This window comes from Perissodus microlepis, chromosome 3 (assembly GCF_051167445.1).
Source record: "Perissodus microlepis isolate ML-2025 ecotype Zambia chromosome 3, ASM5116744v1, whole genome shotgun sequence".
NCBI classification, from domain to species: Eukaryota; Metazoa; Chordata; class Actinopteri; order Cichliformes; family Cichlidae; genus Perissodus; species Perissodus microlepis.
The window spans coordinates 46,107,135-46,229,030 of NC_140463.1; the positions used below are offsets into that span (position 1 = coordinate 46,107,135).

General features: G+C 40.5%; 1 protein-coding gene and 2 pseudogenes across 3 annotated transcripts in view; 2 read left to right on the forward strand and 1 right to left on the reverse strand.

Annotated features, from left to right (window-relative positions):
* Window positions 1–1,919, forward strand: part of LOC146391682 (uncharacterized) — a 7,839-nt pseudogene extending 5,920 nt beyond the window's left edge. Inside the window, exons 2-5 of the transcript XR_014799949.1 lie at window positions 1–796; window positions 921–990; window positions 1,534–1,697; window positions 1,819–1,919. The exon at window positions 1–796 is cut by the window's left edge and continues 910 nt beyond it. The product of XR_014799949.1 is annotated as an uncharacterized LOC146391682 (transcript). The remainder of the gene's footprint in view (window positions 797–920; window positions 991–1,533; window positions 1,698–1,818) is intronic.
* Window positions 1,920–14,538: 12,619 nt separating this feature from the next.
* Window positions 14,539–117,060, forward strand: adam19a (ADAM metallopeptidase domain 19a). Of its 2 annotated transcripts, XM_084924628.1 has the most exons (24): window positions 14,539–14,756; window positions 38,434–38,513; window positions 46,063–46,139; window positions 55,405–55,494; window positions 57,841–57,922; window positions 67,970–68,046; window positions 72,496–72,679; window positions 74,295–74,360; window positions 75,032–75,103; window positions 75,414–75,580; window positions 78,140–78,224; window positions 79,579–79,721; window positions 82,212–82,389; window positions 84,110–84,199; window positions 84,962–85,157; window positions 85,598–85,706; window positions 91,761–91,965; window positions 92,995–93,072; window positions 94,560–94,668; window positions 98,759–98,900; window positions 100,426–100,525; window positions 108,290–108,523; window positions 110,318–110,523; window positions 111,675–117,060. In XM_084924628.1, exons 1-24 carry the CDS (start codon window positions 14,630–14,632, stop codon window positions 111,718–111,720), a joined length of 2,943 nt encoding a protein of 980 aa, XP_084780754.1. In that variant the 5' UTR covers window positions 14,539–14,629; the 3' UTR covers window positions 111,721–117,060. The 2 variants fall into 2 exon arrangements, with proteins under 2 accessions (XP_084780754.1, XP_084780755.1); XM_084924629.1 differs by lacking the exon at window positions 55,405–55,494.
* LOC146391684 (E3 SUMO-protein ligase ZBED1-like) lies at window positions 23,333–24,096 on the reverse strand (annotated as a pseudogene).
* Window positions 117,061–121,896: the final 4,836 nt, after the last annotated feature.

The following is a 121,896-nucleotide window of genomic DNA, read 5'->3' on the forward strand; positions in this document are numbered from 1 at the left end:
GCTCATCCAGAGGACAGGAGAAGTATGGTCAGAATTGTTGTGGAGGCCATGCAAGTTCACTGCAGAAACCCTAAACGTGCATCATGTGAAGAAGTTGCTAAAATCATTGTAAACAGATACCCTCAAACATCTGCAGATCTTACTGAAAAGGGAGAAAGACTGGGTTGTGGACATTATTCACTACTAAGAAGCATCAAATCGTCTTCGTCAAACAAAGAGAACCAGGAATGAGGAAGACTGCAGTCCCAACAGTAGTGCAACCCCACCTAAAAAAGTTAGATGCCTTGTTGATAGCTATGGTTGTATAAATTGGCAGCCAGTTGAACTTCCTGAGGGGGAAACGCCAACTTCTTTAGAGGAAAAGAAACACATCTTGTTAACAATTTTCAATTCACAAGGACCTGGAGCTGTGGAGAGACCTGATGTGGATGACTTCATGTGCCTCACATATATTTCTCAGCGGCAGCTTATCAACAGTTGTCCCTCACCTTCAGTAGCTGAAATTCAGGAGCAGTGGCCATTCTTGTTTACTCGGAAAGGTCTTTCGAACCACTTATAAAAACTCACAGGCATCGATATCAGTGAGCGCTTAGGTCAGGCCCTCATAACCAAAGGCAGAAGGATTATTAACTATTTCTCCAGCCAGAAGCTCAAATGGAACCTTGGTATAAGGACACTCATCCAGCAGATAGAAAGTGAGGGAGTTTTGACCAACAACAAGGTTGGCACAGCAGCCATACTTCTCATGATGAAGTATTACAAGGAAGATGAAGACTCCCTCTTTGTCTTGGCAGATGTAAGCTTTTTTCACACAGCTCTATGTTTGATGCTTTTTCTTGCTGTCCTGTTTTTGTTTTTGTTTTTTTTTGTTGTTGTTGTTGTTTTTGTTCCATAAAATGTCTTGGTCCTTTTTCTGGCAGGAAACATCTACCAGGATGTTCCCTGAAGCAGAGAGCAACCTACCAAGCACCCCAAGGCTGATTATGCTTGGTAAGAAGTCATTCATGAAATGGAGCTGATTAGACCATATTAAAATTTCTGTTTGGCACAGGAGCTTTTCGTGGACACAGGTATCCAGTCTCTGTTTTGTTAGCTCAAATTTCTGTAATTTCCTTTATAAACCAAGGTTGTTGGACATGTGTCTCAGTGAATCAAGCAAAGTAACAATATCAAATTTCACATTACATATTACTGATCAACATAGTAGTCTAGCTACACCAACAGCAGAAATACTGAAGTCAATACTGTAAAGTCTAACAGCAGCACAAACTATAAACTCCAAAATAACCATACAGTTGATTCATCTCCGGTAATTTAACTGGGCTGACTCTTTGTTAGGTGTGTTTAATGGGCAGAATAATTCCCAATTATGTACAATTATAATATGTTAAAACAGACTTATGTACATAAGGCCATTAATAATTAACTGTACGTAGGTATTTGCTTTATGACTATCTAGACAGTGTGAAGAAGTGAAGTACTGAAATTATTTTATGTTGCATAATGACAACATGTTGCCCCTATACATTTAAGGACAAAGTTCAATGACCGCCACCTGCTGGATGGTGAGTGCAGAAGGGCGTGTAATTGTTGAGCTGGACAGAGAGAACACCTGTGCTGATGTAATGTCAGTCTTCTTTGGTATTGAACCTGGAATACCAGGAGTCAGCGTGTGCAACGTTGGAACTAATTCAGAGGTATTTTTGAACAGTTAGCTAATAGTGATAGATGATGAATAAATTATCCCTAAGTAACTCATTATTTCAAATCACAACTCAATGTTACTGTATGCTACTATTTATTATGGCATGTTTTAAGGTTTTTTGTAAGGATAAACCCTGAAGAGGGAACAAAATGTACCTCCAAGGTTGGGACAAGCAGGAAGACTGGGACCACTGTGAAGCGAAAGGTTGTTCACATTAACCCTCATGTCACAACTTTCCTCCAGCGGCTTACTGAATTTGAGTGGAAAACTTCAAATTAGGTAACTGTTTTTGCCATTTTTAGTGAATTTCTTGTATAATTTAAGTGACCAATGTGTTGTTACCTGTGTCTCCACAGATGATCCATGGCCCATGCTTTCTGGACATTTACACAAGACGAGCAACAATGAAGACAAGCTCTCTCGCCATCTTGCAAGACGCTGTCTCTGTCCAATAGGTTTTTTTGAGTGCAACAGTTTTGATTTTTTTTCCTTCTTTTACCCGTTTGTTAAAAATTATTTCAGCTAATTACACTTTAATTGTCACATGTATTGGCTCACCCTACAAATCAATGAACTCAGTCCACAAGGCAAGATCAGGGTTCAGTGCAGGTCAGTCAAGTTCCTTCACACCACACACGCTCATCCATGTCCTTGTGGACCCTGTTTTGTGCATTGATTTGGTGGTGTGAGCCAGTATTTTGGACAAAGTGTATATAAAGGCAGACGTGTGGGGCTTGATATTATATTCATATTGTATTTATATGTTGTCTGCCATGATATGGATATGACATAATATCGTTATTGTTTGTACACCCATCTGGAAAATAATGGATTACATGGTTTAGTAAAAACAAGTGCTTCCTCAATGAAAATATGTTTTCAGTTCTTTTCGGTTTTTGATTTTGGAAATGTGTATTTCTGCAGAGGAAAATCAGAACAGAAATAAAAAGTGGTGTGAAGCACATGAATTATATTTTGTGTGTGTATATCTATCTACCTATCTCAATCGATCGATAGTGGGTATATATATATGTTTTTATATAAAAATATATATAAATAAATATATGGTTCTTTTTTTTTTAATACAATACAATTTTTTTTGGAACCCTCCACTCTTACAGTATGTTACTGTTTCTTTAAATTACGGTAAATTACGACCTGTTAAATAGTAAATGACCGCCTGTTGCACAGCTCTAGCACAGCTCTAGCACAGCTCTAGCACAGCTCTAGCACAGCGGTCCCCAACCCCTGGGCCTCGGACCGTTACCGGTCCGTGAGTCGTTTGGTTCCGGGCTGTGAGAGTTGAGGCTCAGGTGTGAAATGTATAGTTTTCAGGGTTTTTATCGGTTTTCAGCGTTATTTTGTTATCGTTTTTATCCTTTACTCGGTTTTCCTGGGTCTTTTCACGTGTGTTATGAATAAATCTTCTTTTTATTCATAACAGAGAGGGGGAGAGAGGAACAGAGAGGGAGAGAGAGGAACAGAGAGGGGGAGAGAGGAACAGAGAGGGAGAGAGAGGAACAGAGAGGGAGATGGAGAATGAGGACAGAACAGAGATGGAACGAGAGCAGGTGAGACACACATGTTAGTCAAATGGTTGTTTGCTAAAACTCATCAGAACATGTATCTAGTGCCTAGTGTAACTTTTTAGATACCATTTGTTACTTTTCAAATTCTATATTCATTAAGTTATGCAGACTTGTTTGCACAACAAGGCTAAATAATTATATAAACTTTTCAAAATCTAAATATTGTACTTTGGTAGAATTAAAAAATAAGTGTAGTGCAGGTCTATGATGATTTTTAGTGCTACTATTATCTAGTTTTGATTCTGGTTCTGTTTTGGTTAAGTCCTAAGTAGTCCTGATTTTGAACTGTTGTAGTCCTGTTTTGAGGGGAGAGATGATGAATAGCCTTAAATGTGTACAAGAGTATTTTGAAATTGATACGATATTTGACCGGGAGCCAGTGAAGCTGCTGCAGGACAGGAGTAATGTGGTGGATAGAAGGGGTCCTGGTGATGATACAGGCAGCAGAGTTCTGGACGCGTTGAAGCTTGTGGATGGATTTTTGAGTATAAAAATCAGGGTTCGTACGGGTGCTTGAAATCCTGGGAAATGCTTGAATTCTAATGTTGTCTTTTCGAGGTTTGAAAAGTGTTGGAATTTCAGATGTGGTGCTTAAAAGTTCTTGAAAATGTAACTGTATTTCATTCACAATAAATAACTATCTGATTGAATAGTTTTCTTGTCAGATAGAGAAATAAAATGAGTTGCAAAAAGCAAAAGCAAAATTTCCCCACCTGGGCTGCCTTGCATCTGTTTCAAAGTGTGACCCCGCCCCTCCCTCGGACAGTTGGGGATGAGTGCGCTAACATACCTGTAGGTTGCTGTTTTAATGAGTGTTTGATGGAAAACCACAATGGCGGAGTTTGCGCTCTCCAGTCGCATGATAGGTGAGTCCTAGTAAATAATTTTCCAGTACGTGTACGTTACACATGCTATTTTTTTTTAAAATTATGATTATTATTTTGCTAGCTATCAAACTCGCTGGAGAAATGATTGAAATGCACTGAGTGTGATGCAGTATGGCAGCTGTCACTTGGTGTTCGCTCGCTCTGCGGTAGAGTATCACTTCCTGTTCCTGCTTAAACACAGTGGTGTTTCTGAGTAGCTTATTTGCTTAGCAATTTAATTAACAACTTTTAAATACATTCTGTTTTCATAGTATAATCTTCACGTGCTTCATCCGAAGCACACTTTCTGTGTACTCACTACCTAATTTATAGCCAAAGTATTCACTCACTGTCTCTGTACTGTTTCGCTAGCTTAGCTTAGCTCGTAGCCGACTCGTTAGCACCATGGCTACTTCACCTGTCCCTCCTGCACTTTCTTGCTCATTGTGTCAGATGTTTAGTTACTCCTCGGCCTCCTTTAGCAGTAATGATATCTGTAACAAATGTAGCATATTTGCAGCTCTGGAGGCCAGGATTACTGAATTGGAGACTCGGCTTCGCACCCTTCATTCACCCGTAGCTAGCCAGGCCCCTGTAGCTGGTGCAGCCGAAGATAGCGTAGGCCCCGCTAGCTGTTCCCCGGCAGACCCCAAGCAGCTGGGGAAAGAGGGCGGCTGGGTGACGGTGAGGAGGAAGCATAGTCCTAAACAGAAGCCCCAGGTACACCACCAACCCGTTCATGTGTCTAACCGTTTTTCCCCACTCGGCGACACACCCGCCGGGGGTCAAACTCTGGTAATTGGTGATTCTGTTCTCAGACGTGTGAAGCTAGAGACACCGGCAACCATAGTCAATTGTCTTCCAGGGGCCAGAGCAGGCGACATTGAAGGAAATTTAAAACTGCTGGCTAAGGGTAAACATAAATACAGTAAAATCATAATTCACATCGGCAGTAATGACACCCGGTTACGCCAATTGGAGGTCACTAAAATCAACATTGAATCGGTGTGCAACTTTGCCAAAACAATGTGGGACTCTGTAGTTTTCTCCGGCCCCCTCCCCAATCAGACCAGGAGTGACATGTTTAGCCGCATGTTCTCCTTAAATTGCTGGCTGTCTGAGTGGTGTCCCAGAAACGATGTGGGCTTCATAGATAATTGGCAAACCTTCTGGAGGAAACTTGGTCTTGTTAGGAGAGACGGCATCCATCACACTTTGGATGGAGCAGCTCTCATTTCTAGAAATATGGACAAATTTATTAAACCCCCAAAAATATGACTACCCAGAGTTGGGACCAGGAAGCAGAGTTGCAGTCTTACACGCCTCTCTGCAGCTTCTCTCCTCCTGCTACCCCCCAAAAACCCATCTCCATAGAGACTGTGTCAGCTCCCAAACAGACAAAAAACAAACTAAAAACCAGCAACAAACAACTTAAACATAAACAATTACAAAGAAAGAACAATACAGTATCCACATCTGAACCAAAGAGTAAAACAGTGAAATGTGGATTATTGAATATTAGGTCTCTCTCCTCCAAGTCTCTGATAGTACATGACTTAATAATTGATGAACAAATTGATTTACTCTGCCTTACAGAAACCTTGTTGCAGCAGGATGATTATGTTAGTTTAAATGAATCAACACCCCCGAGTCATTCCAACTACCAGAAATCTCGAAGCACAGGCCGAGGGGGCGGTGTGGCAGCAATTTTTCACACCAGCCTATTAATTAATGAAAGACCAAGACAGACTTTAAATTCATTTGAAAGCCTGATGCTTAACATTGTCCACCCCAGCTGTGAAACTCAGAAACCAGTCTTACTTGTTATCATCTATCGTCCACCTGGGCCTTACACAGAGTTTCTGTCTGATTTCTCAGACTTTATATCTAATTTAGTTCTGAGCTCAGATAAAATAATTATTGTGGGTGATTTTAACATCCATGTAGATGCTAAAAATGACAGCCTCAACATGGCATTTAATCTGTTATTAGACTCAATTGGTTTCTCTCAAAATGTAAAAGAACCCACCCACCACTTTAATCACACTCTAGATCTTGTTTTAACATATGAAATAGAAACTGAACATTTAACAGTGTTTCCTGAAAATCCTCTCCTGTCTGATCATTTCCTGATAACATTTACATTTACAATAATTGATTACACAGCAGTGGAGAGTAGACTTTATCACAGTAGATGTCTTTCTGAAAACGCTGTAGCTAAGTTTACCCACTGTTATCATATTCAATGCCCTGTACCAACACAGAGCAGAGCTGCTATCTGAACGCTACAGAGGTCGATTATCTTGTTAATAATTTTACCTCCTCACTACGTACGACTCTGGATACTGTAGCTCCTGTGAAAACTAAGGCCTCAAATCAGAAGTACCTGACTCCGTGGTATAATTCTCAAACACGTAGCCTAAAGCAGAAGACTCGTAATCTGGAGAGGAAATGGCGTGTCACAAATTTAGAGGATCAACATTTAGCCTGGAGAAATAGTTTGTTGCTTTATAAGAAAGCCCTCCGCAAAGCCAGAACATCTTACTATTCATCACTGATTGAAGAAAATAAGAACAACCCCAGGTTTCTCTTCAGCTGATACGATCCACAATACACAAGGGCCTTTGCTACTGACTGAGGCCATACACATTACACCAGGGTCTGTGGTGCTGGCCAATACCATCCACATTACACCAGGGACTGTGCTTCCTGTGAGGCCATCTTCACCACACCAGGGCCTCTGCTGCTCATTGATGCCATCCACATTACACCCGGGCCTGTGGTGCTTGCCGATATTATGCACATTTCACCAGGGCAAGTGGTGTTAGCTAAGGCCATCCACATTACACCAGGGTGTGTGGTGCTTACCAATACCATCCATATTTCACCAGGGCCAGTGTTGTTAGATGAGGCCATCCACATTACAACAGGGCCTGTGCTACTGGCTGAGGCCAACTACATTTCACCAGGGCCTGTGCTGCTGTCTGAGGCCATCTACATTTCAACCGAGCCTGCGTTGCTGGCTGATGCCATCCACATTACACCAGGGCCTTTGCTTCTGGGTGAGGCCAGCTAAATTTCACCAGGTCGTATGTTGCTGGCTGATGCCATCTACATTTCACCAGGGCCTGTGTTGCTGGCTGAGGCCAACTACATTTAAACAGAGCGTGTTTTGCTGACTGATGCCATCCACAATACACAAGGGCCTCTGCTAGTTGCTCATGCCATCCACATTTGACCACGGCCAGTGCTCCCTGTGAGGCCAACTTCACCAAACCAGGGCCTGTGCTTCTGGCTGAGGCCATCTTCACCAGACCAGGGTCTGTGCTGCTGGCTTAGGCCATCCACATTACACAAGGTCCAGTGATTCCTGTGAGGCCATCTTCACCACACCAGGGCCTGTGGCTGATACCATCCACATTACACCAGGGCATGTGCTACTCGTTGATACCATCCACATTTCACCAGGGCTTGTGTTGCTGGCTGATACGATCCACAATACACAAGGGCATTTCTACTGGCTGATTCCATCCACATTACACCACGGCCAGTGCTCCCTGTGGGGCCATCTTCACCACACCAGGGCCTGTGTTGCTGGCTGATGCCATCCACAATACACAAGGGCCTGTGCTACTGGCTGATTCCATCCACATTACACCACGGCCAGTGCTTCCTGTGAGGCCATCTTACACACACCAGGGCCTGTGCTTTTGGTTTAGGCCAACTACATTTCATCAGGGCCAGTGCTCGCCTTGAGGACATCTTCACCACACCAGGGCCAGTGGTGTTGGCTGACGCCATCCACATTACACCAGAGCCAGTGTTTCCTGTGAGGTCATCATCACCACACCAGGGACTGTGCTGCTGGCTGATACCAGCCGCATTACACAAGGGCCAGTGCTTCCGGTGAGGCCATCTTCACCACACCAGGGCCTGTGTTGCTGGCTGATGCCATCCACAATACACAAGGGCCTGTGCTACTGGCTGATTCCATCCACATTACACCACGGCCAGTGCTTCCTGTGAGGCCATCCACATTTCACCAGGCCCTGTATTTCTGGTTTAGGCCAACTACATTTCATCAGGGCCAGTGCTCGCCTTGAGGACATCTTCACCACACCAGGGCCAGTGGTGTTGGCTGACGCCATCCACATTACACCAGAGCCAGTGTTTCCTGTGAGGTCATCATCACCACACCAGGGACTGTGCTGCTGGCTGATACCAGCCGCATTACACAAGGGCCAGTGCTTCCGGTGAGGCCATCTCCACCACACCAGGTCCTGTGCTTCTGGCCGAGGCAAACTACATTTCACCAGGGGCTGTGCTGCCCTCTGAAGCCATCCACATTAAACCAGGGCCAGTGCTTCCTGTGAGGCCATGTTCACCACACCAGTGCCTGTGCTTCTGGATTGGGCCAACTAGATTTCAAAAGGGCCTGTGTAATGTGGCCCTTTTGAAATCAAGGGCCACATTACATTTGAGGCCAACTACATTTCACCAGTGCCTGTGTTGGTGGGTGATGCCATCCACAATACAAAAAGGTCTGTGCTACTGGCTGATGCCATCCACATTACACCAGGGCCAGCGCTCCATGTGAGGCCATCTTCACCACACCAGTGCCTGTGTTGCTTGCTGAGGCCATCCACATTGCACCAGGGCCGCTGCTCCCTGTGAGGCCATCTTCACCACACCAGGACTTGTGTTTCTGGCTGATGCCATCCACAATATACAAGGGCCTGTGCTGCTGGCTGAGGCCATACACATTACACCAGGGCCATTGCTTCCTGGGAGGACATCTTCACCACACCAGGGCTTGTGCTACTGGCTGAGGTCAGCTAAATTTCACCAGGGCGTTAGTTGCTGGTTGAGGCCAACTACAATGCACAAGGGCCTCTGCTAGTTGCTGATGCCATCCATATTTCACCACGGCCGGTGCTCCCTGTGAGGCCATCTTCACCACACCAGGGCCTGTGCTGGTGTGGTGAAGATGATGAAGATGCTCCTGGCTGATGCGATCCACAATACACAAGGGCCTGTGCTACTGGTCGATGCCATCCACATTACACCAGGGCCTGTGGTGTTGGCTGAGGACATTCACAATACACCAGGGACAGTGCTTCCTGTGAGGCCATCTTCACCACACCAGGGCCACTGTTGTTGGCTGAGGCCGTACACATTACACCAGGGTCTGTGGTGCTGGCCAATACCATCCACATTTCACCAGGGCCTGTGCTGCTGTCTGAGGCCATCCACATTACACCAGGGACTGTGCTTCCTGTGAGGCCATCTTCACCACACCAGGGCCACTGTTGTTGGCTGAGGCCATACACATTACACCAGGGTCTGTGGTGCTGGCCAATACCATCCACATTTCACCAGGGCCTGTGCTGCTGTCTGAGGCCATCCACATTACACCAGGGACTGTGCTTCCTGTGAGGCCATCTTCACCACACCAGGGCCTCTGCTGCTCGTTGATGCCATCCACATTACAACAGGGCCTGTGGTGCTGACCGATATCATGCACATTTCACCAGGGCCAGTGGTGTTGGCTAAGGCCATCCACATTACACCAGGGTCTGTGGTGATTACCAATACCATCCATATTTCACCAGGGACAGTGTTGTAAGATGAGGCCTTCCAGATTACAACAAGGCCTGTGCTACTGGCTGAGGCCAACTACATTTCACCAGGGCGTATGTTGCCGGCTAAGGCCATCTACATTTCGCCAGGGCCTGTGTTCATGGCTGAGGCCATCCACATTTCACCAGGGCCTGTGCTCCCTGTGAGGCCATCTTCACGACACCAGAGCCAGTGCTGCTGTCTGAGGCCATACACATTACACCAGCGTCTGTGGTGCTGGCCATTACCATCCACGTTTCCGCAGGGCCAGTGTTGTTAGATGAGGCCATCCACATTGCACCAGGGCCTTTGCTTCTGGCTTAGGCCAACTACATTTCACCAGGGCGTATGTTGCCGGCTAAGGCCATCTACATTTCCCCAGTGCCTGTGTTCATGGCTGAGGCCATCTTCGCGACACCAGGGCCTGTGTTGCTGGCTGATGCCAACTACATTTAAACAGAACCTGTGTTGCTGGCTGATGTCATCCACATTTCACCACGGCCAGTGCTCCCTGTGAGGCCTTCCACATTACACCAGGGCCAGTGATTCCTGTGAGGCCATCGTCACCTGACCAGGGTCTGTGCTGCTGGCTGATACCATCCACATTATACAAGGGCCTGTGCTGCTGGCCACCCACATTACCCCAGGGCCTGTTGTGCAGGCCAATACCATCCACAATACACCAGGGCCTCTGCTGCTCGTTAATGCCATTCACATTACACCAGGGTGTGTGGTGCTGACCAATACCATCCATATTTCACCAGGGCCAGTGTTGCTGGCTGAGGCCAACTACATTTAAACCAGGGCCTGTGTTGCTGGCTGTTGCCATCCACAATACACAAGGGCCTTTGCTAGTTGATGATGCCATCCACATTTCACCACGGCCAGTACTCCCTGTGAGGCCAACTTCACCACACCAGGGCCTGTGCTTCTGGCTGAGGCCATCTTCACCAGACCAGGGTCTGTGGTGCTGGCTGATACGATCCACAATACACAAGGGCCTTTCCTATTAGCTTAGGCCAACCACATTTCACCAGGCCCTGTGTTTCTGGCTTAGGCCAACTACATTTCACCAGGGCCTGTGCTACTCGTTGATGCCATGCACATTACACCAGGGCCTTTGGTTTTTGCCGTTACCATCCACATTTCACCAGGGCCTGTGCTACTTGCTGATGCCATCCACATTTCATCAGGGCTAGTGCTCCCTGTGAGGCCATCGACACCACACCAGGGCCTGTGTTGCTGGCTGAGGCCATCCACATTGCACCAGGGCCCCTGCTCCCTGTGAAAACATCTTCACCACACCAGGGCCTGTGCTGCTGTCTGAGACCATCCACATTACACCAGGGACAGTGCTTCCTGTGAGACAATCTCCACCCCACCAGGGCCTCTGCTGCTCGTTGATGCCATCCACATTACACCCGGGCCTGTGATGCTGACCGATATCATGCACATTTCACCAGGGCCAGTGGTGTTGGCTAAGGCCATTCACATTACACCAGAGTGTGTGGTGCTGACCAATACCATCCATATTTCACCAGGGACAGTGTTGTTAGATGAGTCTATTTACATTGCAACAGGGCCTGTGCTACTGGCTGAGGCCAACTACATTTCACCAGGGCCTGGATTGTTGGCTGATACCATCCACATTGCACCAGGGCCTGTGCTGCTGGCTGATGCCATTCACATTACACCAGGGCCAGTGCTCCCTATGAGGCCATCTTCACCACACCAGGGCCTGAGTTGCTGGCTGAGGCCATTCACATTGCACCAGGGCCTGTGCTACTCGTTGATGCCATGCACATTACACCAGGTCATGTGGTTTTTGCCGTTACCATCCACATTTCACCAGGGCCTGTGTTGCTGGCTGATTCCATCCACATTGCACCAGGGCCTGTGCTACTGGCTGAGGCCAGCTACATTTCACCACGGCCTGTGCTACTGGCTGAGGCCCCATCCACATTATACCAGGACCTGTGCTTCCTGTTAGGCCATCTTCACCACACCAGGGCCTGTGTTGCTGGCTGATGCCATCCACATCACACCAGGGCCTGTGCTACTGGCTGAGGCCATCCACATTTCACCAGAGCCTGCGTTGCTGGCTGATGCCATCCACCTTACACCCGGTCCTGTGCTACTGGCTGAGGCCAAATGCATTTCACCAGGGCGTCTGTGTTGCTGGCTGAGACCATCCACACAAAAAAAGGGCCTGTGCTACTTGCTGAGGACATCTACATTTCACCAGGGCGTATGTTGCTGGCTAAGGCCATGTACATTTCACCAGGGCCTGTGCTACTCGTTGATACCATCCACATTTCACCAGGGCTTGTGTTGCTGGCTGAAGCGATCCACAATACACCAGGGCCTGTGGTGCTGGCCAGTACCATCCACATTTCACCAGGGCCTGTGGTGCTGTCTGAGGCCATCCACATTACACCAGGGACTGTGATGCCGGCTTCTACCATCCACATTACACCATGGACAGTGCTTCCTGTGAGGCCATCTTCACCCCACCAGGTCCTCTGCTGCTCGTTGATGCCATCCACATTACACCTGTGCTGACCAATATCATGCACATTTCACCAGGGCCAGTGGTGTTGGCTAAGGCCATTCACATTACACCAGGGTGTGTATACCATCCATATTTCACGAGGGCCAGTGTTGTTAAATGAGGCCATCCAAATTACAACAGGGCCTGTGCTACCGGCTGAGGCCAACTACATTTCACCAGGGCCTGTGTTCATTGCTGAGGCCAACTACATTTCACCAGGGCCTGTGTTGGTGGCTGATCCCATCCACAATACACCAGGGCCAGTGCTCCCTGTGAGGCCATCTTCACCACATAAGGGTCTTTGCTGCTGGCTGATGCCATCCACATTTCACCAGGGCTTGTGTTGCTCGCTGATGCGATCCACATTACACCAAGGCCAGTGGTGTTTGCTGAGGAAATTCACATTACACCAGGGGCTGTGGTGCTGGCCAATACCATCCACATTTCACCAGGGCCAGTGTTTTTGGCTGAGGCCATCCAAATTACCCCATGGCCTGTGCTTCCTGTGAGGCCATCTTCACCACACCAGGTCCTTTGCTGTTGGCTGAGGCCATTCACATTACACCAGGGACTGTGATGCTGGCTTCTACCATCCACATTACACCAGGGACAGTGCTTCCTGTGAGGCCATCTTCACCCCACCAGGGCCTCTGCTGCTCGTTTATGCCATCCACATTACAACAGGGCCTGAGCTACTGAGGCCAACTACATTTCACCAGGGCGTATGTTGCCGGCTGAGGCCATGTACATTTCACCCTACATCTCTCCCTCGGCTACAGGGCATCTTCCACAGGCGCTGCATCAGCAAGGCCTCCTGCATAGTGCTTGACCCCTCACACGGACTTTTTTCCCTCCTCCCATCCGGCAGACGCTATCGCAGCATTGGGGCCCGATCCTCCAGACTATAAGATAGCTTTTTCCCGCAAGCCATCAGACTCCTGAACTCACTACCGGCTCCCCCACTCCCCCCCTCTACACACACTAACAGACTCTATGCACCCCACATACCACTACCTTTGTAAATATAGGTGCTGCTCTATAGACAATCCCACTCTCAGGAATCCTGCTCATGCTGGTCACTTTACTTTATCTCACTCAAGGTCACTTTAAATCACTCACATTGTAAACTGTAAAGCTGCTATGTTGGCCATGTGAAACACTTCAAAGCCACTTTAAATCATGATTGTAAATTTTAAAATGTTATTGACCCTTTACCTCAAAGTGTATACAATTCTATTCTTGTTCTTGCTCTTACTGTATTTGTTGTTGTTCTTTTGAACTGAATGTAACTGGAGCCTCATCGTCTCGTCTCTCTATATACTGTACTGTGTATAGCAGGGATGACAATAAAGTTTACTTTGACTTTGACAATGTCAATGTTTTATTGCACGTGATAAAATTTACTGTGACAGAAAGTTGACAGTTAAAACACTGTTTGCACTTTCAGTGTGACATGTGGTAATGTCCTCCCAACAAAGCAGAGGACCCGCAAAAAACGAGTCATTTGTGTTACATCTCAGTGTCCACTCTCTCCCCGGCAGGACAAAAATACACTGGAGTGACGGCGTTGCAGAAAAGACATTTTCCAGATGAGGTGAAGAAATCTTGACATATTCAGGACTCACCTCCTGCTGGCTAAATCACAATCCTTGCCACAATTCCAAAGTCAAAGAGAGTGAACATGAAAGCAGCATGCAGCTGTAGCTGGGGTATGGATAGAATTAAACCCAGAATTTTTTTCTGTCTTACCATCCATACAAGCAGCTGGCAGGCACATGATCTGAATCTTCTGAAAGAAACAGATATTCGAACTCCACTAAGTTGGAGTGACATTCTTTCACGATGTTATGATTTGGCACCATACAAATAAAACTTAATTATGGTGAAAGCTATTTCCCCTGTTGAAAACCATTTTATTATACTTGTCATAATTTTGATTATAATTATTTTATTAAATTATATTTTATGTATGTACGTGTTTAGACATAATGTAATTATTTGGTAAAATATGTTTAAATGTTTTGTATTATGAAGTAAAAAAAAAGTTTTTTGATTGTGTTTGTTTTATTTTGACCCTGAAGAAACTTGGTAGGGCAAATTTTATTGGATGGTGAAAATGATTGTCACTAGGCTTTAATCAGTTTATTCTTTCCTGTATTCGTGGCTGTCTGGTTTGGAGCTCAGTTTTACTTTGGTGGTTCGGACCGGAAGTGGTTTCTTTTCCTGAGTATTTGACGCTCGGATGAGTCGGTGAGGGAGGCACAGTTGAAGAACGCTGGCAGTGTCGAGGGTCACAGGAATGTATAGTAAACACAGGCAGAAAAATACCCACACATCCCCGGCACAGTGTGGACGTGTGCTCGCTCTTCTTTGTTTCTTGGTGCTGAATGGCGCAGTGGAAGGAGCCCCCAGACACAGAGAGCGAGGTAAGAGTACCGCCGAAGAAACTTCTTGTGCTTAACAGTTGCTGTTGACCCGCAAAAGCGCCTGCCTCTGTGAGAAGGCTTTAGTTTAAGCAAGAAGTGTGTCACTTTGACACACAGAAGACCGTATTTTTGGTCTGTGTGATGACGTTTTAGTTAAAAAAGATGTTATCAAAGCTGTTATCAATGGCCAGCACATGACCTGCAGACCTTTGCTGGGTGTCCTGTACTCAAGAGTACGCCACTGACTGCAGCAGCAGTGCGATATCTGTTAGATGTGATGTTACTGTGATGTTAATGGGGGAGGGGGCTCTTCTACTGAAATCTACCAAAGACTCGCCATGTTTAGGAAATCAGAGGCCAGATGTGTTCCAGGCGTTATGCTGGGCAGACACTATGCGATTTTTTTCAGTCGCGCGATTCAGCTCTTGCTCAAACTGTACGATTGACTCGCAGGGGTTAGAAGTTCGTAGGTCACGACGCAGGGTCTCACACTATACGACCCGATGCTCTGATGCGACCTGAGTGCTCAAACTGTGCGTCCATAAAATGAAGGTTATAACAGAAATTCTGTCGCTCGCTCTCCCTCTCTGTCTTTCACTCACACAGACACGCACACCACCACCATCAACTTTGTTAAATTGCTAATGAAAAACATTGATCAGGCAGCTGTGGTTGAGCAGCAATGTAGATCCAACTATTTTCATGGTTGTTGTGGTCGTGATAATTTTGTGAGGCCACATCGAAAAGGCTCGGGTGAGCTTGCCATAGTTCTACAAGTTGTGCCTCCATCGCTTGTGTCCAGATCACACGCTGCACTGCCGTGCTGCGCCGTCTTTTTCGCTGACATTTGTGTTTGCGCGTGCGCAGTGTGAGAAGCTGCGGTGACACCCTCACGACAATCCTCGCGACTGTCGTGAGGGTGTCACCGCAGCTTCCAAGCGATTGATGATCGGGAGCTAGTCGTGAGGTGTTAATCGCTTCTCGTTACCCCACGTATACTACACGATGCATGACGCACGATGAAGGCCAAAATCGGGCCGATCGCCAAAACGGTCGCACGACTCAAAAATCGGCTCAAAATGGGCCAAAAATCGCACAGTGTAAGCCCAGCATTAACGAGTTATTGTGAGCAGGCCAGATTCTAACTGTGGCATCGTCTGCGTCTCCCCAACACGGCGAGGAAATTTATCCATGACCTCTTTTACAAGTGTGTTAAGTTTGTTGCAACTCAGTAATGTCTTTAGGGGAACTCACTGTGTGAGTTCAGTATGAGGCCGGTCCATCTTCGTGCGCTGCCCATAAAAGGCAGGCTCAGAGAGTCGCTGGAGGATAGGCAGACTGATGCAGCCCAGAGCCAACAGGCTGGCTCCCACACTGGATTTATGTATGATTAAGGATGATATGAGAGAAGAAACGGCTAATTTATTGGTAAATAAATCATCGATGATGATGATATGATGCGTCCACCGCTACTACTAATTTTAGAAGTAACAATAGTAACTGAAATAAAATTATTAATGATGATGATAACAATCATGAATGATTATTAATACAGTGTAGCTGCCACGTTTGTAAAGTGGTATGGGAGTGGTTGACTTAGTGGTATTTCGTTAAGTAACCGGGTGATTCAGTCTTTGATGTCTGAGTTTTTTCTTTCTTTTTTGTGTGGTGTAAACGTGGCATTTACATCACTGTGGCAAGTTTAGATTCTTCACCTGCAACTGATTATAAGTGATAAAGTGTCAATCTAAAGAACATGTAAAGTCACTGGTCTAATTGCCTTTAATCAGTTCTTGAGTGCTACTTACAGCTCTCATCCCTGCATATGTCTTCTGTTTGGAATTCTTTTCTGCAGGACAGTCACCCACTTCCTCTCTAACTCTGGTGCCCTCTCAGACCCCCACTTATTCTCTCATGAATTTTGAATTACTTTTCACAGAGTTAACATCACAGGTACAGAGATATCATATCTGTCATATCACGGATCTGAGAGAAGAAGGGAAGGAGCTATATGAAAATGATTTGTGATGTTGCAGAGCTGGATGACTGCACTTCTGTTCATTAAGTGCTGATTTATGACTAAAAATCTTAAATCCTGTAACAAATCACTAAAAGCTCACTTAAAAATATCTTAATTGGCTCCCCTGTGGGCTCTGAAAGGGAAACTCCAGCAAATACATATACCCGGTATACACGATGGAAAATCCTAACATCTATCAGCATGTCTACAGGTAAAACAAATAAAGAAACAAAAAGAACAAAACAATCCACAAGCCAGTGTACTCCCTGAATAAATGGGGAGAGTTGGCCAAATCTAACATGCAGGTCATAAAGAACTAGATTTCCATACTGGATCAGATTTACTGGAGAGAAGAGGAATGAATGTTAACAGAAGCAAGACAGAATACTTATGTTTGTGCATGCAAGGGAAATGGTTGTAAAAGTGAACACCAAAGGAGTGGAGAGAGTGAAGTTAGATGTTTAAATATCTGGGTCAACCATTTAAAGCAACAGAGAGGTGAAGAAGAAAGTGCAGGCAGAGTTGAGTGGGTGAAGACAAGTGCCAGTGTTGATTGGTGAGAGAAGGGTAACAGCAAGAATGAAAGGGATTTAAAAGAACCTACCCACCACTTTAATCACACATTGTTTTAACATATGGTATAGAAACTGAACATTTAGAATAGAATAGAATTGAACTTTATTGTCATTGCACATGTCACAGGTACAGGGCAACAAAATGCAGTTTGCATCCATCCAGAAGTGCTTTAGCCATGATATAGATATATTACAAATATATTAGGGGTGTGTATTGGCAAGAATCTGGCAATACAATATCTGTCATAATACAGGGGAGATGATACGATATATTGCGATACTAAAAGCCAGACGATATTTGTGTTTAGGACTGAATTTAATTAGGAAAACTCACAGTAAACAGTCCAAACTGTTAAATGCTTGACATGAGCCATCTAAAACAAAAACACTCTCTAAGTTCAAAATGAATGGAGAAATTAACATCTGCCTTATGAGAAGTCATGTCAAATAAACAAACAAAAACTACTTTACTGAAATGTCAACTATTTCTTTAACATGAAAAAAGGTAAACAATGTAACACTGAGGTCTTACTTACTAAGTACTATGATTGTAAAATACTTATCCAAAAACTGCTCTATGAAGCATCAAAACAAAGCACTTTTTATGTGACCTTAACATAAACAAATATAAATCAAAAATGAAACTGCTTGAAGAATCCATCCAAGTAAACATTAACAAACAATGTAAAGTGCTATTAAAATTAAGTGTTAATAAAATAAAGTACAGCTCTGCAATGTCCATCAATGGAACACTTTTAGTAAAACCTGAAAAAGGGAATTTACTCAAATAAATAAAAGTGCTTATGAGACTCAACCAAAATACCAAACATTCTCAAATCTGAGATTTTACATGTTATAGTGTTTTCTCAGTGCTTATTTTTCAATTTCCAGAGTTTTGTGCAGGAATACAAGCTGGTCGACATGGTCAGCTCTCAGGACACTTCTCTGTGCATTTACTATGTCTCCTGCAGAGGAGAAAACTCTCTCTGCAGAGACACTTGTTCCAGGAATGCATAGGAAACTCCTTGCTACTTTGGATAGTTGAGGGTATTCCTGTTCATGGTCCTTCCACCAGCTGAGAGGATTTCCTGTGAGAGGCAAAGGGGTCTCATCTCTATACCTCTTGATCTCAGCTGCAGCAACATCATGTTCTGATTTTGGTGCAGTATTGTCACTAGTAGAGGCAAACATAGCTCCAAGCAAGTCCACCAATGCCCATGAGGTCCTCTGTCTCTTTAGGGGTGGCAGAGGGATCGCGTCAAAGCTGTTTTTGTTATGTGGGTGATAAGCCTCCTCTGTGGTATTCTCTTCCTCCACTTGTTTGTCAGTCTCCTTATTCTTTTGCTCCTTAAAAACATTAAATTCAAATAGTATTAATGTCACAAAGTCAAAATTCAAATCCAAGATTCACCCTGTTCTGCTCTGATGACAAATGTCATCAATATACTTTTTTTTTTTTTTTTTTTTTTAACTTTATTCACTTTCTTATAACTTCAGTTGAATTTTTCCAAGTAAATTCATTCATTTATTTACTTACATTTTTTTTCCTTCTTTATCACAGCCACCACAGTGTCCAACAGTCTGGAATAGGTCTCACTGGCCTCTGCTTCAGACAGGAAGGGCAGGTCCTTAAACCGAGGATCAACAGTTGATGCCATCCATAGTGTCTCCCTCTCATTTACATATCTCTTTCCCAGATCTTCTGCTATGGCAGTCTTAATGTCCCTTACTGTCAGTGTATCATCAACACTTTCTTGTGCACTCATCACAAGCTTGGCATGAAGAGGAGCAATGATGGACAGGGTTGGCATGCTCCCCTCTCTCACCAGGGTGGCGTCCTTCATAGGCTTGAGTGCCCTGACAACTTCTTCTGCACATATGATGTCAGACTCACTTAATGTGAAAATTTCTTTTTCACTCTTCCTAACTTCTGCAGAAAGCAGAGCCGCACAGATGGCTGGTTGCTGTTCTAAAAATCGTTCTATCATATCATAGGAGCTGTTCCATCTTGTAATTACGTCCGTGATCAATCTGTGAGCTGGTAGCTGAAGGAGGCACTGTTTCTGCTTCAACTGATTGCTGGCTGTGGTGCTGCGCCTAAAAAAGGCTGTTACACGTCCTCCCGAGAAGTCGCACCACGGATTGTATTTTCAGTGCTTTCTGTGAGGCGAGATTCAGACTGTGTGCAAAACATTGTATGTGCGTTATGCCTGCGTTACTTTTACTGTGTATATTTTTGAATGTTTGCAACGCCGCCATCTCTTACAGTCGCCAGAACCTAATTGACCTAGGTTTCAAATACAGTTTGTCTGTCTCTGGCGACTATCAGCGAACACACAACATCCTGGGGGAGATAGCGAGACCACCAGGGTCACCGTGGATGGTCTGCCCGCCCAGCAAGCGTAGGAGGCGACAGAGGGAGAGAAAGCAGAAGAGAGGATGCTGGTCGGGCCCAGATGCTAGGCTACGTATACAACCATACCGGCCAGCACTTCCGAGCCTTTTCCTATCGAATGCCAGATCCATCACCCACAAATTGGACAATTTGGAGCTACAGATAGTCACCACGAGCTTTGCACGTAACTGCAGCATTATTCTTATCACGGAGTCGTGGCTTCACCCGCTGATTCCCGACGCTGCAGTTGAGTTAGCAGGCCGCACGCTACACCGGCATGACAGAAACAGCAACTCGGGTAAAAGCAGAGGAGGGGGGCTATGTGTTTACGTGCATAACGAATGGTGTTGTAACAGCAGGATCATTCACACACACTGTTCTCCTGATTTGAAGGTTCTGGCAGTCTCGTGCAGACCTTTTTATATCCCGAGGGAGTTTACAGTAGTTATTGTGATAGCTGTTTATATACCGCCGGATGCTAACGTTGGCACGGCTCTCAGCCTCTTGCTCAACACCATAAACAATAGGGGTGGGGGAAAAAATCGATACAGTGTAGTATCGTGATATTTTGTTTGCTAATAATGTATCGATACAGGGACAGCAGAAATCGATATTTTGTTACAAAAAAAGTTTTTGTGGACTGGAACTCTGACTTCAGAGCATGTTGATCCTTTTTCTGAGCAAGAATCGTGACATTCCTTCACTGTCCAAATGTGTTTAACTTGTTTTTTGGCAGCAATAAACATGACAGTTTACTTATTTTAATTTAAGACATGTTTTATTTTAATTAAGTTTAAAACTTTTTTTATTTAATGTAAAATTATATTTTGTTTTAATTTACTTTCAAATTCTTCAGTTGCTGAATGGGCTGCATAGTTTTCATAAATTGCATAGTTCAGAATAGCTATAATTGTCCCAGATGGTTGCATTCAGTTAAGTTGGACTAGACTGTAATACAAACCGTTCAGTTTGTCAACAATAAAACTGACTGAAATGAGAGAAAGACTGAGTGTGAGACTTTGATATTAGATAAAATGAATATTGATAAAGTTTACCTTTATGTACAGAATCTGAATATCGCAAAATATTTTTAAAAATTGCAATAATATCGTATCGTGCATTAAGTATTGTGATAATATCGTATCGTGGGATGTATGGTGATTCCCACCTCTAATAAACAAACAACAGCTTGCCCACCCCGATGGGGTTTTTATTGTCGCCGGCGACTTTAACAAAGCGTGCCTAAAGACTGTGCTTCCCAAATTTGTCCAGTTTGTGGACTTTGCTACGAGAGGAGAAAACACTTTGGACCATGTCTATTCAAACATCAGGCATGCTTTCAGAGCGACACCCCTCCCCCACCTGGCTGGATCTGACCACCTCTGCATGTCCCTCACCCCCACCTACACCCCTCTGCTGAGAAAGCCCCAGACAAAGACAATAAAAACCTGGCCTGAAGGAGCCCTCTCTCAACTGCAGGACTGCTTCTCAACAACTGCATGGGATTTATTCTCCAGCCTCAACCTCCAGGAGTACACGGACACTGTACTCTCGTACATCAGGTACTGTGTTGACAATGTCACCGTCAACAAAAGGGTCAGGGTGTTTCCAAATCAAAAACCCTGGATGAATAGCGAAGTGCAATCCCTCCTAAAAAGCCGCAACACTGCCTTCAAGTCAGGGGACAGGGCTGCGTATAGGGCGGCCAGGGCAGACCTGAATAGAGGCATCAGGAAAGCTAAGGCTGCCTATAGGAGGAGGATTGAAGATCACTTTGTTGTTGACAACGACCCCAGAAAAATGTGGCAGGGGATCAATCACATTACCAACTATAGAAGCAATAACCAGGCGACATCTAGGACTGATGCCTCGCTGGCTGAGGATCTAAACCGTTTCTTTGCCCGCTCTGCGACGACCAGGCCCTCAGCTGTCACACCACTTCCACCTGCCTCCAGCACCGGCACACTAACATTTGGAGAGCATCAAGTGGGGTGTGTTCTAAGGTCAGTGAATCCCAGGAAGGCGGCAGGTCCTGATGGAATACATGGAAAGGTTCTCAGAGCATGTGCTGACGAACTGACCGGAGTCTTCACTAAAATCTCCAACCTTTCCTTGTCATCAAACACCGTCCCACCCTGCCTCAAAACCTCAATCATCATCCCCATCGCTAAGAAGACGGCTGTAGACAGCCCAAATGACTACAGGCCTGTTGCACTTACGCCTGTAGTGATGAAGTGCTTTGAGAGACTGGTCTGTCAGCACATCAGGGCCGGTCTGCCTCCCACTCTGGACCCCCATCAATTTGCCTACAGGACAAATCGATCCACTGAGGACGCCATCACCATAGCGCTCCATACTGCGCTGAGTCACCTGGAGCACCGAGGAAGCTATGTGAGAATGCTCTTCCTGGACTTCAGCTCAGCATTCAATCACATCATTCCGGAGATCCTGGTCCAGAAACTGTCACACCTGGGACTCTCCACCTCCATCTGCCTCTGGATCAAGGACTTCCTGACAAATAGACCACAATCTGTTAGACCCGGCCCCCACCTGTCCAGCACCATCACACTCAGCACCGGGTCTCCACAAGGATGTGTTCTGAGTCTCCTCTTGTTTATGCTCTACACATCCGACTGCTCCCCTACCCATCTCTCAAACACCATCATAAAGTTTGCGGATGACACCACAGTGGTTGGACTCATCTCAAGGGGGGATGAGTCGGACTACAGAGATGAGGTTAACAGACTGACTGAGTGGTGTTCCGTTAACAACCTCCAACTTAACACCACAAAAACTAAAGAACTTATTTTGGACTTCAGGAAGGGCAGAGCAGACCCGGCCCCACTCTACATCCACGGGAACCGTGTGGAGAGGGTACACTCCATGAGGTTTCTGGGCGTGCAGATCTCTGATGATCTCTCCTGGACTGCAAATACCACGGCGGTGGTAAAAAAGGCCCAGCAGTGTCTCCATTTTTTGAGAGTGCTCAGGAGGAACAACCTGGAGAAGAGGCTGCTGGTGACATTATATAGAGCCACCATAGAGAGCATCCTAACGTACGGCATAACAACATGGTATGCAGGGTGCTCAGTTGCAGACAGGAAAGTACTGCAGAGGGTCATCAACACAGCCCAGAAGATCACTGGCTGCTCTCTGCCCAGCCTGGAGGCCATTGCAAACTCTCGGTACCTCAGCAGAGCTGGCAATATCATTAAGGACTACTCTCACCCCAGTAATGAACTGTTTGAACTATTACCGTCAGGCCGACGGTACAGGTCACATAAAACCAGGACAAACAGATTCAGGGATAGCTTCTTTCCCAGAGCTATCACCGTAGTAAATAAGCACAAAACAATTGAACCTGCTTAACCATACTTGCCACTGTCAATATATTATGCTGCTACTCATACTATCATTATATGAATGTTGCTATTCTGTATATATCGTACTTATTATTGTTTGAGCACTTCGGTTGTTTTATTGTACTTTTTATATTTTATATTTATATTTATTATTGCATTTTGCACCAAGGGAGTGGCACTCCAATTTCGTTGTACCTTGTACAATGACAATAAAGGCTATTCATTCATTCAAGTCTAGCTGCGAGAGCCATGTTTGGTGCATTATCGGTAACAACAACAAGGTCCTTTGCGTTCAATCCCCATTCAGCCACAGCGTCAGTTAGTAACGCTGCAGTGTGTTCACCTGTGGGACTGTCATGCATGGCTCGGGTTTGTAGTACATGAGACTGAAGGTTCCACTGGTCCGTTGTGTGATGTGCTGTAACAGTTACGCACGATTCAGTGGCTCTCGAAGTCCAAGCGTCGCATGCCAAAGCAACTGTCTCTGCCGAGCTGAGAGAGTCCAGCACTGTCGCTTTGACTTCTTGGTACAACTTTGGCAGAGTGATGTCCGTGATGTGTTGTCGGGAAGGAACGGTGTAACGGTGCTCCAGTGTTTTAATCATATTACGAAATCCTTTATTCTCCACAACACTCAGAGGGCGCATGTCTTTGCAAATAAAAACAAGTACTGACTGCGTTATTTTTGTTGCACGAGTTGAAGTTGCTGGTAGTTTCGAAAAGTTAACTTCTTCAATTGTCCGTTGAGGGGATCACCTCGTTTCGTTTTAAAATTAGCATTTGACGCTACATCGCTATGGTGTCTACACACGTGTGTTCGTAAATTTGTGGTGTTACCCGAATATTTGACTCTGGCGGTGCAGATTTTACAGACTGCATAGCTCTTGTCATAGTCTTTACTGCCTTCTTTTGTCCTAAATCCAAAATAAGTCCACACATCAGCTTTGAAAGCTGCTGGGGCCGGCTGTATCCTCTCCTCTTCGGTCATCAGTTAGCTAGCACAATTGGCCACACATCCACTGTTCTACTTCGTTGGTTTTTGGCAAACTAGACGCTTCTACAGTTATCGCGAGACCTCGTTTTTCCGTAACGTAAAGGCGGTAAAAACTGCAAACAAGTGGCCGGAGTTTGAATTGCAACATACAAAAGAAATACACAGTAAATGCATGTAATTTTTCAATTAAAAAAATTGATAACACTGATTTTGAATATCGATTCAGTATCATTACACGAAATATCGCGATATTTTAATGTATCGATATTTTCTTACATCCCTAAAATATATTATTAGCAATAATATAGATATGTAAGTATATTACAGAAATGGGTCTATTATGGTATGTTATAATGTACACGGTATGAAGGTATGTTATGAATATGCTATAACTATAAGTATGTACAGGGTGTAGTGAGTACAAGCTATGAACAGGATATAAATATGAAAAACTATACAGAAATATGAGATATACAGCTATACATAAATGTGAACTATGCAAGTAATAAACAGTTGTAGAATTAAAAATTATCGTATTTTACAGAATGATTATTTATACAGAATTATACAGTAGTGCAGTTAAGATAAGTGAGATATGTGAGTAATTTCTACAGAGGCTATATAAAGTGCTAGTGGTTGAGAGTGGTGGTTCAGACCATGTTATTATTGTGTGTATGAGGATACAGTTGTCCGTTTTGTGTGTGTGTGTGTGTGTGTGTGTGTGTGTAGGTGGTTGTGGGTGTGTGTATGTCCAGTCCATGGCTGTATCCCAATTCAGAGTCTGCAGCCTTAAAGTACGCAGCCTTAACGGTCCACAAGGGCCGCGTACTCAAAGACTGCTAAGGCCTGAAGTGCGAGGCTTGTGAAAAGGGACGGTCTAGCCTCCGTCGCGCTGCCCAGGTTGCCTAGCAACCATGATGCTAACAGCTGGAAACGTTTCATACAGCTTTGTTTGACAGAAATGAAGGAGAAAATCTTTTGTTCATTTGTTTGTTTGTTTCTACATGAGCTTTGATCATTCTCTGTAAGATTAACTTCAGCTATTGAACGGCGTATATTTTAAAGTAAAGGCTTTAAAACCAAGTTAGTACAAACGTCACTAATGTCACATAACTTCGCCGACATGTGGCCAACAGTAATGTTTTAATGTTCTTCGTTATTAAACATTTGCACATAAATAAGTGACCTAATATTCAGTACTTACTTAAAGTTTACTCTTCGGGCGCCCCTCATCCGCCGTTTTTTTTCGGCAAAATTATCCACACCCACCGCCGCGCTATGCATTCTGGGATATGTTGGGCCACGAAGTCTATACCGCCACGTCCTTAAAATTCAGGGAAATGAAGGACGCATTTGAGGGCCGCATTTCGAGCAGCCTTCAAATTGGGACAGCCTTCGTCGCATCGCTGTGACGTAATCGGCCTTAAAATGCGGCCTTTAAGGCTGCAGACCCTGAATTGGGATACAGCCTATGTGTTTAATGTGGGTCAGATGTCAGGAGGCAGAGTTCAGGAGTCTGACAGCTGTGGGGAAGAAGCTGTTCCAGTACTTGGTGGTCTTAGTCCGGAGGCTCCTGTAGAGCCTCCCAGAGGGCAGGAGGGTGAAGAGTCCATGTGCTGGGTGACTGGGGTCTTTGATGATTTAACAGTGTTTCCTGAAAACCTTCTCTTGTCTGATCATTTCCTGATAACATTTACAATAATTGATTACACAGCAGTATCATCACAGTAGACGTCTTTCTGAAAGTGCTGTAACTAAGTTTAAGAATATAATTCACCCACTGTTATCATTCTCAATGCCCTGTAATAACTTTGCCTCCTCACTACGTACGACTCTGGATACTGTAGCTCCTATGAAAAATAAGGCCTCAAATCAGAAGTACCTGACTCCGTGGTATAATTCTCAAACACGTACCCTAAAGCAGATAACTCGTAAGCTGGAGAGGAAATGGCGTGTCACAAATTTAGAAGATCATCATTTAGCCTGGAGAAATTGTTTGCTGCTTTACAAGAAAGCTAGAACATCTTACTATTCATCACTGATTGAAGAAAATAGGAACAACCCTAGGTTTCTCTTCAGCGCTGTAGCCCAGGCTCTGTTGAGCCTTTATCATTAACTAGTAATGACTTCATGGACTTCTTCACAAATAAAATTTTAAGCATTAGAGAAAAAAATCTCATAAATCATAATCATCTCACAGATGTAATATTATTTACAAATACTTTCAGTACCATTTATATTCATTTAGAGTCTTTTTCTCCAATTGATCTGTCTGAGTTACCTTCAGTAATTACTTCCTCCAAACCATGAACGCGTCTTTTAGACCCCATTCCTACAAGACTGCTTAAAGAAGTCCTGCTATTTTTGACCAGGAAATCTCCTTCAATGAAAACAAATATGTAGGACTGTTCATGCTAGTTCATGCATTAATACTTTTAGGCTGGACTACTGTAATTCATTATTATCAGGATATCCTAAAAACTCCCTGAAAAGCTTTCAGTTAATCCAAAATGCTGCAGCAAGAGTCGTTGGTTATGGTCTCCTCACAACAATGATAAGTAAAATAAACTGGGCCAATATGGCATGTTTGTTCATACACACACAGGGGTGTAAATATGATCTCTGGTCTCCCACTCAGAGACACAGGTCTCAGAGTGTCCAGAATTCAGACGGCTACCTGAGGACACTCTTCATGTGAGAGAAAATCTGCTCACACAGATATGTAGAACCAAATACTGTCAATAAGGCCTCTGCAATGTTCTGAAGACAGTTAAACTTGTCAGGTAGTGATGTCCAGCAGGTGAAAATGCAAGCTCCATGAACACGCACAGCTATGGATTCCAGCTGCTTTGATGTTGCATTAACTGGCATTAACTCAGCCAGTTAATGCAAGACAAATCTAGCTGCTCATTAAAGCTTTTTGGTTTGATCAGAAAATAAAACATTGGTCCATACACCTAAAAGTCCCAAAAACACATTGTGAATTCCGTCTCGAGTCTACGGATGTATCCGTGTATTTCCATGCTGAGCGGACAGCTCCTGAAGCTTTTGAAGTGTCAGAATGTGGAAAGCTAACAACGTCCCTCTCACCAGTAGGTGAAGTTATTTTTAGCCAATTACAAGTTGAATCTGGTAATTGGGGTTGTTAGCTAAGATACCGTCGAGCTATGCGAGCTGATTTGCAATGTGCACTGCTGGCGCGGCCATTTATTTTTTTAATGCACCTTCTCAGATTACTTCACTGCGTGTCGTGCCCAGGGCTGGACTGGGACAAAAAAATCAGCCCGGGAATTTTGACTAGAGACCGGTCCACCAGGTATTAAAGCCATAAAGCCTTTGAATGAAAACAAATGCTGCTGTGACAGTGATGTACAGTCTCGTGGTATTATTTCTATACATTTTACGTCAGATAAAAACTTTGGTTGTAAGATCCAGATAATTATTTAATAACCGCCAGACATTTTAAATGAGAATAAGAAAGTATTTCTTTGTGCCCCCCTTTCCCTGTTAATGCCCTACCTGGCCCCTGGCAAAACTTTGCTAGATCCGCCCCTGCACAGTTACCAGCTGTCAGCTACTTAGAAAAGGATCCTGGTGTTATTTGTCTCTCAGAAACAGTTCATAACTTCCCTTCAACTCATTCATGTGACCTAAAAGGTAAACCTGTTTCTCCATCACCTGTTCAGCTCTGATGATTCAGTAAGGACATCTCCTGGTTTCATCTTCATGTTTCCCTCTCACCAGATAACCAAACCGACATCGTGACCAGCAGGTTTTACAGCTGTGGCTCCAGCAAACATCAGCTGATACTGGAAATGAATATTAAATAAATTCTAACAGCTGATCAAGCTTAAACATGGTGCTGTTGCTGTTGTCCGGCGGTTTCCTCTTTCTGGCGCAAAGTGGGCGATAAACAAACAAGAGAGACAGAACTTGCTCCAGAAAAGCCGATCAGCTGATCATTGATCGGTTTCATGATTGAAGTAGCAACAGGAGAGGAGAGGGACAGAATGAGAGAAGAAGAGGCAGCTGTGCAGCGTAAAGACAGAATAACTCCAGCTTTGTGTCTTTTTCCATTCCAGCTGAAGTCCGGGACAAACTGTGTTCCTTTTCAGCTCAATACGAAACGTGTAATATTTTTCTGAATGCGGGACGATTCCGTCTTTTTACAGGACGGTTGGCAAACTCTACTAACTAACCTTATGAATAAAATAAAGTTCGCTACAACAATTCTGATGAAAACTCTGTCATGCTAGCTGGTACGCAGTACGAGTTATTGTAACTGACTGTAAAAAGTCAGCACAACGAAAATAAACTCCACCTGAACTTGGTTTATATCTGACCCAGATAGACTGCAAGACATAACTTCTTACCTGAAGTTCAGTTCACCTGACACTCGGACCCGTGCTGCCTCGGGTCTCTCCTCCTCCTGCCTCCCCTCTCCCTCATCCACCTGCTGGCCTCCACCACTTGCTAATGTTACTGAATCTGTGGAAGCTCCGCCATAGCCACCACCAAACAACTGAGTTGTTTTTACACACCGGCCAGCATCTGGCCAATCCACCACCTTTCATTGTTTATACCGTTACAAAAAAAAAAAAAAAAAAAAAAAAAAATCGGCCCACCGAGCGAATGCCGGGTTTGCACGATGGCCAGTCCAGCTATGGTCGTGCCATCAGTTAACCCTTCGGCAACCCTAGGCACGCGTGCCGACCCCTGGTCTATTGGAACAGCTGTTGCAGATGACATTTGGAGCCCAAGATTTATCCTGGTCACCCAGTAGATAGCCTAAGTACAATTTGTATATCTTCTTAAGGTCTGTGGTAATTGTCTGTGTGGTAATTCACAACGAAAGCATGTTGTGAATTACCACACATGTAATAGAAACTGTCTGGATGATTAATACAATTTCTAGGCATTGTAACAACTGAAATCAATTGCAATTAATGCTGCCTGAAACATAAATAAAAGGGAATCGTCGTTAAATCTGGTATTACGCTTAACTAAATATACTAACAATCATGCAATTTATAACTAGCTTCATCACAAAAACTGTACGTGCTAGGAAAAAACTAAACACAGATCTGAAATCAGCATATAAAACACTACAAAGCCCAGATGAATTTTGTCTCTGATGATTTTGACCTGTTGACCTGTGTTATTAGTTATCATTAATCTCTGACTCTCTTCCACAGCATCTCATTGTCCAGTCTTCCTGGTTCTGCTAGAGGTTTCTTTCTGTTAAAAGGGAGTTTTTCCTTCCCATTGTCACCAAAGCGCTTGCTCATAGGGGTCATATGTTTGTTGGGATTTTCTCTGTTTTCTTTATATTATTGTAGGGTTTTTATCTTACAACAACAGTTACCTTGAGATACCTATTGTTCTGATTTGTCAGTAATAAAAATGGAATAAATAATTGAATTCCTGCATCTTTTCCCCATTTTCCTGGCTTTGGTGTTTCATACAGCATTTGTGGTGCAGTTAAAGGCTGAGCTCAGATTGATAAAAATGCTTGATTATGTTGTTGACAAAGCTTTAAAGGCTGTAACCTTCCAATTCCGGTTATAGTATGCCCGTATTTGGGGAAAGTCCTTCTGTTCCAGATTATATCTATCTCTGTGTTTGGAAACTATCTAGTACTCCCTTTACATAGTTTGAGTTGTAAGGCCTTTTTTAAATTAGGAGGAAATTTTGTGTTTCAATGCATTTCACTTTCAATGCGGTTTTGTTTATATAGAACCAAATCACAGCATCAGTCGCCTCAAGGCACTTTACATTGTAAGGTCAACCCTACAATAATACCTACAGAGAAAATCCCAACAATCATATGACCCCCAATTAGCAAGCACTTTGTTGACAGTGGGAAGGAAAAACTCCCTTTTAACAGGAAGAGACCTGCAGAAACAGGCTCAGGGAGGACCTGCCATCCACCACGACCAGTTGGGGTGAGAGAAGGAAGACAGGATAAAAGACATGCTGTGGAAGAGAGCCAGATATTAATAACATAATAATATAAAATAATAATATAAAATACATAGTAAAAAAAAAAAAAAAAAAAATTATACTGGGTTTAAAAGCCAAACCCAAAAGGTAGGTCTTTAGAGCAGATTTAAGAGAGCCAGAGATTAATAACAAGTATGACTCAATGCAGGGAGGTCTATTAACAAAAAGGTCCCCAACCTTTTTTGCGTCACAGACCGGTTTATGACAATATTTTCACGGAACGGCCTTTAAGGTGTTGCAAATAAATACAGCAAAATAAAACCAGTTCCGGTTACAGCATTTTGGACTAACTGAAGGATTTTCAGGGAGTTTTTAGGACTAGAGCAGGGCGATATGGCCAAAAATATTTATGACGATATATATTTGAAAATTTGCGATAGCGATATAATTGATGCAAGACAAAATACAACTCCACAACTTTACTAGGGCAAAAAACCCGTCCATTTATTTTCACTTAAACAAGCAGCTGTTTTTTATGTGCATTAAAGCTATATAAAAATTTAACAGTTCAATAATGCTGTATTTTATCACAGCTGCTCTATTCCCATGTTGTTGCAGTATATTAATAACTAACTTCATATTGTAGATGGATTTTCTCAGTTGTTCTCCTGACTGAAGCTTGGTCTGTTTACAGCATCCTGCCATGCCACTGCATTTGTCCCTAACCATTGAGAACCCTCACGTTAACTTTTATCGAGTGGAAAAAACTTAGCATTCATCCTCCAGCTTTACTGTTTATGTTATGCTAACATAGCTGCGTCGCTAGCGATCACGTAGCACATCATTATCTACCAGCTAGCCCAAATTCAGTAACCCTACAAACGTCAATGCTGTTTAGTTTTCTGTCTTCATTTATGTTGGAAGTGATAGCAGAGCTGTTGGGTAAGTTACTTTAAAAAAGTAATTTATTACTAATTAATCAATATTGTATTTAAAATACTTATCTAATTACGGTGTCTGAAAATTAACTTAATTACTCAATAAGTAATTTAACTAAATACTTATTAAAATCCCCATAAACCTTGAGTGGACAAACAATAGAAATTAAACTCTTTAAATAATAAATAATTTAAAAAAAAATACGAGTCAACATGAAATAGTTTTGCCTTTTTGCTTCCTGAATCATCTTTATTACATTCTATAAAAAAAACATTCTTTAATAATTACATTTTTTAGTAAGGAATGTGACTTTCTTTAGCTAAGAAATACAATTCCAGAATAACAAATATATTTTTCTGCAACATATCTGAATAACAAAAAAGCTTAACTTAAGAAATGTTATACATGACATATTTCACGCAGTAAACATTAAAATTTTTACATTTTCAAAGCAATGAGTAACATATTCATACATAATGTATGTAATCATGTCATGTTTTAACAAAGTGAAGTTAACTCTGAACTTTGGTTAACAAACAGAATTCCTCTGAAACTTCCTCAAACCAATGAGCACCATATTTTCTGCATGCTGTATGCACTCATGTTTTCCAAAACATTTTTTGTACTACTTAGCTGTGTTGTTTTTGAAAAAGTTGTTGTATCTCATTAATGTAAGTCTCTCAAAGCGTTCACTTGACAGTCTGTTCCTTCTGGGTGTAAGCACAAGATTGCTGAGGCTAAAAAGCCTTTCGACTGGTGCGCTTGATGGTGTGGCTGTGTTGTACCTCAGTGAAATGGCCTTAATCCTGGGAAACTGGCTAAGACCACCCAGCTCAGACCCAGCAGATTTCAAATATTCCATCACCTCTGTTTCAGCAGAGTAGGTACAGTCGTCCTCCTCAAATGAAAAAAAGTCATCAGTGAAGTTAGCAGGGTTCTTGTGATCTTGAGCAGGTTGTTGGTCTTCAAGAGACAACCCACGGCACTCTGTAGTAAGCATTGCCCTAACCATGTCTTTTTTCTCTGATCCAGCGTAACTTAAATTTAGGCAAAGTGACTGCAGCCAGGAGAGCTTCTTTATTGTCCATCATTGAGGAAAAGCACACCTTGATCGCCTATGAGAAAAAAATACATCAGACACTTCACATAAGAGCATGATAAATAAAACAAAAATTTATTTTAGGGTAAGGCTATATATAGATTACCTTAACAATGATATCAGGGAGGGATGCTGTCAGCTTAAGCTCGTCCTGCAGTGCCAGCGTCCTGGACATCCAAAATAGCAGTTCTCTTCTCCTTGCAATATGTCTAGTGCAACAGTGAGTGGCTTCAACACGATACAATACTCCTTTAGGAACAGATACTCCCGATCAGTGAAGCATTTGATTCCAAACTGAGTGCAGACAGTATTTAATTCAGCAAGGGAAATGTCAGTGATCCTGGACAGAGCGTTGTGAAATGAATTCCATCGTGTTGAAACAGGTACTGAGTTTTTTCTTGAAAAAATTATGTACCAACTCTGAAGCAACAGAAGAACGGTTTGCTTTTGTCCACATTGCAGAACACTTTGAAGTTGCACTTCTGTAGATGAATTTTGCATCATTTGCTTGAAGCCATTTCTCAACATCATGAAAATTTAAGTTCAGTGTGTGTGATGCACACCTTAAGTGTGGAGGGAGAGAAAACTGTCCTTCAGATTCTGTGGAGAGGGTCTGCTCAACATCAGTAAATGTCACCTCTTCATCTTCTTCCGATTCCTCATCAGAGTCTGATTTTTGGAACATTCTAAAAGCTTTGATAAAATTGGACCCGTTGTCTGTCACGGTCACTTTAGAGTTCAGTCCATAAGCCGAATGTACTTGCTCGATTTCATTGCCGATGACATCATATGTGTGTCTCCCTCGAACTCTTTTACATGCTAGCGCTGCATGTCCTCGTACAAAAGTAGAAGGATCAATCCAGTGTGCCGTCATTCCGAGAAAACTTTTGTTATGGCTGGTCCAAATGTCAGCAGTCGTGGAAATATATTCCAAACTCTCGAATGTCTCTTTAAGCTCTATTTCCATGTCAGCATAACACTTATCTAAGTAAGTAGAAAACGTTTTTCGATCATGCAGTGCTGCTTTTTTGCCACACACAGGTATTTTGTTTAATATGCACCTAAAAGACAGAGACTCTACAGCAGCGGTCCCCAACCTTTTTTGCGCCACGGACCGGTTTATGCCCGACAATATTTTCACGGACCGGCCTTTAAGGTGTCGCGGATAAATACAACAAAATAAAACTAGTGCCGGTACCGAAAAAAAGAAGAAGATTTATTCATAACACACGTGAAAAGATGCAGGAAAACCGAGTTAACAATAAAAACGATAACAAAATAACGCTGAAAACCGATAAAAACCCTGAAAACTATACATTTCACACCTGAGCCTCAACTCTCGCGGCCCGGTACCAAACGACTCACGGACCGGTACCGGTCCGAGGCCCGGGGGTTGGGGACCGCTGCTCTACAGTACGCAGCGGTAGCATCTCTTCCACAACGTAGCCTGCAATCATTTTCTTAAGCTCACCTTCAGACACTTTCTGTGTTGCTGAAGTGAAATCAAGTTTCGTCTGCTTAGCAGGAGTTGCCGCGGTGTTATCCATGGATGATGAAGATGGCTCACTCAGAAGGCTTTATCTGTGCTGCCGTGTCAGGTGCTTCAGCAGATTACTCGTGCTATTGACAGCGGCCGATAATTTTTTCTCCCCAGGACATAGCTTACATATTACCGTAATGTTCTTGTCTGCTTGTTTTAGAAAAGTGAAGCGATGGGAATATTTCCATTTCATAAAACAGGCCCCCGCTTCAGCCGAGTCCGACATCTTCCGCTGTAGAATACGACTATGCGGCAAACTGGCGCGAAATGACGTACAGCTGCACTACAGCGATGTTAAAGCGGCAGAGTTTATTTTTACCTTTAGAAGATAAATTATTGAAATTAAATAATGATTTTCAGCGAGTTTAGTTATTTTACAATGTAACGCAAGTACATTGTAAGTAACTGTATTTAAAATACCTAAAAATGAACAGTAATTAGTTACTCTACTTTTTCAGTGGAAAAGTAATTCAAATACAGTAACGCTTAGTTACTTAGTAACGCGTTACACCCAACACTGGCTGTACGTTTTATTTTTTTCAGAAATCTCTTAGTCAGAACATGGTACATCATGCTTAGGTAACTAGCGAAACTGGCGAGCTAACTTCCGCTAACTTCTAACTCCGTTAAATGTAATAATGATGCCTGGATGTTAAACTTAATTGTTACACCTGGTAAAGCAGCAGTGCTAATCATTTTATTAAAGATGAAAGAATTTAGACAGTTTTTAACTGTTAGTGATGCCGCAGTGTTCGTTTAACTTTGGGACATGAAGGGGACGGGGTTTTGGACCCAGATTACTCCCAGATTTATGAGCGCCTTAGTCCAACAAATACGGTAATAACGACTGCCCGCTTGCATGTTGTACAAAAAAATGTGCTTTGGTGGGTATCTGACGGACAAACACCAAACCAGTTCCACATCACTGAAGCTGCACCATTTTTACAAATCAATTCTGGGTCATCCGTTTCACTCAACGATCCGCTTTCCTCCTCATTCTCCAGAGGGAAATTTGGTGACATTCTAGTTGTCTGAGTCTGATTCCTTCAACCTGATTTCATTTCATAACATTTCATCACTCATCCAAGTGGCTTCAGTCTCAGTCTCAGCTGACTGCAGGTAACATTATGAACTTCACATTTACCTAATGACTGACACTATCACCACTATTGGGCAGAGAGGTCAGTTTCATGATCATTCATATGCAAATTGTCATGACCATCGATCAGTGGTTATTGATCAATGACCATGAGTACCATTCACAGAGAGTTGAGGAATGGCTGCAGTCACAGGATTGTAAGATGGTGAAAGATGTACCCTTAGGCCAGCTCCTCGATTCAGAGATGGTCTTTCCCAGTTCACATAAATGACAACAACAGTAGCAGACCCTGATCACAAGATGGCAGTAATTTATACTGGATTTAGTATAGGCTAGATGCATGCACCCGAGTGACACTGTTGTCTAAGATCAAAGGAGAGAGATCACTTTACTTTGGTATTTTTTCATTTGTCTATTTTTAGTTTCAACAAGATGAGCATTGCTTACCTTGCTTATCCTGACAGAAAGCCACTGCTCTTATCTTGGTTGTTGTTGTATTTGTATTGTTCATGTTATATCAACCATAGTTTCTTTGTTTGATAAATCCCATCTAGTCAGTAAGTATACGTCAGGTGCAACTTTTTCCAGTCTGCATGCTGGTATAGCTTTGAATAACTTATAATCTACATTGCAAACACACTTACTGTCATGGTCCTGAGCAGAGATGGGCAGTAACGCGTTACTGTAATCTGATTACTTTTTCAGGTAACGCGTAAAGTAAGGGATTACTATTGCAAAAACGGTAATTAGATTACCGTTACTTTCCAGTAGGAACGCTGCGTTACTGCGTTACTAAAACCGTGATTTTTTTTTGCGAGAATGTCTCATGACAGTGACGTAAGCGAGTGCGACGTTCGTGACAACAGCAGTGTGCAGATCAACAATGGATTATATATCGAGTGCGGGAGAGAGTATGAGCGTGCAGCGTTTAAAGCGTGGAAGTACTGACCTTACTTTGAATTTGATTCCATAAAAAGTGACAAAAACATTAGTGTCCGTTGTGCGTGGGAAGAAAACTTCTTTTTACAGCGAAAAAAACCCCCTAAACTTCCAAGCAAGCACCGAGTGTGCTACCACGTAATAGGAAACTCACAGAGAAACACCTGCACCAGGGCACACCTCCACCTACGCCACTGCTGCTTTACAGGTGAAAATAGAGCAACAGGACCGCTAGTCTTTGATGTTATTTATTTTCTGCTGTGTTTTACTTGCATGTATTTGAAAGAGTGAGTGTAAACACACACACAAAAAAATATATTTTATGTGCTGGAATGTGCAGAAAATAAGTTTAAATGTTAAACAAATTTCTTCCAGTCAGAGAATGTTGCATATAATTAAATTTTTGCTTGATGCATAAAGTTAAAAGGTTAAAACTAATAAAACAAGTTTTAAAAAGAGACTTTTCATTTGATTACATTTTGTATGATGGATTATGCAGAAAAAGTAGAATTGGGCTGACAGATCTATCACTTTATCACCTACTCAGGTTGTAAATCGTGTTTTTAAAAAGTAACTAAGTAACTAAGTAATTAATTACTTTTGAAAATAAGTAATCAGTAAAGTCACGGGATTACTTTTTTGGGGAAGTAATCGGTAATTAGTTACTGATTACTTTTTTCAAGTAACTTGACCAACACTGGTCCTGAGTCTGCCGGCTCAGTGTTTTGTGTTTCTTTATGCTTTTGTTTATTCTGAGTATGTATTCTGTTATGATTTGCCATTTGTTAGGTTTCTGTTCTGTGCCTGCCCTGGCCCCACTTCTATGTTCTGTCTGTCTATGGTGTCACACTGTCTGTTTGTGAACCTGTCTGTTTAGTTCACTGCCTTGTCTGGTTCTCTGTGTCTGAGTTTCCTGTTTTATTCTGAAGGTCCCCATCTCATGTGAGTGTGTTCAGTTAACGTTTCCCCTGTCCCGTGGGCTCTGATTTCTCCCAGGTGTGTTGCCCTCCTGTCTCTCATCCCCTGATTACTGCTGTGTGTATTTAAGCCCTGTGTGTTCTCCTGCTTGTTGCCGGTTCGTCTGTGTTCCATGGTGTTTTGTCCCTCTCTCTGCGTCTCTCTGCCCCGCACCCCGTTTTGTATGTTCTCAGGTTTGTTATTTAGTAGTGATGGCCAAATGAAGCTTTCTGAAGCATTGAAGCTTGTATTGAAAAATGGTTCATTACTTGAAGCTTTTCAACACAGTCCTCTCTGGTGACATCTGGTGGCCAAAAATATGAAGAGCAGCTTGAATCCACAAAATAAAACCAACTGCTTCGTAATGATTGCCCATTCTACAGAGTGGAATTCTGTCTGATATTGGGCCACCGTTGTGTTGCTTTAAACGTGTATTTTTTGGGGTGACAAAAATGTTATTTATTTCTTTAATAAATAATTTTGACCAGTAAACTTTCCTTGTTTAAACATGCATCATGGTGTGGTCTTTCTTTGCTTGTGACGTCTTGATGTTGGTAAATACAATAATTGAAAAATACCACGTTACATATAATAATGTACAACACATTATGGAGTATGCTTCTGCTGTGAGGTCCCGCCTCCATGTACTTATGCGGTTAATCGCTAGACGGTTATTTTTATAAATAATATTACATTAGGGAAATTTCCCTATACATATTTTTGACCTGGGGGTAGAATTGATTGTGAACTGGAAAGGGAAAATGCTTATGAACTTGCAAATTAAAAACATGATGCATGTAAGGTAACCCTTTTCCATTTGTATTTAAGAAGAAAATTTGTTCCACTGTGCGATGGCCGAACCTGTTCCTTTTATATTTAGATAATTTCTCCTGCCTTAAGAAAAATCCCTTCACATGGAACAGAAGAGGCTGGAGTGCACAGAAACTGGTAGAGATGCAGTTATACAGTTTAACTGGGCCCCACAAACTATCAGCTAAAGAGAATAAATAAATTAAATTGCTGCACATTTTGCAGACTAACAGTTTAAGATTATTTAAAACATAAAATATATATTTTTATAACATTAAATGTAAAGAGTCAAATAGAAGTCTTTCTCAAGTTATTTAATGATATTTATATTATGAAAAGCAGATTTTTGACATTTTAAGTTTTTCCCGTTGTCAGATAAAATAAACACGCACAAAACAAAAGCAATGTCTGTCACCATCAAAACACTCCACAAATCCCGCGAATGATTCGCTTCCTTATAAACCATTGAATCAGATACCGAAGCAGTTAGGTTCTAAATGAAGCTTCGGACGTCACTGATCACGTGACTCTGGCTAAACAAATCAAGCTTCGACACAGTGCTTCTGAAGCAGTGTGTTGATTTTTTTGACACACGCACCGGAGCGTCAGCTTCAAGCAGGCCTTCACTATTATTTAGTTTTCCCAGTTTAGGTTTCTTTAGTCATTTGTCATTCCTCACTGCCTCTTCCATCACCCTATTACTTGTAAATAAACGTCACTTGCATTACCAGTCAACTGCCTGCATTTTGGGTCCTTTTCCCTCCAACACAACACGGCTCGCCTTGACAGCCGTGACACTTACACCTGACCTCAAACAATAAAACAGAATACTGAAGTTTGTCTTATTCAACCTTCCTAAATTGGAAAGGAATGATATCTTTTATGCAGTCTGACTGCTATTTTTTTTCTCAGAGACGTAGTGATGCTACACTGTAGCAAGCTGACCCAGTCTATGTAAGCAATCCCACATTATATTAATCTCCCTAATTCTTTTGTGTCTCCAAGGACTGCACCAGGGAAGGACAGTGATGGTGGAATGGATTTCTCCAAGTCAAACGAAGAGGCATACAGAACCTGCCACACAGGTCAGATGTGTGTTTAATATATATATATATATATATATATATATATATATATATATGTATATGGTTTTTACCATACACCCTGCCCTATATGAGACAACTGTTGTTGTGATTTGACACCATATTAATAAATTTAAATTGAAGGGAAAATATCTCATTAACCTTTCACTTACCTTTTATTTGCTGTCACTAAGCTCCATGGCAGCTTAAAATGAGGCTAAAGAAGTGGTATAATAATTGGTCTGTTGTCCATGGCCAGTCATTTAACTGTTTATTATTAGGCCAGTTTATGTGGCTGGTAACTACTGTAGAATGAAAGTCCATGTCTTAGTCCAGCCTCATATTGCTAATTATAGATCAGTTTGTAGTTGTACTTGGTAAGTATGTCTGTTGCTGGACTCCACCACAGGTGGGATCCAATGTATGAAGATGAAACAAAAAGTCCAAAAACATTATCTATACTTATGTCCAAATATATGTACATAATGACTGCACAATTGCTTGGTACCTGTACTTGTACCTGATTTTTGACTTTGAATATTTAAGCATGGCCATGGATGTTAGTGGCAGCAGTGTTGTTGTTCTTTTTTTTTTTTTTTTTAAACCACCTCTGTCATTAAGGACATCTGTTATCATGATGGGATGCTTTCCTCTGTGGATTCTTTATTCACTTGAAAGTTTTTACTGCCTTCATTGCCAGCCGACACATTGTTTCAACCTCCACAACCTTTACTGTTTCAGATGGACACAAACATACTAAAAGATACACATTCAGGTGGGAGAATGAAGCCACTAAAGTTTTAAACTCATCTGCTCATCTTGTTCGCATGAAATTGGTAGTTTGGAAACGGTGTTCAGTGACTTGCTGTACTCAATCTCTGTTTGGCCTGATGGTACCTTGATGGCAACCAAGGAGGAAAAAATTATTGTAAAAAAATTATTAATTTACAGTTTGTCCTACTCTTATTAGCGTCAACTGTATTTAGTCCGCACCTCTTAGAAATAAATAGAATAGATCCGTATCGTCACTGTTACAAGAACAACAAAACACAGTATGGCATCTCTTCATTAGCTGCGTGTAGATTTTTACATTAAAAATCCTTTAAAATAAACAAACCAAAAAAAGTTATATATATAAAATAAATAAAATCTAAGAAGCAATGTCATCAGTGGTAGTACACATTGAGTAAGAGGTAGGACTAGAGGTAGGAATGTTGCAAAACTGTAAACGCTGGCAGCAAAACGTGAACACAACTTCAACACAGCTGTGATGTTTACACACAGCAACTCACAATTGAAAACACGTTTCTAATGATGTGTTCAACCCCTTTGAACGAAACTGCAAGAGTTAAAGATCTACAATATCAGTATGTGCAAGTGTAACCTACACATACTTGCAGCAGCGACTCTTCGAGTACAATTCTATGCCCCTAGGCCTACTGTTTGTATTCTAGATTGTTACAGATGGTACTCTTGCAGTACTGTAGACTATATTGTAATGCACATATATCTGGAGTGCATATACTGTATACTATTTCATAAGTCTGTCTTTCTGCATCACTTACAGTACACACTTATTTTTATAGAGAGTGTATTACATAGAAAATCTATGGATTACATAGAAAAGCCCCATGAATATATTTTCCATAGATGAAGTAGGGTTCAATCTGGCAAAAAGGAGGTGGAGAGGCAGGAACATAACCTGGCCAAATCCCTGACCAACGTACTGGCAATTGTACCCTTTGTGCAGCTATAGGTAACTGGGGTGGGGAGCATATTGCATCACAAGCATGTTGATTGTGATGTGGATGAGGTGCTCTGGCAGACTGAAACAGAAGAGAGGATGCAGCAAAGTTGTTTTTTTTTTTTTTTTACTGTAACTCTATGCAGTAGGTTCCTCTGTTGTTTGTATATGCAGACCACGGTATGCAGTGATGGGAGTACAAGTAACGAGTACAAGTAAGTTACAAGTAATGCCGTTACTTTTTTCAGTAACGAGTAATCTAACTAATTACTATTCCTATCGTTACAACGCCGTTACAGTTCCCATATGGAAAAGAAATAGTAAAAACTTATATGTGATTACTCATGAAAGTGGCCACTTTCATGAGTAAATCATATAAGGCTTACATGATTTACTCATGAAAGTGGCCACTTTCTCATTACTTTCATACATTGTTTTAGTAAGTATCCAAAACATACAAGTTTCATTATATAATTTTTCAAGGGATCTTATATCCGTTTTCACTCTTATATGCTTTTCATACAAGTTTCACACAAGACAGATACAAACTTTATAAGATTTATATATATCTTTTCCATATGGGTTACTAACAAGAAAATGCGGTCCATTACTATTTTTCAACAAACAGATGGTTGAAGCTGTGTTCAGCTTACCGCATCTTATATCGGTTGCACTGAAGTAGCTGACTACGTAAGTAATCTGGACGCTACAGCTTTAAGCAGGTGTGCGCGCTCCCACGGACGGTAATCATGATCACTGTCTAGCACAACACCTGGAGCTCAGGGGGCAAAACAATCGCATGAGTGCTGCTGTTTGACTGTGAAAGAATAAAGTAGTCATGGTAAGCCAATCACATGACCACTTAAAGACAAAGCAACAAGGTGATATATACCAGTTTTTAAATTGTGTTGATAGGCCACGTAAAACCAGAGTCATGATAATCAATATATACGCGGCTGTTTTTCCTCAATAGTTTCGTCACGTTTGTTAAGATGTATCTGTCCCACTGCGCAAGTGTCCAGTGAAGGGGGGCATGGCTACACGCAGGCGGGAAGGGGAAGTAGGAGTTGTTGGAGTGTCAGTTTTTTCTTGTGTGGAGGAACGAAAGAAGGCAACCATTAAAGTTGGAGTTAACATACCAGTTGTGTGATTATTGGACTAACACGTATACTGTCTAAGGACAGCGCAGCGAGCACTCTCTGCTTATGAGTAAAAAAAACAAAAAAACAAAACAGGGGAAGTTTTAGGAGTGACGGAGGGAGAGAGAGAGAGGGAGAGAGCAGAAAAAGAGGGAGAGCAAGTTTTGCGATGTGAGAGATTTGTGACGTTTAGCGTGTTTGAGTGTGTAGTTAATGTGTTGTCTTGTGTAGTTAGTGTGTAGTGTTGTGGATAGTTTTGTGTTGTGTGTCAGAACAATGAGGCGACTGCTGTCTCCAGGTAGAAACAGGAGTGATACACCTGCTGCTGTCAGACCTGCAGGTATCAGGCTGTGATGTTCTCCTTTATAGTGCACAGAAATTAATTTTTTGGAGTGGCGCAAATAATTTGTGTGGCATCTTATTGAATACAGAACAGCTGATTGTTCTGTAAATAGTTTGAAATGGTTATTTAAAAAATCAAGGTAAAAGGTAAATGGATGCAAATAACTTTGTTGTTTGCAAAACTTGTGCATAGGATTTTAAAATTGACAATTTATATTTGCATTTTAAGTTATGAAATATGATTCATTAAACATGTTTGTGGTTGTTACAGTAAAAAATATAACCTTTTCTACTCTGATTTTATGTTTTTTGTCTGATTTTAGATCAATTGCGTTAATACAGTATATCAAAATGAAAACATGACTGTAAATTCAGACACGTGAGGTTGTGCTGAAAAGGATGATACCAAACAAGGCAAAGTAAATAGTTTTTAAAGGTGAAATGTGGAGGGAGAATCAAAAGTAGTAAAAAATGGCCAATTATACCCTGGACCCCAGAGGGTTAAACGTTTTTTTAAAGTAACGCAATAGTTACTTTTCAAGTAATTAATTACTTTTAGAATATTGTAACTCAGTTACTAACTCAGTTACTTTTTTGAAGAAGTAACTAGTAACTATAATTAATTACTTTTTCAAAGTAACTTGGCCAACACTGATGGTATGCGCAACTTTGTTTTGGTTGGGATGAACACTGTACATTGTTTTTGTGGGAGAATACAGTAAAAATATATTTGGTACCATGTATTTGTGAGTTTTGTATACAAACATTCTGTAATCTTTTACAATGCACTCATGTAGGCCTATGTACTGTCTGTAGTAAGTGTTACACTGAACATAAAAAGGCTTACAGTAAGTCAATATGATGACTTTATTTTGCAGGAGAATTGAAGGGTTTTGCCCATTGTGTGTGTGTTTTTTGATTTGTGTGTTGAATTCTGACAATATGCTTTCGGAAAATGTGTGTAAACAATTAGGAAAAACTGTAATGCTCATGATTATGCAAAGCTGAAACCCAAGTGAACAATAAAATTATGCATGAAATTATAAGTCAGGCCCACGTAACCAGCATACTAACGAGTGGCCAATGCTAACATAGAAGATGTGGGTACAGGTGAGATCTATGTAAATGACATATTCCAAGACATAGCAGGTCTGTTGCATTTGAAGCAGTTTACTCTTCACATGTGGAGTGATAAAATACCTAATGCCACATTTCCAGTTAAATGTCCTCCACCGCATGTTTTTAGTAGCCACACAAAAGCCTACCAAACTCTTTCTCATCAGTCATACGTCCCTGGTGTGAACCCATCGTCCTTGGAAATCCCCCTTATTAATGTTTGAGCATCTTCCAATTTAAGTTGTTTAGCAAGAGAATATAGTGACACAGGGTCTAGTTTACTCCTGAGTGAGGTGTTCAGATTCCCCTCCCCCACTATAGTTGGAATTTTATCCATCCATCCATTCGCTTCCGCTTATCCTTTTCAGGGTCAGAGGGGGCGCTGGAGCCTATCCCAGCTGTCATAGGGCGAGAGGCGGGGTACACCCTGGACAGGTCGCCAGTCTGTCGCAGGGCTAACACACAGAGGCTGACAACCATTCGCGCTTGCATTTACTCCCACATTCACACCTGTGGGCAATTTGGATTAATCAATTAACCTATCTAAGTATATTTAGGGCTTTGGAGCATGATGTCACGGGGGTGGGCATGGAAAGGATTTTGGCCTGATGCGCCATTTTCCGGGTACAAAGCGCAAGCGAAAAAAGAGCGAAGGCACACACAACAGCCATGGTTCGTATTTGCTGTGTGGTCGGCTGCACAGTTCGATCGCACGACCGGCAAGAGAATAAGCTTGAAAATGGTTTATCTTTTCACTCTTTCCCAACCTGGAAGCAACACGAGGCAGTTCGTGTATCAGATGTTACCAAACGAAGGCGTCTAGTCTGGATAGCAGCTGTGAGACGAGCTGATATCCAGTTCTCTTCTATCTCCAAATACCTGTTGGTGCTCCAGACATTTTCATTCCGGTAAGTTCTAAGTATGTTCATATCACTCTTTATAGCCTATTAGTTTTATTTTCGATGCGCTCTGAGGTCACAGCAAATTAGAACAAACATCCAACTGAGTGATTTTGCAGAACTACCTTCTATTTATAGAGTTGCTAATTATTTGGCATTATTGCAGCAAACCAGCCAATGAAATGGATGAAACACATCGTGACTGGGTTCCAGCGCTACACAAGGGACCTGCTTCAAACATACCACCATGCCAATCAGATTACTTCTTCCATGTGAGGGTGAAGAGGTGACCCTTCTGGATAAGATGGTGAAGGTTTGCTGCGTTTTGGTGAACAGTGTGGTAGTAAAACCAGGGAAAAATGAAACTTGCTCATGTTAAATATTCTTAAGTCTTTTGCTGTATAAATAGCGGTATTTTTTCAAAAGATAAAGTAAATAAAGTGCTAGTAGTGGGTGACATCATGTAAACACTGTCATGATTTTGTGTAAACATTTTGTCATTTGTAAACTATAAATGATGGATTCTACATTGTAACTGATGTGATGTTCTATAAAGTGGTTTTAATTTTTTTTAAAAAAGAGGCAAAAATTAGTTTGTTTCTTTATTCCACTTTTGAACAGTGGTACTCAGTCACTTCTTTGAAAGTTGTCATGTATTTAATATATATTCTTAATGCTAATTTGCTGATTATATTGTTTTATGTATAGGCCTTTATAAACCAGGCCCAGAGGTGACAAAGAACTAGGTCGCAGGCTGACAGGAAACTGCATGCTTTTGCAGAGCATATGAGGTGCAGACAGAAAGTGAAACTAAGCAGAGTGTTTGATCGAAACTTAAAGTGTGCGTGACGTGTAGAGGAAGTATATAATAATCAGGCTGGCTGCTGCTGCTTTAGACTTGAGCTGGTGTCTCTGTGTGCTCAGTCTCCTTTTCCGGAAATGTAAAATAAAGATCATTTTTTGAGTTAGACCACTTTGAGCCATGAGTTTTTCTTCGCTGCCAAAAGTGTGAGTGCAGTACCTGAAACACACACAAAGTTCATTTAAAGACAAGAACTAGCGAGCCATAAATGTAACAAAGTGTTTAGAAAGTTACCACATATGTGTAATTTTTCTTTTTTTTTATGTATCCATCTATAGAACGCTGCATGTTATATTCTAAATCTGCCTGTTATCTCTCAGAAACCTGCCTGCAGGAAATGAACCTAAAGTATGTAATGCAAGGATGTCATCACTTTCAAGATGGAGAAAGCATAAAGTGACAATTATGAATCACTTAATATGATAAGGAGATTCTGCAGGTCATTAATCAATGTATAAAACTAAAATAAAATGTATTTTTTGTGACACAGGATACAAACATGGAAGCAAGATGTATAATTAGAATTATTTATAATCAATATGAATAAATCATTGCCATTTCTTTAACCATAAAGAAAAACTAAATCCTCCAGGACAATGTTACATCAATGCACAGAACTCACTATGTTTTCCATCTAACAGAGCCTCCACATGTTCTCACTGTAATTTCCCCCTCATGAGTGAATTTATGCTGCACTAATTTGAAAGTTCGGGGGAAAATCAAATGCATTTCACTCGCAGTACTCAGGCTGACTTACCTTTGTTTGAATGACGACTTGTACGTGCTGACTCCACAGACAAGGTACGAAATATGTCAGGCTATGTCAATAGCGGTAGGTCTTCAGGGTTTCTACTCCACGGCCGTATTTCATACTGGTCCACATTTTCTGCAAGTACTGCCGCTTCGCCTCTGGACGCAATTGGTCTCTATACAGTTGATTCTCTTTTGAGCTGCTTTTAAGTATCTTTCTTGTATTCGTAGTTCCAACACAGTGTGTTTGTTTTGATTTGTGGACCCGGAAAATGGCGCCGCGCTCCCACAATGCATTGCGGCGTCAACTCCAAAGGCCTATAGTTCCAAGAAGATGGAGAAAATGCCAGGTCAGACTTGTACGTGCTGACTCCACTGGAAAAAATGTTCGTGCATTTGTGTCATCGCGTTTAGATTATTGTAATGCCCTGTTTACCAGCTTGGACAAATCATCTCTCTCGCCTAGAGCCATACAAAATGCACCGGCAAGGCTACTAACATGTTCTAGCAATCAGAGATGTTTTTTTCATTCATATAGCACTATTGTAATCATACTGACCACTATAAACTTCAAGCACTTTATCTACCTCTAATTCATAGTAGATTTAAAATCACAAGTTAACCCAATAGGCATGGCTTTGAATAGTGAAAAGAAGCCAAAGCACCTGGAGCTAACCCAGTTTTCATCATGACCTTACAGGAGGAATATCCAGTCAGAGGAAAGATCTTGCTCTCGTCCAGTGACCTCCAGCTGGTGCTACAAGTGGAACATAATCAGTAAGTTCTCATGTCAGCCTAATCTCTCATATACCCTTCTGTGCCTCTGATGTTATTGGTACACAGTGCTATCTGGTTGACTGCTGTCCATTTGTTGTCTAGCTGTTTTATTTATTTATTTTTTTGCTTGCCTTTGGTTTATTATCTGAATAATTAGGCAACTAAGATTTAATGGGCCTGTTAGTGGTCTTTTGCTCTGATGACTCTAGCTGTTGGTAAACACAAATGAATTCTACTCCAGAGGTAGAGCAATATCAGCTGTCACCAGTGCCTCTAGTTACCTTTACTTCTGGTTGCTCAGGTGTCTTTGACTTAGCCAGAAAGAAGTCAACCTGGAGCCAGCTACGGTTACCTTTTCTGTGCTCAACACACACTGCCTCACCAGCACTCATTTTTCCTTGTGACTTGCCGTCACTCCATCACACCCTCTGTCGGTCTGGTGCTGATGCACACTAAAATCAAATCAATTTATTTATATGGCACTTTTCACAGGATAAAAACCACAAACAGAAATACATAAAATACATTAATAATAAAACATACAGCACAAATCTAATTAAAATAGTCTTAATACCAAATAATAACTAGAAAAGGTTGCATTTCCTGCGAAAATGCAGTGTGAATGCTGTGTATAAATATTTTTATTTATCAAAAGTACTACAAAATGGCAGAAATACTGTTATTTAGCAGAAATACTATTATTTAGCAGAAATACTATAACATTGCAGAAATACTATGATTTGGCAGAAATACTATGTTTTAGGACAAATACTACCATTTAGCACAAATACTATAATTTAACACAAATACAGTGGAACCCCGACTTACAAAATTAATTTGTTCCAGAGGGTCTTTCGTAAGTCAAAATTTTCGTAAGTCGAAGCACCTTTTTCCATCGCCTTTTGAGTGAGGTGATGCTGGCTGAAGATGAGGTTCTTGGTGGAGGAGGAGTGGCAGTTTTCCATTTTATCTATTTCGTAACGTGGGCATTTTGCCCAAAATCTTTGCCAGGGGGCCAGGTAGGGCATTTACAGGGAAAGGGGGGCGCAAAGAAATACTTTTCTTTCTTATTCTCATTTAAAATATCTAGCTTTTATTAAATAATTATGTGGATCTTTCAACCAAAGTTTTTATAATAATGTACGAAATTGACTGTAGATCATTGTCAGTCAATCAGAACGCTGTGTAAAAATAACAAAAAACAAAAAGGTGCATGCAAAGCATTTCTTTACTCCCAAGAAAATCAATCTGCTACACTGTTTAGTTTAAACCACTCCAAATTTAAATGGTAAATTCTAAATTGTACCTTGTCTTTGTCCCCTGAGACTTAAGCATATATTTATTTTCTTACTTCTTTTATTTCTATTTATTAGTTTTTTGGCTGTGATGTACCTGCAGCCTCGTCCTCTCGTCTCTCTGTATGCTGCGCTGCATATAGGAGAGATCAAAATACAGTTTACTATGATTAGCGCCTTGACCTGAATTTTAAAATTATTTGGCAAAAAGCACTATGCTGCTAAAAAATGAAAAATAAATATTTGCAAAATATCTGGATAAATATTTATTTTACGTGTTTGATGTGTGTGGCAGGGCGTGGTCTTCAGTGCCGCTGCAGGGGAGGCGGACCCACCTGAGCGGCATCTGTAATCACGCCTCTCCGGCTTAGAGTCTGTGCTCTCTCGGTTGTTGTGTTGGTGTGTCGGGCTGTGAGTTGAAAAGCCACAGCCGGCTGTGTGGGTCAATAAAGAAATGCTACAAAGCGTGTTCATGCAAACATCGCCATGTCTGCCGTGGTACAATGGGACTTCTGCTCCTGAACCTGTGCGCACAGCATCTGCAAATCGGGGCTGTACGAAGTCACTTCATCTTTACGCAAGACTGTAAGCTGTCATCTGTGAGGAGCGAGCGCTGTTTGTTTTTACCGTAGTTCATGGTGGAGAATAGCTGCTCTGCTGCATTTTGCTCCCTGTAGCCGTATGAATGGCAAACTGCACTCATTGGCAGCGGCATAGGCACACTTAAAATTTCTTCTGAAATTTTCGCTCTCTAGTTTTTTGTCACATTTCCAACCCACTTCCTTTATCCAGTCTTGTGACGGGCAAAAGTGACCCAAAATGGGCACTCTGGCGGAGTTACTGTTTGTTTGTGTGTGTTTTTAAGTCGTTTTAAACCTTGTGATCCACAAAAAGTAAGAGTAAAACAAGAACTGACTGCATTGCAGTCAGGGCAGGAGCAGGAGCTTCGCTCATGCGCGATTTTTTTGCAGTTTGGACCTATAGGTGTGACCATCTCCTGCTCTGACAGCAGCTCGGGTGGACTTCTGCGTGAGGACTATCTGCCGCCTGTGAGCCCCACTGAGAGTAAGAGCGATACTTGCTTCCACTTCAAAAAGTCGTCATAAGTCTCCCGATAACACCAGAAAAAGTCGCCAGATTTGTCGCTAGTCGCTTTTTAGAAAAAAAGTTACTAAGGGGGTTTGAAAACTCGCTAAATAAAGCGACAAAGTCGCTAAGTTGTCAACACTGCGGCACTGTCTGCCGACTTGCAGTTTTAAGGCTCCGGGAAACGAGCCCGCCAGCACTCTGTAGCGGCTGCGACCACTGGCGATAAGGAAAGGCTGCTTTTCATAGAGGACTCGCTTGGGGAGATGTCTTCTGGTTGACTCCAGCTCCCAGAAGAGCCTCGGGAACTCTCGTGTGATCTTTGCATCTTTGCATGGATTATTATTTAATCTGAAAAATTTGGTTAGATTTCCCACTTACCACTACAGGGAGCCCAAGTACCACCAGTGGTACGTGTATCACAGTTTGAGAACCACTGATCTAGACATAAAATTAAAGCCTTGATAACTCTAAAATCTGAACACAGAAAATAATTGGCTAGGACCTTTAGATCTGCCTTAGCAGTGATTGAATGTAATGGATAAGTGGCTGGATATCTGGCTGCTTTACACATTACAATCAATAAATACAGAGAACCAGATTTTAAAGGGGGAAGAGGACCCATACAGTCTATTCTAGATGAGAGTGCTCTTAAAAAAGGTGTTTGACTTCACTGAGAATGCTTGTCTAGCACAGCACAGAAAGTCTAAGATCAGGCAACAAAGGAGGTTTGAATTACAGGGTGGGCCATTTATATGAATACACCGTAATAACATGGGAATGGTTGGTGATATTAAAGTCCTGTTTGTGGCACATTAGTATATGTGAGGAGGCAAACTCGTCAAGATGGGTGGTGACCATGGTGGCCATTTAGAAGTCGGCCATCTTGGTTACAACTTTTGTTTTTTCAATAGGAAGAGGGCCATGTGACACATCAAACTTATTGGTAATGTCACAAGAAAAACAATGGTGTGCTTGGTTTCAACGTAACTTTATTCTTATGCACCCTTACAAACTCCAGCTACTGCAGCATCTTAACGAGGATGACCCAGATCGGCGCACAGAATTTGCAGAATGGGCAAAACAAAAATTGGAACAGGACCCTCAGTTCACGCAGAAGATTTTGTTCAGTGATGAGGCAAACTTTTATGTGAATGGTGAAGTTAACAAACAAAACCACCGCTATTGGTCTGACACTAACCCACATTGGATGGATCCCTCCAAGACTGTTGGAACAACAAAAGTGATGGTTTGGTGTGGTATATGGGGTACAACGATAGTGGGTCCATTCTTCATCAATGGAAACCTCAAGGCCACTGGATATTTGAAATTGCTACATGATGATGTGTTTCCCTCTTTGTGCACTGAAGCTGGCACGTTCCCTGAGTTTTTCCAGCAAGATGGTGCACCACCACATTATGGGTGCCAGGTCCGAGCATTCCTAGATGAACAGTTTCCTGGAAAGTGGATTGGTCGTCGTGGGCCAGTTGAATGGCCCCCAAGGTCTCCAGATCTGACCCCCTTAGACTTTTATCTTTGGGGTCATCTGAAGGCAATTGTCTATGGTGTGAAGATACGAGATGTGTAGCACCTGAAACTACGGATACTGGATGCCTGTGCTGGCATTTCTCCTGCGGTGTTGCTATCAGTTTGTGAAGAGTGGGAGAAGAGGGTTGCATTGACAATCCAACACAATGGGCAGCACATTGAACACATTTTATAAGTGGTGAGAAACTCACCACCCATCTTGAGGGGTTTGCCCCCTCACATATACTAGTGTGCCACAAACAGGACTTTAATATCACCAACCATTCCCATTTTATTATGGTGTATCCATATAAATGGCCCACCCTGTACTATGTCTTCTAATGATACTGCCTAGGGGAAGTATGTATAATGTAAACAGAATTGGTCCTAGCACTGAACCCTGTGGAACACCATAATTGACCTTAGTGTGTGAAGAGGACTCTCCATTTACATGCACAAATTGGAGTCTATTAGGTAGATATGATACAAGCCACTGCAGTGCAGTACCTGTAATACCTACAGCATGTTCTAATCGCTCTAATAGGATATTATGGTCGACAGTATCGAACGCTGCACTGAGGTCTAGCAGGACAAGCACAGAGATGAGTCCACTGTCAGAGGCCATAAGAAGATCATTTGTAACCTTCACTAAAGCTGTTTCTGTGCTGTGATGAGCTCTGAAACCTGACTGAAACTCTTCAAATAAGCCATTCCTCTGCAGATGATCTGTTAGCTGTTTGACAACTACTCTTTCAAGGATGTTTGATATGAAAGGAAGGCTGGAGATTGGCCTATAATTAGCTAAGACTGCTGGGTCTAGAGATGCTTTTTGAGTAAAGGTTTAACTACGGCCAGCTTGAAGGCCTGTGGTACATAGCCGATTATTAGAGATAGGTTGATCATATTTAAGATCGAAGAATTAATTAATGGCAGGACTTCTTTGAGCGGTTTTGTAGGAATGGGGTCTAAAAGACACATTGATGGTTTGGAGGAAGTAATTATTGAAGTTAACTCAGAAAGATCAATTGGAGAAAAAGAGTCCAACTGAATATCAATGGTACTAAAAGTAGCTGTAGATAATATTACATCTGTGGGATGATTATTGGTAGTTTTTTCTCTAATGATAAAAATTTTATTTGTGAAGAAGTTCATGAAGTCATTACTAGTTAACGTTAAAGGGATGGTTGGCTCAACAGAGCTCTGACTGTTTGTCAGCCTGGCTACAGAGCTGAAGAGAAACCTGGGGTTGTTCTTATTTTCTTCAATCAGTGATGAATAAGATAAGATAACCTTTATTAGTCCCACACGTGGGAAATTTGTTTTGTCACAGCAGGAAGTGGACAGTGCAAAAGTTATGAAGCAAAAATTAGAATATAATAAGAATAAATACAGTACACAACTGTACAGAATAGAATAAAATAAAATACTATATACAGTAGAATAAAATAGAATAAAATATACAATAGGATAAAAATAGAATACAAATGCTGTATACAACTGAGTAAAAATACAACGATGCCAGAAAAGATTATTGCACTTAGTGTTATTGCACATGTGTGGATGTGTGTGTTTGATCAGTTGAAGTCTTGAAGTTGGAGTCTGACAGCAGTGGGAAGGAAAGACCTGCGAAATCTCTCTGTCCCACGCCGTGGGTGCCGCAGCCACTGAAGGAGCTGCTCATTGCTGTCACAGTCTCCTGCATGGGGTGGGAGATGTTGTCCAACAGAGATGACAGCTTAGCCACCATTCTCCTGTCACTCACCACCTCCACTGGGTCCAGAGGGCATCCTAGAACAGAGCTGGCCCTTCTGATCAGCCTGTTCAGTCTCTTCCTGTCCCCGGCAGAGATGCTGCCATCCCAGCAGACCACACCGTAAAAGATGGCTGAGGCCACCACAGAGTCATAGAAGGTCTTCAGAATAGTAAGATGTTCTGGCTTTGCGGAGGGCTTTCTTATAAAGCAACAAACAATTTCTCCAGGCTAAATGATGATCCTCTAAATTTGTGACACGCCATTTCCTCTCCAGCTTATGGGTTATCTGCTTTAGGCTATGCGTTTGAGAATTATACCACGGAGTCAGGTACATCTGTTTTGAGGCCTTAGTTTTCACAGGAGCTACAGTATCCAGAGTCGTACGTAGTGAGGAGGTAAAATTATTAACAAGATAATCGACCTCTGTAGCGTTCAGGTAGCTGCTCTGCTCTGTGTTGGTACAGGTCATTGAAGATGATAACAGTGAGTGGATTATATTCTTAAACTTAGCTACAGCGCTTTCAGAAAGACATCTACTGTGATAAAGTCTACTCTCCACTGCTGTGTAATCAGTTATTGTAAATGTAAATGTTATCAGGAAATGATCAGACAGGAGAGGATTTTCAGGAAGCACAGTTAAATGTTCAGTTTCTATTTCATATGTTAAAACAGTGGTTCCCAAACCTTTTTTTCTAGGCCCCCCTTTGTTTTACAAGACAAATGTCGTCGTCCCCCCCCCCCCCCCCCCCCCCCCCCCGCGCACACACACGCACACACGCGCACACACAAACACATCCTCCAACCACACACACCCATATTTTTCTCCATTGCGGTTTATTTCACACCTCAAACATTTAGCATTAAGTAGACAATTAAGTAAATACAAGTAAAAAGCAATAAATTACAGGTAGTAAGAAAATAAACTACTAACTCTTTTATGCTACGTCCACACCTACACGGGTATTTTTGAAAACGCAGCTGTTTCGTCCACACGTAAACGGCGTTTGGAATCACCGAAAACTGAGATTTTTTAAAAACTCCTTTTTTGCGTTTACGTGTGGACGAGGAATACAGAGTTCGTCACTCAATGTCAAAGGTATGTACCTTTTTTCACATCACGCTGTACGCCACGTTATTGTTTACATGAGATGAATTGCAGAATGGCAGATAGAGACAAAATACTGTTAATCTGATAATCTTCAGGTTTTACACGCTTACATACACACACCCAGTTACTGTCCCTCCATTTAGAAAGGCAGAGGCGTCATGGTGTAATTATTTTATGTGTAGTTGTTTTTTTCCTGTGTAATAATATTCAACATTGCTATCAATACATTTTTCAAAAAATGCCTTTCTGTGGAAATTGGTTTAAAAACATAAACAACTGTGGGATACTGTTTGACCGTGATTTGAACCGAGGGAACAAATCGTGGCAGGATCAGCCTGATATTATTTGTATCCCACGGTAACTTTACTGTATAAAGAGCTAACATCTCCAAAATGTCAGGAATAGCTAGTCATTACAACAAGTGTTTGTGAACTAAAAATCAAGAATGTGGGATACTGTTTGTCCGTGATTCGCAGAGCCCAGCGTGTGATCCCGACGAAGGGAAAAGCAATTCTGCAGGGGAGACCTACCTCGGCACTTGTGCAGGTGAAACCAAAGGGAAGATATGCTTCACCATATTTTCTAGTCTTTGGCTTAGAATGAAGTTGGTTTGAAAACATATTCAGCGATGCTTCATCTCATGCTTTGCGTTTGTGTGGGAGCCCCGTCAAAAACCTGTCAATTATGCTATTATTTACTTGTATGTTATTTTATTTTTTTTCCCCTTTTCATACTGCGCCTCCCCTGCAATGGCTCTGTGCCCCCCCTAGGGGGCGGGCCCCACACTTTGGGAAGGTCAGAGTTAACACAAGATCTAGAGTGTGATTAAAGTGGTGGGTGGGTTCTTTTACAGTTTGAGAGAAGCCAATTGAGTCTAATAACAGATTAAATGCCATGTTGAGGCTGTCATTTTTAGCATCTACATGGATTAAAATCACCCATAATAATTATTTTATCTGAGCTTAGCACTAAATCAGATAAAAAGTCTGAGAAATCAGACAGAAACTCTGTGTAAAGCCCAGGTGGACGATAGATGGCATTGGTGGGGACGGATGATTCAACCACCGAACCCTGCCCTGTTTCTTTTTTTTTCTCCCCTTTTTGTCTTTTCTTCTTGATTTAAAAAAAAAAAAAGAGAAATATACTTGCCTACATATGCTATTCTACATGCTTTTAAACCATTAAAAATTACAATTCGTAGTTTTATATGGGAATTATATAATGTTAAATTACTATTAAACAAATGACTAAGTATTTCAGGCTTTAGTTTACTTCAGCCATATTCCATATAAATCAGGTATCATACAAAATTAAAATAGCTTCAAATACAGTCAAGACAATAAAAGAATATGACTTTAAGGACTTAACAACATTACTTCAGTTATAGTACACCAACATCTCTGATACATTAGCACTAAGGGAACACTGAATGATCTGGTGGGTTTTGTCCATAAAACTACTCATCTAAGATTACCACAAAGTAAATGATCTCTCAGCAACATTATGCAACATTTTAGGCACTACTGCCCTCTATCAAATCAGTGAGCTGGGATGTTTTATTCTAAACATGAACTACTGTTACAGCAACAGACATGGACTACTGGTGCCCCACACAACAACTCAATGTCCACTATGTGAAGGAGCCAAACACATGCCTTCTCCTCTCGTTAATCTGTAGCACCAAAACATCAGTCAGGTACCAGTTACCTTGCCTCTTCACCTCTGTCCGAGCTACAACATGGCAGAGCTGCCTCTGTCACCTGATAAATAACAGTGAGACATTCCAAATACATGCAGTCACACATGTGCTTCAAATACAGTAATGAACCAATAGGTCATCATCCAATTTCACGTGTGATCTTGTATCACCATTACTCTCTAAGCTTTGTGCTGGTTCTTCTGTCATCTGACAAATAGGACATACATGACAATAAGAATAAAATGAGTAGCTGCTTCAGTGTTTCTGTCAATTTGTGCAGATCTTGCCTCATCTGTAATGTTTGTAGGGTGAGTGCATTTTTAAAACAATTTGTGCAAACTGCACTACAAGGTGGAATATTTGCAAAATCATGCCTACCTCATGATATTTTGTCTCAAAAATTAACCCTATGAATATGTCAGTACCATTAGGATGAAATTATTGTGTCACCAACATTTTAACATTAGACATATAATTTTAACAGCCCCTGTAAACTAATATCCTGGCTTGCTCGAGGCTGCTGTTTTCTCTGACAGTTTCAATCAAAATTAGAAATGCTACTCTGGGAGACTGAGATAACTAATAGTGCTGCCTGTGGTGCAGTCAGTTTCCAAAACACGTTATTCATTGTTACAATTTTAGACTGTGGGCCAAAGCCTAGCATAGCCTGTAACGTTATTATGACGGACACATTTTATGAGTGAACTTGACTTTAAATGACTTACAGGTTTCTTTGAAAAGTACTTTCTTATATCCAGGTTCTTCCTTTTTGTGGCATCCTCCTCTCCTCCTTGCAGGGCCTTGCAGCGCAGGCTTGCCGCTGCTAAAACTAAACAGAGCTCCCTGAGAGGCACAGCCAATCACATTGGCCATATTTGTCACATGAGGTAGGACTCCAGTAGCGAACGTAATTTAACTCTTTCTGCACCGCTAGGTGAATGAGATGTTGACAGATCTTTTTTTTTCTTTCTATCGGGTTTGTTTTTCTTTACTCAAAGAGATCAAATTATTGGTGGGGACAATTCAATAATCGTTGGATATTGGTAGGGACATGTCCCTTCCGTCCATGCCAAATCTACGCCCTTGGATGATAACAAATAAGACTGGTTTCTGAGTTTTACAGCTGGGGTGGACAAGATTAGGCATCAGGCTTTCAAATGAATTAAAAGTCTGTCTTGGTCTTTCATTAATTAAGGCTGGTGTGAAAAATTGCTGCCACACCGCCCCCTCGGCCTGTGCTTCGAGATTTCTGGTAGTTAGAATGACTCGGGGGTGTTGATTCATTTAAACTGACATACTCATCCTGCTGCAACCAGGTTTCTGTAAGGCAAAGTAAATCAATTTGTTGATCAATTATTAAGTCATGTACTAACAGAGACTTGGAGGAGAGAGACCTAATATTTAATAATCCACATTTCACTGTTTTACTCTTTGGTTCAGATGTGGATACTGTACTGTTCTTTCTTTGTAATTGTTTATGTTTAAGTTGTTTGTTGCTGGTTTTTAGTTTGTTTTTTGTCTGTTTGGGAGCTGACACAGTCTCTATGGAGATGGGTTTTTTGGGGGGTAGCAGGAGGAGAGAAGCTGCAGAGAGGCGTGTAAGACTGCAACTCTGCTTCCTGGTCCCAACTCCAGATAGTCATATTTTGGGGGTTTTAATAAATTTGTCCATATTTCTAGAAATGAGAACTGCTCCATCCAAAGTGTGATGGATGCCGTCTCTCCTAACAAGACCAGGTTTCCTCCAGAAGGTTTGCCAATTATCTATGAAGCCCACATCGTTTTTTGGACACCACTCAGACAGCCAGCAATTTAAGGAGAACATGCGGCTAAACATGTCACTCCTGGTCTGATTGGGGAGGGGACCAGAGAAAACTACAGAGTCCGACATTGTTTTGACAAAGTTGCACACCGATTCAATATTGATTTTAGTGACCTCCGATTGGCGTAACCGGGTGTCATTACTGCCGACGTGAATTATGATTTTACTGTATTTACGTTTACCCTTAGCCAGCAGTTTTAAATTTCCTTCAATGTCGCCTGCTCTGGCCCCTGGAAGACAATTGACTATGGTTGCCGGTGTCTCTAGCTTCACACGTCTGAGAACAGAATCACCAATTACCAGAGTTTGACCCCCGGCGGGTGTGTCGCCGAGTGGGGAAAAACGGTTAGACACATGAACGGGTTGGTGGTGTACCTGGGGCTTCTGTTTAGGACTATGCTTCCTCCTCACCGTGACCCAGCCGCCCTCTTTCCCCAGCTGCTTGGGGTCTGCCGGGGAACAGCTAGCGGGGCCTACGCTATCTTCGGCTGCACCAGCTACAGGGGCCTGGCTAGCTACGGGTGAATGAAGGGTGCGAAGCCGAGTCTCCAATTCAGTAATCCTGGCCTCCAGAGCTGCAACAATGCCACATTTGTTACAGATATCATTACTGCTAAAGGAGGCCGAGGAGTAACTAAACATCTGACACAATGAGCAAGAAAGTGCAGGAGGGACAGGTGAAGTAGCCATGGTGCTAACGAGTCAGCTACGAGCTAAGCTAAGCTAGCGAAACAGTACAGAGACAGTGAGTGAATACTTTGGCTATAAATTAGGTAGTGACTACACAGAAACTGTGCTTCGGATGAAACGTGAAAATTATACTATGAAAAATGAATGTATATAAAAGTTTTTAATTAAATTGCTAAGCAGATAAGCTACTCAGAAACACCACTGTGTTTGAGCAGGAACAGGAAGTGATACTCTACCGCAGAGAGAGCGAACACCAAGTGACAGTGCTACCAAGAGTTAAGAGCGATCCTTTTCAGTTTTTTCTTTCATCATCTCCAACTCTCTTTGGTGTTTAAATCTCTCATGGTTCAGCTGTAATGAAAATTCTTTCTGCTATTCAAATGTTAAGTTTGTGATTGCTGATACAAGTATGTTTGGTAAAACCTTACCTTTAGTTCAAACCAAAATCCTTGCAGTGTTTAATAGTTTTAATTCACATTCTTTTTGTACACATTGTTTTGTTGGTATAAACAATTATCAATTTTCACATATAAAGAGTGAAAAAAAGTTTATAACAAGAAAGTATTCTGTGTGATCTTGGCCTCAGGTTGTGTGTTTGATTTGCTGTCTGCCACTGATGCTTACACTTGCATTCAAAAGGGATTTTAAAAAGTGATGTATTTTATAATTACTTACACTTTCCTCTGTTTCTCTTTCTGTCCCCCCCCCCTCTCTCTCTCAGTGAGCTTTTGGGTCAAGACTTTACAGAGACATACTACACAGAGGATGGGAAACCTGTTACTCTTACTAATCACAATTACACTGTAAGTATAAAGAAACAAGAAGGGGTAGATGCCTAAGAAAATTTCAGTTATATTATCAATCTATTCAGGCTAACTCATCTTAAAGAATCTCCTGATTCTAACATAAACTCAATTTATGTGCTCTAAACTTGGGTCTCTGTTTGTGAAGTTCATTGTTCCAAAAAGCAGGCAGATCAGTTCCCTCTCTGCATAGAATGATTCTTTTAACCCTGATTTTTGAGATAAAACTATATAAACAAACAGACTCTGGTAATGGTGCTAAAGTACTGAAACTTGTTTACTTCCTAATGCTAGCTGTTTCTATTTGAAGGGCAGTCTGAGATTATAGGAGAGCGAGAGGGTGAGATCACTTTACTTTGGTATGTTTGAATTTGTGTATTTTTAGATTTGACAATGCACGCACTGCTTCCCTTGGACCAGCTGGCGAGCACTGTGAGGGTCATGTTCTTTAATTTTCCAGCGCGTTCAGTACCACCAGGCTGACCCTCCTGGGTGATAAGCTGAGAGTGATGTGGGTGGATGCCTTTCTTGTTTCCTGGATTGTTGATTGTCTGTGATGACACAGTGTACCGGGCTGTGGTTGACTTCTTTGTCACGTGGTGCAAGCAGAATCATCTGCAGGTCAGCGTGACAAAGACCAAAAAATTGATTGTGGACTGTAACCTCTGGTACAATCCAGGGGGTCATTGTGGAGGACTATAAATAGCTCGGAGTACACATAGATAATAAACTGGAGTGGGTTAAAAATACCACTGCATTCTCAAGGAAGGGCCAGAGTCAACTCTATTTTCTGAGGTGGCTGAGAGGGCTGGACTTGGACAAAAAATTGGCCTGGGCATTTTGACTAGAGACTAGCTCACCAGGTATTATAGGAAAAGCCATGAAGCCTAATAAACAAGATGGGTGGTGACCATGGTGGCCATTTAGAAGTCGGCCATCTTGGATACAACTTTTATTTTTTCAATTGGAAGAGGGGCATGTCACACATCAAACTTATTGGTAATGTCACAAGAAAAACAATGGTGTGCTTTGCTTCCATGTCTGTGTTGTCCTCCCTCTGACTTGTCTGTTTCACAAATGTGTCTGCAGCTGCCTTCACAGTTGCGAAGTACCTGGCGATACTTTTGAGGCTATCTTGTGTGGCTGTCATCATATGATGGGCAGAGAAAATGTCTATCCCATTTGACTGGAGGTACTTCAACAGAAGAGTCACTCTAAGAAATATCTGTGCTGTTAACACAGTTTCATGCTTCAAGAGACACTCTTTAAAGCTTTGTGCTTTGGCATGAACAGCTGGCTTTTCTTTTTCCCTCTTTTTAATCTTCCAGCGTGAGCACTGCATCAACAAAGAGGGCATCATCATCTGGTTTTCCAAAATGTCCACAAAGATTTTTTGGAGGGCATCATGCTTGGCGCACCACCATGTCTCACCTATTGGACTGAAGCATCTGTGTCTTGTCTCTTCTTGGGTTTGTTTCTCCCACAGATTAACCCTGTGATAGGACTCCTTGAACACTGTACTGCTCCGTTGGAGCTGGGCGATAGAACGATAACGATATGTATTGCGAAATAACTTTTTCTCGATAGAAAAGTTAAACTATTGCGATAGGCCTCATCTCTCTTGTCCTCTTAAAAAAAAAAGAACAGCCAATCCAAATTAAGTAGCGCAGAGCTGAACCAATCACAGCCGCAGCGTCACGTCACGTGACTTGTTACGTACAGCACAAGTGCCAAGCCGCACATGTGTATTTGTTTGGGAAGCAGCCAGCCGCCGTGCCGCCCGGGTAATGGAGGAAATGAGCGTGCCGACTAGAGAAAAATCAACCGAGAGCTTGACCGAAGGTTACCGAAGAGAAAACCAATGATGGTTCCAATGCCAGAGAGATTGTCGAACGGAAGAGCCATAGAAGTTCCGTAGTGTGAAGGTATTTCGGCTATTTCAAGTCTGACAAAAAACAGAGTAGCGCGCACTGTAAATTGTGCCGAAAGCAAGTCTGGAAATACAATAAACCGGTGCATGCTTAATCTCTGACTGGAAGCGCTAATTCGTCATTCGGCTTTTGTCAGACTAAAGTAACTGTTAAAACTGTTTGAAAAGCTAAGCTATACAACAAGGAGAGATTGAGAATTTCCCTTTAGTTCTCAGTTTATTTGATATTGACAAAAGTTAGTAAATTTTTTCTGTTCTTCTGTAAAACAAACTAAGATTTATTTTTAGAATTAATATTTTGTTTCTAAGTGGAATTGACAATTTAGTAGTCTGTTTTGTTTGTTCTATTTTGAAACTTAAACGCTTTAGCGGCTGCCTTTTGTGTAGTTTGCAATATTTGCCTTTATTTATCCGAAAAAGTCTCATGTTCCTTAAGTACATCTACCCTGTTGAACTTATTATGGGAAATAAATATTTAAATCAAAACAAGCTGCTGATTATTTCACATTTTACTTGTGAGCAACGTCACATTTAAATCTTACAAATATAGTTATTTGGCTTATATCGTGATATATATCGTTATCGCCTGAAATGAAAAAAACATATCGTGATATGAAAAAATCTTATATCGCCCAGCTCTATGCTCCGCGTATGCTTCGCACCTCACGATGGAGACGAGCCTCTCCTGCACAGCGTCAGTAACATACCTGATGATTACTGAACACTGATCATAACCTGTGATGTCTTGGGTTGTGTCTAACTGAACACAAAACATACCAGCTTTCTGGACATCACTGGCGATGCTCTCTTGAATAAGATGGCCAAGTGCATCAATCACTGAGTTGACAGTTGTTTTGGAGAGTAGGGCGGTGAGAGACCCTCTACACTCTCTCTTGATCCACTGGACTGATGCAACTTGTTGCTTTTCTCAATGCAGTCATTCAAATGTTCTGTAAGGCACATATCACACTTGCCTAATAAGACAGTCAGTTCCTGAAAGTTATCATGATTGATAGTAGGGCTGCACGATTAATCGTTAGAAAATCGCGATCTCGATTCATACTTATGTGCGATCTCATTTCCAAATGACAACGATTTAAAAAAAAAAAAAAAGACGACGTGGAATCTGCATGAAAACAAGCGCTCACTCTTCCTGCTCAACAAATGACAAGGGCGGAGCCTTATACCATGTGATACAGAAGCTGTGCCGTGTGATGCTAAAATTAGCAGGGAAAAAACAACGGAGAGCACGTCAGGGATGACGAGAAAGTGACAGGAGAAAATCCGTCCCGGTCAACCACCCAAACATCAATAACGAGAACCTTATACAGCGCTTCCCTATACACGTCGAACTCCCGCAGGCACAAAGAAATTACGGAGGCTATTACTTATCACCTGACCAAAGATATGGCTCCCATCAACACTGTGCAAAACGAGGGATTTAGGAAAATGATCAACACCCTAGACAAACGCTACACAGTGCCGTCCCGCAACTATTTTTCTATTGTTGCACTACCTGCTCTATGCACGCAGTGTCGAGCAACGGTGGAGACGGAATTTCAAGCAGTACAACATTTTGCAGCAACCACAAAACGTGAGACATTTGTTGTTTTTATGTTTATTTATTGTTTTTATGTTCAGTCTCAACTGTTACGAAGTTGAGGTGCAGTTAATAAGTGCAATAAATATTTATACTGGAAAAGAAAATCGTGAGAGAATCGTGATCTCAATTCTAAGCAAAAAAATCGTGATTCTCATTTTATGCAAAATCGTGCAGCCCTAATTGATAGTGTTATCACCAAAAGTGTATGCAGCCTCATTCTCCACATGCTCATAGCTGAGTCGCCTCTACCCAAGTACTTTGATCACATTCACTATCAGTGTTGGTCAAGTTACTTGAAAAAAGTAATCAGTAACTAATTACTGATTACTTCCCCAAAAAACTAATCCCGTTACTTTACTGATTACTTATTTTCAAAAGTAATTAGTTGCTTAGTTACTTTTTAAAAACACGATTTACAACCTGAGTAGGTGATAAAGTGATAGATCTTTCAGCCCAATTCTACTTTTTCTGCATAATCCATCATACAAAATGTAATCAAATGGAAAAGTCTCTTTTTTAAACTTGTTTTATCAGTTTTAATCTTTTAACTTTATGCATCAAGCAAAAATTAAATTATATGCAACATTCTTTGACTTGAAGAAATTAGTTTAACATTTAAACCTATTTTCTGCACATTCCAGCACATAAAATAAAATATTTTTTGTGTTTACACTCAGTCTTTCAAATAGATGCAAGTAAAACACAGCAGAAAATAAATAAAATCAAAGACTAGCGGTCCTGTTGCTCTATTTTCACCTGTAAAGCAGCAGTGGCGTAGGCGGAGGTTTACCCTGGTGCAGGTGTGCCGCAGCGGTCAGTGGAAGAATCCGCGAGTTTCTCTGTGAATTTCCCATTACGTCGTAGCTACTCGGAGCTTGTTTAGGGGTTTTTTCGGTGTAAAAAGAAGTTTTCTTCCCACGCACAACGGACGCTAATGTTTTTGTCACTTTTTATGGAATCAAACTCAAAGTAAGGTCAGTACTTCCACGCTTTAAACGCTGCACGCTCATACTCTCGCCGCACTTGATATATGATCCATTGTTGATCTGCACACAGCTGTTGTCACGAACGTAGCACTCGCTTACGTCACTGTCATGAGACATTCTCGCAAAAAAAATCCTGGTTTTAGTAACGCAGTAACGCAGCGTTCCTACGGGAAAGTAACGGTAATCTAATTACTGTTTTTGCAATAGTAATCCCTTACTTTACTCGTTACTTGAAAAAAGTAATCAGATTACAGTAACGCGTTACTTGTAACGTGTTACTGCCCATCTCTGTTCACGATACGCTTGCCATCTCTTTTTCAATTGTGCTCTGTGAGCTAACAACTGACATAGTTGCCTTTTGAGCACCTCAAGAAAAACGTGTAATGCTCTTTTCATGCTCCTCTGTGCGCAGATGTACATGTCGCCAGTCACCCATGCCTGTTATAAATGCGCTGATGTCAGTCCACCTTGCAAATGCCAGAAACAGAAAGCAAAACAATAAATGGCGTTCTTTGCAATAAGGAAGCCACTTCCTGTAGGTGCCATCTTTACAGCTGAACACCCTCATCACAACTGTACTGCAGGTGTTCAGCTGTGGGTAGTAATCTAAGAATGCCTGTAATATAGCAGGTTCAGGGAGAGAAAAATAATCTATGCCCTGGCTCTCACTCTCCTTCAATAATCTCTCTTGCTTCATCTCCATTTCTCTCTCCTGCTCTTCTGTCTCCTCTGTTACAGACTTTTCCACTTATGATGATGGATCAATTTGATGTAACATGCAAGGATTGGCACAATTTGTTGAGATCTTGAGGAGTTCCTCAACAATAAGGTTATTCCTTTTTTTACGGGACAGTTGGCAACTCTACTAACTAACCCTATGAATAAAGTAAACGTTCACCATCAGTAACAACATAGCACCTGCCCAGCAGTGTGTATGTGTGTGTGTGTATATATATATATATATATATATATATATATATATTAGGGGTGCAACGATACTCGTATCGATATTGAACCGTTCGATACAGTGCTTTCGGTTCGGTACGCATATGTATCGAACAATACAAAATTTGTAATTTATTTTATCAACTTTCCTTCTGACGATGCTGTCTGTGTTGAGCGCTCAGTGAATCTGCGTTCGACTACTCCGCCTAGGCTGCACTGTCGAGCGCAGATCCACTGAGCGCTCAACACAGACAGCATCGTCAGAAAGAAGAGCGCAGGGCAAGCTAGCGAGACAGAAGTTAAGCTCTCCTTGCAACATGGCAAATTGAACCTCCCCACCCTCATTCAGAAATGGCGTTTGGAATTATTTTGGTTTTCATGTGACGTATGACCCTGAAGGTAAGCGCGTCATGGACTAAAGTAAAACAGTATGTTGGATGTGCCATGCAATGCTCAATTACATGGGTGGGAACTAGTGTGTTAGCGCAGTTAGCTCGTTAACGTGTTGGCCGTCTAGCCCCATGCACGGGGCGATCCGCGGTAGCTCGTTAACGGAAATTTAAGGTCATTTCAACGAGATTAACCTGAAAGCTGCATGACTGCACATTTACTCCGACATCATCCCAGTGCAAAGACAAGTGGAAGCAGACATTTTATGCAAAATCGTGCAGCCCTAATTGATAGTGTTATCACCAAAAGTGTATGCAGCCTCATTCTCCACATGCTCATAGCTGAGTCGCCTCTACCCAAGTACTTTGACCACATTCACTATCAGTGTTGGTCAAGTTACTTGAAAAAAGTAATCAGTAACTAATTACTGATTACTTCCCCAAAAAACTAATCCCGTTACTTTACTGATTACTTATTTTCAAAAGTAATTAGTTGCTTAGTTACTTTTTAAAAACACGATTTACAACCTGAATAGGGTCATAGGGTCATACGTCACATGAAAACCAAAATAGTTCCAAACGCCAGATCTGAATGAGGGGGGGGAGGTTCAACTTGCCATGTTGCAAGGAGAGCTTAACTTCGGTCTCCTAGCTTGCCCTGCGCTCGGTGAATCTGCGTTCGACTACTCCGCCTAGGCTGCACTGTCGAGCGCAGATCCACTGAGCGCTCAACACAGACAGCATCGTCAGAAGGAAAGTTGACAAAATAAATTAAAAATTTTGTATTGTTCGATACGTATGTGTTCCGAACCGAAAGCACTGTATTGAACGGTTCAGTATCGATACGAGTATTGTTGCACCCCTAATATAAATATATATATATAAACTCCGTCATGCTAGCTACTACACAGTACGAGTCATTGTAACTGACTGTAAAACGTTAGCACAGCGAAAATAAAATACACCTAAGCTTGGTTTATATCTGACCCAGACTGGCTGCAGTTCATAACTTCTTACCTGAAGTTCAGTTCCCCTGCCCCTCTGCCCAGCGACCTTGGGTCTCTCCTCCTCCTGCCTTCCCTTTCCCTCATCTACCTCTTGGCCTCCACCACTTACTAATGTTACTGAATCTGTGGAAGCTCCGCCATAGCCACCACCTGCCTGAAGGGCTTGTTTCTTATTGGCCCTAATTTTTTCCGCACCTCCTTTTCACTTTTTGTTCTCCATTTTCTTCTCTTTGTCTGTGATAAGATTGCTTTCAGAGCCGTTGCCCGAGCAAGGGGGAGGCTGTAATTGTGCCAGCCCAGAGTCGATCATGACCAATTAGCCAATCCACCACCTTTCATTTTTTAAACCGTTACCCAATTTTGCTTTAAGTTATAAAGTTATTTTGTTATTTACATATGGCCTAATAACTACTATACCACTACTACTATCCTTATTGCTGTTTTAGAGGAGCGGTGCTTCAAAGGATAGTTGCAGATTTCTGTCAGAATCTGCAGATTATACAGTACAAATAAAATGTTCACGTTTCTCCAGCGCTGTCTTCCCAGCAGTTTCACTAACATCTACACGGGATGGCCAGGAAGCATTCACAATGTCTTCTCGGGCGCTGATAATTGCCGTCTGTCAGTTGTGACATGGCCATTCAAACAGCAGTCGCTTTCTAAAACATCAGATGTGTATCGGATTCAGTACCACATACGAAAGTGACCCAGGTCGGATTTGAAAATATCGGATTTGTGCTGTTCACACTGTCATACCATGATCACTGTCATACCATGGGTCACATAGGGTCAAAAAAGTCGGATTTGATGCGCTTTCGCCTGCAGTGTGAACGTAGCCTAAGATCACCCAAATGCACCACTAAATGAAACATGAAATCATTCCTGCCTGTGGCTATCAATGCTAACTCTAACCCTGTACAACTCCTCCACCTAATGCACAGTGCAATAGTTACACCCTATTGCATATGCTCTACAGGGAAAATAACAAATAACAAGCTTATAGTTTAGAGTAAAATGTCAATCATATATTCACCTCTGTAATATTCTTGATATTAATAATTTAGCTATTTGTATATATTTGAGCTATTTGTTATATTTTGTAAACTTTGTAATATATTGGTATCATTTATTTTAGTTCAGTCTTTTCCTGATATTGTCTTGGAGCAACTGTAACCACATAATTTCCTTGGTGATTAATAAAATATTCCGATTCTGATTACTTGTCCTGATGGAAAACCACTGCCATGTCCTCAAACCAGAGATGCCAATGTGAAACTAGTCAAGGTTAGGATTGTGAGTACAAAGCCAAGGGTCCCCGAGAATTAGAGGTGTGAGCAGGGCTTAGTTTTTAACACTTCTTGGCCCACCCTAAAGCTCTTCTTTGTAGTAATTCCACCAGGTAGGCCATTCTTATGCTGTCAGAAATACAACTGTGCTGTTGAAACACAGGGAAACACTGGAAATTCACTACTAGTCTCTATTAGGACTGGGCGATATGACCCAAAATTCATATCTTGATATTCTTTAACTGGATGGCGATACACGATATATATCTCAATATTTTTTTAAAGCCATAAAGTAAGAATAAAAAGAGGGTTCTTAGTCAAAGCTGTGTCTATAAGATGTTAAACTGTGTGTCTTTTTCATAACAGTGACAAGGTTGTATTTACCTTAATTGAACGAGTCGTCAGTTGCGGTTATACCCATCAGCATATACTGGAGCAACAGGGCTATGTAAAAAGTGTAGGGGGGCGTGTTTGCGGTCACATCCAGCGGGTGTGTGGGCGGGAGCATGACACAGTCGCTCCAACTCAAGTCACTGCTGCACAGACTCTGGCTCCAAAAATCCACCATGCGGGATATTTTGGCTTCATTTTTGCACAATGGGAGGAGGTGCTGTCGCGTCATCCATGTTTTCTACAGTCATTAGTAAAGACAAACGAGGCCCTGGTTGATGTGACTTCCTTGTTACGTGATTTGAATTGTTGAAAAGATGCAGGAAATACAGGAAATGTTTCGCATGATCTGGATCCGAGTTTAATGTAAATTAATAAAACACACCCTTCCAACTTGCTAAATGTCAATTATGTCCAAGTCAGACGAGGACTTCCTGTAATTTTTGTGGACATATATAAATCAATATGTATTTATTTAAGTGTGTGTGTGTGTGTGTGTGTGTGTGTGTATTTCAATTGTCTAAGTATATATCTTTCCAAATGTGCTATTGGTATTAAATTCTCACCAGATGTAAGTAAAAAACCCATACATCCACACATACAAAAAAAAAACCCAAACAAAACCATAGATATCTGTAAAAATGTGTAATAGTAGGAAATGACAGAAAAAGTATTGAACACATTAAAGGGAAATCAACATAAACCAGACATAACCAGAGGGAAAACTGTTCCAGTTGATGGAAAACACTGGGGAAAACTGTGGCGTCACAAGAACAGTTTTTTTACGAGAATGGGAGCAAACACTTGCTCAGGTGAGGAATTGCTACTCTTAGGGTGAAGCTCATTAATCCACTGCTGTGAGACCTGCCTTCCTGAACAGACAGAAAGAAGGATGGCTGCGGACAGGAGCTGGCTGGCAGTGGTGAGGATGGAAGCTGGTGAAAGATACCCTTAACTGTACTGGTAATATGTCCATATACAGGACAGGAATGGGCGAGGTTGCAAATTTTCTGAGTTAAAGGAAACTAACAAACCTAAAATCAATCATACAGAACAATACAGAAATAGAACAATATGGGAATCAGGAAAAATTATAACCACAAGGAAAACAAATTATATTTATAGAAACTACAAGCATAAATGACTTCTCAAAACTCAAAACAGTGAAGACTTAAAAGGTCCAAGCAAATAAACACTAGGTCACAGACCCAGAGCCATGATACTGCCAAATGATCACGGCATGAATTACTTTCCTGTTGTTCTTTATATTATTGTCATATAGCTCAATACTTCTCTGATGTTGTGCAGCCAGATGCAACCAAGTGAAAGGAGGAGCTGTTCAACTTTGTCTATGGTGACATCCTGAATAACATCCAGAAGTCTCTCTAACAAAAGTAATCTAATCTCCCAACAGGTCAATCCATCACACCGAAGAAACAATTCTGTATTTTTGTAGAGCTTTTTTGCTAATGAAAGATGGAGATAATGTTTCTAAATCTTTTCTCTTTCAGGATCATTGCTTTTACCATGGCCATGTAAGAAAACATCCAGATTCCTGGGTTGCACTCCGCACATGCTCAGGATTCAGGTACTGTCCCTACCTCATGATTAATTGTTGTTACACTGTATCAAGTGTTATTAGGTGAACATAAACAAACATTAATCTTTTTTACACTTATCTGGTGCCACGTCACTGGTGTTATATATGTGGTATACAAGCTATCGCCAGTAGTGGTCACCATGTAATGTGTGTGTATCTTCCTGAGGTATAATGAATAAAAAGAAGAAGACTGAATGTAAACAGCTAACGTGTTTATCTGTCTGGCTCTGTATAACTCCTGCTTAGTTAATGACACAAACAGGGGAAAACATAACAGCGGGGATAACCTCCACCTTTAGGCGTGCTGGCATACTATCCGCCACCTGATCCAACTCACCACCTGGTTGGGATCAGCTGACAGTTCAGCTCTTCTCTTCATCTGTGTCCAGAACTTATGGGTATATCCGATGATACAATTACAAAAGCAATCATGTATTCCACAAATAGGAATGCACAATGTATTGCCTATTGCTGCACCTGTAAGAGACAGAAAAAGCAAAACAAAACAAATGTACAGCACACAAAAAAATACAGAGATACATAAATCTACAATATTCCTATAGTGTGTGTGTGTGTGTGTGTGTGTCTGTGAGAGGGAGAGAGTGAGTGAGTGTGAGAATGCCTGTGTCTTTGTGACAAATGTACTTGATAATGAGGGTGAGAAGCTACAGCAATGCCCTGCAGAAACCTGGGGGCAAACAGAGATAAAACCAGGACAACCACGCTATCCGCAGCTTCCAAGAGTACCAAAGACCACCACTAGCACCCCAGGGCCACATCTCAAGACCGTCAAGCAGCACCCACCCCAGTCCTCCACCACCACCAACTGAGGTAGATGCACAGGCCAAACAGCAACCGCAGCTCTCCAGCCGTCAGGAAGACCGCCAGTCACCTGCAGCCCAGGAGACCACCACCATCCACCTCCAATTCAAATAGGGAAACGAGACTACAGCAGATCACCCCCACTAAGTAATGGAATTGATCAGTGGGAACCAGAGAGAGACAAATTCATCCAGTTGGTGTTTTGAAGAGGCAGACATTTTCTCCAGACCAATGTGGTCAAGAACTAAATCTTTATATTGAACACATAAGCATCAGGCTTTTCTTGGTGATGCATAAGGAAGTAAGGAGTATACATGATGTATTTGCTTCCATATCTAGTTCACTTATGTTAACTATGTTATGTTGCACAGTGAGGTTGAGATATAGCAACTAAACCATGTGGTTAGGTCTTCACATATCTTCTGCAAGAACTGTTGGACAGGCATGCAGAACCATATAGCATGCATATAGCTCTCAACAGAGTTGTCTTTGCAATAGGTGCATATGTTCGATTGTGTAAGACCCATTGGGAACAACCTTTGTCCTGTGTAGTGTGTTCTGTAGAGATTATTGTGTAAGTTGTAAGTTGGGGCATTTAGTCATTTTTAAACAATAGCTTATAGCATTTTTGATCACCGTTTGGGCAGATATTGAAACATTTTGTTACCCAGGTAGGTATTTCTTGATTCAGTTGACCAGGATTGAATGTTTCTTCTATGATGGATTTCAGTTGATGATATTCAAGAATGTCACATTTGCTGAGTCTATGTTTTGATAGTTCTTCAAATGAAATTAATTTTCCATCTTGTATATGTTCTAGATTTTTTAAATCCCTTTCTCATACCATGATAAAAAAAACTTAGTATACCCTTTTTCTGATAAATAACTGGATTGTTCCAAAAGGGTGTTAGTTTACATGGAATAAGCGAAGACTTAGTTGTTTTTAGGAATTCCCACCAGGCTGTCAGAGAAGTGTTTATGTTGAGGCTTTTAAAGTAGTTATGCTGCTTAATACTGGAGATGAGGAAAGGCAGATTACAGATTTTTACTTTTGCACAGAATGCTTCTTCTAGGTCCAGTGAATGATTGTCTAATAATTTTATTTTTCAATTTTTCAAATTATTTTATTTATACAGCACCAAATCACAACAACAGTTGCTTTAAAGTACTTTATATTGTAAGGTAGACCCTACAATAACTCATACAGAGAAAAACCCATCAGTCGTATGACCCCTATGAGCAAGATTTTGGTGGGCAAGAAAAACTCCTTTTTAATGGGAAGAAAGCAGGCTTAGAGGGGGCGGCCTTCTGCGATGACCCGTTGGGGTGAGAGAAGGAAGACAGGATAAAGACATGCTGTGGAAAAGAGCCAGAGCATAACTAAGGGAGGATTCAGGGTCACCTGATCCAGCCCTAATTATATGCTTTAGCAAAAAGGAAAGTTTGAAGCCTAATCTTAAAAGTAGAAATAGTGTCTGTCTCCTGAATCCAATGTGGAAGCTGATTCCACAGAAGAGGGACCTGAAAACTGGAGGCTCTCCCTCCCATTCTACTTTTAAATACTCTAGAAACAACAAGTAGGCCTGCAGTGTGAGACCAAAGTGCCTTAATGGGGTGATTTGGTACTATAAGGCAGCTGTTCCCAACCCCCGGGCCAAGGACCGATACCGGTCCGTGAGTCGTTTGGTACCGGGCCGCAAAAGTTGAGGCTCGAGTGTGAAATATATGGTTTTCAGGGTTTTTATCGTTAACTTGGTTTCCCTGGGTCTTTCCCATGTTGTAGTTGTGTGTCTTATTTTGAAAGAAATATTTGCATGTTACCATAGCAACCAGAGAGCATTAAGGGGCAAGAGGAGGATGTTACTCTCAATGTTGTTGCCGCATTTCAGGAGGATGCTGCTAATGGTGTTACACAATTACACAGTGAATTCACGGTTATTATTATATTGACAAAATACCACAGTTTTTGTCTTGGTCGTATCATTTTATTTTGTTGTAATTATCCGTGACACCTTAAAGGGCAGTCCGTGAAAATATTGTCTGATGTTAAACCTGTCCGTGGCACAAAAAAGGTTGGGGACTGCTGCTATAAGGTCATTAGCCCTTTAAACCCACACCTGCAGGACACCGGCCCTCGAGGCCTGGAGTTGGACACCCTTGCTAAAAATGCTAACTGTCACCGGTGACGGGTTAGGGTTTAAAGGGTTAAGATAAGATGGGGACTGATTATTCAGGACCTTGTATGTGAGGAGCAGGATTTTGAATTCAGTTCTGGATTTAACAGGGAGCCAATGAAGAGAAGCCAATATAGGAAAAATCTGCTCTTTCTAGCCCCTGTCAGGACTCCTGCTGCAACATTTTGCATCAACTGAAGGCTTTTCAGGGAGTTTTTAGGAAATCCTGATAATAATGAATTACAGTAGTCCAACGTAGACGTAATAAATGCATGAACTAGTTTTTAGCGTCACTCTGAGACAGGATATTTCTAATTTTAGAGATGTTGCACAAGTGAAAGAAAGTGTTCTGCATATTTGTTTAATATGTGCATTGAAGGACATGTCCTGGTCAAAAATGACTCCAAGGGTTCCTCACAGTGTTACTGGAGGCCAAGGTAATGCCATCAAGAGTAAGAATCTGGTTAGATACCATATTTCTAAGATTAATAATAAGCTTAGTTTTAATAATTTTGAAACATATATCAATCTTTTGGATTGGATGTAGTGATAAATGTCTGTATTTTAATGTCTGAGTTGGCTGGAAGTTTCACTCACATGTAACTGCTTCACTTCTTGCATGCATTACCTGGCTACAAGCACAAGTTAACTGAGTAGGCTAGTAGCTGGTCAAATTAGCTTAGCCTTAAGAACGATGATGCATCTCCTTTTGTTTGCTGGTAGTATGGTGATGCTTTAGTCTTTAGTCTGGGATGTGATATCCTTCTTTTCCTAAATGGCAAGATTGGAGGGAGGTCTGAAGAGAGCCACAGATACTTCATCCTAATTTGTTCTGCTTCAGGCCGTACTAGTTTATTAATCCTTATTTCCGTGGCTGTGATATGAGCAGCTGTTGTGAAGATATGGCAAATAAAATCCTTTTGGCTACAACAGGGGTCGGCAACCTTTCTGATGATGAGTGCCATCTAAAATATTCTCAAAAGCAAATGTGCTATATCAACCGTTGCATAAACAATAAATTTAATAACGCTGCATATCAACAGTTAAACACTATATAGAGCAACTTTATTGAACTATATTTTTTGACAGATGTTGGCAAAGTGCAGATCAGCTATTTTCAAAAAACACGTTTTTATACATAACAAGAACACCAAAGGAAGTATACAACAGAAAATGCAAATGCTATTTAAGGTCTCATCACAACAATGACACGAAAAAATTAACTGGGCCTATATGACATTGGTTAATACAGGGATGTACATGTTAATGTGAATCCTGCCCCTGCTTTGCATTTGCCAGTTGTGTTATCTGGGGATCACATTTTGTAACTCACACAGGTCTTCAGCAGTCAGACTGCTATGGGAGGCAAAACAAGTCTGTATTTTTTGTCTATCTTTGTGCTTCAATTCAAACTGCAACACTTTTTCCCCCTTTTACACAGAGGGCTGATATCACTGAATTCTAGTGACACCTACTACCTGGAGCCAATCAGCAGTGTAGATCCAGTCTACCACTCACTGTTGAGTACCATGAAGCTGCCAATTAAGGGTGGAAACTGCTACCACACGCATCACACCACACAGCCCAACCTTATCTCTAATCTGCTCACATCATTTCATTCAAGGGTGAGTCTTCCAGAAATCAGTGGTACACCTTTTCTAAACCAAATTGGGTTGATTAAGTCAAAAATTAAATTAGGTTTATATAGACAGATCTGGAACAGAGAAAAATAATGAATTACTCCCCCAAAAGGGAGAAAGCACAACCAGAATATGTGTAGCCACCTCAAACAGGATTTAAACCAGAAACCTTCTCTCTGTGAGCGAATTTCTAAACCACTCCACCACCATTCAATCTATTTTGTAGCTTTCATGTCTGTGTCAAAGCACTTTCTCTAAAGGTACCACTGGCGTCTATGTTCTCTTGCTAAAAGTATTTACTTATCTGCCTTCACACACGAATGACTTGAGTGACATCTCATTCTTAATCCATAGGGTCTAATAAAATGTTGGCCATCCCTTTGCAGCTATAACAGATTCAGTTCTTCTAGGAAAGCTTTTTACGAGGTTTAGGGGTGTGACACTGATGTTAGACAATAAGACCTAATTTATTTCAAAGATGTTTCATTGGACTAAGGCCAGGACTCACTGCAGGCAAGTTAAGTTTGTTTGTTTGTTTCTGATGCAACAACAAAGAAAAGAAAGAAAAAACACAATCAAACAAAGCATAAGGAAAACAGGGATATTTTAAATGTAATTCTTCCCTCAAATTGTATCCCACATTCCTTTTAGAAAACAGATTTATAATATTGTCAGGAAGGTTGTATATTGCTTAATACATAATTTGTTCAGTGTAAAAATGAACCAGAAACCAAGAAACTTATGTTCATGATCTTTTTCTATTTCCACACCATCTTTGTGAATCTGTGCTTATGAGTTAATTTGAAAATTCCCAAATAACATGATTTTAGTTTTGCTTAGATTCAATCATATTTTGTTCTTGTCAAACCATGTTGTCTTTTTGTACATTTGTAAAGCTACCATGGAGGTGCTGTGTAGCAGTCAGAGGTAGGACTTAAATACAGGACTCCAATGAAATGGTTTAACTGAGAGAGGCAGCTTTTATTTGCTGTGGAAAACTTTAAATGGAACACGGAGACAAGAGTCACTAATACGAGAAATGTGGAATGCAGAGACCACACCCCTGCCTCACACCCCCACTGCCCAATAAGGCCGGGGCTCTGGGTCTCTTCCACTGTGTATGTTATGTTTAGTTTTGTCATCCTCCTGTCAGCCCCAACAGGGCAGTTGGCAGCCTTCAACTGCTTGATCATAGGGGGTTAACTGTTGACTGTTGTTGCTATTTCATATAATATAATATAATATAATATAATATAATATAATATAATATAATCATATAAATACAATTGATTGATTCAATATTTTGTTTTTGTTTACTGCTTTAAAGGATCTCTTTTAGTGCTGAGCAGTTATATCTTCATCCAGTGTTTTTCCCTATAGTTAACTGTCTAAATATGTATAATATTTTATGTCAAGTCTGTGACAGCCTTTTTACACCTTTTCTGCACATTCGTCCACTCTAATGGACTGACAAGTATGTGTCTCTTGACATTTTAGGTATTCCCTATCTCCTATCTTTGTTTGAGAGTGTTTTTGCCCATCAGTTTATGTTACTGTATTTATAAACATGTTGCTCCTTCCTTCTTCTCTTTAATGGCAGGTTAAAAGGAATACCTTGGGTACGACTAAGTACATAGAACTGTACATTGTGGCGGATAATACATTGGTAAGATGACTCATCACCTGCCTTATTCATGCCCAAGCCGATTATTCCTGTGCACAGTCAAACTACTACATTTGTCTGCTGAGATCAAACTCACACAGCAGGATGGACACTCAGTTACATACTAAACAATTATGTAATTCAAGATAATATGGCTCTTTTATATGGACAATTCTAAGCTTATCTAGTAGTTGTACTGAGGCAAAAGTAAGTGGAGTTAGTATTTGTCTGCTTAATGTGGGGATAGATTTAGGTTGAATTGCCAGGTGGACGGACTTTGAAATGGTTGTTCTGCAGTAATTAAATACTATGTCTCAATTGAAGTACACTTTGGGCTCCTTCTGCCACATTTAAGGCGACTGGAACACAATTCATTAAAAAAATACTGACAGTATTCTCGCCAGTATTCTTCTTGATGTTTATTAAAGGGAAAAACACATTTTAGTTGTAAACCACCATCAGCATGATGCTTGTTGTTTTTAAGATTTTACTAAGATCCAGTAGCGTATACAATGTTCAGAGATTCTAAGTTGGGCAAAGTGTTATAAAATATATTTACCAATAAGAAGACTGAAGTCCTCTCCCACTCTAATTGGTATCAGTCGGGATTAATTGTTTCTAAAATGTTTTACATTTTCCCCTCATGGCTAACATTCATTTATGTAATCGTGCAGTTTCAACGGCAGAATCAAGATTATGAAAAGACTAAGGCGAGGATAATGGAAATTGCTAATTATGTGGATAAGGTAAGGATGAGGGCTTCTGCTGTTCACTCCTGTTCTCCAGAGAACAAACAGTTTGATTCAACAAGCTATTGTTGCTGGGTCCACATATATTTCCTTGTCATGTATTAGTTATCTACTTTGAGATAACTTTTATGTTCTAAATCCGTAGTGATTGAAAACACACAAATACAGTACTTAATATGACTTCACCTGTCAGTAGTTTTAATATTGTGACAGTCACTAGTAATAGTTGTTGTTGTTTTTTTTTTATTTGCCATTTGGAAACATGTAGAAAATATAGAAAAATAATATCTGTTGTGTCTATGTTCAGTTCTACAGGGCTCTGAACATCCGTGTGCCTCTCATTGGTCTGGAGGTTTGGACTGAAAGAGATCAGTGCATCATCACAGAGGAGCCAAATGCAACCCTTTGGTCCTTCCTCCAATGGAGACAGAAGCTAAAATCACGCAAGAAGCATGACAATGCCCAGTTGCTTACGTAAGAAACATACCACAGCACTGAGCCAACACCAGACATGTAGAAAACAAAATCATGTTGTTTACATCGGGTCTTTCACCTCTGTCTGAAGCATTTTTGTATTTCAGGAACTTTAAATCATTTTCATACCTGTTGGAATCAAAATAATATTTTTCTTGTCAGTTCACAGCTACCTTTTCAGTGATCAGTTGGAAACAGAGTGGATATGCCGACTGTGGTTTTTCATTAAAAAAATAGTTTTACTATACAGTCAAGGGAAAAATAATGTTTCAAGTATACCCAGTGATTTAACAGTGTGTAAACCCAGTAGCAAGTAGTAACTTGCAGTAATCACTTTCTGAATGACTCTCACATCATTGTGAAGAAATGTTTTACAGTCACTCAGGAAGATTGTGACATTTTGTTAACATACCACTGAATGCCAAAAATTCAGCTTCTATAGAGGTGACTACATTTTCTCAAAAATAATTAATGAAATGATTAGCAGCACCTGGCTGTTACTTATCCTAAAATTCCTGTGTACTCAGTTTTTCACATATATGCCTCTGCATAAGGTCCCGTGAAAACATATTTTCATAACTTTAGTATACAAATTCAGTATGGCTTCATTGCTGTCTGCGGAATAAATGCTAAATTTATTTTATGAATCCATTCAAGTGGTTTACATAATAGACATTTGTTCACTTTTTCATATTCTTAGTGATTGTACTTTACATGGACTTGCATGACAGAAAATGTGACCTTTTTTTCATTGACGAGAAGTTTAAAAAAAAAATTATTTGTTAAAGGTCTATGAAAGAATGTGTGACTTTCTTTTGTCAAATAAGTCAAGAATTGGGGTGGCTGTGAAACTGATTAGGCTCCAATGTTCATCTTTTGTTTATCTGAAACTGGGTCACAGTGTCAGCAGACTAAGTGGAGTATTTGAGAAATTCTTCTTTCCAGCAAGGCTTTACAGTGTTGTGATACAATACTGCAATGGCAGGAAGTAATATCTCTTATTTCAATCACCTGCAAATTATATTTTAGTATTCTTAGAATTTACTGCTCCTGTCACAAGACGACAAAACAAAAAAACAAGAGGAGAAAAACAACATCCAGGACTCAGACTCTGTAGAGGCTCTCTCAGTGAGGCCTGTTATTAAAATCACTGTTATTCTTCATTTTTAATTAAACATATTTATTTTTTATTTATTTTATTTATATTCAACATGCCAGTGTTGAGCAATTGAGCCAAGCCACTTTATTTATAAAGCACTTTAAAAACAGGGAGTACTGACCAAAGTGCTGAACATAATTCAGTTCAATTCAATTTTATAGAAAAATTATAGTAAAATTATAGAACATCAATATCAAAAGAGGAAAAATCCTAGTAAAATTAACATTCTAGACTGGGTTTAAAAGCCAAACCGAAAAGGTCGGTCTTTAGACCAGATTAGAAAACACAAGCAAAACTTTAATCATGATGGAGAGGTGATGGCATCTCTGACCATGTTCAGTCTAATAAATCAGGGAAGTTGAGCAGGTGCAGGTTCAGCAGCATGTCTGAATGTAATACATTTAATTATTACATTTTTGTTGTTAAGCATTTTCACAGCGACTCTAAAGTGGCCTGCCGTCTGTCACTGCCATTTGTGTTTGTGTTTGTGCTGTTTCTGGCACTTGTTACTCAAATTGTAAAATCAATAATATTGGATCACCATTCACGAGGAAACGCAGTGGTAAGCTGGAAAGTGGACATCTTCGTCTGCTTATGGATTGGCTCATCGCCTCTTTCCTTCCCGGTCTACACCTGGTAGGTACCTGTTGCCGGACCCAAAGAGCTATTCCGGCTGTCACAGCCCCGTTGCTTGGCACCAGAGAAAGCACCAGGTGATCCAGTAGAGAAGGACAATTGCTGCCTAAGCAAAAACCCTTAGTGGTCCCGTACGTGTCAGGAGTATCGGAAGAGTTGAGACGCATTTTAAAATTTTTCATTGCCTCATCATAACATTGGTGTAACCTTGGTGTAACACTCCCACTTTCCCATGTGGTTACTTGGGAAAATGAATTACCCATCCATGCATTATACTGTGAAAGCATCCGATGTAATAGGATTGATCTGTAATTGTTTCACTGAATATCAAGCTCAGGAGAATTGTATTAAATCAGTTGCGCTCAACCTCTGTGATGTTTAGACCTGGGCTGATAATTAGCACAGTGCCATGTGTCTCTGCACTCACCATTGTATGATGAGCCTCTGGCAGTTGGTTAATATATAAACTAACAAATGCTTATAAAACAAACAAAAGATTTTGCTTCCAATAGAGCAAAAAACTCAAAATAGTAGCAGGAGCAGCACAAATGTTAATTAGAAAAATGTAGACTCGGTGATTAGATGTGCTGATACAGTAGGATCTGTTTTGTTTTCATTATTCAATCAGAGCTTGATTCTGTTTTAGCATGCCAAGAGACCAACTGCATTCAGTGCATCCACTGTGGACCCCGAAGTGAACAGGAAGAAGGTTGAGGTTAAGTCATAATTCACTCTGTTTCTCGTGTTTTTTCTCTGTGTGAAAGGGGTGTGACATTCAAGGGGACAACTATCGGCATGGCACCACTGGAGGGGATGTGCAGCCTGGAAAACTCTGGAGGCATCAATGTGGTATGTGGAAATACATTTCTACTTTTTCTTTCCTTCTTCCTCCTCTTTTTCTCTGTCTTCACGTCATGTAATTTTTTCCTGCTCGCTTCAATGTCTGTTTTTGGGCATGGAGAGTATCCACTGAAATATCACTGACCATCTTATTTGTATTATCAGATGGTCAATGATCAAGGTTAAAAGCCCACTAATTAACAGGCTTATATAAACAGGTAAATTACAAATCCAGAGGTTTTTTTTCTAATTTTTAGCTTTTTCATTTTCTTATAATAATTCACAGCTGACATCATTCTGCTTTCTAGCAACAGCTGAATTCAAAAGAAAACTTGCTGTACTGCTCAGATAGCGAGACAGCGAAGCCTTTAGTATTTGACTCAAAATAAATGTTGTTGATGTACCCCACATATTATTGGGATCACTGCAGTCTGAAATAATGGAATAAAAATCCCAAAAAAGTTTATTCTGTTCACCTGGACGTAGCATTTTAAGTGGGAGAAACATTTTGTCACTCATCGAAGTGATGATAAATGAGCCACTCAGTCTCAGCTGACTGCAGGTTTCCCTAACCTTTTAAACCATACATACTGACTGAAACTAGTACAACTGGCAAAAAATGGGCTATGAGGTCAGTTTCTTCATTAATATGCAAATTGTCATGACCATTTCCGTACCTGGATGACTGAGCATCCATTTAGACACTAGAAAAATAATTATTTTTTTGTTTATCAAGCTATTGTTAATGGGACATGGACATGCCCACGAATTGAGGCATGTGTAAACCGTGTGTAAATCGTATGTGCGTGTTATGCCTGTTGATGTCTACATTATTTTCTGACATGAAATTTTGAGACAGGAGAAAGTACTGGAGATGGTTCTTTGGTATTAACGAACTGTAATATAGAAGTTTTAAAAAAATCAAGAGCTCTGTGTGTTGTGAATCTTCTAGGCTTAGCACCCCTCTGGCCATGCTGGAAAAACACTCACTCATTTTGTTACTTTAATAAACATATAATTTAATGTATGTTAAAAGTAACAAATTCATTCTTTAAACATGTCAGTTTGAAAAGTTAACAATCAAAAAAATAATATATCACTGATAAAGGAACACAAATTTAGACAATCAGTCAAACAAATACAAATTTATAACCAGGAGTTTTGAGATACAACATACAAATCCGCAGTTCAACTTTTAACTTAGATGCACTAAAATCATTTTAATAGACATAACAATAACCATAATAACCTGGCCCAACCATGAAGTCAGCTTACTTTGACACACCCATATTAAATTAGTTTGAACATATTGTTGATAGACTGCATCACATAAGTGACAGCTCCTTTTGTTATTCCTCTACAGGACCACTCAGAGCTGTCCATTGGTGCTGCAGCCACCATGGCCCACGAGATTGGCCACAACTTTGGGATGAGCCATGACCATGACAGCTGCTGTGTGGAGGCCACTGCCGATCAAGGAGGCTGTGTGATGGCCGCTGCCACCGGGTTAGTCACGAGCTCTGCACAGGACTAAAGAAACATCCTAGTCACCCTCAGATGTTGTTACTAACACCTTGATTTCAACTCAAGTCAATTTTATTTATATAGCACCACAACAGCAATTCCCTCAAGGTTCCTTATAAAGACCCTACAATAATATAGTAAACATGACAAGGACGTGGCAACAACGAAAGGAAAAAACCTTTTAACAGGAAGAAATGTTTGATAGAACCAAGGAGCCATAACACACTGACACATTACATTACTTGACACATGAAAAACAGTTCTAGCTGCTGAAATACTAGCATGGCTGTTTAACAAACTATTCCCTTGATAATTTTTTATTAGATTTTTATATTTTGCCTTTGAATTTGTTTTTCTTGTGTTGTCCTGTAAATAGGTACTACAAATCTGAATGAAGGAAAACAAGTATTTGTGTGAAAGACTTTGTTCCTTGATAAACATGATAAACAACTTAGTTCAATAAAAATTACAATATAACATACTGACATAATACAATACAATATCAGACAGAAAGCGTAGAATCAAACTATCATGTAAGCTTTTCACGGTTTACAATAAGTAGCAGTGGCTATAGTGGAGCTAAACTGAAACCTAAGGATTGCTTTCCTCCAGCACTGTCTAAGACAGGGGTCTCAAACTTGCGGCCCGGGGGCCATTTGCGGCCCATGTCACCCCTACTTGCAGCCCGCCTATTGAGGTGAAGAAATATATATATAAAAATATATTATTAAAAAAATAAAGATTTAACATGAAGGCAATATGAGCAGTGTTACAGGCATAGCCCTTTGTGACAGTGTATGGACAGTGTAGTCCGTGCTGCAGGGAGAATGTGTGGGACTGCCCCTCCCTTTGTGTGTGTGTGTGAGTGCGAGGCACGGAGGAAAAGGAGAGTTGAAAAGTACAAGTTGCTACTGGCGAGAAACAGAAGATGAAAGCATGTAAATATAATAATAACCACTGCAGCAAGTGTAGAGTGCCTGACGAGCCCAGTTGTAAGTAAACTGTTAAGACTCGTCTATACACTGTGTTTGTGTTTTCCAATAACGTTCAGTCATAGGTTTTTTTGTCATATTTAAAATAAACAAAAACACTAAATTTTTGGAAATATTTGTGGACTTTTCCTCTGATGAGATGACAGTGCCAGCAGTGGCCCCCAGCTCCTCTGAGTTTGAGATCCCTGGTCTGTCAGCTTATACACGTGACTAGTTTACAAAGGAAGTGGCTTAAAAGTCTAGGCAAGAGCTGAGAAGGCTACGGGATTAAGATAAGTGCAGAACTGTTCTAGAGTCAGTGCATCTTCTTTATATATCACCTTGATGATTATGATGACCATGGATTTGGCTTCTAGATGAGCATCTATGTTGAGAAGAGGGAGGTAGCTGAATAGTACTTTGAAGGTGTTTTGCCCACGCACGCTTTTTCCTTCTTTTTTTCTTACACCCATGTCCAAGATTACTGTGGTAGTCGTACATTCAATATTAATGGTTTCTGTGATGGGAGCAGGGATGGTAAAGAGCCATGTTTAAGCCTAACTGCAAAATATATTAAAATACTTCATCATTCACAGCTTCACCTTTGTTTTTTTATCTTTGAAAAAAAAAAATAGTTCAAGTTATACAAAGCAGTAACACACAGCTCATTTAGAACCTGTGACCTCTGTGTCTCACATTCTCTCTCTCTCTGCCTCTGCTAATTGCTAATGACTTAAATAGTATATAGTATATTATACATAATAGTATATTATGTTTAAGGCTAAAAATAATATTTTGCCCTTTAAGTTACAAAGAGTATTTTTAATGTGTTCAGGGGGAGAAGATAGCAGAAGGAAATTTTATTTTAAGCATCAGTTAGCTAGGACCACACAAAGATTAATGAGTCCAACGGTTAGGGGTATACGACTGTGGAACTCTCTTCATTATAATTTAAAGAATTGTATAAGTTTACATTGTTTTAAAAAGTGTTATATGCTTAAAACGATAACTCAATATGAAGAATGCGAATGAAATTGGAGTTCATTGAAAAAGGATCCATTATAATTTTTTGTTTTATTTTTTTTAAATTTATTTTTCTCCTTGTTACTATGTGGAGTGGTATATTCTGATTGTAAATTTGTTGTTTGGTTTGGGTTAGGACCGGAGAGAAATGTTAATATTAGTTTGTTTCCTGATTTTTGGTGCCCACTTGTAATATAAGTTGGATTGTAGATAGGGGGCAGGGTTTAATAAGAATATTTTCTTCTTCCTGCTCCTTTTCACACATGGTTGTAGTGCTTTATTGATAGAAAGTGTGGTTGGTTTGTTTGATCTGTTGTACCAAGTGTGAAATGAATAAATAAATGAAATGAAATGAAATGAAATATCAGTCAAAATAATTACAGATTGAATAATTGTAAAATGTACAAATGCATGCATAACATTGATATTTTTTTTACTTTCTGTTCAATATAAATAATATGATAATGTCCCTGTCCAGGCACCCATTCCCTCGAGTCTTCAGTTACTGCAGCAAACGCGATTTGGACCGCTATTTCCAGAAGGGAGGGGGCATGTGCTTATATAACATTCCCAACATGAACGATCTGGTGGGGGGCAAGAAGTGTGGCAACGGCTTTGTGGAGGACGGAGAAGAGTGTGATTGTGGAGAACCAGATGTGAGGACAAGTATTCAATTTGAACTTATATTAACTTCCCCTACCAGATAAAAAGGGCATTAAAGCAATAAAGCAGAGGTGGGAAACTCCAGGCCTCGAGGGCTGGTGTCCTGTAGGTTGCAGATATATCACCCTGGATCAATACACCTGCATCGAATGATTTGTTCATTACCAGGCCTCTGGAGAACTTCATGACATGTTGTGGAGGTCATTTAGCCATTTGAATCAGCTGTGTTGGACCAAGGACGCATCTAAAACCTGCAGGACACAGGCCTGACCCCTGCAATAAAGTAATGCATTATGTTTAATTCTCGTAAGTTAAATAACTTTTTTGATGCTCATTTACTTTTTGTAACAGCTTTAAACCTTGGTTATGATTTACTTGTCCTATTATTAAATTATTTTGCAGACAATTGTCAGCTGATTTTCACACAAAACTTGGCTGAAGAGAAAATATCCAACTTTTGACAAAACCATCTCATCATCATGTCCATTCTGTATTTTTTTCAGCTTTTAAAAACAGATAAAATGCTATGCTATGTTGTTATAGATACTCGGATTTTCAATTGTCATACCACTGTGCAGAGTGTATGACAAACGAATGTAGGTTTAAATAGAAGAGAAAAGCCAGAGTATTCTTATTATGAAAATAATGACTTCACATCACTGCATTTCAGATGCATTTATTTACTGTATTGTTTAAAAAAATTAAACAGCACTTTTTTGAGACTGTGATACGAGGACCACTGCGGTGGCTGTACCTCAGGAGGTAGAGCAGATCATCTACTAACCAGAAGGTTGGTGGGTTAGGTTATCCCTAACCCTAAAGTTGGCATGCCTTGGGCATGAGGCTAACCCCAAGTCTGTTTCTGATGCATCCATTGGAGTAAGGAGTAATGTTAGATAGAAAGCACTTCTGCATAGAAATAGTGCTTGTGTCCATTGTGATTCAGCATACAAGCCTTTGTTAGGGAGTATGGATGTACTGCGATCACTGTTGTTTTCTACTGGTGCCAAAAGCGGTGGTCCACTGACAGTCTTGAAAGAAAATAAGGAGACTTCACACACACTTCTATACTTATTCACCACTTTGTTAGGTACACCTTGCTAGTATGCTAGTACTAATGCAGCTAGTTCATGTTATTTACACCGAATATTGATCCCGTCATCTGAATGTCAAAGTGGAAATCAAGACTCGAGTCCTGATTTCGGTGAGTGGATTAAAAGTGCGTTTTTAAGCCTTCCTTATGTGCAGATAAGATAAGATAAGAAGAACTTTATTTATCCCGAGGGAAATTCTTTTGTCATACACATTGCAGTCACACATTGCTCAACAATTTTGGAGCCGCAACTGCGAAGGCCTGTCCCCTCGAGTATCCATTATGTCTTTAGAACAAGGAAAAGCATTTGGTCTGCTGACCTGAGAGAACGAGGCAGGACAAGGCAGCAGCTCAGACAGATACTCTGAACAGAGAAGTGTGTGTGTGTGTGTGTGTGTGTAGTTGCTTTTGCTTATTGATTAAATATAGTTCTTTTTACATAACTCAGCTTACTCTGTAAAAAGGTGATTAAACATAACCTACAAATCATTTATGAAGTCCGTTTTATTTGAATCATTAAAGTTAAAGCAGAGGTTATTATTTTATTATTATTGTTTTTCGTTATGTACACTTCAGTGTTTAAACCTTGATATTGTGTGTTATTGTATGATTGTCAACAGGAATGTGAAAACGACTGCTGCAATCCCAATAACTGTACCTTGAAGGAGGAGGTCCAGTGTGCCCATGGAATGTGCTGCGAGGGTTGCAAAGTAAGAGACAACCCTTGCTGTCACTAAAAGCAAGAAAGTGGGGGTGTTTTATAATAAAAATAAGTTATAAATAATATCATTCTATATATTTGTTGTCTTGTGAGTATAATGGTTAACACACTCGCCTTACAAGTGAAGGATTAGTGGTGCAAGATAATCTCGTGTACTCCAATTGCAGGTCCCGAGGTTGGATAAATGGTAGGGCTGTGTCAGGGGATGTGGGTTAAAAATCAGGTCCATCCATTGTGACAACAATTTGTTTGTTCTCCTTTATACGTTTGCATTTTAAAACTAATGGTTTTACTTAAAAACTCTTTTAATACTGTTTTTAGTTTTTCTTCTCATTTAGACTAAAGAGTATTTCATATAAACACTGGTTCAAATAACTATTTGTAATGTGTAAGTGTGCTTTTAGATTTAAACCACCTCCAGGATTTTTTTTTTTTTACATCAACAATGAACGCACAAAGATATTTTCTAGAAAAAAGCTTTCATAAACCTTCTGTATATTACCTACCCCTATGATGATGGGAGGTAGAGCAGTCATTTGCTTGGGAAAATCTGTTTGCTTTGGGAAAATTCTAGTTAAACGCATCAGAAATCAAATTTGAAGTATTTGTAGGCAGATATTTACACTTTAATCCTTATATGTAGAAGGCTTCAGTGTGCATCATTTTGCTAAGTATCACTAAATTAAAGATGGTTCTCCATGTCTTGTGCTCCTTTCCTCCTTCCTCACCCTCTGTTCCCTATGCGTGTCAGTTGAAGCAGGCGGGTACCATGTGCCGGCGCCCAGCAGGAGCATGTGACCTTCCAGAATACTGCACTGGGGCTTCTCCTTACTGCCCTGCCAACGTTTACCTGCTGGATGGCTCCTCTTGTCAATACGGAATGGCCTACTGCTACAATGGCATGTGCCACACCCATGAACAGCAGTGCTTGCAGCTCTGGGGCTACGGTAATGAAAATGGTTTTACATGCACTTCATCACCTCCCTCAATATGACATTAATTTACTGCACATGCCTATAAACCACTAAGTCTTTGTTGAAGGTCAGTATTTAATAAAACTACAAATGAAATATCTATACTGTCAGCTTACCAAGGTTAGTTAGTTAACATTGTATTCCAACTTATGTTTCCTAAAAGTGATGTCTTCAATTTCTTGTAACTCTTCCGTCTAGTCATCCAAACATCTGTGTTCTCTTCTCAGGAAGTTTAGTACATAGTAAATATCCTGGTACTTGGAAAGGTCTATTCCTTACTTTCACAAAGCACTCAAAGCACCAAACATTCACATATCCTTACATTTCTAATGTTACTCAACTTTTGATGTAGTGACTTTTGCCTTTGGGATATTTTGGGAAAATAGAGTTAATTGGGTATGATGTGTTTCCAGGAGCTCAACCGGCCCATGATGTCTGCTTTGAAGATGTCAATGCAGCAGGAAATGCTTTTGGAAATTGCGGCAAAGATGAATATGGCACCTATGTGAAGTGTAAGAAAAGGTAAGTGAAGCTTCACATATCAGGTATCACCGCATGTGTTAAATAGCATCAGCTATTTACCGTAGGGTTATCCACACTGATAACAGATACAACTAATATTGGAAATGCTTTTGTTGAACATATCTTTACAGTACTATACTTTGACACATCATGGACCCACACAGCTTTCAAATGTAGTGTAACAGTTTATTTTTAGTGTGTCAAAGAGTCTGATGGCAGCAGAAGGAACAACCTGCTGTAACGTTTCCTCAGACAGCCTTTCGTCCTGGGAGCTCAGCCACATAGCTTCCAGGTCGGCAACTCGACGCCTTTGGAGAGCTTTCCAGCTGTTTCTGCACACACACACACACACACACACACACACACACACACTTCCTCTCTGGTCCTCAGCATCACTACAAAAAGAGAGAGCGTTTGTTAGTGAAATCCCCTCCACCTGGCCCTCAGCTTCCCTGTTCCCTGCTGCAGCACGCCTCCACTGCAGCAGAGCCAGGGACCACACCCCTGCCACCCACCCCCACCACCTGACTAAGGCTGGGGCTAGATCCTGCCGAACCTACTCCCCCACCGGGAGGAAATCGGCCACGACCATCTGCCTTCCCGACCTATGGACCACCTTGAACTTAAATGGGTGCAAAGCCAGATATGAGGATATGTCATATGTCATGGTGTACAAAAGTGACAGGGTGCATCAAAGTGTCATTAATACTGTTCCACATGTGTGGATCTGACCAAAGTGGATGAGTTAAAGGGTCTGATGGCAGCAGAAGGAACGAACTCCTGTAATGTTCCTGCGAGACTGCGAGGTTGAAGGAACCTGTTGCCGAAACTGCTCTTCAGATTGTCAGGTGTGTTATCGAGGGGGTGGGAGTCATTGTTCATGATTGCCAGCATTCTGTCACTGATCACCTCCTCCTCATGCCAACAACAGACGGATAAAACATATAGAGCAGGCTGCTGCATACATTGAAGGAGCTGAACCTTCGTAAAAAGTAAAGCCGGCTCAGACCCTTTTTGTAGGCAGCTCCTCCTCATGCCAATAATGGCCGTGTCATCAGAGGCTTTCTGGAGGAGACAAGTTTCTGTGATGTACTTGAAGTTGGCCGAGTAGATGGTGAAGAGGAAAGGGGACAGAACAATTGATTGGGATGCTCCTATCTTGCTGTTAAGACTCTCTGACACACAGCTCTGCAGTCTCACAAACTGTTGTCTGCCTGTCAGGTAGTCGGTGATCCACTGGACCAGTGGAGCCTCCACCTGCATGTTCTCCAACTTCTCTCAGCAGCCCGGCCTGGATCGTATTAAAGGCACTAGAGAAGTCGAAGAACATTATCCGAACTGTGGTGTTGGGTCTGTCGGGGGAGGAATACCCTCTCTGCAGCAGATGTATCACTGCATCATCCACCCCTAAGTGGGGCTGGTATGCAAAGTGCAGAGGGTCTTGCTCATGAGGAGTCTGAGGTGCTCCAGGATAAGTTCTCTGTAACTTTCATAACATGAGAGGTTAGTGTTACAGGCCTGTAGTCATTTAGTGCCCTGGATGATTTTCTTAGGCACTGGGACCACTCGTGATGTTTTCCATAGCACTGGGACTCTGTGGAGGTGCATGCTCAGGTTGTATAGGTGATGAAGTATTCCACACAGCTGGCTAGCACAGGCCTTCAGCATATAGTAGTAGATAGAGCAGTTACTTTAGACTCTAAGACCAGATTGACCAACCTGTGCGCCACCTGGATTGATTACAAGAAAGCCTATGACATAATGCCCCACACATGGATACTAGATTGCATTGAACTTTACAAGGTCAACAGGATCCTTGGACTCTTTAAGAAAGCTGCTGATCTCAAACCTGCACAACATCTGCTTTAAACACTAAATGTAGTTAAAGATCTTCACTTGTATGTTGATCTGTAATTATTAGAGATGGACCGATCCGATATTACGTATCGGTATCGGTCCGATACTGATGTAAATTACTGGATCGGATATCGGAGAGAAATAAAAAATGTAATCCGATCCATTAAATATCAAAAAAGCACCTCACAAAACTTGCGACATGGCGTAACTCGGCTCATAACCGTAGCACGTCGGAGCAGTGTGCTCACGTGATAGAGCAGCTGTGTGTTTTTGTAGCCTCGCTAACAATCCGGCATTTCATCTCCGAGGAAGTGATCCCAGAGAGAAGTAAAGCAAATGTGTAAGTTCATCTCTGAATGTTAATAAATCATTCCCACATTAAGCTTAACAACCGATATATGGAGCGACATCCTCTCTCTCTCCCTCCCTCTCCTGCTGCTACTTCAATCATGAAACTGATTAATGATCAGCTGATCGGCTTTTCTATCGCGAGTCCGTCTCTCTTGTTTGTTTTTGGCCCACTTCGCGCCAGAAAGAGGAAACCAGCGGCTGAACAACAGCAGCACGTTTAACCTTGATAAGCTGTTGTTAGAATTTATTTAATATTACTTTGTACACCAGGATCCTTTTCTATGTAGCTAACGGCTGGTAACTGTGCAGGGGCGGATCTAGCAAAATTTAGCCAGGGGGGCCGATAGGGCATTAACAGGGAAAAGGGGGCACAAAGTCATACTTTTCTTTCTTATTCTCATTTAAAATGTCTAGCTTTTAATAAATAATTATCTGAATCTTACACCCAAAGTTTTAATCTGATGTAAAATGTATAGAAGTCCATTACTGTATATAGTAACTATTAAGTCTAATATACCCTAGTAAGCTATAGTACTTTTTCCTTTGGGAAGATACCATCTGTGCAGTCTGCAAATCTGTTGAAGAAAGATGTTGAATCTATTTAATTATTCTTGAAAAATAATTGATTTCTGTGCATTTTTTTCACACTGCATCAAATTAAAGTTGATTACGTCAATTAAGCATCATGAGGTGGAGGGTGGGTGGTTCCCTATTTTGTGTTTTGTTTTTTTGCTGGGAGTTTGCAACCCTATTAGTTAGGTTGCTTACTCTTTAAAATACCAGAATAGGGAGGATGGAGTAGGTTTAAGTTTATTGGATTGATCAGTATTGCTGAACTACGGTGCACGGTGGCACGGTGGTTAGCACTGTTGCCGCACAGCAAGAAGGTCCTGAGTTCAATTCCACCTGTGTGGAGTTTGCATGTTCTCCCCGTGTTTGCGTGGGTTCCCTCCGGGTACTCCGGCTTCCTCCCACCATCCAAAGACATGCAGCTTGTGGGGATAGGTTAATTGGATAATCCAAATTGCCACTAAGTGTGAATGTGAGTGCGAATGGTTGTCTGTCCCTATGTGTTAGCCCTGCGACAGACTGGCGACCTGTCCAGGGTGTACCCCGCCTTTCGCCCTATGACAGCTGGGATAGGCTCCAGCGCCCCCCGTGACCCTGAAAAGGAAAAGTGGAAGCGAATGGATGGATGAAATATTTTGGGTGCAGTGTATTTTTTGCATACAGGTATAACAGAATAGCTTTAGTGTTTTTTTTTTTTTGTTTTTTTTTACTTGAGTATGAACTTATACAAAAAGCAGCAAGATATTAAAAAAACAGTTTTATTGATTAAAAAATACACTATATCGGATTCATATCGGTATCGGCAGATATCCAAATTTATGATATCGGTATCGGACATAAAAAAGTGTTATCGTGCCATCTCTAGTAATTATTTCACACTGTGTTTTGCTAATAGTGTGTTATTTACCATAAGTGTTCAAAGTCATTCTGTGTAATCAGAGAGGATGTATAACTTTCTCCAGGTCTGAATATAAAATTGTTATGTAAAAGTCCAGAGTCTCTGTGTTATCTGAGGATGATGTACAGTATTGCTAACATACAGAAAGCAAAGGTCACTATCACACTATTTTTGAAGTGCTGGGTGTGTCCATTTTCCGGGATGGGCATAAGGCAGAGTTGAGAAGAATATTTCTCTCTGAGGGAGCTGCTGGTGCAAATTGTGAGTCCTACTTGACCCCCTTCAGTACTTCTGGTGTCACTGAAATTATGTTTCTCTCAGTGACACTCTGCAGTTTGCATACCAGCCCCACTTGGGGGTGGACGATGCAGTGATACATCACCATGGTGTTTGGGGTCTGGTGAGTCAGATGGCTATGATGGGAGTGGGCGTGTCCTTACCCTGTGAACCACCATCAGGAACCACGGCCTGTTCTCCCTCCTGCCATCTGGAAAGAGGTATAGGAGAATCATTTGCAGAAAAGCAGGATGTTAAAAGGGTTCTTCACACAAACTGTGAGACTGATAATTGGACTGTGCCCCCTCCCCATCCACACAGCTCACACAGCTAATTTAATCCCTCTCTGTGAGTGGACTGCTGATATTTTCCACACAAATTCCTTCAATGTTGTACTATTTGTGAATTAGTCCTGTTTAAATGTTTCCTACCAGTCTATCTGCTGTAATTCTAATTCCATTTCTATTCAAACATATACATCCATATTGTTCACATTAGATTATTGTTGTAGAGTTTTGTATATTTTCAGCATTACTACTTTTTGTCTAACCTCCTCTCCAAACGACCTTAGTAATATTTCTTTAGAAGGCTCTAAATTCTGCCATTTAGATTCAGATCAGTAAAATCTTCCATCTAGTGTTCTCCTTCCTAATCTCTGCTAGTTTGCTTCCAATAACTTATAAGAGTAATAATAATACCCAAGCGTCTAAATAGTCCATTTGAGATTGACCTCTTTTTTACCTATTTATCTACAGAAGAAAAAAAAATAACTTCAAAACCTTTACCAGAAAGACACGACATGTTCTATTTGCTCCAGTAGCACTTTATGCTCCTGCAGCTTTCCAGATGCTCCATACTGCTGCTGACAACTGGTTGAGCTCTTCATAGCCAGTATTAATATACATTATGGCGATATGGCAGCCTCGCTTCTGTCAGTCTGCCCCAGGGCAGCTGTAGCTACAACCGTAGCTGCCTCCACCAGTGTGTGAATGCGAGAGTGAATGAATAGTGGCATTGTAAAGCGCTTTGGGTGCCTTGAAAAGCGCTATATAAATCCAATCCATTATTATTATTATTATTATTATTATTTATATAATTCTTTTAGTCAAGTAGCATTGCTTATTTTCAGTGTGTATAATGTCCAGTATTCAATATCACCCCCAGTCCGTGATATGTGGTCTATCTATCTGATTTAGTACTACATCATGGGCCAGTACTGATATGACAGACTCTGCACTGCATTTTGTCTTTTATTAGACTCAACTAGCTTCTCTTGAAATGTAAAATAGCCTACCCACCATTTTAATAACATGGACTATTTTGACATAGAAACTGAACATTTAATAGCATTCCTTTGTCTGATCATTTCTTAATAAAATTTAAATTTACAGTAATGGGTTACTGAGAAATGCATTTTATTATAGTTGATGTATTTCTAGAAGTGCTGCATTCCTCCACTGTTACCTTCTTCAATGCCATGTGCTAACAATAGGAGCAATAAGCTACATAGATGATATTTCCTTTCCATGCTTGGATAACATGTTCTGCCATTTGTTAGATTAGAAAGTAAACAATATTGCACATGGTGGAGCTTATTCTTTGGGTTAACTCGTCTATGAACATTATACACTTTCAATACGTAGATATCCACATCATCATAAATTTACAGTGATGAGCAAGTAAAGTTAATCACAAGTACCACTATATCATTTTTTTTCAATCCCTCGAGGACATCATTTATTCATAGGTTGTGTCTTAATCTTTATTCCAAATTGTCACATTTAGCTATGTCCTTTGGTGAAAGACTCTGAGCCTTTCCTCATTTGTTGCTAAAAGAAACTAGTTCTCACCACTACTTCCACTATATTTACTTCCAGTCTGGCCAGGGCTAGTTTTAATGCCATGTACAGAGCTATTCGTCCTACCATATGGCATCTCCCCTACCATTATATCTCAAGCAGTGGATAATTGATGTATTTTTGAACCCAACTGCGCTACTGTGGCTGTTCATCAACATTCAGAGGTTATTTGAAATGGTTTCTCAGAGGTTAAAAGACTGGCCATTGAAAAATTAAGTCTTATGTGCTTGTATCTTTGTTTAGCGATGCCAAGTGTGGGAAGATTCAGTGCCACAGTGCTGCCACAAAGCCAAAAGGCACCAATGCTGTGTCAATTGACACTACCATCAAGACTGGAGGAACAGAGGTGAAATGTCGTGGCACATACGTCTACAGCACCCAGGATGGCCAGGGTGACCTGCCTGACCCGGGTCTTGTCATGACCGGCACCAAGTGCGGAGAGGGCAAGGTGGGTTCACACCAAGCTGGAATTTTGTGGTCAGGCAAATATTGATTGAAAACATGAAAACTTGATACTTACTGCATGTTGAAGTTGCCCTGTGGCTGGGGCCCTGTCCAGATCGGTCAAATGTGGCATGCATGGAGCAGACATCAATGGATCACTGGGTCATGGTCTGTGGTGTTGCTATTGTAAAGTTAAATGTTTAGAGCTGGTTAGTCTGGCCCCAAATGGTCTACACGTTGAGTAATATGGCTTTAATGTCACTTACATCTCTTTGATGTTGGCTTCTGAATTGAACTGAACTAAAAATTTTGCAATTTCGAGATTACATTTTATACCCAGACATAATATAACGGTATTAGGTAATAAATAATTTATTAAATGTTTTAAATGAAATTAACGGGCATTTAAATCATTATTGAAATATTTAATTAATGAATTCCATTTTTTATTAATTAATAAAATTCTAATTAATTAGTAAGTAGCATATTTAATTCATCATTTTCTCATTCCTGGCTCCCTTATAGGCCTAACTTAACAGACTCATTCAGATGTGGTCTGAATGTAACTGAAACTTCAAGGAAAGTTTGATATCTCTGACTCTTTAAGTATAAGCTGTTTGCGGTTTTTATTTACTGTGTAAAGGAGCATGGTTTATAGTTGTCACCTGTTCCCTTTGTCAAAATTTACTGATCTAATATAATGCACTGATCATTCGATCAATGCATATTATTGATCTAATAATAAGGGCTACTGGGGGTTAAGGAGGCCTGTTTGTGTATCTTGTTTATTTGGCACTTTGTCGAATGGAATATAAAGTTGTAAGTAAATCCCCCACATACACCCTACAAAATAAGAGCTGAATTATGTGTGAGATACAAATGGATGAAAATGTACCCATCTGCAAATTGTCTTTCTGTATATATTGCTTTCTCTCTGTAGTATCCCCACAAGAGTTAGCCAAGGAGCCCCTTTAAACTCTGCGTGTACATGCTCTGGAATCGTTATGTAATCTTTGTCCTTCTGTTGCCAAAGGTGTGCAGAGACCGCAGATGCCAAAATGCCTCTTTTACTGAGTTAGAGACTTGCCTTGCACGCTGTCACAACAATGGGGTAAGCATACAGACACACACACCAATATAAATGTATATATACACAATAATCACACAGAGTCACACAACAAAACATGGTGTCAAAACAGATGCTTACTCTGGATGGCATTACCTTGGCCTCCAGTAACACTGTAAGAAGTCTTGGAGTCAATTTTGATTGTCCTTCAGTGTGCATATGAAACACTGTCTTCTTCCAAGTGTGCAACATCTTAAAACTAAAAACATCCTTATGCTGAAAGACTAGTTCCTGCACTTCTAATAATTCATTATTATCATGTACTCCTAAAAGCTCCCTGAAAAGCCTTTAGTTTGATTAAAAAAATGCTGCAGCGAGAGTACTGACAGGGTCTAGAGAGAGAGACTATATTTCACCCATACTGGCTCCCTGTTAAATTCAGTAAGATTAAAAATTCTTCTCCTGACATACAAGGTCTTGAATTGTCAAGCCCCATCTTATCCTTGAGACCTCAAAGTACTATATCACCCCAATACAGTACTTCTCTCGGAAATCAGGCTTAGGCTCGGGTTCTGTCTGGGGACTACTTAAAGCAGGAGGCAGAGCTGATTTTAAATAGTGAGCCAGGCAAAACAAACTCCAGCTCTGCACTCGCCCTTTTGACCAGTCAGTATGGGGGTTATGTCTTGCTAACCAAGGAGTCTTGGAAACAGAAAAGGTGACAAAGGTGACAGATTCCCTGTGATTGCCAGAGACTAGGTCCAAGTGGACAGGTTCTGTCTGGTGTGTTATGGTTGCATAATGAAGGTGTTTCATAGATTTTGTTAGCGAGCCTAGAGGTGAATTGAGTCCAGAGGGCAGGCAAATAGGTGACTGCAAGGTAGCTTAGTCCAGACTTGTCAAAAACAAAATCATTTGGAGGCCAAGTTGCCAGTGATTAGCAGACAATCTGGCAGAGAATGGAGGCTCGAGCTGGTATTTGTGTACCCGTGCTTGATTGTAGCTTGGTGTGTCTTGACCAGGGCAAAGTTTTTCCAATGCCCAGTTTTACACATATGTTATGAGAATAACCCTAGTTGGCACAGCCTAGTTTGTTTTTTGAACTGCTCAGCAGCTTGTTCGAAGTGGATCCTGTCTCACCTGACAGAGTCTATTATATTAGGATTGAATTAGTATTTGAAACAATATGAGTAACAAGAAAATGCAAGCATAGAGTCTCCTTTAATCTCTTTCGCTTGTGTGTGTTTTCTTCCCTGCTATCAGTGAAAATATTAGAAATTAGCTGAAGTCAGGAATATTTAAAATATTCAATATGCAGTTTTTTCTCCAGTATGAAAATTTCATAGTGTTGAGATAAATGCTCATATAAATAAATACAAGCACACAATGCCTTAATGCTTTGACTAATACACCTCCAGGTAGTCACAAACATCCAAGCATGCACACAATCACACACAGAGACATATATACAAAGGGGGAGAAAGGGGTCAGAGACCAACTTAAGACATTTCTTTTGTGTGTATAATATTCAGGTGTGTAACAGCAATGGGAACTGCCACTGTAATCAAGGCTGGGCACCACCCTTCTGTGAGAAGCCAGGACTCGGTGGCAGTGTGGACAGTGGGCCTGTTCAGTATGGCAGTGAGTATACAGCATAAACTTATGCCTTAAAGAAAATGTTTTTTCACCTTCAATATATTTGAACATTTTTGGTGTGCTGGATGGTAAAAAGCATTATCGCCATGATCCTGCAACACTGGGTGTTTCATCTCTGTTTGCTGTTTCGTTTCTTGATGGCTTCCTCTTATGTGCAGGGGTTAAGGGTAGCCTCCTTGAATGTGAATGGGTGCAGGGATGCAAATAAGAGAGCCTTATTAGCAGAAGTAATCAAGCAGAAGAGACTAGATATAGTCTTCAAGAAACACATACTGACAGTACAAATGAAGTAGACGGGTCTGTGGTGGGGTAGCAGTTTTTTAGCCATGGGACAAATTTTTAGCGCAGGTGTTGCTATTTTATTTTCTCCTTCTCTAAATGCAAATATTACTTTCAGCATGGAGCAAAGGGCAGAGCTGAAATAGAAGTTTTTATTTTTACTTTGATTAATGTCTATGCACCAAACTTAGGGTCTGAGCGTAAGGTTTTGTTTAAAACATTAAAAGAGAAATTAAGAGGTGCTGATCAAGGGGACTGTGTTGTATTGGGTGGGGACTGGAATTGTTGTCTTGATTTTACTTTGGATAGGACTGGGGAGGAGCCACATCTTCAGTCATCTTCTGCTTTATCAGATGTTCTACAAAAAATTAACTTGGTTGATGCGTGGAGGATGAAGCATCTTTCAACCACGGGTTGAAGTATGGGTGAAAGTAACTGATGGCAGAGTTAGTGTAGTGAGATTGGCCAGGTTTTATGTGTCTTCTTTGTTTACTGCTTGAATTGTTAACTGTCACTGTTTTCCTGTTATTTTTACAGATCGTCACTTAGTTTTAATGGAGCTGTTTCTATCTCCCACCAATAAATCCAAATCCTTTTGGCGATTTAATGTAAAATTATTTCATGATTGGATTTTCTGTGAAAATTTCAGTTTTTGGGAGGGATTACTGGAGATCAAGGAAGGATGATTTTAATTCCCTTACTCAATAGTGGGAAGTAGGAAAGGCCCAGATTTGTGTGTTTTGCAGCACCAATATGGTTTTAATTTGACAGCCAATATCAAGAGAACTCTGCAGGAGTTAAAGAAGTGATAAAACATAAAAAGAATGTCTCTGGTTCACAGTTAGATCAGCAGAATAATGACTGTTGTAATGTAATGTAATGACTGTTTAAATTCTAAAAGACAAGAGCTTGATCATTTTCAATATTAGAGAGCTAAAGGAGCTTTGGTTCGAGCATGCTGTAGCCCAGAGAAAACAAATGGTGTGTCTTCGTCTTTCGAATGGAAATGTGATCACAGATCCAGCTGAGATGAGAAGGCATGCGGTGGACTTTTACACAGACTTGTTCAGGGCAGATAGCAGCGATGTAGACTCTGCTTCAGAACTTCTGCAGGGGCTTCCTCAACTCGGTCCAGAGGATCGGGACATCTTAAACATGGATATAACTTTGAATGAGCCATCTGCTGCTGTATCTCAGATGGCTTCAGGCAAAGCTCCAGGAATAGATGGTTTCCCGTCAGACTTTTTTAAGCACTTCTGGAGTCTTCTGGGTCTGGACCTTCTAGAAGTGTTTAAGGAATGTTTTAAAGAAGGGAAACTTCCAGCTTCCTGTAGGCATGCAGTTATTTCTCTCATACCAAAAAAGGGAGATTTAACCCTTCTTAAAAACTGGAGACCAGTCCTATCAGATAGACTGAAAATGGTCATTTAACTGTTGACTGGTGTGGATCAATCTTATTGTATTCCAGATAGGTCTATGATAGATAATTTATTTTTAATGAGAGATGTATTTGACATATGTAAACTATACTATACTAGAGTTGGCTTTTGACCGTGTAGACCATGCTTTTCTTTTTTCCACCCAGAAGACCTTTGTTGTTGGGCAGGGGTTCCAGACATGGGTGAAGCTGTGGTATAGCGACACTTGCTGTGTTGTGAAGGTGGGAGGAGGGTTGAGTTGCCCTGTGCCAGTTAGGAGAGGGATTAGGCAGGGTTGCCCTATCTCAGCCAGCTCTATAGCATTGCTATTGAGCCTTTTCTGTGCAGGTTGAGGAACAAGCTGAGGGGTTTCTCTTTGCCAGATCTGCCTCAGAGCCCTCCTGTTATTGTGTCAGCATACGCTGATGATGTTAATGTTTATGTTAAGGATTAAGATGATGTTCAGGAATTAAAGGAAATCTTGGTTTTATATGAAAAAGCTTCTTCAGCCAGGGTTAATTGGGAGAAGAGTGAGGTGTGTTTGGTGGGGCAGTGGAGTTTGGCATGTATTTCTAGACTCCCTGGGAATCTTTGATGGGGTTAAAGGGCTATTAAAACTCTTGGGTTTTACTTGGGGAGTGATGACTTTCGCACAGACTCCTGACCCAAGACCTGGGATGTGGCTTTTTGAAGAGCCGCTGTTTTTTTAATGACTTTTTTCCAAGTACTGTGTTTTCTACTGCCACTATAAGGAGCAAGTTTGTGGAGACTGGTATTATCAAACTGGGCCATCTCACAAGGATGTCAGTGGGAACTCTTGGGTGTGTCACAGGCCTCCAGAGTGCTGGGAAGGATTGTGGAGGAAACTTGGCAATCCCTGTCGGCATCACTGGGAGAGTTTACTGGAAACTGTGTCCTAGCTGATCAATGGGCTGATGACAGCGAATATGTTTTTCTCTCCTTGATGGTCAGTCCTGTCTTTAAGGAGCAGCCTGAGGGGAGCCTACTTCTCTCCCTGAGAACATCAGTGCTAGATAGTTTCAGCTCTTGTGGAAAGAAGCAGCTATATTACAGCTGTGTTACCTGCAGGTGGAGGGTCCATATAAGCCTCCTGTTGAAAAACAGATGGCTGATCTCCAGTGGAGGATCATACATTGAGCAATAGCCACAAACAGACACAGAGCCCACCTGGATCCAAGCACTGGGGAGGGATGTCCTTTCTGTTCACAAAGGGAGACACTGGAGCACTTAGTGGTTCGTTGTCTGTGGCTAGTGGGTTTATTTTCTTTGTTGCAGGAGTGGGTGGAATCTCTGGAGGAGAAATTCTCTGTACCCTTGTTTGTCTTTGGTCCTAAGTATTCAGTGAAGAAAGTTTTTTGTTTGGTACATCCAAGCTGGCAATATAGAAGACTAGGAAGAACCAGAAGTTAGGTCAGGGTTGGACTGATGCTGTGCATAGTTTAAAGGGATTGTTCAATTTCATTTCAGTTTTATTTATACAGCACCAAATCACAACAAAAGTCGCTCTAGGCGCTTTATATTGTAAAGTAGATACCCAACAATCCCAACAATCATGTGACCCCCTATGAGCAAGCACTTTGGTGACAGTGGGAAGGAAAAACTCCATTTTAACAAGAAGAAACCTCCGGCAGAGGGGCGGGGCCATCTGCTGCGACCGTTTGGGGTGAGAGAAGGAAAACAGGATAAAAATTGTTGGCATCGCGTCTGACAGTAGGGCATGATTTTTACTCTCTGACTAAAGATCTGGACTCCTTTACAACTATGTGGGGGATTGGACAGGTTTTGTGTTCGATAGGAGCAGATGGGACATTTGTCCTTAATTTTTAAGTGTGTGTGTGTGTGTGTGTGTGTGAGTTTGGTTGGGGTTAGTAAATGGTTAGTGCATATTGATGTTGCTGATGATGTAGTAGCAACTTTGTGTTAGGTTTGACTTTTTCGTGGTTTTTCTTTTTAATGTGGTGTAAATAAAGTTGTGTTAAAAGTCAAAGTCTCTCTCTCTCTCCCTTTCTCTTTCTCTGTCATGTCCATTTCTTTTTTCTATTCCTCCTCCTTTTTCTCCTGTCTTTCACAAGCCTGGGCTTAACCCGCTGCCTGCTACAGCTTAATACTCACTCTGAAAATAAACAAAACAAAAAGACAAAAAAATATACATAACTTTATAGTTAACATTGTTTTTCCCTCTGACTCGCTGACAGGCTCAGAATGTTCGATCACTAGAAGTAAACAGAAAATTTTGACATGGATGGCCCTTTTTCCTTGATACTTGCTGATCTAAATTAAAGTGTTTCAATTGCCATATAAATATACTAGTAAACACATTAGTGTGTATGTATATATGTGTTTGTGTATGTCAACAGGTCAGGTGGGTCTGGTGGCTGGACTGTTGTTTGCCTTCTTGGTGGTTTTACCTGCAGTGCTGCTGGTCTTCTACTGCCACAGGATCAAGACTTCTTATTACCATAAGTGGCTTTCCCGAAGAAAAAAGAACACATGCAAGAAGTACTGTCTATCTTTCCACTGTTTGTCTGTTTCTTAACACTACATTTTCTTGATACAACAAAAAGAGGAAAGCCTAGAATTTAAAAAAGTAGCATTTTCAATTTGGGGTCTAGCAAGTAAAACTATATAATATGCACTGGTGTATTGTGATGCTCTTTTGTCCTTTAAAACTTTATTCAAGTGCAAATTAGAAACCTTGCAAGGTTTACTACCAGTCAAAAGTTTTAGAACACCCCAGTTTTTTCAGTTATTTGCAGTTTAAGTCATTCAAGTCCAATGAAGCTGAAATGCTACAAAGGTAAGAGGTAAACTGCCAGGCAAGGTAACTCAAAACTGAAAAATAATGTACATTTTAGAATGACAGAAAAATGCCTTTTTTCAGGGAACACAAAATAGGTTAACAATTTAAAGCAGTTCTGCAGCAGTGGAGGTTGATTGAGCATTAAAAGCTGGTACTACTAATTCCTACAGGTGTTCACAACTTTTCTGGATTACTTCCAACCCCCTCTGTCTGCATAAAAGTAGTGTTGGAACACACTGTGGTTTCTTTCACCATCAAAAGGCACTCAGAAACAAACTGACAGGAAGAGATCTGCAGACCCAAAACCACAAATGAATCAGAGGACAAGTTTCTGAGAGTTAACAGCTTGCGTAATAGGTTGCTCACAGGAAAACAGCTTCAAGTACACTTTAATAGTGGTCTTCAAGCTGTAGGTTTGACAGGACGAGTTGCGGCAAGAAAGCCATTGCTAAGGCATCAGAATAAGACAAAGAGGCTTGCCTCAGCCATGAAACACTGCAATTAGACTACTGAAGACCAGAGTATAATGGGCTAATGAATCAAAATTTGAAGTCTTCGATTCATCACACAGGATCTTTGTACACCGTCGAGTAGGGTGATTCCACAGTGTGTGGCATCAACTGTCAAACATGGAGGAGGAAGTGTGATGGTCTGGGCTGTTCTGCTGATCCAGGGTCGATGACTTGTACAGAATGAGAGGCACCCTGAACCAAAATGGTGCCAGTAAACCATTTTAATATGATTTGTTGATTGGTTCGCCTCTAACTTTGTAACAGACCATAGTGCTGCCCCCTCCATTGGCGTACTTATCAATCGCTAATGTCTCACTTGTAAGCTGAAGGTTGTCAGTGTGATACAGCATGGGGCATTTTTAAGAATGAGGGTTTTTTTTTCTCTTTTTGTTTCTCAGTATGAACAAACAGTAAAGGTATCACAAACACAAACAGAAATTCCATAGACTGGTTAGAACAAATTATTTCTAAGATGGTAGCTTAGTAAAAGAACCATCTCACTCAGTTAGACTTGTCTAATCACTGGATGGAAGCATTTGTTTATTTTCATTTCCACTAACATCAGCTGGATAAGAAGCTTCGTGTTCCGTTCTAGTTTTCTTATTTCTCAATTTGGGCCATAAAACCAGAATGTCAGAATGAGCGAAGTGATGAAGCTGTACATCTTCCATGCAACAGGCTCTTGTTTATTTTTTTGTCTTTCTGTGCTCAGGATGGAGGGATCAGCAGATAAACGAAAGAATGGCCATCTTAATCCTGCCTTTCACCTGAAAGTTGTAGGACCAATCAACACAGTTAATGGCCACAAGGGGGTGAGTGATATGTGTGTTTCTAGTGTGTTACAAAATAAAGCAAAAGAAAGGGAAGGAGGAAATGGGAGTAGGGTGATGACTGTTTTTCTGTGAATGAATAACTGAGTGTTCATGAGGTTAACCTTCATATTGAATTAAATATTCAGTTTGTCAAGTTATTGTTTTAGCATCCTATGTCTTAATATCAGCCTAAAGTTAACATTTTAATATCTGACTTATAAGATACAAAATGCACACATGTACTGCACACATAACAAATGTTGATATCTCAGAGTTTTTACCCCTCAGCCATAAATGGCCGATGGGGTTTTGGCATCACCCTGTCAGGTTGGTGGATGAACAGGCGGCATGAACATCCAAGTTTGTGAATGTGGTAACTTGAGAATGAGGTGGCATAGGAGTTTCAAATAGGAAAGTGGAGAAGGAGACTCCCTTACTGATACAGAGTGAGTAGAAGATTGATGATCAAAGCTTCCACTGCATGGATTTCATTTTGTTATGTTTTATGTTGCTTTTATCTAGCTTTAATTTCTCTTAGGAAATACTAACACAAAAATGTATACAAAAAAATACTTTAAAATGGTGAAATGGTAAAATTACATGAGAGATGTGAAGAAGAACGTCAAAGGTGAGTAGATAAAGAGGACGGTGGCATTATTCATCACCGAAAGAGATGGAGCTACAAAGAACATTTCAAAAAGGACTGCTTTAATGAAAAAGAAGCAAGAAAATAAAAATGAAAATAATTTTTTTCAAACGTCTGTTTGGTTTGTTACTAAAATGACTACATTTTTTTTAATGTTGCAAACTTTTCAATTTCTTTCCAATAATACCAGTAGTGACTAAAAACAAAAGGAGTTTTTACCTCTGAAAGGCTAAAAACATTAGCGTGGAGTGTAATTAAACCAAAGAGTCATAAGCTAAATATCAATTACATATAGGGCACTAGTGAGTGCATAAAACAATATATAAATAAAAATAATATGCAAAAAAAGCAGCTAGTAAATTATAAGATAATAAGATTAAAAAAAACCCTCCTGAATCATGGGACAAATTTTGCAGCAAAATGGTAGATATCATTTAGTAATCCAAATTTTAATTTAAGATTATTGGAATTATGTTTCCAGAGGGTATTAGAGTGTTTCTAGGACTACGAATTAACAAGTGGCAGTAGACAGAAATAAAAATATCAATTGAGAATATAAGTCTAAGATTTTGAGAAAAAAAAAGTTCAACTTTGGTTTTTCTGTGCTTTGCTATTCAGGGCACATCAAAGTATAGACAATGTTAATACAATCAAAATTGCCAAACAAAATTATTTTTGGCTTGTTTTCCCAATAATACATTACTATTAATATTACCTGAGAAAGAAGAAGGTACAGATGCGTGTACTTTCATGGAGAAGTTTATAGCAGACATTTTGAAAATCCCCCCTCCTGTCCTTGAGAGAGCGCACAGGATAACCACAAGTCAAAGTTCTATTGCAAACCGATCGAGAACTTTCATAATTAAGTGCTTAAGTTACAGAGATCGTGGAAGACAAAGAAAATGTTGACAGGCAAATCAGTATGCATGGAATTATTGATGCTATAAACTCTCTAAATGCTGGTAAAACAGCTGGCCCAGACAGATTGCCAATTGACCTTTACAAATACTTTAAAGATAAATTAGCACAGCCTCTCTTAGATATGTATATAGAATGTTTTAATACTGGTAATCTTACTGCCTCATTGAGGGAGTCCTTGATAATACTGCTTCCTAAACCTGGAAAACTAACAAATGTGAAAATATGCGTCCTATAAGCTTAATCAATACAGATAACAAAATTCTCTGTAAAATTCTCTCCAAAAGATTAGAAAATGTTTTTCCAGTTATTATAGGAGATGATCAAAATGGATTTGTTAAATATAAGCAGGGTTTTCATAATATAAGACGAGCCCTCAACGTTCTTCATAATCAAAGTGAACAGGAAGATACAGCCATTCCCTCGCTCAAAGCGGAGAAGGATTTTGATAGAATCGAACAGCCATATCTCTTTGATGTCATTGTTAGATTTGGGTTTGGTAAATCATTTTTGCATTGGATCAAGCTACTACACTGTCATTCTGTTCCTCAGGTTATGACTAATGAGATAATTTCGGAACCATTTGAGATTAAAAGAGGGTGCCTGCAGGGTTCACCATTATCTCCACTTTTATTCCTTTTAGCTATTGAACCTTTGGGAATAGGTGTTAGAACCAGTGGACAAATACAAGGTGTTAAGATTGGTAGAAAGGAGCATAGAATCGCTTTATTTGATGATGATGTCATATTATTTTTAAAGCAACTAAAAATTTCTGTGCCTGCAGTAAAAGAATTTAATAGACCGGTTTGGGGCCTTCTCAGGGTAGAAAATAAATGTAACAAAATCATCATTAATGTTACTTAAACAAGAATATAGTCAAAACGTAAGTCAGAATATAACTGGCTTTACTGTTAATTCTCAATTCACTTATCTAGGCATTAAAATAGTTCCTTCACTAAAAGATGTGGCCCTACTTAACTATAATACAATTCTACAGAAAATTTCCAACGATCTGGAGCGTTGTATAAGTTTACCATTATCTATTATTGGAAGGATAAGTGTTCTTAAAATGAATGTATTACCTAAACCAGGGGTCGGCAACCTGCGGCTCTTTAGTCCTTATACTGCGGCTCCGCGTGGTTTGGGAAAATAAATTAGAAGTATTTAGCTGAAGTGTATTTTATTTATGTTAGTTCTTTTTAACTTGTAGTTCTAAATTGGAAGATTATTGTGATATTGAAATATAAACATAAAATTATATTCTATTATTTTTCATAGCTCAAAATAAGAGTCACACTCACGGAAGCCGGTATACCCGCCGAAACGCCGTGCATTTATCGAGACTTTCAACCCCAGATAGGCCAATTATGGATCTTCGGATCCACATTACAGGGAGTGCAGAATTATTAGGCAAATGAGTATTTTGTCCACATCATCCTCTTCATGCATGGTGTCTTACTCCAAGCTGTATAGGCTCGAAAGCCTACTACCAATTAAGCATATTAGGTGATGTGCATCTCTGTAATGAGAAGGGGTGTGGTCTAATGACATCAACACCCTATATCAGGTGTGCATAATTATTAGGCAACTTCCTTTCCTTTGGCAAAATGGGTCAAAAGAAGGACTTGACAGGCTCAGAAAAGTCAAAAATAGTGAGATATCTTGCAGAGGGATGCAGCAGTCTCAAAATTGCAAAGCTTCTGAAGCGTGATCATCGAACAATCAAGCGTTTCATTCAAAATAGTCAACAGGGTCGCAAGAAGCGCGTGGAAAAACCAAGGCGCAAAATAACTGCCCATGAACTGAGAAAAGTCAAGCGTGCAGCTGCCAAGATGCCACTTGCCACCAGTTTGGCCATATTTCAGAGCTGCAACATCACTGGAGTGCCCAAAAGCACAAGGTGTGCAATACTCAGAGACATGGCCAAGGTAAGAAAGGCTGAAAGACGACCACCACTGAACAAGACACACAAGCTGAAACATCAAGACTGGGCCAAGAAATATCTCAAGACTGGTTTTTCTAAGGTTTTATGGACTGATGACATGAGAGTGAGTCTTGATGGGCCAGATGGATGGGCCCGTGGCTGGATTGGTAAAGGGCAGAGAGCTCCAGTCCGACTCAGACGCCAGCAAGGTGGAGGTGGAGTACTGGTTTGGGCTGGTATCATCAAAGATGAGCTTGTGGGGCCTTTTCGGGTTGAGGATGGAGTCAAGCTCAACTCCCAGTCCTACTGCCAGTTTCTGGAAGACACCTTCTTCAAGCAGTGGTACAGGAAGAAGTCTGCATCCTTCAAGAAAAACATGATTTTCATGCAGGACAATGCTCCATCACACGCGTCCAAGTACTCCACAGCGTGGCTGGCAAGAAAGGGTATAAAAGAAGGAAAACTAATGACATGACCTCCTTGTTCACCTGATCTGAACCCCATTGAGAACCTGTGGTCCATCATCAAATGTGAGATTTACAAGGAGGGAAAACAGTACACCTCTCTGAACAGTGTCTGGGAGGCTGTGGTTGCTGCTGCACGCAATGTTGATGGTGAACAGATCAAAACACTGACAGAATCCATGGATGGCAGGCTTTTGAGTGTCCTTGCAAAGAAAGGTGGCTATATTGGTCGCTGATTTGTTTTTGTTTTGTTTTTGAATGTCAGAAATGTATATTTGTGAATGTGGAGATGTTATATTGGTTTCACTGGTAAAAATAAATAATTGAAATGGGTATATATTTGTTTTTTGTTAAGTTGCCTAATAATTATGCACAGTAATAGTCACCTGCACACACAGATATCCCCCTAAAATAGCTAAAACTAAAAACAAACTAAAAACTACTTCCAAAAACATTCAGCTTTGATATTAATGAGTTTTTTGGGTTCATTGAGAACATGGTTGTTGTTCAATAATAAAATTATTCCTCAAAAATACAACTTGCCTAATAATTCTGCACTCCCTGTATGTCAGCAGCTATTCTCCACCGTGAACTATGTTAAAGACAAACACTGTTCACGCCTGACAGATGACAGCTTACAGTCCTGCGTAAACTGACTTCGTACATTTGCAGACGCTGTGCGCAGAGGATCAGGAGCAGAAGTCCCATTGTAAACATATCACGGCAGACCCGACGATGTTTGCATGAACACGCTTTTCAGCATCTCTATATTGACCACTTTTCACACACGGTTGCTGTATGCATACAGCTGGCTGTAGCTTTTCAGCTCACAGCCCGACATACACCACCAAGCACAACAGCACAGATAGCACAGACGTAAAGGCAGCGAGGCGTGATTGCCGTTGTGTCGCTCAGGTGCGTCCGCCTCCTCTGCAGCGGCGCCGCAGACCACGCCCCGCCGCAGACCACGCCCCGCCGCACACATTAACCAGGTAAAATACATATTTAGGCAGAATTTTGCAAATATCTATTTTTCATTTTTCAGCAGCATATTGCTTTTTTTCCCAATTATTTTTTAAAAGTCAGGTCAAGGCTCCAACAGCCCAAAGGCGATATGAGGGTGGCGGCTCACAACAGTTTTCGTTTGCTACATGGATCATTTTAGTTCAGCTGGGTGTCTTTCCTTTTGTTATATTTCTTTAAGAGTTCAAAATGTGTTGATTACATAAATAAAATGTAATTTTCTCTGTAGCACTTCATGGATTTCATAAGCAGCACACCTTAGTTGTTCACACAAAGCATAAAGGTAAAAAACAATATATAAAGTGTTATCTTCATTTTAGATGTCAAAAAGTATTTGCGGCTCCCAGTGTTTTCTTTTGCGTGGAAACCGGGTCCAAATGGCTCTTTGGGTGTAAAAGGTTGCTGACCCCTGACCTAAACTCTTGTATATGTTTCAGAATGTCCCACTGGCGGCTCCTACTGGATTGTTTACCAAAGTAGCATGATTAATCAGAGAGTTTATTTGGAACAAGAAGCGTCCCGCATTCGCTTGTCTTTGTTGTATCTTCCCTTCGATACAGGGGGGTTGAAATGCCCCAATTTTTACTGGTACTATCTGGCTATTCAACTAAGGACAATAATGTTTTATTTTTCATCCCAAAATATCCCTTCTTGGGTGGGGATGGAAGCAAATTCTCTTAAAATGCCATTAAACTTGTACTTATACTCTGCACAGCCAAAACAATTAAAGAAAGAAACAAATAATCCTATAGTCTGAAATATGATTGAAGTTTGATTTACAATAAAAGAAATGGTGAATATTAAGAATAATCTCTCTCAGTTTAGTCCTATTTGGGGAAATGCTTTATTTGTACCAGGAAAATGGTCTTTTTTGTGATGGAATAATGGTTTCATTTGAGGATTTAGTCTCAAAATTTCAAATTCCAAAAAAACATTTCTTTAAGTATTTACAGATTAGAAGCTTCATTTCTTCCATGCAAAATCAGTCTCTTAATGTTCCCCAGTTAACTAATTTAGAGGCGTTAATGGTGAAAAAATGTTGTAACAAAGGCTTAATTTCAACATTCTATAACTGGATTGTCTCTGCCTCTCCAGAAACATCAGCTTCTCAGTTAGAATCTTGGAGAAATGACCTAAATATTAATATTTCTGAGGAGACATGGAAGTCAATTTGCTTAAAATCACAAAATCGGTTAATAGTAACCTAAAGCTATTACAAAACAACTGGATCATGCAGACATATGTAACACTGGTGAAATTGAATAAATATAACAACAAAATTCCAGATACATGTTTTAAATGTGGAGAAGCCTGTGGGATATCTTTCCACTGTATATGGGAATGCAGAATTGTCCGCGCATTTTGGCAGGAAGTGATAACCAAAATAATCCAAATTTTAACTACAAAGAATGCTTTAGATGCAGAAATGTTGCTACTACATATGTATCCTAAAAATCTTAAACTAAGAGCCCATCAAATTAAGTTTATGGATTATTGTACATTACAGGCTAAACGTATAATTGCATTAAACTGGAAAAAATCAGATCCTCCTGCTATTGGTGCTTGGATAAATTCTTTGGCACAATGTTTGGCAATTGAAAGGATAACATATTTTCTTAAATACAAGTTAACATATTTTGATGATATTTGGAAGCCATTTAAAAACTTTATAAAAGAAGCAAATATCAGACAACTCCTGCAGGAGTGTGGATGAGGTGAAAATTGTTTAGTTTGTGCTAGCTATTTCTATTTTGTTTTTTGTTTTTTTCCTTCTTTTTGTTTCCTTCAATTGTATAAATGCCACATATTGTACTAATGTATGTATACTTCATGTGTTTTTATTTGATGTAGGTTTGGGAGAGAGCAGGGATGGGAGGTGAGGGGGTAAAAGTGTTCTTACTACTGCGGCATATTACTGTGAAAACAAATCTTTGTATGCTGTTGCAAAACCAATAAAAATATTGTAAAAAAAAAAAAAAAAAAGAAAGAAAAAAAGAATTAATATTACCATTATCATGAAAGTCATGAATTTAATATGCACACTTTACTTACATGATGATATCTCATTATGTAGCAAATGCCTCTGACAGAAACATGTCCAGGGGCCCATTGGTACACACACACAAGCTCATTCTCTAACCTCTGCTGGCTTTGAAATGCAATTTACATCGATCAATTATCATCAACAAACAAGCAAAAACATCTCTGTGTTGACTTATTTTGCATGAAAGTGTTTTCACAGATCCTAGTTAATCTCCTCTGTAATTACTTTGCACTTTCACATGTCAGAGAAAGAGTCAGCTATGTGTATAGAAGGCATGTTGAAGAGTGGAGAAACAAGTGAGTCAGTTACACATATTAAAAAGCTTCTTCGAGTTTTATTTATAACTGTGACCTAGAGTTATGAATAAAACTCGAAGAAGCTTTTTAAGCTCACTTGTTTCTCCAAAAGCAAAGAACCAAAAAATGTCATGAATTAATGTTAAGTCTATTATATCACTGTTGTTTTATGAATAAGATTCTCCTATTGGTAAAGTATGCATTCTTTCTCTTCATGATCAAAGTAGGAAATAAATGCCCATACGAGTTCTTCTCTCCTGTTCTTCTCTCTGTGAAATGATTTGAAGCTGTTTTTCTGTTAGGTTTGTTAACATTTGTTAACATAAATGCCTTGAAGTGACTGTTGTTGTGATTTGGTGCTATATATATATATATAAAATGCAGCACTACGGACGATATATATATATATATATATATATGGAATTTAACTGAATTTCCTCTAATTGTAGATTTCTCACACCAGCAAAGAGGTCCCATCTCTTAGACCAGGCCCAAATGGCACCCACCCAGTCAACATAGTGCGACCTCTGAAACCTGCCTCTGAAACCTGCCTCACCAAGGGTGGTCCACGGTCTCTTCCAACTGGCAAGCATCCAGTAGCACCACCCAAATCCCCACCAACACCTCAGAGACTGAGCCCGCCACAGAAACCTCTACCCCTTACTCCAGCACGATCTCCCCTGGTAAGGCCCTTTATAGAGTGTAAGGAAAAAGTCAGGGCATATAAACTCAAAATAGTCTACAGAGGACAGGAGCTTTAGACAAGCAAAAATGCAAAATTACCTAGACAAGGGAAGGCATCCTAGACAGATGCCCAAATCACCTCAATTGCCTCCTTTCGATATGGAGGAGCAGCAGCTCTTTTCTGTAACCTTCTCAAATGACTGAATTCTTCACCCTCTCTCTAAGGGAGTGTCTAATCAACCTTTGGAGAGAGCTAATTTCTGCCGCATGTATCTGCAATCTCAATAAAAACTCCGGCAATGGAAGGAGCGGTGGGCTCTGTGCTTCATGACTGGTGTATTAACAGTAAAATTGTAGACCCTTACTGCTCACTGGACTTAAAAGCTTTGTCTATTCAGTACAGGCCCTTTTCTCGACCTTGGAAGCTAACAGTAGCCATAATTACCATTGTTTAGCAGAGAGAGCACCCAGAGGGCATCCATGTTGTTGCTTGCGACTTTAATAAGGCATGTTTGAAATCTGATAATACCTCCCACCCACTCCATGACGCGCTGGCTAGTCACAGGAGCACATTCAGTGGGACACTGAGATTACAAAAAAGCACCACTGAACGAAACAGGAAATCATTACATCGTTACACCCTTTATTGCACACGCTCTTTTCTGCTCAGTAATATTCTTGTAAACATTCATGAATATTTATTTATAATCACCTCCGTCAATTCTTGATATTTATTATTGAGTGATTTGTATATGTTATGCTATTTCTTAAATTTGTAAAGCTGTAACATGTTGTATTATATTGTTAAATAGTTTAGTCTGTTACTGTTTTACTATATTGAAGCAACTGTAACCCACATAAAGTAAAAATTCCCCTCTCGCTCCTGCGGGCGGTCTGTCCTTCAAGCTTGGGTCCTCTACCCGAGGCCTGGGAGCTCGATGGTCCTGTGCAGTATCTTAGATGTTCTGACTGCACTCTTCTGGACAGAGATCTCGGATGCTGTTCCTGGGATCTGCTGGAGCCACTCACCTAGCTTGGGAGTCACTGAGCCTAGTGCTCTTATTACCACTGGGACCACTGTTACCTTCACCCTCCACATCTTCTCGAGCTCTTCTCTGAAGCCCTTCGTACTTCTCTAGCTTCTCGTGTACATATACATACACAGACAGACACACACACACACACACACATACATACATACGTATGTATGTATATGAGAGAGAGAAGATCTTAGCGCTGTTTTAAGTGCAAGAGCTAATAGTGCTGTATTAAAGCATATTAAAAGAACAGAAAAGGGAAAAGTGCACAAGCAGCAGTGACTGAATGCAGCAGATTAATTGCCAAGGACTTGATTGGCCAGCCAACTTTTCTGATGTGAACTTTATTAGACCATATTTGGGGTATTTAGAGGAAGATAAAATACCCTACAGGGGAAATATAGATAACTGGTCACCTCCAATGCAATGCTGTGATTCATAGTAAAAAAAAAAAAAAAAAGCCCCAATCAATTATTGAATATAATGATCATGCTTCTAATAAGTTATATTTTTATTGTAAAACCTTTTGATTGAGCAAGAAAGTATTTGAAAAGTTCGAGATACTGGATTTCTCAATTTTATGAGCTACAAGCCTAGAAACACTTCACTGAATGTGTAAACAATATACTTTATATAATGTTTACCTTTAGTCAGTAATTTTTTTTGATTTATAAGTGGATATAAGCTACCAACCTCGAAAAACATTTTGCATGTCACTGTTCAGTAATGTACATAAAGCTAATATCTTTCTTTTAGTTGGTGTCTGAGCTGCAGCCCACACCCCAATTCCCTCCTCAGAGGCCTCTCCCCTTGAGCCCTACCAGAGCAGTCTCCCCCCAAGTGAGTCCAGTCCAGACCTCACTCTCCAAAGCCCCTCCAGGCCTACTGGTCATGATGCCCTCAGCAGCAGGACCGAAACCTGTGGGCAAAGTCTCTGCCATCCCACCTTTGAGAGCTATGAGGTGGGTTAACACAATGATTCTGCAGAGTCACGTACAGTGGGGAAAATAATTATTTGTTCATTTCTGTATATACAGGCCATTTATAAGTGAGCAAACTTACAATCAGCGGCTCAATCTCTAATTTGTATCCAGTTTTATTTTATTGGAAAGACTGAATGTCAACCAGAAAATTCTGCAAAGAAACAAATTACAAAAAAAAGTCTCTCTCTCTCGATTCAGAGATGGTCTTTCCCTTTTCACGTAAATGGCCGCTTAACAGCGTACACTTAGTTTTACACTTGCGTACACTTGTTAAGTGCCAGGAGGATTGGCAGGATTTATACATCGGGGAAACCAAACAACCTCTGGGTAAAACACAGAAGAGCCACCTCGTCAGGCCAGGACTCTGCAGTCTATTTACACCTACAGGCCAGTGGACACTCTTTCAATGATGAGGTTGTACACATCCTGGACAGGGAGGAACGCTGGTTTGAGGGCGGAGTCAAGGAGGCCATTTACGTGAAAAGGGAAAGACCATCTCTGAATCGAGGAGGAGGCCTAAGGGTACGTCTTTCACCATCTTACAATGCTGTGATTGCAGCCATTCCCCAGCTCTCTGTGAATGGTACTCATGGCCATTGATCAGTGGGTTTTGGTCAGTGGTTGTTGATCAATGGTCATGAGAATTTGCATAATTATGATTAAGGAACTGACCTCCCAGCCCATTGTTCCTTCAGTGGGCTGGTTTCAGTCATTATGCAAATGTTCTGTTTATAAGATTTGGGGAAACCTGCAGTCAGCTGAGACTGAAGAAGTCACTTGGATGATGACGAAACGTTTCTCCCACAAAACGCTACGTCCAGATGAACAGAATCAACTTTTGGAGATTTACTTTCCTGGATGATTGAGAATGGATCAAGTAGAAGATAAAGAAATCTTAAATAGAAATGTGACTGTTGACATGTATTTGGGTGTGGGTGGGGGGGTATTACAAGTGGGATAAAGTGGCAGGATTGAGCAGCAGTGCAGACTGAGCAGTACACGATTTTAGAGTGGCAGTTAGTACAGTAATGCACGGAGTAAAGGTTTTTATTTTTATTTAAATACTAATAAAAATTAATTTAAAGATCATCAGTTATACCACAATCTTTGTTTTTCTCTGCTCTTTTCAGACCGGTTCCAGGCACCAAATTAAACACAGCTTCACATCCAGCATGAAAATGATCTTCTTCTGGCCTCTCCTCTCTGTTTTGAGGTGGCAGTAGCTGACAGCCTATTTGCACTAAAGAGACTTTGGCTGTTGAACCACAGAGATATCACAGAAGTTAGAGGAGAACAAAACACAAAACTGAAAATGGAGAGACAGAGGAGCAAACTAACTTAACCACAATGATTAAGTGGTCAAGTGGTTGTGCAAATAGGCCTTGCAGACTAACACAAGTGTAATTGTTGGGGGATGGTCAAATTTACCCAGTTAATTTTTAGGGTTTTGTTTTGTTTTTGCTAATGTCCGTCTATAAAAATGCATTTTGTACTGACTTATGTTTTGTTTACAGTTTGTTTCGTGTCACGTGGTATGATTTATTATATCCACCAAAGAGATCTCGTCATTCCTGAGTAGGGATGGGTACCGGTATCCGGTGCCATTATGGCACCGGTTCTGACATAAACGGTAGTAACCAGACCGAAAAGCAGCGCACATTACGGTGCTTTTTTTCCTGAGATGTCATACACTTTAGATTCTAGTCAATCATTTTACGTTTCCGAGGATAGTAGGCGGGCCCAGGTACGTACGTTCTTTTAGAGTAGAGCTACAGATTAAAAACGCCCAAGGCGAAGCGGTCAAAGGTCTGGCTGTACTTCACAGCAAAAGATGCAAACTCAGCAGCCTGCAACAAGTGTTTTAAGGTGATACTGTGCAAAGGAGGTAACACCTCGAATCCGATGAAACACCTGGCGACGCATAGCGTTTTTTTAAAAGCAGAGAAATGCACCGTATTTGATAGCTTGCTGCGAGACCTCACACCGAGCACATCTACTGCAGGTGTGGTGCCTGTTATCGGTCCCGGAGTTAGCAACATCCCCCAAGAACCCGAAGAGGAGAGTCCTGGCCCCTAGCCCTGTCAGTGTAGCAGAAATGATGACGGATGATGATGGCAGCAGCAGCCGTTCTTCTCTGCGTGAGTAGCTTATTGTTGTCCGTGTGTAATTAACGTTGGGTAGGCTAACCACGTTATTACATTAATGCATGTAAGGTGAACTAGCAAACACCATCATAGCTACATGCGGCTGTCTTCTTGTTTGATGGCAGATACTCCCTTCACCCTGGCCAAAAAGGCTAAAATGACCAAAGAAAAAGTGGAAAACAGCTAAACATGAGAGGTTTTTGGACAAAGTTGGTGTTTTTTTTCCCCCATTGATTAAGCACTGCTTCCAGCCAAGAGTGATACCATAAATCCCCTATAGCTGCAGAAAAGGCTAACATTGTTATCTTTTTACAAAACAACAGCTAAACATGAGAAGTTTGTGGACAAAGTTTGTGTTCTTCATTCTTTAAGCACCGGTTTGAGCACCGTTTAAGCACCGGCACCGTTTCAAAAGTACCGGTTTGGTACTGGTATTGGATAAAACCTAAACGATACCCATCCCTATTCCTGAGGTGTCCTGAAAGCTTGAAAATAAGTTGAAAAATAGTTTACTATGAGTCACCTCATCTATACTTCTAGGTTTTCTAATTTATTCTATCATAAGAGCAATGTTTGAGGTCTAAATTCAGAAATACTGGCACATGAGTTGATAGGAAAGCTAATGACACAGCAGCTTTTTATCAACACTGTTTACATGCTGGAGGGGTAGATGAGGCCTGCAGGACACACATGGGTGGTTTTTCTTGATTTAAATTTGTTTTCCTATCATAAAATTACATAAAATATTTTTTACAAAACTATCAAGGTTTATTTTTCTCCTTTTTTTTTTAACTTTCATGAATCTAAAATAAAGATTTTGTGGAAATATTACAAAGGATTTTTCTCTCTTTTGTCTGCTTGTAAGATCTGTTTCACGAATTCCCATGGCCCTCAAACTTATGCAGAGACAAAATCTATTTCTGTTTCAGCCTAATCCAAATATTGTGTAGATGGCTTTTATACTACCCCTATCTGTATATAATCTGCTCCTATTGCACTTACTTCTCTTGCACTTCTGATTAGATGCAAATTGTATTTCGTTACCCTGTATTTATACATGTGTAATGACAATAAAGTTGAATCCTAATCCTAAAGATCAGAGCTTAGTAAACAGGAAAGTTGGTTGTTTTCCTATTGTGGTAGACTGTTAACACTGAGGTCTTTTGTCACATCCTGAGATGTGTAACCATGCCAAAGTTCAACAAAAGAAAATACAATGTAGTGTTTCTCATGTTTACACATTTCTCATTGGATCAGGTAATTATTATAAACTGCTGATGGCAGTCAGGTGTCATTTAGGCTTAGCAGCAGAAGAGGACATAGCAAGATGACATATTTATAACCACTGCTGTCAAAGCTTTATTTCAGGAAAAGTTAATAGAATCCCATTGAAAAAGTGTATGAATACAGAGTTTTATATCTTAGGGTAAGGTCTTTGGCTAGTCCATTGAGCTCCAGTCTTTTGAGAAGTATTAGTAGTCGGGTCTACTTAAAAAGGAAATGGATAGAAAAATATAGGTATAAGACAATATCAAGGACAGGATTATGAAGATGTCAGCGTTTGAGCTTGAAGAGCATCATAGGCATAGCAACACAGAATGTTAGAATTGTGATGAAGAAAAGATGTGGGTTTGAATCTCAGGTTACTATGAATAAAAATTAAAATCAATCAAAAATTTCAAAGTTAAATCAAAAGTAATTTATATTATTTCAGACTTTCTTTCAAATCAAGTTCAGAGTACCAGTGACATTAGCTTTGAGGAAAAAACAGTTGAAGTTAAATGTATCTATTGCAGTGAGTCTGCCAATTTGGTAGAGTGGATTGCAGCCAGGTGATGTTGTGGTGAGGGTTAGGGGCCATCCTCCAGGTGGAGGACGGCCCATCCCCATAAGTATTTTATAACCTGGGTTGTCGGTGTTGTCTGCCGTGACGCATCAAGGTCCATCCATGTGTCAAGTTAATTTTTTTTTTTTTAACAAATAATAGTTTTTTTTTAAGAAAAAGGTTATCAGTTGAATTTCAAATAAAAATAAATTGTTTTTTTAAACTTTTTTTCTGAATTCTATAGTATTTATGCATAAATTTGTTTGTCTGTGCCTTGTTTAAATAATTACAGCTATCTTTATTAAGTTGAACAAAAACAACTGATGTCACCGAGTCAATGCGTTTCTCGCCATTATAATGGTGAGAAACGCATGTATACATGGACTTGCAATGGGTTATAAGCAAACTTTCTCGACTAAAGAAAAACACTTCTTCATTTTGTGAATAATTAGAAGCGTTAATTGAGACTAACATGAATCTGCTTCCTCAGTCAAGGTATAAATCAGTACAAGGAGGGAAATTTTTGTTTATACAATGCTTGTACCCACTTACGCCTAATCAAAGGTGCTATATCCAAGCTCATATATGCACAAGGGTTCTAGTAGAGTGCGTGTTTGGTGTTTGAAAGAGTCATTTTCAGTGACTCTTTAATATATTTTTAATTTGTCTTTCCAGGAAGGGGTTTTTCCACAAAAAATGAAAGTTGCAAAAATTATTCCCATTTATAAATCAGGTGAAAAGCATTGTTTTACAAATTATAGACCAGTGTCGGTACTCTCCCAGTTTTCTAAGATACTGGAAAAACTATTTCTAAAAAGATTTGATAGCTTTGTGGATAAACATGATTTGTTGGCAAATTGCCAGTATGGGTTTAGAAATAATAGATCAACAGTTTTGGCATTGATGGATTTAATGGAAGAAATAACAGTATGTATGGATGTATGGATAACAAGAAGTATGCATTTGGAGTCTTTCTAGATCTAAAAAAAAGCATTTGATACTGTTGACCACAAAATTCTAATAATCAAACTGGAAAAATATGGGTTCAGGGGTGTGGTACTGGACTGGATAAACAGCTATGTGATGAATCGACAGCAATATGTACAAATAAATGAGTTTAAATCTAAATTGATGGATATTGAATGTGGAGTACCTCAAGGATCAGTATTGGGTCCAAAAATGTTTATTATGTATATAAATGATATTTGTAAAGTATCGAAGATACTAAAGTTTGTAATTTTTGCAGATGATACCAATATACTTTGTTCAGGTGCGGAATTTCAACAGGTTTTGGAGGTGATCACACAGGAGTTAAAGATATTAAAGAAGTGGTTTGATAGAAACAAATTGTCCTTAAATTTAAATAAAACAAAATTTATGTTATTCGGAAACTATAAGAAAAACATTAACATTGAAATTTGTGTTGATAATATATATCTAGAAAGGGTTAATGCCATAAAATTTCTTGGTGTGATCATTGATCATAAGGCCTGTTGGAAATCACACATCACTTATGTGTGGGGAAAGTTAGCATGGGGCATTGCTGTCTTGGGGAAAGTAAAACAATTTCTGGATAGGAAAACATTGTATATGTTATATTGTGCTTTGCTATTACCATACATGAGTTATTGTGTAGAGGTTTGGGGAAATACATATAAAAGTAATATTCAGACTATAATCATAATGCAGAAAAGGGCCATTAGACTAATAAATCAGGAGGGGTATAGGGCTCACACAAACGCACTCTTTATTAGGACGCAAGCTATAAAATTCCAGGATCTGGTGAAGTTTAAAACAGTGCAAATAATATATAAGGCAAGGAAAGGGATGCTCCCAATCGAAATAAGTAAATGGTTCTTAGAAAGAGAAGGGAGGTATAATTTTAGAGGGAAGTGGAATTTAAAATTACAAAGAGTACGAACAACATTGAAAAGGATGTCTATTTCAATAGCGGGAGTTAAATTCTGGAATGAGTTAGAAAAAGAAATAAAGGTCAGTAGTGATATAAACCAGTTTAAAATAAAACTCAAAAAAGAAATTTTAAATAAGTATAAGAATGAAGAAAATGCAATTAACCCAAGACAGCAGTCAAACTGATGTTTATTTTCTTCTGCAAATTAGCAAATTTAAATATAGTTTAGTTGAACATGAGAAAAAAATTTTTTTGTGATGTTATGTTCTAAGTTGAAGGCGTTGTATACGTTTTTGTTGTTCAAATTTAGATGATGAGGATGTAAACCTGAGAGGGTAGGGCTAAATAAGTATATACTTCTGCCTACTCCTTTTCAAACAACTGCATGGAATGATTTTATGAAACTTTGGTGAATGTATATGTTTGAAATAAAAAAGAACTGAACTGAACTGAACTGAACTGAACAGTGCCTTCGGAATACACTTTGATTCATGCCAAGAAGATGCCTTCAATTCCAACAAACCACAGACAAGGACTTGAATATGTCATGGTCAAATTACTGCATTCTACACTGTATTTGTGTCTGGTATATTAAAGAATCATACAATATGATGTAATAAACATTTTTTTATTCATTGCTGGTATATTGAGACTGATGCATCTCACATCTTCATTTCTAATTCTACTTGGAGTATCTTCTTTTTCATTTCATGCTCCTCATTTAGATACTTCAACTTGTGTTAATGAAATTCAATAGCCAGCTTTTCATTCATCGTAAGTCTTCTGTTCCTGTGAGCAGTGCTGGCACACATCATAGCTTCTGAAGAAGCTATGCCTTGCAACTCTGCAGTTCTGTCCATTTCACTTCCACCTACACACAAGAACAGTTCATATGATCAAATGAACACATTAAACGAGACAGCTGTTGATGAAAAACAATAATCTGAAATGAGAGAATAGCTAAATCAATGCACTAATATACTCAAATCAGGTGTGCTTGATCCCTCATCTGAACTGTCTAGATGGCCATTATAGGATATGTTCGCCAAAGGTTGTTGGTTCTCTATTATTCCTGTCAGCAATTCACTCAACTGCTCAGTGTCCTTATTTGCAGGTCCTTCACCAGTCTTAAACCGCTCTCTTCAGGTTTCTGCAACAGTCTTTTTTAGATTTTTTTTTATATTCATCCACAAAACTTGTATAACATAAAATATGAAATGAAAACCCTTTACTTGTCATGTTAAAGGGTCTTGGTGTTCGCCATCTTGGTGTTCGCTCGCTCTGCGGTAGAGTATCACTTCCTGTTCCTGCTCAAACACAGTGGTGTTTCTGAGTAGCTTATTTGCTTAGCAATTTAATTAACAACTTTTAAATACATTCTTCTTTCATAGTATAATCTTCACGTGCTTCATCCGAAGCACACTTTCTGTGTACTCACTACCTAATTTATAGCCAAAGTATTCACTCACTGTCTCTGTACTGTTTCGCTAGCTTAGCTTAGCTCGTAGCCGACTCGTTAGCACCATGGCTACTTCACCTGTCCCTCCTGCACTTTCTTGCTCATTGTGTCAGATGTTTAGTTACTCCTCGGCCTCCTTTAGCAGTAATGATATCTGTAACAAATGTAGCATATTTGCAGCTCTGGAGGCCAGGATTACTGAATTGGAGACTCGGCTTCGCACCCTTCATTCACCCGTAGCTAGCCAGGCCCCTGTAGCTGGTGCAGCCGAAGATAGCGTAGGCCCCGCTAGCTGTTCCCCGGCAGACCCCAAGCAGCTGGGGAAAGAGGGCGGCTGGGTGACGGTGAGGAGGAAGCATAGTCCTAAACAGAAGCCCCAGGTACACCACCAACTTGTTCATGTGTCTAACCGTTTTTCCCCACTCGGTGACACACCCGCCGGGGGTCAAACTCTGGTAATTGGTGATTCTGTTCTCAGACATGTGAAGCTAGAGACACCGGCAACCATAGTCAATTGTCTTCCAGGGGCCAGAGCAGGCGACATTGAAGGAAATTTAAAACTGCTGGCTAAGGGTAAACGTAAATTCAGTAAAATCATAATTCACGTCGGCAGTAATGACACCCGGTTACGCCAATCGGAGGTCACTAAAATCAATATTGAATCGGTGTGCAACTTTGCTAAAACAATGTGGGACTCTGTAGTTTTCTCTGGTCCCCTCCCCAATCAGACCAGGAGTGACATGTTTAGCCGCATGTTCTCCTTAAATTGCTGGCTGTCTGAGTGGTGTCCCAGAAACGATGTGGGCTTCATAGATAATTGGCAAACCTTCTGGAGGAAACCTGGTCTTGTTAGGAGAGACGGCATCCATCCCACTTTGGATGGAGCAGCTCTCATTTCTAGAAATATGGACAAATTTATTAAACCCCCCAAAATATGACTATCCAGAGTTGGGACCAGGAAGCAGAGTTGCAGTCTTACACGCCTCTCTGCAGCTTCTCTCCTCCTGCTACCCCCCCCCAAAAACCCATCTCCATAGAGACTGTGTCAGCTTCCAAAAAGACAAAAAACAAACTAAAAACCATCAACAAACAACTTAAACATAAACAATCAAAAAGAAAGAACAATACAGTATCCACATCTGAACCAAAGAGTAAAACAGTGAAATGTGGATTATTAAATATTAGGTCTCTCTCCTCCAAGTCTCTGTTAGTACATGACTTAATAATTGATGAACAAATTGATTTACTCTGCCTTACAGAAACCTGGTTGCAGCAGGATGATTATGTTAGTTTAAATGAATCAACACCCCCGAGTCATTCTAACTACCAGAAACCTCGAAGCACAGGCCGAGGGGGCGGTGTGGCAGCAATTTTTCACACCAGCCTATTAATTAATGAAAGACCAAGACAGACTTTTAATTCATTTGAAAGCCTGATGCTTAACATTGTCCACCCCAGCTGTGAAACTCAGAAACCAGTCTTACTTGTTTTCATCTATCGTCCACCTGGGCCTTACACAGAGTTTCTGTCTGATTTCTCAGACTTTATATCTAATTTAGTTCTGAGCTCAAATAAAATAATTATTGTGGGTGATTTTAACATCCATGTAGATGCTAAAAATGACAGCCTCAACATGGCATTTAGTCTGTTATTAGACTCAATCGGCTTCTCTCAAAATGTAAAAGAACCCACCCACCACTTTAATCACACTCTAGATCTTGTTTTAACATATGGCATAGAAACTGAACATTTAACAGTGTTTCCTGAAAACCCTCTCCTGTCTGATCATTTCCTGATAACATTTACATTTACAATAATTGATTACACAGCGGTGGAGAGTAGATTTTATCAAAGTAGATGTCTTTCTGAAAGCGCTGTAACTAAGTTTAAGAATATAATCCACCCACTGTTATCATCTTCAATGCCCTGTACCAACACAGAGCAGAGCAGCTATCTGAACGCTACCCCAACAGAGGTCGATTATCTTGTTAATAATTTCCCCTCCTCACTACGTACGACTCTGGATACTGTAGCTCCAGTGAAAACTAAGGTCTCTAATCAGAAGTACCTGACTCCGTGGTATAATTCTCAAACACGTACCCTAAAGCAGATGACTCGTAATCTGGAGAGGAAATGGCGTGTCACAAATTTAGAGGATCATCATTTAGCCTGGAGAAATAGTTTGCTGCTTTATAAGAAAGCCCTCCACAAAGCCAGAACATCTTACTATTCATCACTGATTGAAGAAATTAAGAACAACCCCAGGTTTCTCTTCAGCTCTGTAGCCAGGCTGACAAACAGTCAGAGCTCTGTTGAGCCAACCATCCCTTTAACGTTAACTAGTAATGACTTCATGAACTTCTTCACAAATAAAATTTTTATCATTAGAGAAAAAATTACCAGTAATCATCCCACAGATGTAATATTATCTACAGCTACTCTTAGTACCATTGATGTTAAGTTAGACTCTTTTTCTCCAATTGATCTTTCTGAGTTAACTTCAATAATTACTTCCTCCAAACCATCAACGTGTCTTTTAGACCCCATTCCTACAAAACTGCTCAAAGAAGTCCTGCCATTGATTAATTCTTCGATCTTAAATATGATCAACCTATCTCTAATGGTCGGCTATGTACCACAGGCCTTCAAGCTGGCTGTGGTTAAACCTTTACTCAAAAAGCCATCTCTAGACCCAGCAGTCTTAGCTAATTATAGGCCAATCTCCAACCTTCCTTTCATATCAAAAATCCTTGAAAGAGTAGTTGTCAAACAGCTAACAGATCATCTGCAGAGGAATGGTTTATTTGAAGAGTTTCAGTCAGGTTTCAGAGCTCATCACAGCACAGAAACAGCTTTAGTGAAGGTTACAAATGATCTTCTTATGGCCTCTGACAGTGGACTCATCTCTGTGCTTGTCCTGCTAGACCTCAGTGCAGCGTTCGATACTGTCGACCATAATATCCTATTAGAGCGATTAGAACATGCTGTAGGTATTACAGGTACTGCGCTGCAGTGGTTTGTATCATATCTATCTAATAGACTCCAATTTGTGCATGTAAATGGAGAGTCCTCTTCACACACTGAGGTTAATTATGGAGTTCCACAGGGTTCAGTGCTAGGACCAATTCTGTTTACATTATACATGCTTCCCTTAGGCAGCATCATTAGAAGACATAGCATACATTTTCACTGCTATGCAGATGACACCCAGCTCTATCTGTCCATGAAGCCAGATAACACACACCAATTAGTTAAACTGCAGGAATGTCTTAAAGACATAAAGACCTGGATGGCCGCTAACTTTCTGCTTCTTAATTCAGATAAAACTGAGGTTATTGTACTCGGCCCTGAAAATCTTAGAAATATGGTATCTAACCAGATTCATACTCTGGATGGCATTACCTTGGCCTCCAGTAACGCTGTGAGGAACCTTGGAGTCATTTTTGACCAGGACATGTCCTTCAACGCACATATTAAACAAATATGTAAGACTGCTTTCTTCCATTTGCGCAACATCTCTAAAATTAGAAATATCCTGTCTCAGAGTGACGCTGAAAAATTAGTTCATGCATTTATTACTTCCAGGCTGGACTACTGTAATTCATTATTATTAGGATGTCCAAAAAACTCACTGAAAAGCCTTCAGCTAATCCAAAATGCTGCAGCAAGAGTACTGACAGGGACTAGAAGGAGAGAGCATATTTCTCCTGTTTTGGCTTCCCTTCATTGGCTTCCTGTTAAATCCAGAATTGAATTCAAAATCCTGCTCCTCACATACAAGGTCTTAAATAATCAGGCCCCATCTTATCTTAATGACCTTGTAGTACCATATCACCCTATTAGAGCACTTCGCTCTCGCTCTGCAGGCCTACTTGTTGTTCCTAGAGTATTTAAAAGTAGAATGGGAGGCAGAGCCTTCAGTTTTCAGGCCCCTCTTCTGTGGAACCAGCTTCCAGTTTGGATTCAGGAGACAGACACTATCTCTACTTTTAAGATTAGGCTTAAAACTTTC

Coding starts and splice junctions, on each gene's coding strand:
- adam19a (XM_084924628.1), top strand. CDS start 14,630: ATGTATAGTAAACACAGGCAGAAAAATACCCACACATCCCCGGCACAG. Junction 75,104..75,413: donor TTGCTAATTATGTGGATAAG/GTAAGGATGAGG, acceptor GTCTATGTTCAG/TTCTACAGGGCTCTGAACAT. Junction 84,200..84,961: donor TGTGCTGCGAGGGTTGCAAA/GTAAGAGACAAC, acceptor TATGCGTGTCAG/TTGAAGCAGGCGGGTACCAT.